The 102,665-nt window shown below is 27.6% G+C and overlaps 6 protein-coding genes across 13 annotated transcripts; 2 read left to right on the top strand and 4 right to left on the bottom strand.

The window, feature by feature from the left end:
• Window positions 1-4,712: 4,712 nt before the first annotated feature.
• Window positions 4,713-13,247, bottom strand: LOC111037718 (putative leucine-rich repeat-containing protein DDB_G0290503). Its single transcript, XM_022320441.1, has 17 exons — window positions 13,116-13,247; window positions 11,913-12,003; window positions 11,201-11,338; window positions 11,022-11,129; window positions 9,497-9,691; window positions 8,053-8,141; window positions 7,770-7,970; window positions 7,477-7,710; window positions 7,175-7,408; window positions 6,791-7,056; window positions 6,543-6,715; window positions 6,406-6,485; window positions 6,103-6,306; window positions 5,788-6,016; window positions 5,524-5,717; window positions 5,271-5,447; window positions 4,713-5,141 (listed from the first exon to the last, which is right to left on the bottom strand). The coding sequence occupies exons 1-17, from the start codon at window positions 13,245-13,247 to the stop codon at window positions 4,833-4,835; spliced, it is 3,054 nt and encodes a 1,017-aa protein (XP_022176133.1). The 3' UTR covers window positions 4,713-4,832.
• Window positions 13,248-15,849: 2,602 nt separating this feature from the next.
• LOC111037701 (V-type proton ATPase 116 kDa subunit a) lies at window positions 15,850-56,622 on the top strand. Of its 4 annotated transcripts, XM_022320414.1 has the most exons (19): window positions 15,850-16,364; window positions 40,069-40,188; window positions 45,591-45,773; window positions 45,840-45,968; window positions 47,363-47,383; window positions 47,761-47,861; window positions 48,143-48,269; window positions 49,555-49,731; window positions 49,811-50,023; window positions 50,095-50,245; window positions 50,308-50,447; window positions 52,990-53,226; window positions 53,303-53,412; window positions 53,490-53,614; window positions 53,678-53,793; window positions 53,866-53,976; window positions 55,231-55,441; window positions 56,025-56,196; window positions 56,301-56,417. In XM_022320414.1, the coding sequence occupies exons 2-19, from the start codon at window positions 40,072-40,074 to the stop codon at window positions 56,398-56,400; spliced, it is 2,541 nt and encodes an 846-aa protein (XP_022176106.1). In that variant the 5' UTR covers window positions 15,850-16,364; window positions 40,069-40,071; the 3' UTR covers window positions 56,401-56,417. The 4 variants fall into 4 exon arrangements, with proteins under 4 accessions (XP_022176106.1, XP_022176110.1, XP_022176108.1 ...); XM_022320418.1 differs by lacking the exon at window positions 47,363-47,383; XM_022320416.1 differs by lacking the exon at window positions 47,363-47,383 and having other exon boundaries at window positions 15,851-16,364; window positions 47,743-47,861.
• Window positions 56,623-64,378: 7,756 nt separating this feature from the next.
• LOC111037708 lies at window positions 64,379-73,759 on the bottom strand. 2 transcript variants are annotated; one of them, XM_022320426.1, is made up of 19 exons: window positions 73,303-73,759; window positions 71,703-72,095; window positions 71,411-71,607; window positions 71,108-71,337; window positions 70,817-71,043; window positions 69,730-70,754; window positions 69,434-69,634; window positions 69,124-69,353; window positions 68,726-69,057; window positions 68,487-68,661; window positions 68,184-68,411; window positions 67,146-67,897; window positions 66,991-67,090; window positions 66,399-66,928; window positions 65,548-65,749; window positions 65,371-65,486; window positions 65,181-65,303; window positions 64,745-64,919; window positions 64,512-64,627 (listed from the first exon to the last, which is right to left on the bottom strand). In XM_022320426.1, the coding sequence occupies exons 2-19, from the start codon at window positions 72,066-72,068 to the stop codon at window positions 64,512-64,514; spliced, it is 5,325 nt and encodes a 1,774-aa protein (XP_022176118.1). In that variant the 5' UTR covers window positions 72,069-72,095; window positions 73,303-73,759. The 2 variants fall into 2 exon arrangements, with proteins under 2 accessions (XP_022176119.1, XP_022176118.1); XM_022320427.1 differs by lacking the exon at window positions 73,303-73,759 and having other exon boundaries at window positions 64,379-64,627; window positions 71,703-72,068.
• A 2,386-nt stretch (window positions 73,760-76,145) lies between these two features.
• On the bottom strand, window positions 76,146-77,290 carry LOC111037694. The gene is made up of 4 exons (XM_022320400.1): window positions 77,267-77,290; window positions 77,161-77,173; window positions 76,921-77,060; window positions 76,146-76,536 (listed from the first exon to the last, which is right to left on the bottom strand). Exons 1-4 carry the CDS (start codon window positions 77,288-77,290, stop codon window positions 76,261-76,263), a joined length of 453 nt encoding a protein of 150 aa, XP_022176092.1. The 3' UTR covers window positions 76,146-76,260.
• LOC111037691 lies at window positions 77,202-87,707 on the bottom strand. 3 transcript variants are annotated; one of them, XR_002604903.1, is made up of 12 exons: window positions 87,472-87,707; window positions 86,972-87,402; window positions 84,740-84,876; window positions 84,401-84,570; window positions 83,335-83,555; window positions 82,872-83,060; window positions 82,502-82,765; window positions 81,938-82,142; window positions 81,716-81,871; window positions 81,130-81,638; window positions 79,870-80,011; window positions 77,202-77,379 (listed from the first exon to the last, which is right to left on the bottom strand). XR_002604903.1 is itself a non-coding variant. In XM_022320394.1 (11 exons), exons 2-11 carry the CDS (start codon window positions 87,045-87,047, stop codon window positions 77,321-77,323), a joined length of 1,986 nt encoding a protein of 661 aa, XP_022176086.1. In that variant the 5' UTR covers window positions 87,048-87,402; window positions 87,472-87,707; the 3' UTR covers window positions 77,202-77,320. The 3 variants fall into 3 exon arrangements, 2 of the variants coding, with proteins under 2 accessions (XP_022176086.1, XP_022176087.1); XM_022320394.1 differs by lacking the exon at window positions 79,870-80,011; XM_022320395.1 differs by lacking the exon at window positions 79,870-80,011 and having other exon boundaries at window positions 77,272-77,379; window positions 87,336-87,402.
• A 165-nt stretch (window positions 87,708-87,872) lies between these two features.
• LOC111037692 lies at window positions 87,873-97,669 on the top strand. Of its 2 annotated transcripts, none has more exons than XM_022320398.1 (6): window positions 87,873-88,225; window positions 88,565-88,667; window positions 94,974-95,041; window positions 95,629-95,809; window positions 95,865-96,130; window positions 96,212-97,669. In XM_022320398.1, exons 2-6 carry the CDS (start codon window positions 88,608-88,610, stop codon window positions 96,861-96,863), a joined length of 1,227 nt encoding a protein of 408 aa, XP_022176090.1. In that variant the 5' UTR covers window positions 87,873-88,225; window positions 88,565-88,607; the 3' UTR covers window positions 96,864-97,669. The 2 variants fall into 2 exon arrangements, with proteins under 2 accessions (XP_022176090.1, XP_022176089.1); XM_022320397.1 differs by having other exon boundaries at window positions 88,568-88,667; window positions 96,212-96,863.
• The last annotated feature ends 4,996 nt before the right edge of the window (window positions 97,670-102,665 follow it).

The raw sequence follows: 102,665 nt of genomic DNA on the forward strand, positions 1-102,665 counted from the left end.
GAACACTACTACTCCTCTCTGCAATGTAATAATTACTTAACAGAAAAAGTAAGTATAAAAATCATATTTCTTATCTAATTAATAATTATTAAAACAATGTGAAACTACATAATCTCTAAGATTTAAAAACGTAAGATGGCGGCGATTTGGTCGTAAAATGTTTTTGTATTGACTGAATGAACGTTCCATATCAACTGACGTAATGATAGCATACCGATTTTTCACAACACTTACAGTATAGAACTTTCCCACCACTTTGAAATGTTTCATTCGGAAATTCTTTTAAATATGCGGCTACCTTATTATTGATTGAACTTACAACTTAAGGCATTCTAAACAATTTTATAAAAAAAACAACAAAATTTCGATGTAAATATGAAGAAAAAAACGATGCAAATAATTACGCCCGCCAGAACAGTAACTAGACATACACTGAAGACCGTAAAATTGAATAAACACGTTACTTACCCACTTTTCCACAGTGTATAATACGATAGCAGTGTATAAAGTACGTAAGTCCATTTAGAGAACGTAGATAATGTTCATCGTCATTGAAAATTACAAATATTATTATTTTAGGCTTTCATCGACAGCGTATAATATTTAGACCATAGGGTATCTGATTGCCATTAAGATAAGGCAAATAATCTTTGACGTCGTTTTAAATTGACGAAAAAAACCAAAAATACCCAAATATTTACGAAATATTCAGTTATTTACAAAATATGCGAATATATGTATTTTTACCCAAATATGTAAAAATATGTAAAATAAAATTGGGCTTATTTCAATAAGAATGATCAGAATCGTGCACATTTTTTATCAGATTAAAAATATATCATTCCAATAAAAATATGTATTTACAATAAAATCCGTTCCCTGGTTATCAATATAAATATAAAAACCAATAACAATTTCAAATATCTATAAAGCATAAATACCTCAAAAAAATCCAAAATTATTCATTTATTTATTATGGTAAGAAAATACTAATATAAATATTTGGTAAAAATGCAAATAACTTATTCATTTCTACAAAATAATAGAATCTTTTTGGTCGATAGCTGGTATTACGTACATTTTCCCGTTTTTTCTTAGACCCTCGAAATCTAATACTAGTAAGTAGATCCAGCTTAACACGAAAAATTAAGTTTATAGGGATATAGCTACCATCGGAAACTCGCTGCCTTGAAACTCGGGGGCTTGTGAGACTCGGTGATATAGACTGGAGAAGACAGTATTGTTGAAATGGCTTATAAAATATGTCGCTCCTAGGTGATGGGTGGTTATTGGTTAAAGAACAAAAATTGAGGAGGCGACAAGGATTTTTGATATGGCTTGGAGGTCTCGTTTCCAACGTGGGAATGTTTGAAATTCGAGTTTCAGTGTCTAGAAATCTCACATCGCCCATGAAAGTCGGCAATTGAATAATACGGTTCCCCATTGCATGTCCGGTGCTTTTTCGTTTGTAAACAATAAACATAATATGTATATTCGAAATCTGTGTTTGAGTGTCTAGCAAGTCAGCCAATCAAAGGTGTAATTCGAAACCAGAATGAGTAATCAGCCTTCGGCGGATAGAGCGCTTTAGTGTGTCGTCGCATGTCTGGTGCTTTTTCGTATGTAAAAAAATGTAAATTTGAAATCCGTGTTCAAATGCCTAGCAAGTCAGTCACCTCAAGTGATTAACATTCAAGTTAGCCACCAAGGTAGGCAATCCGACTTGGTCGCATCGCAGACAGTGTGCTACAACTAATCAGGTAGGTAGTCCACCTGCGGTAGATTGCAGACTCGCCGATCAACGGCTATAAGTGAAACTCAACTAAAGCGGTAGTATATACCTCCATTCTACACCCACACTGATGTGTGAAATGCCGCGACTACCGCGATAACTCAATTCTGTTATCTTGACTACTATAGTACTATCCAGATTGTTCTATATTTTAATACATAAAACATATAAATTGAAATTTATATGATAATGTATATTATTATAACATCATCAAAATTATCACAAAACGTCAAATTACAAATTCTAAAATCATCACAGCAGTGGAAAGTCTTATTCTGTAAATTATAACATTAAACATTCGCATGACTCACGGATATCTCATGGCCAAAGAAGACCCTCCATCATGCCCGACGTGCGGAACAATCATCACCGTCAAACATATACTTACCGAATGTCGAAAGTTCATTGAAAGACGCATTGAGCTAAAACTTCCTGAGACACTATACGAGATACTAGCACCCACTCCTGAGACGACCAAAAGACTCTTCAATTTCGTCAACTCAACAGAACTGCGTCAACTGATTTAAATTTTTGTAATATAGTTAAAATAAATTTGTAAATATATAGATAACTAGTAGAAATTAAGATAGTATGTAAGAAATTAATATAAATGTAAATATGTAACGCCGGCTAATATCCTCGCAGTTGATGCCTTAAACAATTAATAAAATAATAAAAAAAAAAACATTAAACATAAATTCAACAAAATTATCACACAAAAATTATAATAGTAAAAATATCATACAAGTTATTGAACATTACATATAAAAATAAAAATAAATTATCAAAGTTGCATGAGTCTAAAATTCTATTTTTGGTGACCAATTTTTGGAAATATTTTTCAATATGTTATTTACTGGTTCATTTTCGATGTTTTGTTGCCGAATAAACTCTGCTAGAAAGGACTCCAAATGATGGCGTCTGGTTTCCCTGTGCTTTTTATTTCTTCATTTAGCAGAGCAACAAATACGTTTAATATGCTGAGTATGGTCCCCAGTAACTGGGTCAACACAGTTATGAGTGTGATTGACTGTATCATGCGTATATCCGGCTCTGGTTAGTTCGTGCATATCATATGCATATCAACGCCAACAGTCTGAATATATGGTTGCACCTACCTTTATGTATTGTTTTATTACAGTTGAAGGCGTTTCCTTTGCACGATTAGGAACTTGGATTAAAAATGTCTCCTTTGTTTCCCGACAAACGCTTCCAAATATCCACTGTTGTGGTAAAATCCTTCCAGCATTATATTTCTTTTTGAAAACCTACTATCGTCGATTTTAACAATTTTTCCTGGTCCTCCGATTTGTATTTGTTGATTTTGACTAATTTTTATCGTACACACTTCAAGCATGTAATTATTCTATACAATAACTGATATCCCAGATGCTTTTCACAAAATTTAACGGAGGTCAGTTTTGCACTCCAACAATATATAAATCGGAGTATTGTTAAAAAAGACAGACGACTATTTTCAAACCGATTACCCAGAAACATATTGGTTTTACACTGACACGTCTTGACGTTGCATTTTCAAAAAATTTCTTTTTGGCCGATGTATAGTTTTTTTATGCATTTTTTTTTTGCATTCACGGTGTATCGGAAGTAAATATTAAATTTCGTGACTTTGTGTAGAATCTAATATGTTCCTATAATCCTATAGGTAGATATATTAACATTATTATAATTAATGTACCAACTTACCTCGTTAAGTCCTAACTCCTAACTGTTAATAATGAATTAAGATTTTAATAAAATCAGTGTCAATTTAATCATGAAAAGTTATTTTATTGAAGTGGGTAGAATAAATTAGCCATTAAATCATGTTATGTGGTGTTAGGGAAATTACCCCCCCACCCACTGTTTTACCCCTTCGCAGTCACAGTGTGAATAAAATATGCATGATGCGTGAAACTGAAATTTTCCTGGCTCACTGTCAACTCCTGGCAACTTAACAAAATTGTGTGCAACTCTGCAATAAAATGGCCCCTATGCCTATATAGACACTGCTGCACCTTGCACTCTCACTCAGAGGTTACTCGTATGCCATACCATACGACCATAGATAGTTAAAGTAACTAAGTCATTTTTTTCAACTAGTTAAATAACTTTAAAAGTTATCGAAAAAAGTAACTTTTTAATTAACTTTCAACTTTTAAACTAGTTAAAACTGCCCAGTTTTGCAAAAAACAAGCAAATAAAAGAACTAAAATATTATACGGCGAATTCTGTATTTAGCAAGTAACACGCTGAGAATTACACACACGACTACAATAATTAATAAAATAATAACGATTCAGAATTTCAGATATTACCGTATCAATATTGAGTACACCGTACATGTGTACGTATATTCGATGTATTATAAATTGGCCACTTTCATCACATAGGTACGATAAGCTCACGAGTTGTGACGTAGGATAAAGGCCTAGGTACTACAATAATATTATCATTAGGTATCAGATTTTCTAATATTATTATACTTTACGGAAAAAAACTATAATAACTTTATATTGTCATATATTTTGAAAAAAACATTTTTACGTACATATTTAACTTAAATAATTTAAGCATTATTTAGAAATCACTAATCAGCGTATAATATGTGCGATGCACCCCCCCCCCCTACAAAATTCCTGGAGGCGCCTATGGTACATACTTAAAACTTGTATTTTAAGATATTTTCAAAAATAGTAGGTACTCAACACGTCTTTACTCTGAAACGCTTTTTGTATGTAAAGATTTTACATTGATTGTTGACTTTAAATTTAATACATTACAATGACCACTCAATGACAAAGTACACTTGAAACCTACTTTTTTTTTGTTATTAGACATTGCTGAAGTTTCAGGTGTGCTTGAAAACATTAAAATTGCATTTTATTTATAAAAGTAAAAACAAATTGTAAATATATTTTTTTTAATGTTTAATAAAAATAATTACAAAAATGATGAATTAAAAAAAAATTATTAACATAAAGGTTAGGAAATAAAAAAACATATAAAATCATTTATACAAGATGATTGCTCTCGCAGATCAACTAGTGTTAAAACTTGATAATTTATTAACATTACTGAACGCCAAGCGTCTTTGTTTGCAATCATTTTCAAATTCCTCAAGAGCTTGTTGGATTTCATTTTCTCTGTGTGTCAACAGCTCATCAGTTTTAGTTTTGAGTTCATCTAGGAAACGAACACAGTTCACCAATAATTCATTGTAAACTAGATGTTGTTTTTGATTGGCATGTTTATAGCCCAGTGCAGCATGTTTCACTTTTGCATACTTTGCCTGTAACTTCTCCCATTCAGATACTGTTGTAGATAATTTATCTTTCATTTGACGCATCTAATCAAAACATACAATAATAAAGTAACTACAAAACATGATTCAAATATATTTAAAAGTTTTTAATATAAAGCTTAAGCACAATACTGTAAAGTACACTATTTCACTACTGAATATTGTTTAAGTCACCTCTTGGGACCAATTGGTCATTATTTGTGCAAATTTTGATCTTTCCTCTTCAATTTGTTGTTTCAGCTGATTCATGTTTGTAGAACTAGAGTGCATTTCTTTGAATTGTTCATACTGACGAGTCTTATTTGAAATTTCTATTTTGGCGTTTTCTAATTTCATTTCAAGTTCTTTGATCTATTTCATAAAGCATATTGAATTATTTGCAAAACATAGAGGTAAAAAATTAACATTAAGCAAATGTGATTCTCACAAGATTATTTTTTAATGTAACAATCTCTTTAGCTTTTTCAAACTGTTCTTGATGATGGGCAACAATTTGTATCATTTCCTGTTTTGCATAGTCATCTGCATTCTGTTTTGCTACGGTGTTTAATGTCTCTATCTCAATCTTATGTTTACACTTTAGATCTTCAATTATTTTACCACATGCAATTTTTTCCTCATCTAAACGGTAATAATACAATTTGGGAACTTTTAATTTAAATTACTTAATCATTTTAAATTTTGTACATACTAAATTTTTTATTGTAAATCATCTCTAACTCGTCTAATTCATTTTTGTACTTGAATGTCATTTCATTCATTGCAAGTTTGTGTTTCCTTTCTATATTAGACAGTGAATTTTCATAATCCGATAATTTTGACCTTAAAGTTTTTTCATCATTGTTTACTTTACAAGACGTTTGTAAATCAGAATTGGTAAGCTTACAAATTATATCTTTTGCTTGTTTTAATTCATCAACCTAAATGTTTTACAACATGTATACAACTTGTCAACTTTGAAATATAAATACACATAAAGCATGCATTCATTATTCAATTTTGTTACCTTTTCCTCATATTGTTTTTTTAAATTTTCTAGCTGTTCACAATAAGTAGCCACTTTAGAATTACACTCTGATTGTAATCGTTGTTCCAAAGACAATACTCTTTCTTTCGATTGCAACAAATCAATTTTTAATTTAGCAATCATCTCTTTTTGACGTTTATGCAGCGATAACTCATTTTTTAAATCTTCAATTTCTTTTATTAACTTAAAAAAACAAAACCATTTTGTTAATTGTTAAATGCATATTGATAAATGATAATACAATTTAATTTTTTTATTTGATTTATTAATTAAAAAGCTTACTGATTGTTTTTGAAAAGAACCTTGATCATCGCTCATTTCTTTTTTCATACTTATTAAATTGATAGCCAATTCTTCTTTTTCTACAAAATTTTAAGATTTTGAATTCTAATGTTATTCAAAAAACAATTCACACATACCTTTCACTAGGGTACTGTATTGTTTATCTAGTGTTTCAAATTGAGAAGATAATTCATCAAAACGTTTTTCTAATCGTTCTTTTTCATTTAAACTATGTTCTTTCTCTGAACATACTTTAACATAAAGCTGTTTTAGTTCATCAATCTCCTTTACATATTCTTCCATTCGATTTCTATACATTCAAATTATAAACAACACAATGAGTATTATATTTTAACTATCCTTTAAATAACTTTGAAAAACATACTTAAGTTTTTCTATTTCTTCATCTTTTTGTTTTGAAATATTCTCTAATGATGACTCATGGTAATGCATATATTCTTCAATTGAATTATTGTTTATTACCTTATCACTTTCAATCATTTGTTTTGAAAGTGAAGCCATTTCTTCTGTTCGAATTAGCTTACACATGGTATCTTCTAGTTGCAGTTCTAAAGCATTTCGAAGCGTTTCACAATCATTAGAATGTTCACCAATTTGGCTTTTATCACGAGAATATTTCTCTAATTCTGACTGAAACATAATAATTTATATTATTAAATTATTATACATATTGTTTATTACATATTATACTATAATTTTAAATGAGATAATTTATTTGGGTAAGCCATAATATTAACTGTATTTATACCTGTATTTTACGTATACAATGTTGGTATGTTATTTCTTTCTTTTCCAATTCAGCAATACTTCTATTTTTAACATTTAACATTTCTGTTAATTTTTTTACATCGTCTCTTTGTTTTTGTAACAATTCTAAATTTTTCTGATAATCTTCTTCTAATTGACTTCCATCATTAATATTGCGCAATTCATTGCCAACATGTGAATCATTCAAACTTGTATGAAGTTTCTCATTTTCAACCTAAACACAAAAACTATAAATTAAAATTTATATTATAAATTATTATTTAAAAACTTATTTTTACTTACTGTTAGCCTTTGTAATGTATTATTTAGCTGTTGATTTTGTTTGGAACATTCGCTAAGTTGACTGTTTAAATTTAAAATGTGATCATAGTTATTGGAAATTGATAGCTTATTTTGTTGTGCTGCATTTAATTCTTTTTTTAGATTACAAATCAAATCATTATTTTCTGATATAATGCGATGGTGTTCTTGTTGCAGTTTTTTTAACTCATTTGTTAACAATGTACAATGACGATCCTACAAAATATACGATACTAAAGAAAATATTGCATTTTTAATCATACAACCAACTATACTTTAAAACGTATTTGTTCTATAACACTTTTGTATTGGTTCTGTAAATTTACAACTTCTTGATTATGCTTTTTTTTCAAATCATTTATAATGCAGTCCACATTTGTATCATATTGCCTTGAACCATTATTACGCGAGAGGTTAGTAAGTTGTTCTTCAAGAGTTTTCATATTAATACGAATTGTTTCAAGTTCTTTAGTTAACTAAAATCAATATTAAGTAACTTTAAATAGGACTATAAACGTAAAATCAATTTCTAAATTTCTAAAATTTTAAATAACAAACCTTGGAATTTATTGTATCTTTTGTTTCTATATTATGTTTCAAAGTTAAATTTTGATTTTCCAAATGTTCAATATTTTCTTTAAGATTCTCTAAGTAAAATAAAAATATTATATTATTTATTATGATACAATATAAATAGCTTGACTAACAAACATTTACAAGAATTTTTTTTCATTATTTCAAAATTGCTGAAATTTGGTTTTAAAATCAAAGAATTATTAATGATTACTGTTTGAAAAAAAAATATGACATCAAATATGAATGTTATTCTAAAAAGTAAAAACTTATAAATAATCAACAATACAACTGTGAAAATAATTTTTTTTCTTCCAATAGTGTTGTTTTGCAGTCACATCAAATAATATAAAAAAAAAATCAAAACTATTTAAAATAATGAGCGTAAATACTTAAATTGATCACCTTGTATAATTATCATTATTCCGATAAAAAGTATAAATTTACATTTAACACATCTATTTTTATATTTTACTTCAAAAATTAAAAAAATATATAAGTAATTATCTTTAATTTAATTAAGTTATAGAAAACTGGAAAATAATCTTATTACTGTTAAACTAATACATTTATCAATTTGTTTATATAACCCTTTCACAGCTTCAGACGTTCTATAACGTTCAAAACATTTACACTATTTACTACTCTAGACGTACTGTAAGTTCTTGTATTTTATAAATTTATAATATTATCATTTGCTGGTGACTGTACAAATTTCAAAACCCTGGATCACATTATTCTGAACTTAAATAATTAGATCATATAGACCTCAAAATTTAAATTAAAAAAAAAATTATTTTATTTTGTGTAGCATACACAGGTTGCAGATTTTAAATATTAAATAGTGTTGCAGACTTACAGTGAAAAGATTAAGATAGGATAGCCAATTACAAAATGTATTACAATTAATAAATCCTAATCCTATAGGTAATCAACTGATATAGTCTAATCATAAATGTACAATAAATATACACATATGCTTTTAAACTATAACATAATTATTAAATTAAATTAATAATCATCTAAAATTAATAAAAATGAATACACACATAAATATTATAAAAAAAAATATAGATTTGTTTAGTACTAAAATATTATTTTCTGGCTTATGTAAAATTTGTTTTATTTAGGTATATACTAAGTTTCAAGGATTCTATTAGTATAATTTTTTTATGAAAAAGGTCCATTATAGTTTTAGAGTAAAATTAACTTTAGATAAACCAACAGGGTTAAAAAATTAGAAATCTAAATACTATTGTACTACCAATATTAAGATAAATTAATTTTATGAACTTTAAATTTATCATAAAATAGGCATACTTGGTAATATAGGCCAATAAACCGGTTCCACTCAGAATCATTTTTTGTATGCAATGACTTATCAATTCAACACAATTTTTTTTTAAAGTTATTATTTGTAAATTATTACCACACTGACGCTGATACTCCATGACTGTTCTTTGACCTTCGGATTCATTGATTAACAAATTTTTACGAAGATTATCAATTTCTGCATCTGCTTGCATTTTATACTCAGATAATTCTTTTTCTAATCTATTTACTTCACTACGTCTCATTTCATACAGAGCTTGTAACGTTTCATAATTAGTTTCATTTGACATTCCTAAAAAATAAGAAAATGATAAAATTAAAATTAAATATCTACTGTTTGATATTTTGTATAAATCCAAGATTTATCTAAATCTTGAGCCAAGCTATGAATGTATAGTTTTCCAAATCATTTTTTCATGATCCCTGTTTAAGATAGATGGAATACTGTTTCAAGCAATGGTATACATTGTTGGAAAACAGGTCTAGTTAGGACATTGAACAGATATTTTTTTTTCTTTTCTTGGTAGTTAGAAGATTTTTAGACATCTCTAGAAAAATGTTGAAGAAATACCTATGAATAATCTCACATAGGCGCAACTAGAGACACTTTTCTGGAAGAGGGGTCTAAAATTGTATCAGCAGCACAGACCCTGGTAGGTAATTGATTTTTTAAATTAGCATAAGATTAAAAAACTTGGGTGCTAAGCTTCTCATCCCCCCTCCTAATTGTGCCTACGGAGTCCTAATAAAGCTCCACTCAAAAATGTATCAGTAACGACACCCGACCTTTTAATTCTAAATATAATATATATTTAAGACAAACAGTATTATAAGTTATAACATAATATATTTTGATAAAAAAATGTATAATAGTAATAAATGGTTGAATTGCAACTAAAACAAAAATAATTATGCATACAACTAGAGGTTTTCATTTAGTTAAAATATTGGAAATAAACAACAGTATAATACTTTATTTAAAAAACTATTTAATTCCAATAATAATATTTAAAACTTAACATGTTATAAATATTATCTGCATATTATAAGAATCCAATAATTATCACATTCTATTAACATTGTGATAACTTCATTGCAGCTCATTAATAACACATTATTATTGTACTTTGTGAAACAATAATTAATTGATATTATTATTTTAGGTACATGTAACTTTGTATTTAGAGTATTGAACATTGGATAAAGTGGATTGAAATTAGTTGTATTTTTGTCTTATATGTTAGAGAAATATTTAAATTATGTTAAGTCAATTAGCCACAAAACATCAGAACAAATTGCACTCTAAATAACAGCCTCACTTTAACCCTTTAATCGTTGAACTTACTTCCAACTCGCTTCCTAGCAATCCCCCACGGTGTTTAAAGAGAAAATGGTGTCATGACTTATCAAACGATTGACGGCTATCAAACCATTTAATTAAATTTAAGTTAATAATTAATAAAAAAAATAATAATAACATTGGGTTCTATCACTGGATGGCCTCCTTCCTCATGTGTTCAGGTTGTATAATTTACTTATTGTATGCTCAAATTTGCTTATTATGCCTTGTAGCATAGATTGTAAATATTCTTCTTAAAATAAAAAAAAAATAATAATGTTACCTTCATAAACATATTGTTTGCTAACATTTTTTGCAGCATCCTTAGAAGTGATATGTTTATCACTTTTAACTTGGGGATTATATTGTGGTATGGGTGATGGATATGAGCCTAAAAATTACAAATAAATGAACTATCAGTGTATTACTAAATCAATAAGTCATTGTTGTTTATAATATTACCATCTCTATGGAAATCAGGTTGAAAGTTTGTATTCATATAATGTTGTAAATGTTGAAAAGCTGGGTTAGAAAGTATTGATGCTTTTTTTCTCTTTGATTTGTGAATAGATCCAGAGTGACTTTCATTACTTTCAAGCTCTGAAAAATATGATTCCCATTTCCATACATATATATATTTCAATTAGAATGTAGAATAATGTATTACACACGGTTGCCAAGTAACAAACTGTAGGTATACAGAACATTAATAACAACTATCCAAATTCGTAATAAAAATAATAATAATAGCAATAAGTACTTTATTTCACGCATGTTAATAATCTAAAAAGAAAGCCATTGTATGCAATTATTATGAATAATCACAAATATAATAAAATATTAAAGTTGTTACAGAAAACCAAAATTTCCCAAAATGAAATCATAAATAATTTTTAAGGATTATCCAACAATAATTTATTTAATTGTTTTATGAATTAGGTAGGTTATTTTTTTATTTTTTTATTTGATTGTTAAATTTTTTTAACATTCTAAATGTTTTTACGAATTTGAATAATATTAATTTTAATACAGAGTGTCAAGTTGTCTTAGCTACATTAACTAACTAACTGTGAAAATCACATCAAATAATTTATTTATATGGGTAATTAATATGTAGTATATAAATTATTAACATAAACATTATTTATAATGTCTTAATAAAAATTGTAATTACCCTCTTCGGAGGCATCACTACAATGGCTTGAACTGATAACACTCATATTAGCTCCACTTTCATTAAAAACTTCATCCAATTCTATTTTGAGCTGAAACAATATAAAACATTTTAACTGTACATTTTATTTTAGCTAAGCATTAAAAAGTATTACACACAAATATTTTAACATATTTTGCATTTTAAGATATAGAAAAATTAAATTTTAATAAATAATAAATTGTAATGGTGATTCACACTATTTATAATATTATGTATTTATATGTAATTGCTTATTATTTTACCTAATATACATATATATACACAGGACCACCATACATGTGTCATCTTACATTTGTTTTATACTATCAATGAGTTTGGCCATCTTTTATTATATTTTTTAGATTGGGTACTTTACAAAATGTATATTACTAAACTTTCAGCCTGCTACATGTGTCAAAATAGTTTTGAATTATACTTTATTTCGAGTGATGCTACCAGCCACCAGGAAATTGGTAAAGTAAAATATATTATACAAACATTTTCTTTTTTTCATTATAGTTACTTAAATTATACTCGATATAACTAAGTTTTTTTAATCTAATTTAACAAAAAATTTTTTTTCGATTCCCTCATCTTGTATTGATCTGACACTGATACAATGTCCATAGATAGACGTTACCACTATACAACATAAATAGCTGAGATTCCAGATAGGGAAGGATAGGTAAAGATACATAATAGATATAGGTACATATTAATGTTTTAGATATGTACATTCAAGTAATTGTATTCTATAAAAATTTAGTAGAGATGGCACCTATTCCACTTAAGGAATGTTTTAGTGTTATAACCTATAAAAACATTTTTATAAGCCATTTTATAGATAGGTAGTACATATTTAAGACTTTTTACTAGTCATATTTGATACTCCCATATCCAATGGATTTCCAAGGCATATACATTTGAAATTTGAACACCTATCAAACAAATTAACATAATATTTCTTTTCCTGATTTGATTAGGGTTTACTAATTTATAAAACACAAAGTGTGTTTGATCTTTGGTAGCATTTTGTACAATTGTATCTAAAAATAATGTAAATAATCAGTTTAAGTAAGTGTAACAATTTAACAAAATACATAAACAGTATAAAAATAGGTACAAAGGCTTATGGAAATTTAAAAAATGATGGGCACCTATAATATATCAAAACAACTGTACCTCTTGATCGAGTCTTTGTACATCCAAATGATCTTCATTGTCATCTTGGAAGTTATTGTTCACCTGAATACTGGCCAAATCAGAGCCTTGAAATATGCTCTGACCGGGATTTTCGTGTTCGAAATTATTCATTTTTTACTATACGAATGCTAAGATACATAATCACTGTTCGAAACTGCATAATATGTACAATTACAGATGTAAGATGTGTTGATAAGTCGCATCGTGTCAATTTATTATTAATGTTTACTGTTTAGTGTTTCCTATGTTTAAAAAATTTACAACTGCAGTGCGTAGTAAAAAACCAAATCAAAACAACGACATCAAAAACGTTTTAGAATGTTAAAACCTGTCGAAAATGACCAGACTCAATACTACGAACACTATATTAGCATGTTGGGTTTATGGAAATAATATATAAAAAAATGACACTTAGTAACGAGTAACGACCAACGTTATCACTTATCAGTTTATCACGTCAACTCAATAATATTATGTCAATATTGGCGGGAAAACAAGTAGAAAAGAAACTATATGTATTATCAAATTATCCAACGTATCCACATAAATAATAAAGATTTATTATGCGTACTGCGTACGACCATGTACCTAAAGATAATATAATGATTCGTATATCTTATATTATTTATAAATAAAATTATATCATGTTTTAAAATATAAATGTACCTCACGAACGTCCAAGGCACACTCATAGCAGGTGGCAGCCGGGTCACAAAACTTCAAATATACCGTCATAGTACCCATAGTACATTAGTACCACGTAATACCATAATATGGACATATTATTATAGACATATTATGTCCACACTACCGCACTAGTTTGGTACTAGATACTATAAAGTACGAGTATATTCCATATTATTATACATTTTTTTTTATATAATAATAACAATATTAACAACAGCCAACAGGTTTTAATTTATAAATGATAATTATGATTTAGAGCTATTATTATTTATTTAGTTTATTATCATTTTTCAGGAATGTTATCCGTTTAAAAAACAGTCTCAACAACAACGACAAAAACCGTGACAACGTGCAACTTTTAAAACATTTCAAATTGGTTTTTATACAGAAAACAAAATCCGTCTACTAGGTGTAGACTATGCGTCTATGCTGTAGTAAAGTTAATCATCAAATAATGTCTGAGTCATGGCTAAAGTAAAATGTTGGCCTTATGGAATGTAAACTAGAGAGACATAGACCTCATACTACTAATTATATAGACAATCAATGAGTGTATGAAAAGCGTAACATAGAGGGCGCTTTTTGATTACTCGATTATTCGCACGCACGGTAATGCGGGGTTTCTGGGTAAGATATATAATATATATACATATAGATGAAATATGAATGTATTCTTTCGTAAAGACAGCCTACATCACTGCAATATGTTGTTAACTGTTAAGCAGTCCGCATGCTGTTGTTAGACACAGTTCTCGTCTAATTAGAGGTATAAGGCATAAAGATGCATTATGGCCATATGAAAACGGACAAAACTCATGACACTCATGTGTGTACAGTTTACTTTAGTATAAGAAATAATTATTCCTTATGAATTTAAGAATAATGCATTGAATAAAAACAGGGGCGTCTCCAAACAGTTTTCAAGGAAGGGAGGGCGAACATTTAAATTTTAAATTACAATTTTGATCATTATTATTTTGATGACAATGAGTGTCATTTTGTATACATTATAAATTGTTGTGGAGGGATGTGAATCCCCGTTGGGAACGTCCCTGAATAACTATGCAGAGTAAAAGAAACTTGTATACAATTTTCCTTAAATTGTTATTTTTTATATTTACCAGAGTACCTGCATTTAAATATTTAATAACTATTGATGTTAAAAAAAATGACAAATACAACTATTTAATTGATATAATTTCATATAAGAATAAATAATTAGTGATAAAATTAAAAACGTAAAAACATTTAACTTACAACTTGTTTAAATAATTAGATTAAAATAAAATAATGATTCTATTTTGAAAATCTTTGGACTTTGGGTTGTGGAGTAGAAGGATAGACTTTGAATATGAGGGGAGGGGGGTTCTAAGGGGTCTATAGCCTCCCTATCCCTATATTTTTTTAGTTACATTTTTAGAATATAATGAGTTGTTTACCAGAAACATAATAGGCTATAGCCCCTTACATAAATCGCTATGCCGGGAACAGATAGGGGAATGAGGAGGCCCCTGCGAACTGCGATGAATATGTATGTCTCATTGCTCCCATTGAAAATTGCCCATGGGTGTTGCCGTGGCGGTGCCGGCTCTGTTCGCCGGTATTGTTTTATCACAGTTCACGAAAGGGTTGATCAAACTTTTGGTTGTCCGATGTGCACAACCTGTCCGTATTAATTACCTAGTGATAAAAGTCTATACAATCGTTCGTACATAATTATATATATAACATTATATTATATACAACTACTACTACAACTACTACTACGAACACTGCAACTACTACTACTACTATTACTACTAACATACTATTACTACTACTATTACTACTACTGCTCACTATCTACAGGTCGTAGTGTGGGTTCCCCTCGCGTATTAAACACACACGCACACACACAGACATATATATATTTTATATATGTATGTGTGTGTGTGTTGTATATTATATACGAAAAATTATTATTATCATTATTATTATTATGTACGTTACCTGTGTACATAATACTGTTTCACGTTTCATTTCAAGTTAGTGTGTTCGTTTTGTAGGTAGTCCGTGTGCCGTGCAGTGCTGTGCGTCTGTAGAATGATTGGATCATTTTTTAATTTTTCATTATTATTAAATACATTTTTATTTAATTAGTGAGTAACCGAAATAGTTTTTGTTCGTTTTGGTGTATAATTTATATTATAAATATTGTATTACTATCTGTTATCCTTAAGTCCAATGTGAAGAATATCTAATTATGACTGATATCTTTGATGTCTACGCTCGGTGTGCCCGACAATCAACCGGACTTCTGTCCTAGCAGCTAGCGTTCATCTATTGTTTCATTCTAAAACCTCCTATGTTTGAATATTTTTCAAGTGATAAATGCCATGAAACACTCAACCTAATTCGTTCTTGGCTGTTTAAAATAAATCAAATCTTTGAAAAATTGTCCTACTTTAAACCTACTTACATGTACGTAGCAACGTAAAATAAAGTGGAAAAAATATTTGTTCTTAGTCAGTTTTCAAGAGGGAAGCCATCACAAATATTACGGTAAGAACATACTACAATACTTATATTATATTTTCACAATTATTATTCTGTGTATGGTTTCTTATTTTCCAAAATATAATTATTTAATTTTCAAACTGTTGAACATAATTTAAATATTTTTTGTAATTAAAACTTAATAAGTACACATACCTACCTACCTATGTAATAAATATTTTTTATTTTATCTATTCTTGGAAATGTTAAAAATCGTATTATACACTTAGATTAATTAAAAGATAATTCATTAATCAATATGCATATATATATTCTATGTGGTAGATTGGTATAAGGTGGCAATGTTATCAAGCACTGTCGTTAGTTCAAAACTTGGTACCAGCTAATCTATAGTATAGAATGCAATAGAAAACTATTGAAACTTATGCTATCCTAGTTAAGCAACTGCTAACATTGGTAGACAATTAACTGTTGTACTAGCTAATCTTATAGTTTAATTAGTTCCTACTTATAAAAAAAAACACATTAGGTTACTTACCAATAATAATATTTTACCTACCATCTCTTTGCAGATATTAAACAATGATAGGTATCTTTTTTCATTTTAATTTACATTTTAAAGTTAAATTTAATTTGTTAGTTGAGTTTATTCTGTATAACATTTAAATGTCAAATACAGTGAATTGTTACTAAGTATTTATTTGAGGTACCATACCTACCTACTTATCTAGTATAATAAGCTTCAGGTAGGTATTTTTTTTAGCCAGAATTATTTCTACAGTTCTACCATTGATTTTATAATATACATACTATTTAGTGGCGGTCCTTACTTACCTCCTCCCTCTTATCCATCAGACAGGGGTAACACCTCAGCTGCCAACAATTAACTGTTAGATTTTTCCCTAGCATGGCTCTATATGCCTATATTATAAAACCAATGCTTCTATCTATCATCCCGAAAATAGTTTAATTTTTAAGAATATACCTAGCTAGTTGAATTATTTGCCTATTGGATTGGAATATTCATTAATGTTACTTTATATAGGTACCTATGTATTTTATTAACCATATATAACTAAATATTATAACCATACAGGTATAGGTAGGATCAATAGAAGCAAACTCTATGTTATGTCAGGTACCATGTAATTATTTTTTTCAAATTCCAAAAGTTGTAGTTAATCAAATTTCCTATGTGTAAGTAGGTAACTACAATTTATTATATCGTCAATGTTTTCCCATGTTTTCTTTGGTAAAATTAGATTTATTTTGTATACAAAGAAGAAATGTTAACTTGGGGCTTTTGTATTTAGCCTGTATTTGTTTTTAGAAGTTTGATGTCCCAGGGTGGTGCTTAAGAAGGTAATATAGAACTATGTTGTACCTATTCTATTTTATTCATACTACCTAGTATTAGGTTAGTACTTACTCATAAATCATAATCATAGTCCATATCCAATGAGACATTGTAACATTAATTTTATCCTCTGATATTACTTTTTACAAGACTTTTTACTTAATTTACCTATTATGATAATGATAAAAAAAAAATTGTTTCATAATTACTTTTGAAATGAATGAATTACATAGGTCGTATATTTTGTATTGTCATATCTATCTACCTAAGAGTGGTAAGATATCTTTAAACCACTAGAGTGTAAACCATTTTTAAGTGATTCCATAGGAAATTTTATAAAAACTTATTTTAAATGGTTAAAAAATGAAATAATTATGCTTATTAAAATAACTGTATTTTATAAATAGTTTCAACATTTAAAAAAAAACTTTATTTTAGAAATAGAATAGGTAGGTACCTATTATAAAATGTTTCAAGCTAGTTATCAAGCTATGAACCTACGCGAAATAGAGTATAATAACTCCTTGTATTGTTATTACATTTATATTAGAATATCTTTGTACATAATGAGTATGACAAAAATATATAATATTATTTAACAATTTAATTGAATATTCTCGCAAAAATAAAATACTGAATTAGTGCTAATAAATACTATTTTTTTTAAAAATATATTTATAAGCTTCTAGTATAAACTATGACAACTTGACATTTATAGCTAACTAATAAATACTATAAAGTATAATTTTCATTTCTCTTAATATTCTGGTATTTTTTTATAGTTTTATTACATAGATACCTACAATATATTTTTGTTTTATTAAATTATTATAATTATATTTACTTAAGACAACTTACTAAAAGTGTTTTATAGTAAAACCTTCATAAATAGGTATTAGGTAGAAATTGGAACACAAATTCATTTCATAGTAAGTCACATGGCCAAATAATTTAAGAATTAGCTCGATAATTTGGTACTAATATAAAACTGCTTGATCTCTGAATGAAGAAAATCTTACCATACTATCATATGGTTTTATGTAATAAAGGAGGAAATTTTGTCCATGTGACTGCTAAGGATGTCAACCAAATAGGATGAATTGTATCATTAATTACTACTTAACCACTAATGATCTTTCTGTATGGGATTTCTCACATAGGCCTTTTGCTTGATATTTTCTTTTAATTATAAGGTTAAAAGTCCATTCTGATTATTGCAGCATATTTATTTATGATAGTAATAACTATGGGTATGCATATTGCAATTAATAACACAATTATTTTAAATCATATTTTAAAACTATCCTTATTTATATCTTATTTGAACTCATTGTGTTCTACAATAGTCTTATAATTGCTATAATAAATTAGATACAGTCTGTACAATATTATTATTTTTAAAATAGTACCAGATTATTATTATAACTTTTAAAGTCCAAAAAAAGTAATTTAATATAATGTGATGTTAACATATTAGTGTATGATATAAGTATAGATATAGTTTAGTGTTTATTTGAATGTATTTTAATGGGTCCTTTTAAGTTTATGAATGAATAATTAGTATATAAAAAAATATAAACCATTTGTGGTACCTATTCAAAATTGTATTTAAAACTAAACTATTCAATTTACTACTACTAATAAAATTTTCAATTAAAAAAAAAAAATGTTGGTAAAATTGATAAGTATTAATACTACATTAACCAACCTACACAATTTAAACAGCAATAAACTTAAAATTTACCAATATATATTGTTAATATCTAACAAACATTTGATTATTTGAACAAATAACAGCAAAATAATATGTTAAGTAATATTGTATGTAAAGTGCTGTACTAAATATTTTTGTATAAATATTTAAATAATACTTTACAACAGTCAACAATGCTATTAGGCATGATGATAATTCATATATTGATATACCTAACTATAATTACGTAACCCAGAATAGTAGGTACATATTCTATAACCATACTTAGTTAGATAACGTAAATGTGTTTTTTTTCGGTATCTTATCATTGTTGAAATAAATCCTGTAATATTTTTTAAGATAATCTATTTGTTTTATAGTATTTATAATATATATTGCTTGTAATTTCATTAATTTACAGTAAAATTAATGTTAAACATCAACATGATTTTGATAAACAGTTCTCTTCAAGTAGTATTAACAGTAAAAAAAAATTAACAGGAAAAGATAAATATTTAAAGTTGATATGTAAATGGGTATTAAGGAGTTATACAATGCACATTAGTTCAGATTTTTCTGGTTAAAGTCCAAAATGAATGATTGCCAAATAATGTTTTTCATGATGACAATAGTTTCTATCGAAATTTCTATATTTCAAAAGCATAGTATTATGTAAAGTTTACATTTTTGCAGAAATTCAATCGATTTTTACTAAAATACTTATTATACCTACCTAAATAATATGTATATTATAAAAATTAAAAATATTTTCTGATCATAACAACTGAAAAATAACTCTATATTATAGTAGGTATAATATATAAACCCTAATTTTTTTCATCAAAATAAATTACTTTTATTTTTACTATGTAATGACTTATGCAGTTTTAAAAATTAAAATACTCATACTTTAGCTATACAATAAATTTGTTGTGTAATACACTGTATAGCATTTATTGAAGTGTAAAAATTAAAATATTCATATAGGTACCTACGATTTATTTAAGGATAGACATTTAATAATACAGACATTGGTATCGGTATGTCTTCTATTTAAAATCTTAATTTATGCTAAAAGCTTAATCATAATTATGTATATTTTCTAAGATATTTTCTTTCATACTGAGTGACATAGAATGCTGAAATTATCACATTAAGTAGGTACTAGCCACTAGGTAATGATAATTTGTGTATAAGGAAAATTCCATAATTTCATTTAGAATATTACTGAACCTATTACCTAGGTATTGTTCCTAATTTAAGTTATTTATTGTTCTTATCATAAATTAAAATTCATACAATACTCAATTACTTGCTTAATTGTAAAACAGTGCATTTGCCTAACACTTAAGTTAAACGATTATATTTATGGTGCATATAATAATTGTTTTATTTAACTATATTAATATTTATTTATTTAGAGACTATTTTTGTAGGCAGAGGCTTATTAAAGGGAGGTCACATGGGGCCCTTGCAACACCCATTCACCATATTTTATAATTTTTACATTATTTTTGAGATGTAAAATATAAGAACTTATAACTACCTATGTACAATTTGAGTTTTTTCTTTGTGCCCTCTCCTGCTGTAAGACATATCTAAATACGACTCTAGTTATACATAGGTATTAACTTGGTATTAATGCCATACAATAAATCATTTTTACAAAAAGTTGTGTAGCATATTTTAAAATTTTTAATTTTTAATGTCTATTTTGTTAGTTTTTGTTGAGGGATATTTTAGTCTATTCATATCCAATCTAAATATCCTAGTTGTATAACCTTCTAAATATAGAACATAATGTTCTTTTATTTATTATTTAATATTTATACTACATTCAATAGGTACCTTTTTGGAATATAAACTGTGTTCAGAATTGTCACATAAAGAGGTTTTAAAATATAGATATTAGTTATGTTATGAAAATTATTATGCAAGCCGTAAGATGTAAGATGATTGTGGGGATTCCAGTACCTATAGATAGTTTCAACTTTCAATTAAGTAGGTAATAAAGTTTAGTGTTCAGAATTATAAACAGTAAGCAGTTTAACTTTCTAAATGTATTGTAAAGAAATTTCATCAGTGATAGATGGATACATTGTACATAAATTAAAATAATTGTTGATACATTAATAAATTATTAATTTAATATTAATTTTAATTTTATTAAGTACCTACATTCTATGTGTACTCTTAGATAATATACGTACATAATATATATTATCCTATTTATATTTTAGTGTTTCTCAAAAAAATATACTCTGTATCCTTTAATGTTTTTAAATTAATGTATTACTGTATTTTTACAGTAATAACCAGCAAATATTGTTGAATGCCTAATGTCTAGGCATTTACCTATTTAAATTTAAGGAACACATAAACAAAAAATAATATTTTGTACAATTTAACATAAATATAATACAACCTAGCATAATGTTAAAAATTAAATATAATTAATTATAAAAAGAAGAATTTATAAATGTACTCATTACAAACAATATAAAATAAAGATTTGTTCATTATTAAATAATACAATAAGTATCAGTATTTAATTCTCTTAACAGAATTTTACCAAGATAAAATTTTTAATTACATAATTAAAGGAATGCATTTAATTATCATAGTAGTTACTATACAACATTGTATATTTGTGTAGTAAGTATATAAAAATCTTTTTACGATTACCAAACCATGATATGTATGTCAATATTCATTAAGGAGGTAAACATTCAACTCGATTTAACTATTTAAGTTCTTATATATAGTCAAGTCTCGATAACTCAAATTTTAAAGAGAATAAAAAATAAATTCTACTTATGTATTTTTCGAGTTATATACCTCAAACCAAACTTAAAAACACTTCAAGAGCAAAAATAAAATTTTGTTATCAAGACTATTGTACTTGATTGTCCTCGATGGTTATTAATTGTATTGGATAAATATATTTTTATTAAATTATGAAGCTTTTTGACTGAGAAAGAACAACATTACCATCATAAATAAGCAATTAAATAAAATATTTTTAAAATTATGTCATATTTAAGTAATGCTTATAAATTATAAATATTTGGTGAATAATTAAAGTATGTTAGGTAGCTTAATTTTGAATTTTAACAAAAAAATAACTTATATTAACAAAAACCTGTGTAACGTCAATATTTTGGATTTTCCTTAAATTTTTTTAGTTATTCCCTAATATTTAAAAATTGCATTTATTTATTTTACTTCTGACCATCAAAGTTGAATATTAAAGTTTTTTTTATTGTTCCTAAAGTTGACACACAAAATTACACATCTCTGTATTATAAATATTGGTACACATTCATCTCTCCACTGAGAATAGAAAATTATGTTTGTATACATTAGCATATTTTAGGTTATTCTGAGCAATAACTCATTTTTAGTATTCATCAACATTTATTTTTATAATCTTAGCAGAATAAGGAAGCTGTTAGTTTAAAATATTTTTGATCTTTTTGCGCTATTTATAGGTATTTTAAATGTTCAAGTTTTGAATTGATTAACAATTTATTTTATAGGTAGTATAAAATTAAAAAAAAAATTTAAACTTATAATTTGAAATTTAATATAAGATTCTATATATGTTTTTTTACAAGCATAATAGCTGAGCATCTAAAAATAACAGAAATTTAATTTTTAAAGAGATTTGATATATATTCACACCTAAAATAACAATTTCTCATCAGACGATTTTAGATGTTTTGTTATAAAAAAATTATTTATTAACTTAAAACACATTTCATTGTTACTTAAACTAACAGTTTCTATTGAGTGAATACAATTTTGTAAAAAATGGGCAATTGAGTATCGGTGTATAGCTCTACGATACAGTAGGTATCTAGAAGAGATCACTATAATGGATGTGTAAAAGTTGAATTCAATGATACACAATCATTGAATACAAAAAACGATCCTGAGTGAAGATCATTTGTCAGAGTTTATATTACTATTTTATGATGTTATTACTAGCAAAGTAATTATTAAATGATAAAATAAACATTCGGTGAAAACTTTAAGTATATATGGTTTACATTTTGGAACCATCTATTGGTTTTTGAGTTACTCCAACTTGATGCCTACCTACTACTGTACAGCAGAGCGGGTATCTAATTGCCCACTTTTGTAATGTTGCCAAGTATATAAAACAAAACATAAATTCTTTTTCTTTTACACAATATTTTCCATTTAATTATGATTACAATTTTCATAATTATAACATATACTTGTTCATATTTTCTTGGTAACTTAATTTTTTTTTTTGTTAATATCCGTTTGTTTATTAACATCAGGTTTGGTAATAAAAAGTATAGTTACATAATGCATTCTGTACAATAATATTATCTAAATAATTTATTGTTACTAACAATATTTGAATATGTACACTACAAATCTACCATATACTACATCCTTTAGATTATGAAAATTGCATATCAATTAAAAAAGAGAGATTTATTGTAAATGATCTAATGAAATAGGCACTTTTATAATCATTTTTGAGGTCAATTTACTGCTGGTAAAATGTAATGATGTACATAGAATGTCTGAATGTATAGGATATATATATATATATATATATATTTAGGTAGGTATTTGATATAGAGTTAAATACAAATGTATTATAATTTATAAACTGTTTTTTTTAAAGTTAGCATTTTACCTTCTGGCTACTCTTAAAACATTCAAGTTAAAATTAATATAGTATTTAAGCTTATTATTAATTTATATGTAATTGATAATTGTATTAAAAACTATTTGAAATATTTCTAATTCATCTATTGTTTATAATGTGTTTTTCTTTTATTTACTATTAAAATTATTAAAGCTATAGCTTAACTAAGTTTTAAAAATAAAAATAAAAATATGCTTTTACTGATAGATATTTTTCCTCATATTTTGCTTTATAATTTGTATTTTAAATGTTATTCTATTGTACTGTACTCTAAAGCCTTTCTCTCTTATTCCCTGAGGCTTTTATAATTGCCACATTTTTACTGGGGTGTGAAATGAGAACTGTGTCAGTTGTCATAGGTACTGTGTTTTTTTAAGCAATTTAATTTATTTAAAAAATGTATATATTCAAACCCCTGAGACTACTTTTTACACATTGGCGTGTATATACATTTTCACAGATATTGATGAAATATTAAATTTAATAATGTATTATATATTTATATTAAATAAAATTAATTGATATATTATATTGATATAGGTACCACTGATACACAATAGGTTATGTATGGATTATGCGCTGTTACACGTTATTATATTAAGTGATCAATATAACACAAAACACTCATTATTAAAAAAAAAAAGTAAGAACTATTGAAGTTTTTTAAAGTATTTTTTTATATAATTTGAAGTTCTTAGAAATAACATAATTCTAAAAAAATATACTATTTTCTATTTTTTGTCATGATTTAAATGTTTTTCTTTTTTAACGATTTTATTCATTATTAATTCCTTTTTTACAGTAGGACAATATATTTTAGACTACTTCGATTCAATAATATCGAATTTTTGACGGGTAGCTTATGAGTAGCAACCTTTACAAGTATTTTAAGAAGACACTACACCCGCATTTTTGTCTCCGTTACACAAATGTCCAACATAGAAAAAACTATTTTGCGTGGGATAGAACCACTAAGGCTGTATTCACTACTGACTAGTGATAGTAAGACTAAAAATTGATGTATAATATAGTTGAAAACATTATCTGTGAAAAATCATTTTTATTTTTTTGCTATTACTTATTACGAAAAAAGTTCTTATTTTTGTGTTTTTTAAACTTGAACAACTTTTTTTGTAGTTCCGATATCGAAAAAAAAACCCACACCGAATATTCTTCTTTTTATGTGGTGAAAATGTCGTTTCTTAGTAACTTTCTCGGTTCTTTTCCTTTTAAAAAGGGTTTTACATATGTAAGACGAAGACAACACATATGGGTGGTACACAGGTCACAGGAGAGTACGACCCAGAGTTTTGGTCCTCTACTCCGCTCATATATATTTTAAATACTTAAAACTAATAAACTACTTGTCCGAAATTTGATTTTTATAGATCAAAATACTCCGAATAATTTTCTGCTTACAAATATGAAATTAAAAATGCATAGTGACGTTCAAAAAAGTATAAGACTTTAATATTATATTGATTAAAAAATTATGAAAATATAATTTGTTTTCCAAAAATCTTATTTCGCAGACTCAAAATTATGTAACATTTTCAAAAATGTACGTTTACTTAACATTTGAGTGTATAACATAATAATGAATGTACCTATATGATAAATATTTGTAACATTTTATACAATTTCAATTTTTTTAGAGGAATCGTTCAATGATAGATATTTTTGTGAAATACTAATATACGGTGATGGTATTCGTTTAGTATTTTTAGTCAAATTAAAAATCATAAAATTATTTTATTTTTTTATTATTAATTAATTAGTAATACAAATATAAAATAATAAATAATTACATTTAATAATGTCAAAACCAGTCAAACAAAATATCAGTAAAAAAAAAATGTATGCATATTGAATACACGTCATTACATATTAGATAGGTACAGCAATATGTTAAAATTATTCAAAATATTTTACTTTATTTAAAAAAAATGTTAAACAATACATTATATCACATATATTAATAGAATCGGTACACGTACGTTGTCCGTGCATAATATAGATAATCGTCTTGGTAGGTCACATGATAAACTCGATTTTCGCTCTGTAGGTCACATACTAAACGAATACCACAGAGGTAATGGGAATGATTTTTTTTTAAAACAGCATTTTATATGAATATTTACCAAATAATAAATTAATACAATTGAGTTCAATGATATTTTATCATTGTATGCGAAAAACGATTCCAAACAGCTTGTATGACTAAATATTTGTTATGGTATTATTGCTTTTAAAGTAACTTATTAATTTTTCCAAAAAATTGAATTTGAAAATGTCATTGTATGTATGAAATATAATGTCATACTACTCATACTTATATACTTTAAAATTTTAAAGTACCCAGGAATAACATTTTTATATTACTGCAAAATAACTAAAATAGTTATAAAAACAAAACTGTATTTGTAGATTTTTTAGATTTTGAGGTTAAAGTAAAAAGTACTCAAACCCTTCTTTAAATTGTAAATCCTGGGCTATGCAAATTGAACATTTTATACATTGTTATCATCTACAAAATAATTTTCAAATCTGGGTGAAAATAATATTTTTCTAAAATTTGAACTTCTATTATAAAACTCTATAAGGAATCTTGTCGTACAATTTCAATCTGTTTGACAAAATGTTTTTATCGATATTAAATGTATATAACTAGTTCAAAAAGATTCAAAATATTTGGAAAATGGTGTTTTGTACACAAAATTATAAAATAAATATTTGGTGAAAGTGTTATGTATCTACGGGTATTCTTTTTTGAGTTACCACAAAAAACGATTTTGTCAAAAACTAATCTTCGTAAAAGTTCCAGTTTTTCGTCAATTTTAATTTGTTTTTTCCGATTATTTTGAAAAGCACTAGAAATTTTTTACTTTAGACATCCTTGAAGTATCAGCTATAGATATAATTTTTTGCCAGATACCACCCTCAATGTTAAAAATCGAATTTTGACTGCCAAATCAATGGACAATGACGGACAGAAAAATAAAAAATGCTTCATTATAGAATTAATACCCAGACTCTAAAATGTAACAATTTAAACTTTAAACGCTTATTATAAAAAAAATGATGACAATGTATATTTGATAACTTTGAATTACCTCATGGAAAATTTATATGAACCTTGCATTTTATTTTCGTAATTTTTTTGCTCAACAAAAATTTTTTCATACCTACTTGTACTTTTGAATCGAACAAAAGTTTAAAAAATAGTCAAGTGTCAAATTCCTACAACTAACTCTAAATGTGACAAAATATTTTAAAAATTATATTTATCCAGCTAGGTAATGATAGTATGAATATTTGATGACATTTTGAAGTCTCTTCAGTTATTCATGTTTTAATTACAACAATAAAACAAACTATATTTTGTCGTAAAAAGAGTTAGAGTGTAAAAATTTAACTAAGTAATTAAATAACATTAATTGTTATTACTTATTTAAATTTGCTTTTTAAAAAAAAAAAATAAAGCAATAATCGAAAGATAAGATATACTTTAATATAAACCCTAATTTAAATATACTATATAGGCGGTATATATTACATTAATACCTAATTTACCCATTTATTAATTCTGGTTCATATTAGCAAGTTTTCTTTTATAAAGTTTAATTTTAATTATTAATTTTTTTTAGTGACGATGCAATTAAAACAAAACACCGAATTTTCTTATTTAATTAAATTTCAACTGTTAGTTCTATTGTCAACATTTGAGTGTGTCAATTTTTTGTAATTTAACTGATTAATTAGTTCCTTTATTCATTTTAGTTGTCACAGTTTTATTTTTAAAGACGACTATTGATGCCACGATACATTCATTTGTATAGATGGTACTCATTGAGTTTAATAATGGTGACCTTGCGTTAATCAACGATGTAGGCTTGTCATAATGGCATGCAGCATGTGGGTTTGGATAATTGAACAAACCGTTGATAATAGAACTTAAGTTTTTTGTTAGTTATCTTTTATTTTTATTTTTAATGTCAATGACCCATTTGGAAAAAAAACCGTACACTTTTACGAGTATAGCAGGTCGCTAAGTTTAATGAGCAACTAACAATATTCGCATGTGCAGTATGGTAATCCACTTTGGTTAATAACTCATAAGTCATAACCATCCCCAATTGGTCAATACTAATATTCAAACCTTAAGTAATCAGACGAGGTAATGTTGTGGTAATTCTTTTGTAATGATGTATATTACCTATTACTATTAAATAAATATATGTGCCTACTTAAGAAATAACGTATTACAATTCGTATTTGACTTATAAAAATCTGGTTAATGAAATGTATGTAGAAATGATTGACATTATTTTAAATGCGGTTTCGCAGTAAATTGTAATGTGTTGTAAGTTAAAAGTTTATAACCTATGACAGATTTTATGATTTATATTAATTATTTTTCGGACAGACAATTTAATATCAATTTAGAATGAGCCTAAGTGATAAAAATGAAACTAGTATAATACGATTTTGCCAACAATGTAAAATATAAACACGTTTGTAAATAAAAGGTAGGTACATAATTTTTAAAACTTTTGAAAATAGTTTAACTTTATAATATAAATTAATACTTCTTTAATGTCATAAAAAATAAACATTACTATGATTGAAAATTGAAAATTAGTATGCCTAATTTCTATTATTTACGGTATTTATTTTTAAAAAACAAACCATCTCCTATAAAATTGTACATACTTCTACAATTGCAACAGTATTCTAAGCAAACGTATACGATGGAATCAATTTGACGTGCTTCTAGATATTCTATAACTAAATATTCCAAATGACGCTTGACTTTAAAATCAAAACAATAAAAAGAAAATAAATATCAATTAGTGTTTTTTTTTATTTTGAACGGTATGAGCAATTTATTTTTAAAAAAAGATGGCAATTTAATCACGACATTTTCTAGAGGTCTTGACATGGTTTTAGAACTATTAACTAAGGCCCGCCCAAATCTACCTATTACGTCAATGATAATCGTTAGACACCTGCAATATTTAACAGTTCAACTGTTCAAACACTGTTTTTTAATCACCATAAACTAGTCTTAAGTTATTGAAGTCATTTTATTTTATCCTTGATTCGCGTACTACTTTTAGGTTAGTATACTAATTATATTGGTAAATATTTTAATTTTATCATGTGTAAAGTATCTATATTGGTGTAACTATTAAGTATGCGATAATTACAAATATTATAAAGCAGAGTTATCATTTTATGTAAGTTCATATTGTGTTGTACATATCTTATAATTTCTTTAATATTATTTTCCTGTATTAGGTATTAAAGATATTAATTGACATAGATAGTATACTTTTAACAGTAAATGAATAAATGTAGGTACGAATTTTTTGCTTCCAAAAAGTGTCTAACGCTCGTTATTGTTTATGTCATAGCCTATAGGTATCTAACAGATTGCGATTTGACAATATAACATATTATACCTATGAAGTATAATAATTATTAGGTACTTTAATTTTAACAAACTAAAATATATACATATATAAATGCATGCTATTCACTAATTTGATTTTGATTCTTTTTGAAACTGATTTTATTTTATTATTATTTTACTTTTCGACTTATTCAGATAACCGTAGGATCTTTTTTAAAATTGCATATATCTTTAATTTATACTGTAGGTACTAGTTAATGCCCAGTGGCGTGGTGAAAAACTTGGTGGCCCTTGGGACATGAAAGACAGAGGCCCTATTTAACACATAAATTATTAAATACTAAACACTGATTCATGCGCTAATAATAATTACGTAATATATTTATTATTTTACTATTTATAAGTACATGAATAAAACAATTGACATTGACACATTTTAGTATGATGTACTATTTTTTTTTGTGTCTCAACTCAAATTATTTTCTACATAAATATATATTTTAAATAAAAGAAAAATAGTCAGTATTTTTTAATGTAATAATAAAGCTTCCATACCCCCCCCCCCCCTCCTTGGACCTACCTTGGGGGCTTCGGTAGCCCCGGACTAAATACGACACTGTATATACTCAGTTCGTTAACCAAAATGTGAGTGTCCTTAAATTCACTAAAAAAATCAACATCCCTTTTTTCGTACAAATATATTTTTGTAAATGAATAGGAATATATAGTTTTAATAAACTAAGTTGACCGTATTATATAATTTTAAAATAAATTTGCAAAAAGACGATGCAATATTAAATAAACAATTTAGTAAGTTATTAATTATGACTTATTATCATAATATAATATATTAAAAAATGGATAAGTGGCCCACATCCCACATAATTTTAAATAGGTGCGTGATGTATAGGTTGTTTATAGTGTCATAACTCATAAATCACAACACATATTATGTCTGACAGAGACAACTGAATGAATTATGACAATTGAAACCTCTTAAAATTAGAAAGAGGATTATATTAATGAAAAGGATCTTGTAAAATACTATATATTCTATACGTATCATTTTTAAGGCATTGTTAACGATAGCCATTTAATTGAAATTGTTTTTTTGTGCCGACTTAGTACATGGCATATTTGATGTTTAATATTTTACATCATTGATACTAATGAAATACTTAATCACTCAGTCTCAAAATAATATTAGAACGTTATAATTTGGATGCTTCACTCCCAGATGAAGGTGAAATCGTAGAGATGTTATCTAGGTTGGTGGCGGAAGGTTATTCCCCTTCGCAGCACTTTTTTATTTGGACTTAATATATCTTTTTAAAATTATTAATACAATATTAAACCATAGTATTATAATTATTATTTTACTCTTATTATAACCGAGCTTATTTTCTACCTGCATTCGGTTCATACATATTTAATTATTTCTACATACTTTCTACTACTTGATTGAAATTTTTAAATAAAAATGTTCATTAATATTTTTGTTGATTTTGGTTTTTTAATTTAAATATCTAACATAATGTATGCAATTTTATGTATGGTCAAACATTGGCGCTATAAAAAAGTGTAGGAGGTTGATTTGAAAAATTAGCACTTCCTAGCTGGTGCACGGAAATTCGGAAAATTAAGTAAGCACTTAATTAAATATTCCAAAAACGAAAATTTGAATAACAAATGTATACTTAAAGTATAAAAATAGTCGAGTATGAATTAAAATCACTCTGTGAACGAATTATGTACGAGGACATATTAATAATGGCGAGGGTACCTCGGGAGGCACTTTTTTATACTAGGAGTATATTTGGGCCTGTCATTTTTGGTAACAAGTATTGTAATTATGTTGAAAAGATTAGTTCCTTTAGAAACACACAGTGTACGGAAGGTTTTGATCACAATTCCTGATAAATTATAATACAATATTTATTTTTGATTCCTGTGTTGATTTTAAAATGAAGTGTTTTTATTTTTTTTTATCTCAACATTTTTCCGGCTGTAAAAATGCTTCTTTAATCTACAACTTTAAGTATGGTTTCTGGTAGGTAATTGTATTTAATTGGTACATGGAGGAGGAAGGGTAAAAATGGTTTAAAATGTAATACATTGCAGTTTCTCGTAAGTTTTTTTTACAACAATTAATAAAAAGTATCGAAAATAAAGTCACATTTTTTTTTATAAGCGTTAAAGGGAATTCGTCATAAGCCCGAAAATATTTCAATTATTTTTATAGTATTTTTGTATCTAAGGCTTGAAACCTTAAGTGGACGCCACACCCGCATGTGCTGTCTCCATCATACAACATGACAAATTTTACGTTCATAATAATACATTTTACTCTGTAATTTCTAAAATTAGAGTGAATTGACCTGTTATAAAAATTAATGGTAAGATTATTATCTCATACATTTTGGAGGCTTTTATTGATATTCATATCATTATATTGAAACTGTACATTTTTTTGTACATTTTAAAATTATCATATAACTTACTTAAGAATAGTAATATCAATAAAATCCTACTAGATACCCTAGATAATAATCTTGTCTTTAAATTTTATTATGAGTTATTTTATTACTCTAACCATATAAATAACAAAGTAAAATGGATTATTGTTGACTTAAAATGTGCTGTGTTGTAAGTTTATAAGAAGGAGACAACACATGTGGTTGTGGCGTTCTCTTAATAAAATATTCCTCAAAAGTATTTTTACTGAAAATTACAAAAAAAGTTCAATGGATTCCATACTACAGTTTTTTGAGTAAAATACACTCCAGCGTTTTTTCTTGAGTTTTACTTCTATAATAATTTTGAAAATATATTTGAATTTATTGTTAAATCTGTTTTGAATCCTTCCACAGCTAGCGGAGTTCTTGTATGCTCTCGCATGCACGTGTCATGTAACGCTTAGAATCGAAATTATTTCACGACGAAATGTAGTATTTCAGACCTAAGCAAGTTCCAACATACCAATTTGAATCTACATCGATAATATTTTATTAAGACAACTTTAGATTTTTCAAGCCACACTTTAATTTGTTATTCTCAAAAAGAAAAAAATCTCATTTTTTTTATATGTCTGAGTCGGAGGATTTGAAATAGACTACAAAATAAATTCAAATATATTTTCAAAATTATTAACGAAGGAAAATTCAAGTCAATACGCTGGACCGGGTATACTCTACTTTACTCCAAAAAAACGCGTTGAATCTCATTAAGTATACATTTTAAGTGTACACATACATTTTTTTTATGAGTGATGTTCATATTTTGACGAAATTGGATAAATAAACAAAAAATATCATATGTGTATTACCAGTTATTATACACAGTGAAGTTTTCAAAATATTTAGATTAATTTAAAATACGACGACGAACCGGTACTTCTTATTGAATCATACGTTAACAACAGCTGGTGTAATACAATTAAAATATCCTTAAAAATAAAGTTCTGCATCCGATCAGAATCGTTTATTGTATGGAATGATTTATCGTTGATTTCAAAATTAACAACAATTATAGTACTCTACTACTCTACAAGTACTAGATAGTACCTCCCCGAGTACACAGGTATCAATGATGTGATATTTGACAACCTATTTACGATTTAATTTACCTATTTCGTATACAGCAGCCAGCCGGTCATCTTCCACGGTTTTGTCTTTAATTTATTTATTTTTATTATTTAACTATAAATTTAATTTGTATTCTGAATAACTGACATATACAATGAAGTGGAAGGAATAAAATAAAATTATCACCGGTGCTCGAAAATTCTGATCACGTCTCTGCATAATCTGACTAATTTAAGATAATTTTTAAATATTAAATATATTTTAAAAATACCAAACTAATATTGAGTACCTGTAAAAAGTTTATAGTTTTGCGTATAGTTGCCACTAAGCAACCTTCTAATAATTTCCTAATATTGGTATAATTTTCAATTATTTCAAATTTCCACAGATATTATAGGTAGTATTTATTATTGGTATAGTTATTTGTTATTGCCTTTTTATTTGAATTTAATATGGTATATTAATAAAAAAACATATATTTACCTCAAAATTGAACAAAAAACAAATAACAACTAGTGTCACGTAAATGCAATCGTAGTGAATGCCGTGTTATTGAATTGGCCTGCGTGGACTCTCTCCCTTTGACCTAGACAGAAGAAGCGTCCTGTGACGTCAACAGGCTACCCCACTTGTCCCGTTGGCATTTTTGCTTGTTGTACGGCCCAGCGTGCCTTACTATTCAATGGAAGTACATGATAATATATTATGTATAGACGACAAATCAACCATGTACATTTAAAGGTACAAAAAAAGAAGCACAAATAATTAAAATGTATAACTTTTTGTACATTTGTATATTTGAAAATATTATAGGTAATATATTTCAATAAATTATATTCTATTATATTCGAATACATTTTTTTTTATCACTAAACATCTAAACCACAATATATAAGTAGTGTTTTCACCAATTTAGGAAACATTAAATTTCTCCGTCGAATTTCTTTAAATTGAACCTCGACTTTTTTAAACATTTATTCATGGGATATAGGTAATTGTATTATATTTATAAGAACATTTAAAATGTTTAACATTATTTTTTTTAAAATTAGCAATGCCTATTGACTGAATGAGATTAATTTATTAAATTATTAAAAATCAAACGTTGTGTAATTCTCTAATTTGAATTATTATTACTATTATTATTAATGTATTGTCTTATGTTAAAACTGTAGTATCTTAATAAAATAATTAATGACATTATGTGAGATAATATGCATTAATAGTACTTTTTACAAGCAACTATAATTACCGACCTCATAAAAAACAAACGTAATATAAATGGGTTTAAATTTCAAACATTTTGATAAATCGAAAACTGTGTATTTGTTATTAAATTTGAATCGGTTTTCATTCTGCCAACCTGGGATTCTGAAGCCATTAATAAATTATATAATACTATTTAATAAATATAACATTGATTTGGGGATACTGGTTTAATTATCACACATGGGTACATTGTTCTTGTAGAATTTATAGGTAGATAGTAAAATAGTACTTTTAACATCATTAAGACGACTTCATTGATAACTTATAATTTATATAAATAAAGTATATTTTTACTATTATTAGTCTATTTTTATACTATATAATATAAATATTTATGTAATGTACATATTTATTAAAATATAGAAATAATAAATTATTATTAGAATAAATAATTTTTCTCTTTGTGGTTAATGCGGTTAGACATGCAAAAACCTTTGGAATTCATTAATATTTTAACGAAATAAAAGTGCATTCTGCCTTATCGTGGATCGTAAAGTATGTTGTGTGTATTGATTCCAAAGCTTATTATTAATTTATTCTACAACTTCTATTGGGAATTTCCATCATATAGTCCATTGTAAACTAAGTTAACATATTTACACTGAATCGTTTAAATTTAATAAAAATACATGTTGTTGAAACTGTCTGTAAAATAAGTAGTAATTTGTAAGTTTAATATATTATATTGATTAAATATTTTGTTTGCAACGAAAAATACAACATTTTAATAATTAATAGTATACATATAATTTATCTTACAATTATAATTTTCGTGTACTTGGCACTCATCATAGATACATAATATATATTAATTAATTTTGTATTTGTATATATAATATATATTACTTCTTGAATATTATATTTGATTTGTGAAGAATTCCTTGTTCACCTACACATCACATCGAATAATCATGTTTTTCAAATTTAAATATTAATTTCGTTGTACTGAATTGTTGCTAGTTATAAGAACAAAAATATATTAATATAATAATATATTTATGGAATTGGTGTTTAAGAGTTTCAAAATCCACAAGTATTCATTGCTAGAGATTTGCTTCCTTATAATTTTAATAAATCTAATATAATATTAATATATTGTCATCAATTAAATCAGTACCCAGCTACTCAACGTATACAAATGAACCAATGAACCGATAGTATTGGAGAATCATTGTCAGTTTTATACATTGATAACCCTTCATTTCTTATACTGACTATTAAATTAAAATGCGAATGAATACATTTTGATTAATAATATATTGCAATTATAAGTTGTAATACGTTATATTTAGTGTTGGTAAATAATTATTGAGAAAAATATTTTGTTAGTATTTATAATACTGAAAATTGGATATGTTTTTTTTTTTAGAAAATAGTGTAATAAAACAATTAAAACAATTAATAGATAGAGCGGATTCTAAACTTTAGATGCAAAACTATTGCAATAATACTAATAATACTAACCCATTAAATATACTTACCTTAACCTAACCTAGCCTACTTATATAATATATAGGTATCAATAATCAATATACCATCTATAATTAATGACAAGTATATAAGAATCTGAATTATTTTTCTTATAAATATATCAATTTCAGTAACTAATTTATGCATAGGTCGTTAAAATTTCAAGAACATAAAGTAATACCTACGTAATTAAAATAATCGGCATCTCTTAACTGAAAGTGTTGTCTATTGAAATAAATGCGAAAAAAATGAATATGCGCTGTTATTGTGGAACAATTTTTGCTTTATCTTATGAGACTGAATGGTTTTATTATTAGTTTTATTTTTTATCCTGCTGTTAACAAGACAACACTTAACGAAAATTTCAATAATTATATTAAAATGTATACTATTTAGTATTTACTTCGTTTTGCGGTTTAAATGTAGTAGTTATGAAACAATAATTGATTATTATAAGCATTAAGGACCAGACTAGTTAATTTTTATTTCCGTTGATGTAACCTATTTTATCATAATGAGTGCATTAATGACAAGCTGATAACCTTTTTAATATTACGTACGTAATTTTTCATAATAGTTTAATGGTTTGCCAATCACGTGTACCTTTGTATATTTATCAGTATTCACTTTAAAAATGACCTACCAGATTATAAAGGAAATTATTATGGTAATTAGTAATTACTAATTATCAGGGGGTAACTAGCCAGGTAGTTAATTTATTGATTTTCTAATTTAGCATCTTTCCTGGTAGAAAAGTGAATCTAGTAACTAGATTCTAGTTTGTACTTTGGGGGAAAAGTAAAAAATTCGTCAGTACTTTTCAAGTGTCAAAAAAAAACTAAGATTTAAACTCAAAACCAATTTTTGAAAAAATCGATTTTGTTTGTTGATATACCTAACTCTAAAAACAATAACCATAAATACACGACATTTATTAACCTTAGGTACTTGATATTTTCACCAAATACTTATTTTATCATTTTCTATACATGATAAAATTATTTTAATATTTTGACTCGTTTTGAGTTATTTATCTGTAATTTTCAATTTGTTTAGTTTTTTTTTATAAAGGACAATAAACATTTTTTTGTTGGGTCGAACTGCTTGAAAATGTATTATAAGGTTCCTCATAAAGTCATAACTCATAAATTGTTATGATAGCAGTTGAGAGATATTAAAATGAATATATATTTTTTTAAAGTATTTAAGCTTCAAATTTTAACATTTATCAAAATCTCAAACTTTTGCAATTTATTTTCTACCTAGTAGTTTTAAATGTATAAAATTTCAGATTTTTATAAAGATTGAAAATTGTATATAAGTTTCTCATCATGTCTAAAAAAATGTTTTAAGCAATTTGTATAGCTTTTTCAAGTTTAAATTTGGATGAAAAAAGACATTTTAACGATGTTATATTTTTTTTATAATTTAAAAACATTATGTGTGGGGACTTAAAACTTTTACGTATTTATAAATTATTTACTATAGGTTGTACGAAATGACAGTTTCAAACTATTTAAATTAATTTTAAGATACCAAATCTATTTATACTGTTCTGCCTTTCTAAGGTAAGATGGTATAATGTGATATTGACTCAAAAGTGAATAATAATGTAATATGATATAAATATACAACATATGAAAATTAACTGATATAATAAATGCATTTTTCCTGCAAAGATGAATCAACAATTAGTAATACTAATAGTAAAATAAGTTATTGTAACAACAATACCTACCAAAAAGTACATCATTGTAAAATCAATATATTCATCTCTCATCACAGAATCTAAAAAGCCGGGAAACTATGGATTTGTTTTATTTATTATTGTAGAATACTGAGCCTTGTACCTCTCATTCCACCCCTACTAATTAATAATTTGACATATCTCAGATGATTTACGAAATTTATTTTTTAATATTTAAAAGACTGTAAATATAATCTATATTAGCTATTAACTTTTATGATAGTGTTACTTTAATGAGACATTGTGTTGTTTATGAATATATTGTTGTATAGCTGATAATGTTATTATATTCGTAATACAAACTATCAGAAGTACGTAGTACCTAAACTGCCCACTTAATTCTTTCCTAAAAGAATAAAATAATCGAAATATCTACATTATAAGTAAACTAAAAATAATATTAAACTGGGGATAAGTAATAAAATATTTGTTAGTCCTTACTCGTTACTATAATATAATACTTAAACAATATTATATGTAATTGATTAATCAGCCTTGTTACTTATTAACAATAATATTAGCTAACAATAAATATTAATTTAATTTTTATAAATACCTTCCTACCTATAAAATAATTCATTTTTTTTAACTGTTTTTATAATGGGTATAATATTTCTTTAAATACTTATATGGTTTTATATTCATTATCAACTATTATAGTATATTATTTTAAAATGCATTATTTAATTTGATTTATGTTCCTACTTCTCACTCCGCACCATGATATGGTACTATAGTTATTACCGAAACCGTGGAAAGTATTTAAATTATTTAGAACTCGATATACCTACCTACTGAGTTAAATTTTAAGGATACTGTTTGCTGTATTAAGGACTCTGCAGTTTTAGCGTTTTTAGTACAACATGTCTTACAGGAAACTCTCACGTTCTGTCCAATAGTCGGATTTTACTGCAGGTCGGATCAAAGCACGATTTTCAAAATTATTACTATAGGCACCTAGAATAGTTAAATTTTCATTTGAATAATGTGCAACATTTGTTCTTTTTCAAACGTATTTAAAGTAAAAGAAAATGTAGGCTTTGATTCGACCTGATTAAAGTTATTTTACTGTACAATAGACCGTTATCCATCTTTTTTCATATTGATATTTAATTAAATTTTTATTTATCTACTAACAATAATATTATTAACTAAATTTTAAAGAAAGATGTTCTTTATTGATTAAAAAACAAGCTAAAAATAAAACATAGTTATTTAATAATTTGTTGCAGTTTATTCTGTTAAACCCTATGTATATATAGGTATAAGTATACCGTGTATTTACCGAATTGGGTAACAATCAATTTCTCTTTATTACACACAAGTCAAAAATAAAATAATTTGACAGTTTCAAATATCTATTAATACAAAACTTGAAATAAAATATTAAGTAATGGGAAATTTATTCTTTAAACTCTCCAAAGTATAAGGTTGGATGCAATTTACTACCAACTACTTTTCTCGAGATTGGAGCATTTTTTCTACTGTAAAAAGTGTCTTTAGATATAAATCCAACGCACATTATTATAAAACCAATTATTTATGCTTAGAATTCTCTTAAACCACTCTGCTGTATGAAGGTGTCAAGGGTACCCGTTCTGAATGTATTAAATTTAAATTCTATGATAAATCATTGAAATACTTCTAACGATATTTCATAATATAATGCTTTTAGTAATAGGTTCGGTAGGTTAAAATAATTTTTGCCAAAAATGAATCACATATTATTTACTTAAATTGTACTACCTAGTAGTTATTAATTTAGAATTCAATATTGACGCACTGTGGAACGGTGTGAATAGAATAATATATGTCTTATATAAATATTCAATAACATACAATTAATCGTAATATTGAAAAGTTTAAAATCTCAACGAATACTATTTTTTGAACTGTCTACAACAAAATAAATAGGCAAAATCGTTTGGTTTTTGTTTGAATGTCCAATTTCTTAAACATTTAAACTTGGAAAGACTATAAACAAAAATTGTACGTATGTGTTTTTAGATTTCAACTAGATCTAATTTACTACTAGAAACAATAACCCTCAGAGTTTATATCAAAACTAGTTTTGCTTAGAAATCCATTTTTCCCGCAAATTTTTATTGTTTTTACCGATTATTTTTAAAATCATTTAATATTTAAAATTTAGAACCACCAAATTTCAATTTAAATCCAATTTTCTGCCAGATATCACTGTCGTACGTCAGAAAAACTTAAGTGATAAACTTTTTATGTATTCAAATTTTGATGTATGTTTTTTTTAAATATCTACATTTTCTTTTATTTCGTTCACTTTATTTATGATATAATTTATTTTAGTTACGTCCGGTTATTGGTTAATGTAATAATTCAGTATTTAACAGTGTTGGTATTTTTTTTTCAACCCAAACTATAGAAATGCATTATATTAAGTTCTTAAAATGTTTGTTGTAAAAGTTAATATAAATTGTAGAAAAAATGAACCATACAATTTTAATACTCCATTTTTATTAATGATGCACAAACTATTTGCATTGACAGAAAATGGGGTCCATGTTCAGGAGTGAGGAAATGGCCTTATGTCAACTTTTCATACAACCAGAAGCCGCTTACGCATCTGTGGCCACAATGGGTGAAGCAGGAGTTGTACAATTTCGAGACGTAAGTAGCGCAAGTTTGATAAATAACGACTACAGAAGTTGTGACTATAATGATAAATCTTTTTTCACTTAAATACGTTATATGATATTTTATTTATATGTATATTGTCATATAATAATATATTTTTGATTCACACTCAAACTATATAAAATGTAAGTATAATATAATAAATAGTTATACATTGTAATACCTACTAAGCAGGGTAATCACTAGTCAGTATAGTCAATAATGCTCGTTAGTGTTGTTTTTATCGAGCATACGAAATCGTGCTCATTTTGAGGTTAGGTACATTTTAAGCCCAAGATTTTTGTGTAATGATGCCAGATTTAAAAACTGTACGTATTTGACTTAGTTGTGGGGTTTTAAAATGTAGACTGTGTACAAAATTAAATATATGTGAGTTTATGAAACTTGTATAGGTACGTTGTTTTGACCAAATCTATAAATACTATTAAATTATTAACATATTTATTGTGTTTCATGTATATTTATGTCATAATATTAAGAAATAACAAATTTTAAACTTAATCTAGAGGTGAAATACCTCTAAGATAACTTTTAAATATAAATAGATAGGATTCATTTTTAAAAATATGTCGAACATTATTATGTAAAAAAATTTAAAGTGAACTTAAATAATTTTTTTCATTAATTTACCCTTAATATTTAAAAATTAATATATTATATGTATTAGGTAGTATTTATTACTATTGTCGACATTACTCAGAAAATAGTAGGCATAAGTGTTTATTTTAGGGTTATCTTAATTTGAAAGACCATTTTATGTTAAAAACTTCGCAAGTATATTCGCAAAAAGTTAAAACATTTTCACACAAATATCACAGGTACTCTACAGATTTTTCAGTGATTAAATCTTGAGAATCTGTCCCATTCATCTTAGTCCAGATTATAGAAATATACGTCCTGTATTAAATATTTACTTCAACGTTTTTTTTTTTTATACAAAATAATCCTACAATTATTTATGGCGTTACGTGCGTTGTTAATTTTATAAGTTCTCATAAATATAACAATTTGCCAATTTAATCGCTTATTTCTGTACATGCGGACAGATAACAATGATTCTATATTGTCTTACTAGATATACTTGCAGCGAGTGAACTTATGTGTACTAAACACTTACACTATTACATTTAAATAATAAATATTTCAATACTCTTCATATACGAGTACTTACAATACATCATTAACATCTTGATATGATTTACCACTTCTACCAATAACTTATTTTGTTATTCATAATAATTGTTAATTCATGGCGTGCCACCTCTCTTATTCAATTAGTTAAATTACTCGCAGTGCCGTGGCCAGGGGGGTGGTTTAGGGCTTAAGCCCCCTCCTGAAATATCACACTTAATATACCTGGTAGTAACCTAGCCTTAGCAATAAAATGTAACCCCCTCCGAAAAAATATCCTGGCTACGATACTGCTTACTCGAACATAATATACTAATGTTTATCTCATTGTTTCTAATAATAGAAAAAAGTTTGTACCTTATCAAAAGTGGTTCAAATATTTTGAGGAATATTATGAAAATATTTATGTACCTAAACATTTTCAAGACATTGCATACTTAAACAGAGTTTGTTAAATTATTTCAGACTACAAATGAAACATTTTTAATATTAAAATATATATTATTGATGTGAACAATCATTTATTACGTATTAATAATTACATGTTATTATTTATGTTGCCTAGTTTAATCAATACGAATAATGTATAATAATATTATACCTTATATTTTTTTAGTCTTTTATCAAGAGCTAACACGCCTAAGACTAAAATCAAGAATTAATCTTATATTCAATGCAACAATTTAAACAATATCATTCTTGATTATAAGATCGTCATGTTTATTCATGAAAATAATATATTATACATTTCATCTTTTTCATCTTAGTCTATATATGAATAGTTTAAAATGATTGTAAAAAATAAATTCTTCTAAGCGTTTTTCTATATTTGCATTGAATGTTCTATTGATCAAGTACATGCTTAAATGCAACTTATGTTTTTTTTTTAAATTCCTTTATTATTGACTTGATAGCGAAACACAAAGTTTTTTACTTACATTTTAGCGTTAATAAATATTTATCTTCCATTTGGCTTGTAATCAATTTGACATCACACAACAAACATTTACGTGTTTTTTTAATGTTTATCTTTCTTTTTTAAGTTTGCTTCGAACTTTAGATAGTCACAATTAATTTTTTCTACTTTTTTTAACTAAAGAGACTATCTAATGGTGTGGTGTTTACTAGTTTGTACACGTTAGTTCATTTTCAAGGACTTATTTGCATATATTATAGTTTATTTTTTTATGTCATCACTTTAAAAAAAAAATTTCTTATATAAGTGTTCTTACTATTATGTTCATGTGTAAACGTGTTTATGTTAATGAACACATCCACCAAAGTTGATTATTATTTAAATCGATCAAGAAAAAAAATTTATTTGTATGATATTTATTTATAATTTCTTAGCATATATTTGGCGTACACTATAGATATTATCCACATAGGTTTAATATAGGTATTTAATATTTATATAATATAATATATTATATTATGATATTATAGGCATTGGACTACTGTACAATTCTATATAATTTTATATTTACCAGTTACCTACTAAATTTAAAAATGGGCTTTGAATTTTATACATTTAGATTCTGCACAGAGCTATAATATGTTTGCATTGTGTTTTTTAAAGAAAATCATCATTATTTATTTATCAAGACATATACAGGCTGAGCCCTTTGTGCAAATTTGGGTACTGTACAAAATCATATGTGGTAAACATAAATAATTAAAAACATTGTGCACAAAACTCAATTTTAGTGGTAGAAGTAATCATCATTTTATATTACACGGACATTGACCACTTTCCACAGACCGCATCGCTACACAAACAGCTTATGAAAAAAATTAGTCAAAAATCTATAAAAAATTTTTTTAACATTTGACATGTCTGTAATAACTTAAAAAGTGCCAAAATATTTCGAAAATTATATCATCAACCTTAGGCTTAAGCCCAGAAACAGAAATAGGTTATTCACAATCCGAAATTTTCCAAGTTGTTTTATACTAAATCTAATATCAAAAATTTTAGATTTCCTAAAATACCATCGAGGCAACGAGGACAGGTAGTGCGGTTATCGGTCCTTGATGTTATCTGACGTGGGTCCCTGGCCACGAAAGCGCTTACCTCCCCACCCCTCCCCCCTAAATATCATATTGAATATTCCTCTGTCACAGGCATAAATCAATTTTAAAAATTACAATCTGGTTACATTGAAATGCATAAAACATAAAGAAAAAATATAAAAATATATAGAAATATAAAACCATAGTCAAACAACAAATGTATTTTTTTTTTTTTAACACAAGTTATTTATTGTATTATCTTGTGTAAGCAATATTTTTTTTTTCATTAAACCTGTTCAACAAAGAATTTTTAAAATAGATAAAGATAAACTATTATTATTAAATAGTTATATAGTTGAAAATTAAAACTTTAAAGTATTACAATCTATAAAATATTAGTTATTATATTTTTGAACTAAACAAAACTTACAAATGTCAACACTTATTGGTAAGTTATTAATTTACAAATCTTCATAGTTGATAGTCTTATTGAACATTTCAAATTTATTAGGAGTCTGGGCATTAATATAATTATAAAAATGTCTCATAAAATAGAATCAATTAATATGAATTAACATTTAAGTCTAATTTAAGCAATAATTTATTTCACCTTTTTTGTTACTTTATAGCTTACTGAAGTTATTAACTTAAGACCTAAAGCTAAACTAGCACAAACTAACTAGTTGACTTGAGAATAATTAAAAATAACAAAACCAGACTTATGAGTTCTATAAATTTCATAGTTTTTACATCAGTATGGCTAATTATTCGACAATAGAATTTATTTCAAAATTTACGATTTATAATTTATTTATTACGTTCTAACATTAAACAAAAAACAAAAAAATTTAAATAATGTTTAAAAAAGCGGGTAAGTGAATGTCGCTCTGCTGGACAATAGGTTACAAGTGGGTCACAGTAATGGATGGTGCTAAATTTGAATTAAATGATATAAATCATTGTATACAAAAAACGATTTTGAGCGGTCTGTCAATCTATAATATTACTTTGTAATTTAGTAAATTTGATGATATCATTGTGATTAAAGTAATTTATTTTACTAGTAAGCATTAGTACTACCCAGTAGATTACATTCATTTTTGCCAAAAAAGAAAATACATTTGAAAAGTCAGTATGTGTATAAAATAGAATAATATACTTTAAAGGTTTCAAGTACCCACAAATAATATTTTTAATTTACAACAAAATAGCATAAATCATTATTATTGGATATTTAATATGTAATTTTGTTCATATTTGAACATAAAAAAACTAAAAATAAAAATAAACTGTGCTTAAATAGTTTTAGGTTTTTTGGTTACAGAATAACCTACTTGCTTGGAACTTTGTTTTAAATTTTCAACCCTTACCTATGAAAGTTGAACATTTAAAAAAATTTTAACTAAAATTATTAGTAAATTTTGAATGATATAAATTTGTATACATTTGAGCTTTAAATGCTAATAAAAAAAATCGTACCTATATATTTTTATTATTTTTCAACTGATATTGTAAATATATATCAGGAGCCTTGTATTAAATTTCAAGTTTTTTGGCTCCACTAATAAAATTTTATAGACAATTATAGAAATAAAAAACTGAAAAAAATGAAAATTGAATATGTCCTTAAACAGCTGAAAACGAGTCAAAATATTTTGAAAATTGTATGGTGTATAGAAAATGCGGATGTAAACATTCAGTCAACATTACATAATTTTTTTTAGAGTTACATCCAAAACCAAAATTTTTACAACGATTTTATCAAAAACTGGTTTACCGTAAAAATTCAAATTTTTCCTTAAGTTTTTGTTTTTTTTCCTGTTGCTTTTGTAAACTATTAGGAAGATTTTACTTTTGACTCTCCAATGCACCAACTAGATTCACATTCCTACCAGGAAACTTGCTGTTGCTGCAAATCAAAGCACTTTTACTACTTCAAAAGGTGATAACAGATACAAAAGTAAAAAATAAAAAACACATCATTTTAAAATCAATACATTCATTGCTTTACTCAGTATCCAAAATAAAATAATGTTAAACAATGTTTACGTTTGGACGACCAATAACATCAAAACTGTAAAACTTAACTGTACAAATATGTTTGAACTTTGTACTTAATATAAAACTAAAACCAACTGTATATTAAAAGTCCTTTTATTATCTAAATAATTTCTATTATTTTAAAATATTATCATTAGTAAATGATTTATAATTCATAATTTATTTTACAGTTAAACAGCGAAATGAACGTCTTCCAACGAAAATTTGTTAGCGAAGTACGACGTTGTGATGAACTAGAACGTAAATTGCGCTATATTCAAGCTGAAGTGCACAAAGACCACGTGCATGTTCCTGTACCAGAAAGCAGCGTTTTCCCATTCGCTCCTAATCCAAGGGAAATTATTAACCTAGAGGTTAATATACTTTTATTTATTGTACATACATTTATATAACACAAATAAATTGTTTTTTTCTTTTAGTCACAATTAGAACGCACAGAGAGCGAAATATTAGAGCTTAGCCATAATGCTGTTAATCTAAAGTCCAACTACCTCGAGCTCACAGAACTTAAACATGTTCTTGAAAAAACACATGCATTTTTTGAAGAGGTAACTATTATAATATTTAATTTAACAAAATTAAATTTTTAAAAAAAGTTATGTATTTATGCATAATATAAATTGGCTAATTATTTTTATACTTTTTATATTGTCAATCAGCAATCTCATAATTATTTGATTCCGACGAATGTGTGATAAGATACATTTATAATAAATGATTAGTCATATAAATAATGTCTTACTATATATACCTAAAAATATCACTTAAAATATTTAATATTTTTAATAATGAATATAGGTATAATGTTTATTTTTCACACAATGTAATTAAAATTTTTTTTTAATTTTACGCTAATGTACTATATTGTTAGTTCTAACACTTTTTATAATCAGACTAAATTTACATTTTTATAAACTAAATAGGTACTATTTAATCATTATTATTATTTTTTTTATTAAAAATAGTTACACTTAGAGAGTAACAATGTTACATACAGCAATTGTATTGTGACTATTAAACACCTAGGTACTACAGAATTAATTATATAGTGTAATTTCATTAATTTAAATGTGTATTCAACATAAAATGACAAATATGATTAAATATTTGAATACCAGTATATATACATTGATTATAATTTTATTAATTCTATAGAATATACATATACATATAAAATTAAAAATTATATTATTTCAAGATTGATTTGTGAAAAAAAAATCATCGTGTATTTACTATGTATGTTATTTAGTCAAATTTGGTACACAAACATTACCATAAATCCTGTTACCTAACAATCATTTTTGAACACTTATTAAGTCAATAATAAACAACACTATAAAACTCTGTATATGTTAAATTCTTTATTACAAATATGGTAAAGAAATCTATCATTGTTCAATTGCATATCAAATAACTACTAAACTTTTATTTATAAAAATAAACAATTGACTATACATAAAACAACGAGAACAGTTATAGTATTAACAGAGTTAATAATTAGGTAATAAACAAAGTCTATAAATAAAATAATTTTATCAAGTTTTATAATTAAGCTACTTTTAAACAAAATATGAGGAGGTATAACTTAAAAATTCTTACCCAAATAATTGAAATCTTTATACTTTTCAATCACATTACAAGTATTATGGTTAAAATATAATATAAGTGTAAAAGTGAATTTTCAGAAATTATTAAAACAATTAATATGATTTTATTGTTCTTAAAAAAATCTATATTATTTTGTTTTATAATATAACCTAAAATAAAAAAAAAATAAAAATAGAAATAAAATTTGATAACTTTATTTATAAATACCTAGTTAAAATGTTATAAAATTGAATTCTTACCATAACAATTGATAAAATTATACCAAATAAGGTAAAAACTTTTCTCAAATGTCTCTAACTAGAAATGTTGTTTTTTTTCTTGTTCATCCATTGAGCTTGATATGGATTTCTTAGACGTAAGTAATTTTGGGTTTAGCTTTATTGCATGTTATTAGGTCTTGATATATTTTAAAGCTGTTAGAAAACATATAGTTTAAACAATTAAAAAATGCTTATGTTTTGCTATTAAACATCAAAAATATTTTGTGTACCAAATTTGAATTGAACACAGTTTCATTCATTGTTTTTTAGTTCGTACATATAATCTATTGTCATATTATATCATAATCATTTTACTTATATTATTTCAGTGAAATTATTTTAGTAGGCATTTAAATTGCTTAATTTAGTTTTAATTAAATGTTTATTCGCATATAGATTTGATACATTAGTGTTTGAAGTAGACATAGATTTTCTTTTCTTATTTGTCCTTTAGAGTTTCTCTTTTCAACAGCAAGACGGTGCTAGTGCATCAGGCACGGATTCTCTGACAAAGGCTCTAATCAGCGACGAAGCACTAAATAGTCAGTCCCAAGTCACTCGGGGCCGTCTTGGGTAAGTAAATTTCATTTTTTATGATCAAAAACAAAATTGGAACAATTAAATTAACAATGGATATTTTGTATTTCAGAACATTAAATACTACCTACTAATTTTATTCAAACAAGCTAATGTTCTTTTACATGTTATTAACAGTTCTTTGGGTGCCTATATTTCTCAAAAATAACTAACTTTTTTCCTATAAAAAATTCTTTTACGGACTGAAATATTAAACAATAAACAGCTATTCTGAAACTATCTAAATACATTGATTTTTATTATTATTTTTAAATTAGGTTTGTTGCCGGAGTCGTGCCCCGAGAACGAGTGCCTGGTTTTGAGCGTATGTTATGGCGTATCAGCCGAGGAAATGTGTTTTTACGGAGGGCAGAACTTGAAGACTCGCTTGAAGACCCATCTACAGTAAGAATTATACCTAATCTGAACATTTTCACTTAATAAATGTGTAAATCATCTTATATCATATAACATTCTGGTTAATCATAAATTAAATTAAATAATTATTTCTTCCATTAAGAAGACACCATACCTGCATGATTGTAACAAATTGTAAATTCTGAATAATTCATTTAACTCTGTTATGTTTAATTTTATAGTGAATTCCACATTTAGAAATAAAAATATTATGTAGTCAGTGGTGTAGGACTTTTTTATATATTAATTTTAAAACAAGTTGTAAGCATTTTAAAATATTGTAGATCATTTGTCCACCATTGTTATATAGTATCTACAAGTTAAAGTATGAATAAGATGAAGTTAGAAAACAATTCCTTAATACTCAAACGCTTAACTCTCTTAGTACGCATCCAGACTACAAATTTTAATTTTTTTTTAATTCATGCCTATGTACATAAATACAATATTTGGGTAATATTTTATTAAAAGCCATTTCAAATTTAATCATAACTTAATTTTTTTTTTTTTTTTATGAACTCGTTGAGTGGCCTGCTGGCTGGCTACTAAGTCTCCAGATGTAATTACTCCTCTAAATTTTTTATGAAAAAAATCATAAGCAGTAATCCATGCACAATGCGTAAACTCTAGTTAAACATCTGGATTCAATAAATAAATTGTGGTCACATGTATTAATTTAAATGAAAAGAATTAAATTCAGAAACCAATGGAAATATTTTCGACAAGCACATGAATTAATCATACTAACTTTGAATGATTGGTTGAGTAATGTATTATTATTTTTGAATAACTGTTTTCATTGTTATATCTTAATAAAGTTTTTTATAACTATTAAGAGCAAACTGCATTTAAATAAATTTTAAAAAGAAAACACATGGATTTAAAAAAAAAATCATAGTATGGATTTCAACATCACAATTAGTCAAAAAAAAAATTATATACATATATATATCATTACATTTTAAATGGCTCTTGTTCATTTTTGTTAAAAAGTCAAAAATGACTAAAAATATAGGTTTATGAATACTATCCAATCATAGTATCAAAAATAGGTGTTATTATTTTTTAAAAAAATATGGATCATATGGTAATGTTAAAGAACTTAGTTAACCAATTGTTTCTATAAATATGTATTTATCAAAAATTTCCAGATTCAATCCAACTCAATCTATCCAAGAAAAAATAATATGTTCCCTAAATCAGAATACACTGTGTATTTTTGACACCATATTTTAAATTTTAAATAAATGTCTATATTATATGATTAATTTAGGGAAACGAGATTTTCAAAACTGTGTTTGTTGCGTTCTTCCAAGGAGAGCAGCTCAAGTCACGGGTGAAAAAAGTTTGCTCTGGGTTCCATGCATCATTTTATAATTGCCCAAGTGCACATTCTGAAAGACAAGAGATGTTAAAGGGCGTTAAAACAAGACTAGAAGATTTGAATATGGTAATTTGTAATATCATATAGCCATTTTAATACTGCTTATTGACTTACTCAATTTAATTTATCTATTATTTGCTTTCAGGTTTTAAATCAAACAAGAGATCATAGGCAACGTGTGTTAACAACTGTAACAAAAGATTTGCATAATTGGGGTGTTATGGTTCGCAAAATGAAAGCCATCTACCATACACTTAATTTATTCAACATGGACGTTACCAAAAAATGTCTGATTGGGGAATGCTGGATACCAATAAAAGACTTGGCATTTATCAGACATACATTGGCTGAAGGCAGTGTAAGATCATTAATTTCTTATAAGTACATTTATCAGCTTGACGTATTATGGTTGCAATGTTTGTTATTTAGAAAGCTGTAGGCAGCTCAATACCTTCATTTTTAAACATAATCGACACTAATGAAAATCCACCAACATTCAATCGAACTAATAGGTTCACGCAGGGCTTCCAAAATTTGGTGGATTCATACAGCGTTTCTGGTTATCGAGAAGTTAATCCTGGTGAATTAAAACTGGTTACTTTTTATATATATTTTTTAATTAATATATTATTTTTTATTTAGCCTTATACACTATAATCACATTCCCGTTTCTTTTCGGTGTAATGTTTGGTGATGCTGGCCATGGAATAATTTTAACAGTGTTTAGTGCTTATATGGTTATATATGAACAGCAATTGTCTAAAACGAAGTCTTCTAATGAAGTAAATATAACAATGTATAATATTATTGTTGATGGTTTTTGTTACATGACTGCAGTGTTTGGAAAGTACGTCGTTCGTGAACACATGTTCGTATTTAATGAACAATACCCAAACATTACTCGTTTTTTTTAAACGACATTTATGTATTAATGAATTTAAACGATTTTTAAGACACTCAATTTATATACTATTTAATAAATATATGTTTAAATTATTGATTAATTATATGATATAATAATATTCTCTTATTATAATTCCTATTATAAAAAAATTTAAAAAAATTAAGTGAATGTGAACACATTCATTTTTGTAGTGGATGTTCCAAACACTGCATGATTGTTAGCATGTATATAAAGTATAAATACAAAGGTACCTGCTTAGGTGTTTCTTTTTGTTTCAAGTAAAATGTGAAAGTTATTATTTTTACAGAATGAGATTTTGTATGGTTATAAAAAATAGTAGTAAATAAACTAACTAATAGTATTGTTAGTGTAGATTGTTGATAGTAAAAAAATTGTACCTATTTGAGAAACGACATAAGTCACAAAATATTACAAATTGAGATATTGAGTGGAATATGTTAACACATTTTTGGTAACACATCAAATTATAGACAGATCATGTGTGAACATTTGCAAAAAAAAATATTTAATTTACCACTGTAAATAATCAATATGAAAAAGAAATAACCATGTATCACAGGTAGTGTAAAAACATCTTTTTCTTGTTTTCTCAGAATTTCCTTTTATGGACTTACGTCGTTTCTCAAAGAGTGGTTCATTTATACTTCCAGTTTGTTATTATTTTAAAATTTGAATTATTTTCATAACTATTAATATTTTCATATATGAGAATATATTCTTATAAATTATTTTTATTTAGCTTAATGTACCTATAAGAGAGTATTACAAATATTAGTGTAAAATAATATTTTTATGACTAAATGGTAATTTTCTAGTCTCATAGTTAAATTATTAAATTTATCATAAAATATTCTTCAATAATAAAAATAAAGGTATGAGTATGATAATGCATGTTGTGTGTGGGTCAGAGAGAAAAAAAAATGCGCTGACCTTTTTAACAAATTGGTTCTTGTTAGTACTTTTGAGAGGTGTAAACAGAAACTCCCAAGAGTTTTCAAGTGTTTGAGAACCATAAAAATATAAGGGAAAAGTGAAATTTTTGAGGCACTCGTTTTTGACAAAATCAATCCAGTTTTATTTTTGTAACTCGACAACTAATAACCTTAAATATTTTAAATACAATTTTCAAAATATTTTGACTCTTTTTAAGCAATTTTTTCGGGGTGGTTTTTTTTCTTTAAATGTCAATAAAAATATATTGACTATCAAAAAAATTGAAAAATTGAAAACGCAACGTACATTTTAACTCTTTTGAATACCATTTAAAAAATATAAAGTTTACATTATCACTATATGTTTTTACAAGTTTCAACTTAGCATTTTTACAAAATCTTCAAAATAACTTTTATTTTTTAATTATTTTGTACTCAAAAATGTTTAAAATGTTAAATTATTTTAGCTTGGACTTGATAACTTAGTACATATAAGATTTTTCCATAAGTAGTTCATACTGTCACCAAAAATACACAAAACAAAATATTTTTTTGTAGAAATTGTAAGTTGAAATTTGGTTGAAATTAAATATTTCAATGAAGAATAACAATTTTTATTTATTTTGTTGTAATTTATACTTGGAAATATTATTTGTGGGTATTTGAAACTTATAAAGTATGTTATTATATTTTAAATACCCAATGACATTTTCAAATATTTTAGGCAAACATTAATTTAACCTACTGTATTACTAATAGTTAAAAAAATTACGAGCAATAATATCATAAATTCATAAAATATTTTAGTTATATACGCTGACAGACCGTCTTCGCTCAGAATCGTTTTTCATATTTTTTGAATTATCATTGAATTGAAATTACACAATTCCATTACAGTGCCCTCTTCAACACTTACTGTCTAGCAAGCCGGTTTCCACTTGCACGCCTATTTTGTTTTTCTCGGTTTTTTTGAAAAATGCTGTGAATTATTTTTCACTTTTGACTCCCTAAATTATCAACTAGATTCAATTTGTTACTGGAAACAACCCTCAAAGCTGAAAAACAAAGCACATTAACTGCTCAAATAAATAAGGACAGTTCAATCAAATTACACACATCATCGTAAAATCAATACATTTATCGCTTCTCTCAGAATCTACATAATAATTTAGCAATTTAAAATAAAAGAAAAATTTTTAATACATAAAAATTAAAAATAAATGTTGTACAGTAGTAATAGGTATTGTTCACCTGTAATAATTCTGTTTGTTATTCATACCTACATATTATGCATGATTGCAATTTGTACATTATTTATAAATATAGCTATTTTTAGAGGTTAATATCTAGGTATTTATTAAAATTATCCTTCAAACAGTGACAGTTTTTTTAACCCTAAATAGTGTTGAAAATAATATAGATAGTATTTTAAAAATATTGTTTGATATGATTTTATTTATTTATTAGATTTGGAACATATTTTTTGGAGGCCGCTACATAATCTTGCTCATGGGATTTTTTTCAATATACACTGGAATTATATATAATGACGTGTTTTCAAAATCCATGAATTTATTTGGCTCTAGTTGGTCAATCAACGAAAATCCAAGTTATATCATTGGAAACAAAAGTATCACATTAGATCCCGCTACTGAAGATTATTCGCAAAAACCTTATCCACTGGGACTTGATCCAGTTTGGCAGGTAATTTAAACTTAAAACTGTATTTTACAATATCAATTATATCAATAACGATTTACAATAAAATTGTGTTCTTCAGATCGCTGTTAACAAAATAATATTTCTTAACTCGTACAAAATGAAACTATCAATAATTTTTGGAGTTGTTCATATGATGTTTGGCGTTGTACTCAGTGTTGTCAATCACGTGTATGTATATCATAAATGACTTCTAATACTTAATAGTGCAAGTAATTTACCCAAAATCATTATATTTTTTTTCATAGACATTTCAACAAAAAAATCAACATAATTTTACAGTTCATACCTCAAATGTTATTTTTGGTATTGTTGTTTTTGTATATGGTGTCTTTAATGTTCATGAAATGGATCTGGTATGGACCTCAAAATCGTATGTGTATTTAAATATCATTGTTATCATAAATGTTGATTTTGAAAGTATAAATTATTATAGCCTTAAAGACCAGCCCTAGATGTGCACCATCCGTGCTCATTATGTTTATTAATATGATGCTTTTCAAACATACAAAACCATTTGATGGATGTGATGAATTTATGTTTGAAGGACAAGTAAGTAATTTCAATCTCAAAAAATGATGTTTTTCATATTTTATTCATACTTAACATTTTTTTATATTTTAGGATCGTTTACAAAAAATCTTTGTTATAATCGCTGTGCTATGTATCCCAGTAATGTTGTTCGGCAAACCATTGTACATAATTCTGTATGAGAGGCGCCACAAAAAACATACGGTTTGTGATTTGTGTTAATATATTATAATTACTTTTCTAAGTGCCCTAATGTTAGACTTACTGGTGCAACCCCACAGTTGAGTGCCATTTGTCCCAATAATCTGTTTTATAATAACTACATAATATTTTAGACTTTGTTTTTGATGGTTAACTAGGAGTGGGATCCGACTAAACTACTTATTTCTTCTTTTATGCTTTTTGTGTTTGTCATTTTTTTGGCTGATTAATTTCATGCTTGTTCAATCTCTAATCTAATTTTCTTAATTCTAACATCACGTCTCATAGAAATAGAATTTTTTTTCTGTGGTTTATAGGTTTGAGACTGTGAACTTTTTTGAATTTAGTTTTTCATCAATAACTAACCATATGTGCAAAAGAAACATCTTCATTGACTGATTTTGCATGATTTTGTTGTATTCTTTGTATTGCTGTAAATTTTTTGGATGGGATTTTCTACAGTATTTTTGTTAGCCGATCATTCATTTAAACTAGTGGTGTGCCCTTCACTACATTTCATATACTGGTATTTTAGAACAGCAGTTTTGAGTGTGACCAAAACACAGGTTTTAGATCATAATTTATGTTGTCCGCTTGTCGCTGCAAATACTCAAAGAATAGAAGAAGTTTCATGGTAATCCAATCACCACTCTTGTTGTTAGGGTCAACATTTTTTTAATTTAAATGTTCATAACATTGTGTACAAGATGTCTTAGTTAATAAAATTCTCCTTTAATTGCACAGAAGATTTTGGGATATAATCCTTAAGTTACCACAGATAACATTTTTCCTATTTTAAATTGGTATGAGTGATACTCAGCTTTTTTCTCTTCTAGTACTTATATAGTTTGTCGAAACCGATTTTGGCGCCTGTTAGTATTTTAATTTCACCATTAGCTAAAGTTTTCATTTGTTGCTCATGCCCTTTAATTTTTTCAACTTTAAGATAAATCATTAAATGTTTTGAATCATTTTCACCTCATGCCAACAACAGTTAAAGAAAGTTTGTGAATTTTTTTAAAAATTCTCAAGATTTCTTCCGTTCCTTAGATTGTTTTTAGGAGGGCTCAATATTTCTCTGGAGCTCCCAGTAGTCATCTCAAAAATCTGAATTTGTGATTTCTCATTGTTGCATCACAAGACTAGCGTCAACTATTATATGAAATTTTAAAATAGTATAACATGTTACTGCAGAATGCAATATATATGTACGACAAATAATAATTATGTATGTTATGTATATCTTTTTATATGTAGTCGGATAGTTGCGGAGAGTTGAACGGGAGCATCGAACTAAAAGAAACTGAATTGAGCGGCATGCTTAACAATGCTGCTGGCCATGAAGAGGAAGAACCGGCTTCTGAAATATTCATTCATCAGTCCATTGAAACCATCGAATATGTGTTGAGCACTGTTTCCCATACAGCTTCGTATCTTAGGCTTTGGGCGTTATCTCTAGCACACGCACGTGAGTTCACGTTTATTAGTTCATAATTATCTGTTAACTGTAGTGAAAAAAAGGAGGTTTATGACATGTCGTGATTTTGTCGGTGGTAATGACAAGTGATCTGATGGTGATCTGAGAGATAGAGTTAGGTATAAAGATTTATGGTGATCCATTTAACACTAATTTTATTGAGTTGATTTAAAAAAATATTTTTGTACAATTTTAAGTGGTCCAACAGTACTTAAAAAATGTTCTGCGTTGTCCTTTTCTAGATTTTCTAATATTTTAAATATCAACTGGTGTTATTATGCAGGATATTTTTCCAAAAATGTTGTCAAATGTTTTGTACTTTACTTACATAATAAAATGTATGGGTAGATACAAAATAATCATGATTAAAAACAAATATTGTAAAACTAGACTTTTTTAAATCATGAAAATTAATTAAAAAGATAAGTTTAACAGGCTGAATAGACCATTGCAGTGTATTGTATGTATACTGCTTACCTTGAATATTATTGTTATTATAAAAGTTACGATACCTAATACTTATACAGATTACTATATTATTGTACCCATCATTTGTATGCAATTTTAACCACAGAACTATCTGAAGTATTGTGGAATATGGTTTTGAGATTGGGACTGACCAGCGAGACGCATTGGGGTGCTATCAAATTATACATAATGTTTGGCGTGTGGTCTATGTTCACACTGGCGATATTAGTCATGATGGAAGGCTTATCGGCATTCCTACACACGCTCCGATTGCATTGGTACGTATTTTTAATTACCTATATAAATTATAAGCAATATTTATCATCCTATAAATCTTATGTTATTATATGATAAATTTTTATTTGCATATTATAATTGTTAGGGTTGAATTCATGAGCAAGTTCTACATTGGCAACGGACACGCATTCCAGCCATTTTGGTTCAAACATGTGCTCGAAAATGAAGAAGCTGTCGAGGACTGAGTTTGCTTTTCATATACTTACTTGTTTCACCCCAATACTTGAACTTCACTTTTTATTTTGAACCAGTTAGATTTTTAAATGTATAAAAATAATTTTTAATTTTTTTGATTCGTTATTGTTATACATAATATGTTTATCGTTGTTGAATACTACATTGTATCAGGTTTATTAAGGGTAGGCCTTCTCTCTATATTTGTATACAAATATTGTCTTTTTATTTTGCACTGCCACTAACTTACTGAAAAAACAGCTTTATTGCTTATATACTCTGGCCATCATATTGCTATAACGATTTTAACATTTCTTATCGCGCATATCATAATATTACATTTTTATTATTCATGTCAACAATTCAAGGTAGCTTATATTTACAGGGTATAACGGAATGACCTGGAAAACTAAATAATTTTTGTTCTGATCAATAATTTTTATTTTTTTGTTATATATATATTTTATTGACATTTGTGTTACATGTATATTACAACACTTTATTTTTTAATACTGAAAATAAAAAATATTAAATGAAAAATGTTTATGAAAAATTCAAAATAATTTGTTTAATAGTTTAGAAAATGTTCGTGTGTACAAAAATGTATCTAAGTCAAGTGGTTTATTTTTTTATAATATTTTGAAATAAGACTCATTAATTTTAAAATTAATAACTTTTATCAAAAATTTTAGATTTTAACAAGTATTTACTTGAAAATTCTCATAAAATATTTTTTTAGGCTTATACGTTTCTAAATATGAAATGTTTTTACAGCTGGATCAACTTTATTTAACAAAAATAATGAGATTTCAAAAAATTGTAAAAAATAAACTACTTAACTTAAATAGATGTTTTTACAATTAACATTTTTCTGAACCCCAAAATTACAAATTGGCTATAAAGAATTTTTTCAAAAAACAATTTCATTAGATTTAAAATTATTTATTTTCAAAGTATTAGAAAGGTTAGAGTAAGTATTAAAAAAAAAATGAAAAGCGGTATATTATACATGTTAAAAAAAGTATCAATAAATTATGAATGAAAAAAAAAATGTTTAAATATTGATTAGAACAAAAGTTATTTAATTTGTTGGGCCTTTCTGTTATACTCTGTATATATAAATAATTATAATCAAAACTGCTGCTCTTTATGTTTAAGTCCGATACAGGTGGACACTATTGTGGTTATTTTTCTCTCTAGTTTTTATTGTTGTACAGGGTCCTGACTTATGATACATCTTTATACGATAACAACGTGATAAGTAGGTGACTTTATATTATTTTCCCCTCGTGTTATATTTGCTATCATACCAACACATCTTTTTTTATGTATGGAAGAAAATGTTCTTGCATGGTGCATACTATACAATTATTGATTCAATAGTGTAACATAGTTAGTGTATAATTCATAACTATATTTTATAATACACTTGTAAACAATTTAAAATCTACTTGACAATCATGATCACGATTTTATTGTGTATATCTACCCAAACCCCGATATTCTAACATTTTACATTTTTGAAATAATATTCAGTGCCTTAATATATTGCTTCAAATATTTAAATTGTATGATTAATTATACCCATGTATACAGTGAGTGATTCACTAAACATGCTCAATACTTTTGTGATTAGATAATGGCATTTCTATTACCCCATCACTGTTATTATATTATATTATACTATATTATAGTGAGCGTGTTTAGTTAACCACATTGTGTATAGGTGTTACATTAATAATGTATATCGTTAATTTTTATTAATTCATTACATTCGATTAGTATTCTAAATTAAGATTAAGATAAATTTTTGCCAATTACTTCATAGGTAATTACTATAATGAACATAACATTTTTAGATTTAACTAAAATATTTTTATTTATTTTTGACAATCGAATTAATAGGACGTACTACTAGGTGCTTTTATATCGACCGTGTGTATCTAATAATTATTTACACGGAAATTAATTAGTTTCATAGGAAAGTAAATTATATATTTGTGTCTGACAATCCACTTTTAAAACTTCGAACATAATCATGCATTTTCATAATATAATACAATAATACATTGTACGTATATTTTTTAATTTATCTAATTTTAAACAAATTTTATATACTTATATCTTATGCATATGAAGCAATACGTTTTAAAATTATTATTATTGTTCATATATATTATACAGGTACATATGTAAGTATAAAAATATCTATATTTTATAACAATTGCAACGATGGACTTAGTAGAAAACCAAAACAAAGAATTATACATACAAATGTTGAAAAATTGTTTCGTTTTAATGTTGTACTCTTTAATGTCAAAAATAATGAATTGAGGTTTACGGGGAAAGGGCTGTATGAAGCACATGATTCAAATCTTTATAGTGCTTACAACTCCTTGTCTTATTTGTATAAGCATCCCATCTATCTGTAGCTGTCCACCGTTGCTCAATTGTTTTTCTAGCAATAATATTAATTAATAATTAATAATACATATTCTAAATATAGATTTTATCTTGTTTTTTATACAAATTATATGTTAATTGTACAACGATTACAGATTATTATATATATATATATTATAAAACATATTTATTTAGTTGAATAGGATGATCTTATCTTACATTAAAATAATAGTATAATTTAGAATTAGGTAATACATTTATTTGAACGTATATATTGTTATTTAAAACATAGCTATACAGACATTTACCGTCTATTACCGTATATACCTAATGCTCAATAATCGGAATTTAATTTTAGATAAATTCGAATTTAGATATTATTTTAACGACGATAAGATATTAGGTTTAGTTCATTTTCGTGTACATAAAAATACAATATATTATAATTATTCGGTAAACATAAAAATATTGTAATAACATATAGAATGTACCTTATACGAATCGTCTATAACAACAATATATTATATTATATTATATTATCTTGTAAAGCTTATTTGTTTTTTTCATGATTTGTGAAAATTGAAACGTATAGAGATCACGTTTGAAAACTGAATAAGTAGTGATTAAGCAATAATAACACAAAAACATATTAATAAATAATTTGGTACGTGTAAAAACTATGCGACTGTTTTGAATTTCAAGTGGTTTTCGTGTATTGACAATTTCAGCCACGTAGATACAAAACAGAATAATTGTTTTTTTATTATATTATCATTATTAATACTATAATTTATAGCGTAAATCGCACCTATATAGACGTATACAAATACACATTAGTTACATTATAACGTGTTTTTCTTCAGTTTTTACTTCCCACTTTTCCAATCCGCCCAGTTGTATAATAATATTAATTATTATTGTTATAGTATTTTTATTGTATTATATTATTATTTATTATATTAAATAGAATGCCTGCAATTTACCCATTAGTTTGACTTACCTATACAGATACCTGCATAATATTATAAGACCATGTAGCCCGTAAATGAACCTAGTTAATAAAATATGTCATTTGTAATTTGTATTTTTATTATTATTATTATTATTTGATATATTTGTTATTATGATACTTTAGTGGGACCAAAATAATATAATATTCAGTACCTACTCTATTGTTACCTTATAGACCTAATCGTTGTTCTTTCTTTTTTTGTGTCGTGGCGAAATAGATATCTATTTAAAATATTTAAGTATTATGTTACAGTGTATTAATTTTTTTTATGTCTTGTATGTAGATCTATTTTGACGCAGTACCTACAGTTGAATATAATATTTAGCAGATATGATAGTTGGCACGCATTTCGTCATATTATTTTTATTGTAATAAACAACCGTTGTTATTCTGTTACGTTATGCTTAGAAAAATACGATATTAAATTGTTTTAGAATGTTTTGATTCATTTTTATCATTTTTAATATTCTGTTTTTGTTTTATTTATTGTATATATTCATATTATATATATTTAATACTTCAAGCACGAGAAAAAACATACGTTGACTGAAGTATTAAATATTCGAATGTACGGCGGCATTCATATTAATATGTAGAATACGAATTTGAACTTGTAATTGCTCTATGTGACTAAAATTCTAATAAATATATATTGCAAAAGTTGTTACAAAAATAGTGTTTTTCATTTGTATGTACACTGCACTGGCGAAGAAAGCTTTGTTATAAATAGGGCTCGGAATCTCGGATGTTCATGAAATTGCATATTTTTTTCTATTCGTCCAATTTAATTCTAACCTGGATACAAATTTTATTCATGTCTACTGAATTAAATAATACTATTTTTATTTTGCATATTTAATGGTTCTGTATTTTAATTGCATATTTTGGGATTTTAAAAACAAAATTGCTTATTTTATTACATTTTTTTTAAAAAACAATTTAAATAAACGAACTACAAAATTTTACCAGTCAACATAACTAAATTAGAATCATCAGGACTGACTTTGTTCGAATCAATTGAAGTTGTCAATAATACAAGAGAAACCCTCAAAATGGCTAATGGAAAAGTAGGAAAAGAAATTTACGACAAATTTCAGAACGTAATAGAAAAAAAATAAAGGATTTAAAACTTTGGTATAAATTTCAAAAATACATTCCGGTGAAGTTGATACTATGGAAGGAATAGAAGAAGATTTGAAGGTTGAGGATCTTGCATTTTTCAAATATGCTAAAATAACATCAGTTGATGTAGAACGAAGTTTTTCACGCTACAAAAACTTACTTACCGATAACAGATGCAGTTACAAATTTGAGCAAATTAAAAAAACCACAGTAGCACCATAGTGACCTTAATAATTGTTTATTAGCAAAATAAATGTGGGTATCAAAAATATTTTTGTTCATTTTATGATGTGTTTTTCCGTGTATATGAGGTGTATATGATTTGCGGGACCAATAAATAGCTTTCCGTTTTACGTTAGACAGGTTCCGTTTTATCAGGGGTTTAATCCTATGTTAAATTATAGAAATCTGCAGGGACCATAATAAATTTCCGCACAGAAAAGGATTCCATCTTATCAAGGGTTCGGATAAGACAGGTTTCACTGCAGTACTTTCTAGAGTTCTAGACTTTGTTGTTATGTATTGATATTTATTAAGTTCGTGTTGCCGATTAAGACGGTGCATTAAATAGGCAATATAGGTGCACTTGAGTATAGAATTAAAATTATACGTATCTTAACATCAGCAGGAGTTACAAAAATCTATGGACCTGTAGATAATAAGTAGACTCAATGTTGTGCTGTTAGCATTACATCTTTAATACAGAGTGAAATGGCCTATTATAAAACTTAAAGTTGGGAATTTTATCTTAAGTAAGGTATCGCGGCATTTTTTTTTTTAAAGCGAGATGTTAGTTTGATAATTTAAATATGTAATAATATCAGTATTATCGTGAACTTGGCAGTGCACAAGGTTACCGGGACCTTAGACTGATGGGCAAGAACTGTGTATAAGAACAGCATTTACGAGCGGCGTATCAACATCTCACGGTGACGACAGTTCTTTGCGAAAAAATACAATGATGTTGCCTAGCTTGTCTTTACAATATACAATAATCTAAATAACTATACACAAGCTCACGTGCAGACTGTGATGTAAATGTATAAACTGTAATGTACGGCTATATAACGGTTTATCTTTTGTAGCCCCCCCCCCCCCCAAGATTTGAACTCTAGTTGCGCCACTGCGTGCAGACCGTGCAGTACCAACAATAATCAATCTTACAGAACCGTTTTGCAGCTCAAATAATTAACCTGTACATCATTACTCTGTACCATAGACGTATAAAACAACTCTAATATAGCCGACTACAGGATAATATTGAAGTCGATCAGCCACATGCCAACAGGGCGAAATTGCATGGTTGATAATGTACATATATTCGTAATATACACACTATATTATAAATATGTATACTGTATATTATTATTATTATTATTTATTAATTTTCATTTAAAAATAGAAATGTATACGTACGTGTAAATTTATACAAATATTTATACTTATTATAATATGGCATTATCCATAAATGATTGTCTCTGAAAGCTAGGCTTGTTGTGGAGACAACTAGACAAGGTTCTTAAAAATATAGGTATAGGTATATTATCTGTTGAGTTATTTGTGTAAACGTGCTCTGTATACAGTTTCATGAATCACGATACCACATATGGTGCAGTACTGTACCACTAGCTGTGTATAGCCCAAAGTATCGTATCTTACATTACCACGAACAGTCCACATAAACGCATAGACGCATAGTGCAGATCTGCGGACAGTCCAAACTCCAAAGAGTTAGCCTATAAGCACCACATTAGGCTGCAGTCCGTAAAATCACCACGTGCAATACCTACAACCTACTACATGTGCAACTATGAATATTTTCAAGAATTATTTTGATACAATTATCGTATAAATTCAAAAAATCATAAATTACATAAACACTAAATATTAGTGATTATTTTTGTGATTATCATCACATTATTATTTCAACAAAAATATCCATATACATAATACATAGGTAACACCTTCTTTTTTTAAATGAACTCTTATACAGGAACCTACTTAATATTGCTATAATCTGGAGTCCCGCTTTAACCTAATTATATTATAATTTCTAATTATATAAGCTACCGTGTAACCGATAGGGTACTTAGGCCAGGTACAATAATAGATAAGTATCTAAGGAGATCAGGTCTAAGTAATAAGATAGAGCGATGATTATAGTATACTTAAACTACGGGATGAATATTCAAAAAAACAGTCCTTGAAATTATGTGATAATGCTACAGCAGTTACGATGGCGCATAAACAATAACAAATCATTGGGTTTATTATTATACAAAATAAAATATAGAATATAACATTTAATAATGCAGTTATAATTATACTTGATGACGTTACGCATAGGATAATCTAAAAAACCATCGCACCAGGATGTGCACTCATACAGTCATACCGAGTGGGCTAGGAGTAGATAGGGTAGGTCTATGTAAGAGAACCCCAGCCCCCGAAACCCTGGCTATATTCAGATGTGATCTGACCAGATGAGCCAGAGCACCTTCACACCAGTCAGTGTTTTGATTTCATTATTTTGGACTTAGAATGATTTTGAACGTTGAATTAGTTGGACTTCGAAAATATTCAAGTCAAACCGATTATTTTCTAAAACACTTAGAACAATCCTCTGAATCAAATATTTTAATACGGCGTCATATTCCATCAGTTAATATTAATAAGTGTTTAAATTAAAATAAATCATACAGTTATACGACATTCAACTGAATTCGCATTCATTTTGGTAAGTACGCCTCATCCTCTTCCTTTCGACGACACATGAAGTCGCAAGACCACTATCATATTATTATTCGACAATATAATGGGAACCTATGATTTGTTTCTCGGTCATAAAATAAGTTTTAAGATTTGTGTAAAACAAAAAATTAAGTTATGGTTTGGATTTTGGTCATTAATTTATTTAACGTTACCTCCCTACAAGGCCGTAACTGGAAAAAAATTTCGGCGGGGGGTCTGACATTTTTTCTAGGTATAGTTTTAGTATAGTTAAACAATATTCACCGCTAAAATGTTTCTACTTTTAAAAATTTCAGGGGGGGGGTCCGGACCCCTGGACCCCCCCCCCCCACCAGTTACGGCCTTGCGGCTCCCTAGTTTTTGACCCAGTTATGCCATTGAGTTGAAACATTTAAAAAAATTCAAAGTGCATGGGTAGGGTGATGTTCGTTTATTTAACAACAAGCAATGAAGCATCTACCTTATATCTGTTTGTTACTATTTTGTACGGATTATCATTAAAAATCTATTTCAAGAACCTGCAACCGATAGAATTTTAAAACTTATGCCACCTTCTCGATTTTTGGGAGAAAAAAATTCAATCAACAAACTATTTTTATGTAATTTTACAACAAACCCTTTAAATAAAGTTTATTGAAATCCTTTAAAGGATTTGAAGCAAACAAATATAAAACAAAAAAGTAGGTAACAATCAGACTACATACACAAAGTAAACATTTAAGTCATATTTAAACCTTATTATGGTTTATAATAAATCATGTCATTATAATATATTGTATAACAAATGTATATAAATAAAAAAATAATTAATAAGGAACTGTTATCCCACAAAGGTTAAGTATTTGATTCAGTTGGTCCTTGGCTGGAAGTGTCTTGATTAGACTGTTGATGAATGAACACAGGTCTCACATTGTCAGAATTTAATATTCGAGCAAACATTTGTGATCGTCCTGTAACACATTTTTTATTGGAGTAAATGTGTGTAGATATGGATTATTTAGGTCTGTTTCACATGGACGCGTATGATACATGACCATGTGAAACAGGCATAATGCAAAAATATAAACCTTTAAGATTGTGTTGTGATAATGGTATAACTTTTAGCCCTTGAAAAGATTTCAAAGAACTTGCAGGTACAAGTATTTGTTGAGAACCTTGCTGCACCACAGTGTAAGTGTTGGCAGTAGAACTAACAACTGCTGATGAAGTTGATATACCCGTAAGAGCCGATGAAATTTGTGCCTATGAAAATTAATTGAATTTAATAATATTTATATGAATTTTAGGTTTCAATGTTTTCTTATAACATTCCAATCACAATATCTCATGTAACATATTGATATTACCTGAACATAATCAACTTAATGACTTAGTGGTAAAAAAACTAAAACATTCCCCTATATAACTTAAATTTTTAAAAAAGAAACATGTTCAACATTGAAGGACATTACTGAAAAATAGTTTTCATCACAAAACTAAGTACTTTAAAAAAAATAGGCTTACTTTATTAGTGACTAATAAAGGTTTTCCTCCAATTTGCGACTGAACCACACGTACAGTTTGTGGTTGACTGGTATCACCAGATTTTAAACGATCATTTATAGTTGATATTCGAGTAGGTGTTTTCTATAATATATATATATATATTTAAGTGTATGAGTAATATAGTTTAAAGTAATTTCTATTTAATTACCTGTCCAATATTTGGTTGATTTGATGGCATAAGTTTTGGTTGAGCAACAGTTACCACTGTATAGTGTGGTTGACCACTTTTAGAAGTTTGTACACCAGAAATTCGTATTGGAGTACCTAAGAAATAAATAGATTACTATTATAATGATAATTTAGTGTACATTTTTGATAATCTAACCTGGAACACCAGATAATTTTCTATTTGCAAGAACTGAATCAACAGGTAACTGTGCTCTTTGATTGGACATAAACTTTCCAACGAGAGGCTTAGTAATTTTTCGTTGTACATTTTGAGTGGCTTGTTTTGCTTGTACTAACAAATTAGCAGTTTTTGCTGGATTTTGTTGAATTTTGGTACCACGGAGTGAGGTCAGTATTGGCTAAATTAAAACAAATCAAAACAATTATTACAAATTGAATAGGTATCACACATTTAAATATACATTTTATTTACTTAGTCAAATTCTGATAAAAAACTTTAACTGACAAATCAGTTTTATTTGTAATTTTATAAAATCAACATGGATAAGAAAATGTACCTTAACTCTAATTAATTGATTTAAAAATGAATGCCCTACATTATTCATAGACAAATTGAAATTATACTTGAAGAATGAAAAACAAAGGGTATAACTGGAACTTCTAGTGGTGATTCACATCTTGATTACATTAACATAAATTGTATTGTAATAATAATTTTAAATCATTAATAAATTTCTATTTACAAAAAATTTGCTACGCAGGAAAAAGTCAAGATATTTTTGATGACAAAACAATTATGTTTTCTTAATATTTTTATTGTGTTTTTATTTTATAGCAATGAGGAAATTAAGATAAGGCCTCTTAGAAATAATATGTGAATTTTCAACCAATTGATGGAGCTAACTAAAAAAAATCTTCCATCATTGTGAACTCTCAGTGTATGAATACAGTATCAATAACTAAATCATAATTCCACCAATAAATATCTATTTCATGTTTCCTAAGATATAATTTAAAATATAAAGATAAATAAAAAGTACAACAAACCTTAAGTGCAATAGGTTTTTGATCATTTCCTTGTTGTTTGACCATGACAACCTGAGCCTGTTGCCCTGTCTGTTGTTGTGGCCTCAGCATCAATAATTGTTGTAGTTGCTGCTGTGTTATTTGCTGTGTCTCTTGTTGTTGGACATTTCTTGGACCCTGTTTTAAGAATATAACTTGAGGCTGCTCAGCATCTCCTGATTCTGTCTTATCATCCCCATCAGTCTTTCTGATAATGACTTGCTGTTTGTTTTGTTGCAAAGTTTGCTGCTGAATTTGTTTATGCTGCAAGAGTTTCAGTTGCATTTGTTGTTGTTTCTGCAACTTTTGTTGGTGCTGTAGTTGAATAAAATGTTGAACAGTTTGTGGTTTAACAGCATCAGTTTGGTTAATAACAGTTGTATTTTGTTCAGTGCCAGAAATTGAATGATCAGATCGCTTTTGTTTTAAAACTAATATCTGGCGTTGATGCTCTTTTATTTGAGGTGGTTTGGTAATATTAAGATGATGATCATGTTGAAAATTTGTAAGTCCTAAGATGAAAAAAAATTATATAAAATATATCACATACATTTAAATGACAAATATAATATACCAGAAGATTGTCCAATAGAAACTGGTTGAGCAATTTGAACTTGTTTAGTTTTCTTCCTAGGGCCAATTGTTATCAGATCTCCAGATGATATCACTTGTTTCTAAAAATATATTTCAACTTTAAAATAATGACAAATAAAAATAAACATTACATACATTTGAGGAAATATTGTTTACAACCATTGTATTGTTATTGATAAATGCTTGATTGTTGCTGTTCATAGTTTGGGAAATATTAATCATTTGTCCACTATTGGATACAGCTTGACTGCTAACTACTTTTAGGCTGCTACCAGCCTTTGACTGACTTAAAATGTTACCAGCAATTGATTGACTATATATATTACTGGCAATTGATTGACAGGTGAAGCTATTAGCAATTGACTGATTATTACTACTAATGATTGATTGGCTAGTAATGTTACCGGAAAATGATTGATTAGGAATATTGCTAGAAGTAATAATTGAGCTATTACTAGCTGTAACTGTTGAAATATGGTTTGAAACAGGCATGGAAAATATTTGGGAAGAGACAGTACGATTCTGATCAACTAGTGGTGGACATTCTATGTTTAGCTCAACTGCATTATCAGTCATTTGCATAGTCTGTATAGGTGCTTTTCGATTTTTGGTAACTCGGGGTGTTTTTATTGATTGTTTTGAATGTTCTATGCTAGTCATTTCTTGAGTGACCCGCATGTCAGACAATACAGGTGATGTGCTCGAACTGGGCATAGAATCTGAAGTTGAACTTGTAGGTAAATCTAACATTGATAAAGATTCTAAAAGAACGTTGGATGTGGATTTTTTATTTGGTGTACGTTTAGGTTCTAGTGTCTTTTTTTGTGTTTTATTTCTTCGCCAACATTTCATCTTCACTGCACCTTGTTGTTCTAAATGCAAACGTTCTGAAACATAATATAAACCTTTTTAGAAGAAAAAATTTAAAAAAATAATTTTGATTTTGTAACCATATATTCAATATCTTCTAATAGAATCTAATATAATAAAATCTTGATGAATTCTCATTAGAAAAATTGTTTTATTTATTACTTTTATTTTCAACTTTGTAACTATGTTCTATGAAAATAATAAGTACTGTACTAATAAGCTGCTATTTTATTTTGTTTTATAACAATACAGATTATGTGCAATAACCTTGTATATTTAAGCCATGGTATATAGTTTACATACCAAATTCTTCTAATTTTCGGCCTCTATGTAAGTAAATCCATATTTTGCGTTTTGGATCATATTTAACACAAGGATCATGCTCATAATGCAATCTATCCAAAGCTCCACTGACAGCATTATGTAAGTCAGTAAGATTTGCTTCCATCAAGTATTGTGAATCTCTAAGTAAGGTACAAATATCACTTCGAGTTCCCATTCCATTTGGCAATCTAGCTGTCGCATCACGTACTAAAATTTATCATTTTAAGTAATGAATCATATTTTTTTTTTACAAGAGCATAAATAATCATGATAATAGTTTACCTAATACCAATATTGATATGAAATGAGGTCTATTTTCAATCAATAGGGAATGACCACGAGCTGCTTTATGAATATTAGATGAATTATAAATACCGCGAACAGGACCCACAACCGACTCGTAACCATGCATTTGGTAAATAAAAGAACGATGTGGTTTTAAAAATCGTTCCTTTTCCTTGTTTGTAATAAAAAGAAAATTGTACATTGTTGTTTTATATTAATTGCATATTTTAATTTACTTGAGCCTGGAAAATTGCACGTTCTTCAGCATTGGAAAGAGTTACTATCCAAGTGTCTAATAATGGTAAAGGTAAAGGAATTGTTGTATCAGTTTCAGACATTTCAATTGTTGAAATAGTATCTGTGGTAGATGGTATTGGTACATTATTAACACCAATCGCATCATCTTTGATACTTTTCAATTTTGAACTTATGTTATTCAAATTATGTAACCAGCACTTGCATAAATCTCCAAGCCGAGTGTCTGAATCTCTGCCAGCACCAATCCATTGATAAATATCTAAACTGGGCTTATATTCAATATAAGGAACAAAATCTTCAGGCTGCCACTCTAAAGAAAATGGTATATTAAATAATTAATTATAACATTTGTATAAGGAAATAATTACAAATTTACCAGGGAAATGTCCAGCTAAAAAACCTATAGCTGATTGAAGTGATTTAGGCCAAGTCTTTAAAGTTAAACTGTGGTACCAATCTGGGTTGTTTCTGTTATTAAATGTTGAATTCACCCAGTCAAGAACACGTTCATTTAGCGCAGTCATATCCATACGGTAATCCCAGTTAGCACAGATTATATCCCTTATAAGTGCAAAGAAACTAGAAACTATCTTCTTTAGTTGAGATCTAAAAATGTATACATACAAATAAGTAAAAGTTGTCTATAGGTACAGTTTAAATAAAATACAAAAAATATTTTAACATACGTCTTCAGATCCAAATCCTCATTACACATAGTTTTAATATCTAAAACATGAAAACCCTCTAACTCTGATAATGATCCAACATAATTAGAATCAGTTATGACTTTACTAGGAGTAGTTACTGGTGACAATGATAGCTGTTTAGAACCATAGTCACTTGGAGTTAGAGAGTGTAAACAAGAATGTATTGTCCTAGGTGGAGATCTAAATAATTCATAAAATATATCATAATGTTAACTCGTGATGACATTTTAATAATTAGTTATCAAAATTAATAGCAAAATATAAACAATACTTACTCTGTATTTATGGTTTGCACTGTACTAGTTAACATATCTTCTGGATGAAACTCTCTCTGAATGTAGTTAGGTTGACTGAACTTAGAATCTGAAATGTTTTCAGATAATGTTTGTGGAGAGAGTTTTGGTGATGGAGGTGGTGAAGGAGGTGGTGATGGAGGTGGTGATGGTGGTGGTGATGGAAGTGGTGGTGATGGTATTAATGGTGGATTATACTTTTCTTCAACATCACTCATTTGCTCTAATAACATAGCTGCAGCAGCTTGACCTTCTTCTGCTTTACGTATTTCATCCGCTGTTAAGCTGATAGGTTCCATTTTGATAGGGTCATTTAATATTAATTCTTCTTCGATTTTTAAAAAATCTGTTAGAATAGGAGTACAAGGATCTAATTTGATAGCATTCAAATTAGTCTTAATTGATTCTTCTTCGGCTATATTAGTTATAGAAATCGACGGTGATGATGGTGAATGTAGAGATGGTGAAAGGAGTGGAGGTGAAACTACATTTTGTAGGATTTCTTTTTTGATGTATGAAATACTACATGATTCTGATAGAGCTCTGTCTTCTTGTTTCGTTGAAATATCATGCAATTCGTCTAGCTTCATAGTGGGTTGTATATCTAATTGCACACGGGGTTGTACATCTAACTGCCCTTGAGGTTGTACATCTAAATGGTCATGAGGTTGTACATCTAACTGCACTTGAGGCTGTAAATCTAACTGTACTTGAGACTGTACATCTAACTGCACTGGGGGTTTTACATCTAACTGGACAGGAAGTTGTGCATCTAGCTGAACAGGAGTTTTTACATCAAACTGTACAGGTTTTTGTACATCTAACTGCAAAGGAGGTTTTATATTTGACTGAAGAGGTGGTTGGATAGACTGGGTTTGCTGTTTGACAGGTTTTGAACGCTTCAACCGAGATCGATCGCTATTTGCTGATCTCTTTTTCTCAGTGCCTGATGACACTACTGGTTTTATTTGTTCTTTAATTTGGTCAAATCGCATACGTTTATGTTCCTTAAATAAAATAAATATGTTAAAAAATTTTCTACTACATACATTATACTAGAATAACATACCTCTTCCATTTTCTTTTTTTTTCTCTTATGAGATTTCAACATTTCTTTATACATTTCATCAGAAGGCTCGAATGGATTACTTGTCGGCAAAGCAACTTTAGACAAATCTATTCTATCAGGAAAAGTTGCTAAGGTAGAAGTAATAGTTTCTAGTTCAGGTGAAAGAGAACTTTGTATAATACTTAAATTACGTCGTTGCTTTTTACCCAAACGAGCAGGTGGCCCTTCTAAATGTTTAAAAAATGTTTAATAATTAAAAACTAATAATCAAAAAGTATAAAAGCTTTTAACCTTGATAGTTGCTATCTGAACTTTCTTCTGAGACATCTCCTAATAAATTTTTAATATCAGAAAGCTCTCGGAAATATCTTCTTTTAACTTGTTGATGCAAAGTAAAACTTTTACTATCTTCGTTATTTGTCATGGGTTTTGTAGAAGAATCATTTAAACCATCAATAACCTTTTTACGCCCGGAAAGTAATTTTTTTAACATATTGAAGTTATATATACGTTGATTTTTTCTGAAATATTGATATGAAACCATCATTAAAATCAAAACATAAGAAAAAATAAAATTGTTGAAATAATTCTTACCTATACTCTCTCTTGAGTGATCGTCGTAAAAGTGATTTCATTTTGACAATATCAGGTCGAAAATGTCCATCTTTTAATTTATCATGAAAATCATCAATTGGATTAACACCAAACCGAAAACTCTGTCCACCAAAGAGCATTCTTAAGGTAATTTCTTTTTCCATTAGATCATTTTCAGGAAATGTAGGTAAAAAATTCTATAGAACCAAATTGTATTAATCTTTTGAAGTTAAGAATATGATTATTTTGAATTTGATAAAAGGTAAGACAAAAGCTTGTGTACACCATTTACCTTTAAGTGTTGCTTTTGTTGATCACTTAGGCATACCCAAGAATTAACAGAAAACAATTGTTTGAAAACTTCTTCATCTTCACACATTCCAGCTGGTAAACTAAGCTCAGTTTTATTGGCTAACACTGTTTCAGTTTTCAGAGATATAGTTTCGTCTTCATCAGCAGTACTAGTGCTTTCAGAATCTGAACCTGACTGACTGCTGCCACTACTACTTGTAGCTGAAGTACTGGTACTAGATGTAGATGACTCAGTATCATCATCATCACTATCTTCTTGTTCAACTTCAGGAGATGACAATTCATCTTCATCTGAATTAGATGTGGATTCTTGGGGCCAATGTTGATACTCATTATAACTCGACATGGTGATGATTTCGAACCACAAATGATACTAGAACAAATATGATTATAAAATCAATCATAGATATCTAAGCAATTTTTATGTTGATGTCTCAATTAACTACGATTTAAATTAAAATTATGATTCAAACTTATTTAAAAAAGATTTTTAGTTTTTATAGAATTTTAGTATGAAAATTGACTAATTCTTAAATTTCTAATTGTAAAATAAAATAAAGTATTTAAGTAAAACTTTTCTTTTCCTTGTTTTTTCTGACAGCTGAGGAGCAATACTACTCCACTGCTACCATTGTTTATCATCTATAAAGTTTAATTATACTTAGGTACTTAAAAATAGAACTTGTAGACAAATATATATTTTTGTTTGTAAATGTTAAGTTAGAAAATATTAAATAATAAACCTTTAATAAACCTTTGGTTTTAACAATAATAATCATGTGTACTAAATTCCTAGGGCATTAATGTATTATCTACCATTTGGATAGATAAAATAAATGAAGTAAAAACATATACATTATTTGACAAAATATAGTGAGATAATAATAGGTTCTACTTGGTTTTTATTAGAAAACAATAAATAGGTTACTACTTAAGTGTAGATAACATAGATTTAAATTATTTATGCACTTATTATTTTATAACAAATACATTTTATTTAAATAAGTCAAAATAATTGAAATTAATAATAATATACAAATTTAAGAACCAAGTTTAATTGGTATATTTTCATTTATTCGAGAAATAATTCTGAATAGGTAGTTATTAGGTTATTATTAAAATAACAAAACATAATATTTGAAAGTAAAATTAAACCAAATCTGATATTAGACATATTATGTCTACATTATAACAAAAAATAATTATAATTTTATTAAACAAAAGTACCTATTGTTTGTTGACTGGTTAATAAAAACCACTAAATCACATTTTTGTATACCTAATAAAATCATAAAAAAATTAGGCTGGGCTAGGTACTTTTAAATTATAGTGGTCAGTTTTTCTTAAATGAATACTGAATATATCTAAAAACATTTTTATAAGCTTAGATGTAATTTGAATTGATCTAAGTAACTCTAGTGGACTTGTGATTGATAAAACTGTCATTGGGCTAATGGTATTTCAAAAATATTCCAAACCACAGTATATCCGTTGTCCCCATGGACAAATCATAATGAAGGTTACACACTAAGTAGTGGGCATAATGAAGTAAAAAATTTATGATGTAGGTAAACACTTACCGTCTAGATGTTATGTCCAACGGAATCAGATCATCATGCAGTACAAGTAGGAGAACAATGAATTGGATTGTGGTGGTGATTCAATTTGATTCTGTCGAGGGATCGCGGGTGGCCAAGCAGTCGCGATCACCAAGTTGCTCAATGAAGACAAGCAGCAACCGGTTCTGTTTTCACTTCTTGTTGACGGACGTTAAATGGAGACTGAAGACGACGAACGGTCAGTAGGTACGACGGATTGGAGCCGTTGTCGTGCCGTGTACACACTCTGAGGACCTAACGTTATTATCGTTCGTGTAGTCCCGGCCAACATAATACAATATTAGTAAATAAATAACAAACGGGATGGGTAGATTAGGTGTAGTTGTTAGTGTAGTTCACATTGGAATATTGGATTCCCTCTCGGCGCCGAACGTCACGAGAGGAGCCCGAGCTGCAGTAGTGTTGTGTATAACTGTTTACAAACTATCGTCGGTCGGACACTGATAACGTCGCCCGCCACATGGCTTGGAAGAACAAACTTATTTGTCACTTACGCCATGATGCATGGACCTTTGTTGATTCATCGGCCGCGTGCCCGTGTTGAGCGTGTTCATAGGCCTCAATCAGTTATACTTAGTATTAACTATTAAGACATTAAGTACTAAGTAGTAACTAGTAAGTATAAGTCTATGGGTCGATTAGTTAGTAGTTAGTAGTTACTGACTGGGTAGTTTTTTTTGTAGTGGTTAGGGGCTTTATTTGGGAGGGGAGGTTGGAATAATTATTTACCCTATTGTAGATTTTATAGTAGCTATTTAGGCCGGCTGCTAGATTAATATGAGTTAATGACGTCAAATGTTTTCCGGAAATGTTAAAGGAAAGTTTGATCAATTTCACTAGTGCCCAGAAAATTAACATTGCCCGAATTCATTATAAGTGCGGCCTAACACAATCACCTTATACAAATTAATAGTTGGGAGAAGGACCTAGAATTTCCAAATGTAAACAGCCAACTGGCTTACTATGCATTATGTTTCACTCCTGTAGAGCATAGGTTTAAATCGTCATTTTTTTTTTTTGTTATTAAAGGATTTTTTTATTCAACCTGTTACAATATAAAATAGAACAATAAGAACAATTGATGAATTAGATAAATAAAAAAATTAAATTAAAATAAATAACGACATATTAGACCGAATGTAGGTACCTCCGATGGGAGGCACCTACGACATGAGTAGGGCTAAATTAGGCTAGCAGGTCACGACAACACTGTCTTTTAAGTCTTTTAACTGGACTACCTGGGATAGAAGCAGATGGTAGATTGGAGATTAAATGATTCTTATGGTGTAGCTAGGTCTAGGTGGCTATTGAAACGTTTATAGTGAGTTTTGGCTAATTCAGAGACAAATGGTATTTTGAGATCAGAGTGGAGGATTAAAGACATAGAATGGTGCTTTTAGAATTGTACGTAGAGTTTTGGATTGAAATCTTTGAATGCGTTTGATGTTAAAAATTTTGGCAGCGCTCCATAGTTGAATCCCATTAGTCCAGATGGGTCTGAGTAGGAGTTTGTAAAGCAGGAGCTTATTGGAGAGTTTCATGTGCTTTGATGTTAGAAGTAAACGAAGGAGTCGAAAGCGGTCATTAAGTGTACGGATTTTGCTGATTATGTGAGGTTTCCAGGTGAGATGGCGGTCAATAAGAATACCAAGGTAACGTATGCACTGCGCAGGGGGAAGTGGTTGATTATTGAGGTAAAGTGTTGGGCATACTCCATGACGAAGTGCAAAGGTACCGTGGATGGATTTGGTTTCGTTCATTTTTACTCCCCGTGTTTTGTAAAAAATCGTTATTCTAAACGTTCAAACCGGTGGAAGACATAAACGCCAAAATGAGATAAGCAAAAATAGGTCGGATCGTACGAAAACTCCAAAATCCTAGGAAGGTTAGGTATAGGTGTAACAGATATTAAATTAAGAACTATATCGTACAAAAACTTCAAATGTTTAATCTTAATCTGCGTATTTGTAGAAATCAACCAATTTTTAAAATTATATTTATTTGTATGTAATATATTATTGACAATTTTTTAAAAAATCAAACAATTTATGAAAATTATGTATACCTTCCTTTGGCGCATATGTCATAAGTTGGGTATAACAGGTATAAAATATTAGATTGGCCTTATGCTCTACATTTTTTGGCGCAAATGATATGTAATTTTTGTACCTTTGGCTCTTATGTCATACAGCCGTTCCAATAAAACTCTTCAAATGTTGAGCACCAGCTGAGTTAATGTAAATTATCATATTAGTTAATTATCCTAACCATAAATGAACTATCAAAAAAATAAAAACCGATATTTAACAGATAATATTCTCAACTATATTGTACTTTAATTTGGAGTCTTATCTATCACTACAAAGCGAGTGGCTCTATACTTCTATTCCACGCAAAACAGTTTTGTTCTTGCTATGTAGTACCTACATTTGTAAGGCGGAGACAACACGTCAAGTGGGTGTATATCCTCTTAACACCAGTGATCAAGAAGATTGTTACAAGGCCGTATTTATGCCCCTATAGAGGAGGGAGGCAACAGCGTGATGTTGTTGCCCCGGGCGTCTGATTGTGATAGAGCGCAAATTTAAAATTTTTAAACTTTATTAAATTTGTAATCGGTATTATAAGGCGTTTATTTTGCAAATTGCCCTGGATTGCTGGTTAGAAAAACATGACTACAGTGTGTATCCAAAAACTAAAAATTCGTAACAGTCACTCATACAGGAATCTAAACACAACAAACTCAGATACTCATTAATAGGGAACAGACTTTATTGCAATAAAAAAATAATAAAATATGTACATAAATATATAAAAAAAATTAATGATATGTAAATATCGAAGAAAAGCATAAGCATTGAAAATTACAAAAAAAAATATAAGTAAGACAAATAATGCAGGTTTATAAAACTATGGGTATTATTCCAGAACAAAGCAATGAGAAACAACATGTTGTTGAAGGTTTGCAAATGAAAAATTGCGACGGTTTAGTCCGAAAATATTCTTGAATTGACTAAAAGACCATTCTACGTTAACAGATGTGATAGGGGCGTAATTCATGTTCACTTCATCAGGAGTGAATTCAATGTTTAATTTCCCATTAAACTCCGTAGGATAGTTGACAACATCATCTTGATAAGTAACGGAATCAATCGATTTATACGTCACTAATTTGCCAGCTATCTTATTTTGAATCTGAAAATTAATTTCGTTGACATCAATGTTTTTTGCAGCCGATATAACTCTTTCGCTCAACTATACATAATCATTGTAATTTTGAGCTGTAATCGGTATAATCATTATGTTGAGAAATATAAACCAGCCACGTCTTTGTAACCAAACAGGACGTCTGTTAGGTCAGCTAGAAAGAATAGTTAGCTAAAAAAATATATATAGCTACCAATGATATTAAAAACGTTTTCCCAGTCCCACCGGGAGCATTTAAGAAAAAAAAATATTCACCAGTTCCATCCTTCACTATTTTCATTAGCGTATCGTAGACATATTTTTGTTGCTCATTTAAAAGGGGAGCAACATTATAATAATATATGTCTATATATAAAAATGAATACCATTTACCTTGGTCACAGCATCACGCGTGAACGGCTGAACCGATTTTGCTAATTCTTTTTTTGTTGTATTTGTTATTGTCAGATGATTATTATATAAGAAAAAATTAAGAAAGTTACGAGGAAAATTTCTTAAGTGGTACAAAAAATCTTAAGAATATGAAAATATGGTCTTTGAGTATATTTAAAGATTCAAAAAATCAGATTTTGAAAAACTTCATTATTAAAGAAAAAAAGGGAGTGAGCATACTTGTTGGATCACACTGTATAAAGGTAAATAACAAAACTTAATACTATCTACAGTATTTATTGTTTTTAAAAATAATATTTAAAAATATTATAAAATGTAAATGTACAACGAGTATGCAATCAATCAACATATTTTGTATATGGACATTGATTTCTTGAACTTAGAATAGTAGTTTGTTTGGTACATATTTTCCAAAACACCAAACACAACTTTGATTTTCTGCAATAAAATAAAAAATTAAATTATTAATAGCAATACATCATAACTGACAAAAAACATAGTAGATTACTGTGTTTTTCTGCACAAATACAGTTTTATGAGAAATCTTGTATTAAATTTTCAAGTTTTTTGACAACGAAATTTTTTTACTGACACTAAATACAAATCAAAAATGTCTGATGCTTATAAATAGCTCAAAATGAGTCAAAATATTTTTTAAATGTTATCGTAAATAGAAAATGCAAATAAAAACTTTCAATGAACATTTCATGTATCTACAGATTTTTTTTTAGAATAACACCATAAACCAAAATAAAAATTCCAGGTTTATAATACATTTTTTTCCCCTGGGTGCTTTTGAAAACTACTGGGACTTTTAAATTTTTAACTCCCAAATGCACCAATAAGATTTACTTTCCCACCAGAAAAGGTATTGAAGGTGAAAATCGAAGCATCATTTCAACTACTTATCGTGTACTCCAACACAAAAACATTTCAAAAATAACACACACGCATCATTGTAAAATAAATATATTTATAGCTCCACTCGGAATCTAAAAGTAGAAGACCAGTCATAAAATAAAATAAACAAGCAAATACAACAGAAATCAGCTTCCAAGAAATAATTAAAATGATGATCACAAATAGAGGTAAACAATGGCGACAATTTAGGTATTGTAATACATATTACAGGGTAATGATCAGTGTCAACAGGAACAAACAGCTTTAATAACTTACTCACGGATATAAATTTATGAATATTTCAAAAATTTAATGGAACAGAAAATCGATACTATTCTTCTGGAAGAAGCAATGAGAGGAACTCAGAAATACAAGTAGCACTGGTGGCAGTAAAGTCAAAACAAATTAAACTTTCGTTATCGTTGTACCACGATATTATACAGTATGTCCACAAAATATTTAAATGTGGTTTGTTATACAGTATTACAGAAATAAATATGAAAATCCTGATTGAATGTGGCATAAAATTTGATTTTTTTTTCAAAAATTCAAAAACTAGGTACTAAAAATTTTTTTTATGCAATTAAGTTTTATACATTTTTAAAATGGCTAGAACTGTTGATCATACTTTTTAAAACACTTTAAAAAAAAATTACATTACCTATATTATGACTAATATATATTATCATACATCATAATATTATATTATGATTTAGAATTCTAAGAATATAGGTTAATATGTTACATAGGAAAAATACATTTAAATACTTTTTAAATCACACTGATATTTTTTTTTTTATAAATGTTCGAAGTGACCACAATTATTTGTAACATAGAGTTGAAGTTTTTGGATACTATCATTCTTAAAATGTTCTAATGTCTTCAATTCTTTGACGGAGATCAGGCAATGAACACGATGGATAAACAAGATTTTTCACAAAACCCCATAAAAGAAATTCATTGGTGTACTGGACCTCGTGTACCCATGCATCTTCTAGGGAGTTCTCGTCCGACCAACCTCTCACAACATTAAAATTAGCCGCAATTATTTACCGCGTGAAATTTTGCGCTAGATCGTTTTCGACCAAAAACATACCCTTCCCTTTTCGCCCGGTTTACTTCTCAACCAAAACAAAAAGTTATATAACATAATATGCGGAAAAAATAAAATAATTAGTAGATATATAATTTTTGTAAAATTATGACAATTATAATTTTGAAAATTGTAAAGAGTAAAAAGTTTTATATTTGAAATTTAAGAATATTCACGTATTAACATTGTTTTTGCGTCACAATATATATATATAATATTGCATAAAATGATGTAAAATAAAATATAGAAAATTATTTAAAATATAAGAATAGTAACTATTAATTTGTATCTCATGCTTAGCAATTTTTCGAAAATTCTAGAAAAAATCGTTAAAAACAGGCTCATAACATTTTTAAAAAACATGAACTCCTTTCGAAACAGCAGTTTGGTTTTAGACCATGTTTGGGAACGGAGAATGCTTTATATAGTGCAACACACTTTATAAAAAACGCGTTAAACAACAGTAAGAAAGTAATCGCGATTTTTCTTGATTTGTCCAAAGCCTTTGATACTGTTAGTCATAAAAAATTAATAAATATTTTACCTAATTTTGGTATCACTGTAACAAGCTTAATTTGGTTCACAAGCTACTTGGAAAACAGAAAGCAAACTGTTCGTATTAATGGTATTACAGGTGATGATCTATTTATAAACTGCGGTGTTCCTCAAGGAAGTGTATTAGGTCCACTCTTATTTATTTTGTACATAAATCATATGTGTAATTTGGACATTGACGGAAGAATAGTTACATATGCAGATGACACCTGCTTACTCTATTGTGGAGACTCTTGGTGCGATGTTAGTACCAAAGCAACTTGAGAATCCAACATTTTTGTGGAATTTTTAAAACTTAGGAGTCTATCTATCAATTTTAAAAAAACTATGTTTATGAACTTTTCGATAAACGATGTTAAAGATAATTTTGATGAACTTACGTTACATTTCTGTCATAATGGAACATTGTGTTATGGCACAGTCTGTCAAAAATTAGTTAGAGTATCTAGTACCCGATATCTAGGTTTAACGTTTGACAATCACCTTAGATGGAATCTTCATGTGAATAACATAGTCATGCGTCTACGAAGTTTAAATTACAATTTTTATAAGCTATGTAAAATTATATCTGTTCATATCATGCGAACTGTATACTTAGCTCTATATCAAACAATATTTCAGTATGGACTGTTAATCTGGGGAGGGCTCTCGGATAACACTCTAAAACCTTTACTGCTTCATCAACGACAGATAGTGCGTGTATGTTTACAAAAAACAAACTATGTTGGTTCAACTGGTCTTAATTTTAAAGAGTTCAATGTATTACCAGTTGACTTTGTTTTCAAAAAAATGGCTATTATGTGGGTGATCAAACACTTAGATCAATGGGTAGAGAAAAATGAAATTAGTAACAAAAGAGCTTTTCGATCTTTTGATGCTAAAACATCTCTTTGTAAAAAATCAGTTGGTCAAAAATTTGTTGATTATCTGGGTCCTATATATTACAATTCTATGCCTTTCTCTATAAAGAAGAATGTTAATATTAATTACAGATATNTACAAATATGACAACGCTAAAAAATTAATTAATGATTGGCTACATGTATCTTTAAATGTAACTTAGGTTAACCTTATTGTATTATATTTTATTTATCTCTTTTTGTATTGTATAATTAAGCAATAATAGTGTTTTAGTTTTTCTTTTTAGCTTTTAAGCATAATATGTATCAATTTATAACTCTCTATCTTCGCCACAAGCCTAGCTTACAGAAGATAGATAATTCAAATGTACAATTAATGTAAAACTGTATATTTGTTTATTTAAATAAAAAAAAAAATCTCATTCAGCCTTACACCGTATTGGTGTTGAATATAACACTAACAAGTAAGGACTAAACTGCAGAATTATTGACTCCTCAACTACCTACTCTATTCATACTTCATAGAGCCGGGGCCCAACACTATGTCACTGAACAGTGTACACCTGGTACTCAACCTTGTCACTAGATACCGGTTACTCAACATTAACCCAAACGCCATTTCTCTATAATGAGACAGGACACCCCGTGCGGCTGTGCTTAAGATACAACATTTGATTTTTTAACTATAATTTGGAACAATTGAATTTTTTACAGATTTTATTACATTATACAAATATAATGTATTTTTCAAAAAATAAAAATTACAGATGAAATGCTTACCTGCATTAACATTAGCCATTGTGAAACACATAGAACACACCAAACTTGGCATACCGAGTGGTCCTAAAGTAACAGGACATCTAAGTTCTTTGTGTTGTTGTTCACAAACAAACATTCTGAAATCTGTAAATGATAACAAAATTGTTTCACATGTGTTACAAAAGTAGGTATGTTTAGCACCACTAAAAGAACCAATTAAATTAGTAGCATCCACTTTAACTTGGACATATTCTACTGATAGTTTATTCACATAATATGATAGCATTGTTCGACAATAATATTGATCCTCCTTTTTAATTTTTTTTTTCTTATTAGAAAAATAACTAATCAAATGACGAGTATGAAGTAACATTTGTAACTCTTGTAAAATATTTTCATCGTGTTCATTTTTCTTAATTTTAAAGGCTACATTCCAATAAGTAAGTTTAAGATGTTGGATGGATAATTTGTCTAATGATTTCCTATCTAACTGACACACGTTATTTGAATTGTCATCCATTCTATTAATTCTGAAAACACACAATAAACATAAGATAAATAATATTAATAGGTTATAATTGTAATAATTATATTTTTGGCTTTGTACCTTAGAGTCTCAATACAATCAATAACATTATCATAATTACAATTATTTACTGATAAAATTTTTCTCTCAAGTTCCACTAAGTTTTCAGGAATTGTACAAAATAGCAATTTGTTTTTAACATGACCATCATTTTTACTATATTTGGCAATGTTGCACCTAAAATATTACATAACTTATCATTACACAATTAACCATTTCTATCATAAAAACGTTTAAACTTACTGAAATGTGAGGACACAAATACACTCATTTTTTGAAAATACTACTGATGTACAAGTATAGTTTTGAACTTGTTCACTAAAATTATCATTCACCATTTTTAAAGTATAAGTTACTTCTGATTTTATAGCAGAAAAATACAAACAAATAAATTTGCCAACATCTGTCACTAGTATTACCAAATTTTTTTCTAATACAATTGTTAAACCTAAACATAAACAAAACTGTAGTTAGTATAATTAAGAGAGTATTTTATTTTAAAAAACTTTTGAGTAGAGTTCAAGTACTCGACTGAATTACATTTTTTTATGCTTGTAAGGTACTTGTCTGCTTCAATGGAATAATAATATTATAAAAACTATAAATATCTTGAAACCTGAATATTTCTAATGAGAATACCAATTAACTTAAGATTGCAACTCTTTCATGTGCACGAGATATTTTTTTACACTCGATCAATTTTGAGTTGTAAACTCGCCTTGACAAATGAATGCCTACTCAGCATATTGTCAATAAAACAATCCTCCCACAACTTATTATTTAAATTATAACAAAAAGTTAGGTTACCAGCTATAATTGCAGTCTTAGGAATCATTTCTTTTTTTGTCGATAAAATTTGTTTTTCGGATAATGAATACAACATTACCAATACAAATGACATTTTTGTAAAAAATATGAGACATTTATCATTTGAAATACTTTCAACTCGAATGTTTTTCACACAAGCAAAATCTTCATCCGGCCACAAAATAAATGTACAGTGCACATTAGGATAATTCAATATTTCATGAACATAAACTTGACCATTTGTCAAAGAAACCACTAACCAAGCTAAAAAAAAAAATTGTAATTATAGAATAATATAAAACAAATTAATTTTTTATATAAAATTAAATAAAATCTAAAATGTATTTTATTAACATAATACTATACATACATAATTCACTTGATATCTGAAACCATTTAATATGTTTTATAGAAACAGTATGAAATTCAAATTCTTTCAAAAAAAATGATTTTTCTGATGAAGTTGACCAAAATGTCAACATATTATTTAAATGACAACATATGGTTCCATAAACTTCTGTTTCATTTTCATGTTTCAAGGTATGAGTAAAAACAAAATCTGAAATTTAAATAAATCATAAGAGTAAAAAATAAATAGATTTAATAAATGCTGGTTCGGTTATGTTATGATTAATTAATCATAATGTGTATAATGTAAACAACTCAAATACCACTAGATCTATAATAATGTATAATATTTTGTAATATGTTATGTATAATGTATTTTATAATTTATATCATTAATTTAATACAATTCATAGTTATAGTATATAAAATATTACCTAATGAAATGAAGTGTTATTACTAAATTTGCAGTTGTAATGAAATCTTACTTTTAATTTGTAACGACTTTTCTTTTTCACGGCAATAATGAAGAATTCGGTTTTCAGTTTTAAAAAGATTAAGATTCTTTTTGTCTATTATGAAACAAGGTTTCTGAGATACTATCAAAAACCATTTTTGTGGTATGTCACTTAATTTTTCTATCCATTTATTATTATTTCTTTCTAAAAACACTATATTGCTGTTGTTTCCCATATAAATGACATGCCAACTGAAATAAAATATTATAATTAATAACAGCATCTAACAATCAAAGTTTTTTCATAATTAACTTAGTTATTTTAACTATATCAAAAGATATAGTATTAAATACATTTGTCGCCTAATTTATTTTAAACTACAAATAATTTTAATAGATTTAGGATAAGGATTTTAATTACCTTAACATTAATAATGACTTTTTAACAAATATTTATTTAATATTCCCTTGATTTAATTTGAATTAAAAAACAAAAATAATAATTCATTATTTATAGATTTATATTTTTCAAACACACGCACTTCATTAATTTTTCAAATAATACTATTTAAAATTAAAACCACATTTCCATGAAATGTGCTATTTAAACAACTAAAAAAGTATGAATATACTAAAATGCTTAAATACATACCCAAAAATTAGTGTAAAAATAAAGAAGAATGTATGTTTACTATTTTTGAACGGAAAAAAAAAATTGTTTCTTACACTAAATTCTCAGGTTTAAAGGCTGTTGTGACTATATTCCTATTAATTTTTTCGGTATAAAAGGCTTTCTCAAAGGTCATCCTCAAAAATGAACAGGAATATAGTTAGTGTAAACTTTTTCAGTAGCCTAATCTAACGATACCGGAAAGTTTATCAAGCCTAAAACCATAAATCATTTTTCATATTTTATTAATACCTTTTTATTACTCCTTTTTGTACCCACAGCTTACAATAAGTTATACAATTTATCAAACTCCCCATGCGTATAATATCTATAAATTAAGCCCAACCATTTTTGTTTGCTGGATCACTTGATTATAACCTTGATAATACATTAAAATGATTGGAAACAAATCCATATACCTACTTACTTCCGACTGTTGGGATACACTGTTAAATTGTGTTCTTGGCACACCACTGGTCTTTGGAAACGTATTTCTTTGAAATTTTTATCTTCAAAAGGTTTCTCCTTCGAGAATGGGATTGATGTCCTGAATACCTTGTAGTCCACAGATGGCCTGAACAGGTCTGACTGGATGTCCTATAAAAATAAAATAATGTATGGGTATCATAAGCATAGCATGATGAATTTATGTAGGGAGGCTATGGCTTTTTTTTTCTTGTGGTATCAAGAGACACTGCCGGAACTTCTTGAGAATTCCGAGGGAGCCGACGGAATAAGGTTATACCTAATACAGCGATATACGTACAACGATCAACAGGCCAACGTCCGTCGAGAAGACGAACGAATTGTCGACTGATACGCAAGATATAAACTTGCTCGAGTATTCGAACTCCTGGACTAGATTAACGGTCATCTTCCTTTCCAAAATAGATTTTCTGTGGACTTTATTTTTAAATTAGTATTTCGGATTATTTACTCAATATTTGAAAATTTGAAATTGAAATTGAATTTATATCAAAGTCGCTGGCGCGCCGCAACTCTGTAATCTGTATTATCTATCGGCCGCAACGTTGCCGGTTGGCGGTTTGTTTTGATTTAGTGGCGGTGTTGCCAGCTCCGTCTTTCATGCCGCGTCTTTCAGCATGATTCTACCATAGAACTATTAACCTATTTATATTGATCTTTATAGGTCTATGGTCTATGGATTCTACAGATCAGAAATTTAAGTATAGAACCTTAGATCATAATCACCGGCCACCGGAGCACGGAACAGCTGCAAGTCCAGAGATTGGAACTTTTATCGGTATTCAAAAGTACTAGGTGAAAATTACAGGCGATTGTAAATTCTCCCGATTTTAATAACATGTAAACTCTTAACTCTCCCGGATCTACTCCAATACTAACTGACGGGAACATGTAAACTCTCCCGGGTCTACATTACTTCAGTACTACTTAGCTAGGGGAGCATGGGGGCATGGGGCATTATTCGTAAGACAACATTTAAAACAACTCGGGAGAGTTTACACATTTCCTTCGGGTAATCATTATATTGACCTGGAAGAGTTTACCATCAGAATAGTTACTAGTCTTAAAAATCGGGAGCGTTAGCCACCGCCCAAAACTGCTAGTATCTGTATACAGTATACGGTTATTTGATTTTAAATATTAAATTACAACAAAATAAGAAAATCGTTCGTTGAGAAATTATTGATTTATGGGTAGGTAACTTTAATAATATCCAATGTCCTAAAAAATTTGAACTTACAAAATAGAATTCAAATTTCAGAAATCCATTACAGTGACTTCTCTAGACACTTTATATATACAGCAGAGCATTACTCACTTGCGAGCTTATTTTTTGTTTTCCCCGAATCTTATAAGGATTCCTAGAAAATTTGAATTTCGACCTCACAAAAGTACTAACTAGATTTATTTTTTCACTAGAAAAAAATACTTAAGTGAAAAATCAAAGAATTATTTTGCCTACTTATATTGTGTATATACAGACAATAAAAACATAATTTTAAAATAAATATATTAGTGTATTACCTATATTCATAAAATTAGTTTGGGATCTAAAACAAGAACAGGCATTTTTCTGTAAATCAAGATTTTGACAAAAAAACGATTTTCTGTTTGTTGTTATTCTAAAGTATGAAATATAGAGCCTTGAACTTTCTACCATAAATTAATTATACTACCAACAACTAGACATGATATAAATTATATTATTCTAAAATATGTTGGAACTTTTTAAGCTATATTTACTAACAGTTGCAAAAAAATATTGTTTAGTTTTTGTTAATTATTTTTATTATTTTAAATGTGTTGGACTGTAGCTTCCCATGCTCCTCATCCAATTTTTTTTTCACTAACTTAACTCTAGTTGACTTTGTGGTACATTTTTTTTACGAGATATTTAAGAGTGGCCTCTGAAAAATAGCTCTTTAATGAACTACTTATTGTAATATTATATTATATACTATTGTACTTGTACATATATTTTTTTTTGCTCCTTAAAATACGCGGGTCAGATTGAATCCCTTTAATTTTATTTTCATTTATTTAACTCTATAATCTTTAAAATTTTAAATCAATTATAGGAGGGGGTTGCACAAATTTGAAATTGTGGTTACAAATTATATAAGAATAATAACTTTTGTGTTATATTTTCAGTTGAATTTCAAAAATGCGGTATGTGACTCTAAGTTTCGTCCAAATTTTAAAAAAAAAATTGTGTTTTTACATGTATTTAGAGTTTTTTTGTAATTTATGATAAACATTGTTTCAAATTGTCATTCCTTAGTTGTACAAATTGAACATTTTATACATTTTAAACTACATGTACATTTTATAGTGTTTTTGACTAATTTTGTCAAAATCTGTCAAGTTATATTAATATTGTATCATTGAGCATATATTTTTAGTTATTACTTAACTGTATATTTATTGTTCTATGATATAATAATACTCAATGATTTATATTAAGGCCCCTCTAGTAAATAATATAGTATATATAGTATTGGGTAATAACTACCAGCTTTGAATGGCGCAAGTAGGTAGACAATTATTGTTGACTGTACGTCTATAATTAATGAAAACCACATTGGCATTTGATATTGAACTCTCTGCTGGTAGATACTATCTATATTCTATAGTATCTTTACTGCGTTCCGTATTTCATCATAGACATAAAAGATTATTCTTATGCATAATTTATTTTAGTCCGTCGTGGCTTCGTACTACCATAGATAAAATCTTTAAACTCTATGGTGTGAACAGTTGTTAGTTTATCAGCCGCAGTCTCATAGAGACATAGAGTATTGTTGTGTAGACGTGTAATTAATTTGTATACATTCAACATTGTCCTGTTGACTTATGGCCGCACGACTTCAACGTACCTGTGGGAAGGTATATGCGGTCTGCCATCTAGGTAGTTGTTTTTTGTGTCTATGACAATACCATACACTATGAAGACAAGACAGTATAATTTAGTCTTTGTAAATACTATTACTCTGATAAATACATTGATAATACCTCTGTTAAGATTTGCTCTCGATTCTGTGGATAATACATTTAATGCAATATAAATAGATCCAAAGTCTGTTTAAAATAAGATTGGTGCAGACTAGTGACTACAGAGAACAAAGCCCAACTCATGCGCACCGCGCAGTAGGTAATCGCCTGTACGGCCGCTGTACCGATGTCATTCAGAACAGACTATAGTCAATACATAATGTATTATCTGTAACCATAAAAATATACTGTATTGCTTTTATTATCATTCTGTGATGTTTTATAATCTATTGATGATAAGAACGCAGCGCAGTGACGTCAACTATAATATGAGATACTTGGTTAAACTCTTTTCTATGGTTGGTACGGTGCTGCAGCCCCGGCCTGCGACACCTTGCGAGTTGCGAGTTTGCGACGCGACCGCCGCTCACTGCTCAGTCGCGCTCGCTCGGCCGCTCTCGCTGCCGTAGTGCCGTCTTTCGCTGTTCTTGTCCTATCATTATTTCCTCATTTTTTTTGTTCGATTTACGATTTCTTTGTGTGGCAGGCGGCAGTGCTGCGTGCCTGCGTGTGAACGGTGTAGTGTGTTGTGCGCGCCACGAACCTTGTTCCTCAACGGCCAGTGGCCACACACACGAGTACACGACACGCGCGGACAGGATACGTTGAACCTGTCGGAAGACGGCGACATGAGCATTGCGATCTTCATGACGTTGCGGTCGTCGTCCGGACAGAACGTCGTGTCTGCGACTTGCATTTGGGCCAGTGCACTCGGGTATGTACCCATGACCCATGTACTCCCTTGATCGTTATTTAATGTTTTTTTCTTCTGAAGTTCTGACTGACACGCGAGCCGCTCTTCAACATCGTTCTTTGTTCCCATAATATACATTGTTGTAGTGGTGGTATTTAATATTGTTAATATTATTATTTATTAATTCAAATATATTGCCCTTCATCATTCATCATTATAATTTACAATTATTACCTATATTATAGTATTATTTTTGTTGTCATTCTACTCAAAAGGAGCTATAAGTTATGTATAGTGTAGCTGTTTTTCTTTCTCATTATTATTCATTCGGTACTGCTCAACAAATTGTTGTTTTTTCAGTAGTCAGTAATCAATTGAAGACTCATGAATAAACAACTCAGCCATGCAAGAAAAATTACCCATATCTGACCCTACAGATGCGCAAGTCGTTTCGCAGTACCCAGTAAGCATTTTATTTTTAGTCTGGTCCTTTTAATAACAAGTATATTATATCGCACCTAAAAAATATTATGTGTTCAACCTTTATGCCTAATAAATAATAAAACGTGTGAACTCCATTCTAAAAGAAAATACATATCTACTTTTTGCTCATCAAGACTGACAACTATGGAAGTGCCAAGACTTATGCTCCATGACTTTCCAGTTACCCTATGTCCCACCTTTCTCACAGTAACATTGTCAATACTTTCCCAAATACAAAGGTACAAATTTGTTTGATTTTTTATTGTGGCTTAACCGTCAGTGGGAAATGCAAAGTACAGGATGAAAACCGGTTGGCAATTTGAGTTTTTTCTTTTTGAATGGAGTGTACAAGATGATCCGACATGTATGCTCACCCCCATTTTTTTCTTTAATTGTGAAGTTTTTCAAAATCTGATTTTTGGAATCTTTAAATTTACTCAAAGATCATATTTTCGTATTCTTGAGATTTTTTGTACCAATTAAGCCTTAAGGAGTGTCCTGTGGCGATACAAACTTTTGTTTTTCAAATGAGAACTCCACTTTTTCACTGAAAATTATTTAGCAGATAATTTTTTTTTTAAATGTTGATGTATTGAAATCAAAATTCGAACAAGTAGTTTTCTAGTTATTACACATTTTGTGCTAAGGATAAAGTAGTTTATAATAGTGAAGAAGGATATGCTTATACAGTATACATTGTTATCTATGATACTCATAATATAAAATAATACGTCATTTTATATTTATTTAGTCAAACACTTGGGTAAATAGCAAGTAAAATCCTACTTGATTTATTTAGTTATTTTTCTTATTCCATGTGTAGAACTGTATAAGCATATCCCTATTATGGACTATTATCCTTAGTACAAATTGTCTAATCACTAAGGAACCACTCGTTCAAATTTTGATTTTGATACATCAAAATTCTCAAAAAAATTATCTGCTAAATAATTTAAAGAAAAATAGTGGGGTTCTCAATTGAAAAACAAAGGTTTGTATCACCAAAGAATACTCCTTAAGTGGCACAAAAAGTCTCAAGAATATGAAAATATGGTCTTTAAGTATATTTAAAGATTCCAAAAATCAGATTTTGAAAAACTTCATTATTAAAGAAAAAAAGGGGGTGAGCATACTTGTTGGATCACCCTGTAGACAACATTCTTGGTTTATATGTGAGTTCTGGACACCTAGAGTGTTAACCTAAGTTAAGTTAATTTATTAATGATCTACACTTCTATTTAACATATAAAAACAAAATAATATGTATTATGATTTATGAGTATTTAAAAGCCGTCAATATTATTGAATATTGTTATATATAATTACTATACTATAATTATATATATTATAATATATTTCAATATTGTTGAATACTGGATGGCTAATTTAAATTAACTAGTTATTAATTAAAATATGTAAGTACTTCTTTATAGGTTATTATTTTTTATAAATTGTGCAAGGGGCCAGTCGTGGTGTACACAGTTATTTTCAATGGGTAAAGGGGTCTATAAAAAAAAGTATTACAGGGTGATTCGCCAAGCTTACTCACTCCCATTTTCTCTTTAATAATGAATTTATTGAAATTCTGATTTTTGTAATTTTTAAATGTACTTAAAGATCATATTTTCAAATTTTTAAATTTGTTTGTACTACCTACTTAAGGAGTGTCCTATAGTGATACAAACTTCTGTTTTTCAAACGAGAACCCCCCGTCTTTTACTATAAATTAATTAGTGGATAATTTTTTTTTGAACATTTTGATGTAGCACATTCAAAATTCGAAAGAGTTGTTTCTTAGGTATTAAAATGTTTGTATTTCTATTGTTTAATGGTATTAAGGATAATAGTCCTTAAAACTGGTAAATATAAAATAGCTATAATTGACAAATTGGCCATGTGCAATTGGAGATCTAGTATTTATTATATTTCGGCTAATTTCACAAATTATTAATATCGATAAATTTATACTAATGAATACAATTTTCAAATCACCATAGCCCCCATATTTTATAAACTCATTACTATGGACCTTTTATCCTTAAAACTTAAAATCAAATAACACACAAACTACTCGTACAAATTTTAATTTTGATGTATCCACAATTTCAGAAAAATTATCTACTGTATAATTTATAATTGAATAATGGTGTTCTAATCAACAGAAGTTAGTATCTCCACAGGACAATCCTTAAGTAGTACAAGAAATCTCAAGAATTTGGAAATATGGTCTTCAAGCATATTTAAAAAGTAAAAAGTCAGATTTTGAATAACTGCATTATTGAAGAAAAAAAGGGGTGAGGATGCTTGGTGAATCTCCCTGTGTATAACTATATATCAAAGTATTTTTTATATAATATTAGTTTGTATGCATCTATAGTCTATACATATAGTAAAAAAAAACAAAGGGGGTCGGGATTGAACACCTTCCCCCAGTGTATGCTACTGCAATAGACCTACTCTCAATAAATATTCACTTGGTAGTACTGTCCCTAGGCATAGATTAAATATACATGTATATTTAATCTATGCTCTAGAGTCTAGGTGACTTCCCTTCTTGGTCCTGATTTTTCCAACATTCCACTGATACCTCTTTACTTATTATACCTATAACTGTACAGATTCTAAATATTATTTATATTAACAATTTAAAAAATGTACATAATATATACATGTTTAATTTTATTTATCAAATTCAAACTGTTGTGCACAAGTCAATTGAATAAATATAGTTTTTACAGCTTGTTTATTGTTAAATGTGGCCGTTTGATCCATACAACCAATTCATTAATATTTCAACAATATAAATATATTTAATCCATTAAATGACTAATGAGCCATACCTCTATTTAACTAATATAATAGTATTATTAATTTTTATTTAAAATTTAATGGCTAGTACATTGTCTTGTATTTAAATTTAAATTTTTCTGTGGTTATTGCTACATTTATATTGGGGAATAAGGCTAGGAATACAGAACAGTTTTGTAAAAAAGCTTATAATATAGTTTACAAATTACATTTAATGATAAATGCATGAGTTTCACTACATGAGTTCATATTTTTTGTGTAACCATTTTTACTTACTGTGCATACATGTCTAATTTTTAATATTTTATGTATCTAATTCAAACATATCTAGGTCATTTTAAGGTTATTGTGTCCTTAGTCCTACTAATAATTAATAACTGAATATTGACAATGACTTTAATCTAAGTTAAACTTTATAGTGGCTTAGTGTCTTATTGGTTTGCTACTTAGTGTTATACTAATGTCGTGCACCTACTCTACCAATTCTGGCAATACCTTAATTAGTGAGAATTTAAAGTATAATTAACCATTGATCAAACACTTATAACATAATTTTATCAATTACTTCATTTTTATAAATATATATAATACATATGTATGAACAATGAACATAGTATATTTAAATGTAAGCATGTACCTATTGTACCTATTATGACCCAATAGTTTCTTAGTGTTTACGTGTATACCTATCACCAAATAAATATAACTAATTGAATAACAAAATAAGAATGCCTTAATGATTTAATTAACACCAGTATAAATCAATCATACTATGGATACAATCAGTGGCGTAGCCATGCATGGGGGACTAAAGGGTTTTTTTTAATCATTTTTTTAATATAGTATTATACCTGATATAGACTTAAATAAACATGTTCAATGTCTCTGAACATAATCAAATGACTTCCACAAAAACATTAAAATTATTTTAAACTTTAATAAATTATATTTATTGTAGGTATGTTGGTTACTTTTGTTTTTTTTTTGTTCAATAAACCCTGGGGACCGGGGGAGAAGTCATGTCAACATCAGTCCTCCCCCAGTTCTTGATAACACAATAAAAAAAAATCTTCATAGATATCTCTTTTCTCCATTTAAATTCCATTGTAAATTTAGCGAAGTTCATACAATATAAAATTATTAATATTAATATTTTAAGTACCTATATGTAGGAGCAATAAAAGTATTTTTTACAATGAGCATTAAGTAGAAGTGATTAGCATATTTAAGAACATTGTTCATCAATTTGTAATTAGTCACTTTAACAGTATTATAACTTAAATTTTAAATTTCCTTATCCCTTTATATAATATACACCTTGACAATATTTTATAGCTTCTTGCATTACTTATCATAACACATAAGTTTTTTTTTATCAAGAACTGAAGGTTAATAACTTATATTTGTAATAAGTATTAACTGCTGGTCAAAAAAATAATAAAAAATCTATGAAACAGTCTTATCATTCTTGATATATTACCTACACTTTAGATTATGTATTTATGCTTAGTAACCTCAATGACCTTACAGAAAATTGACTGTACCTACATAATAACAACAAGGTACATTTTATTTTTTTAGAAATCAACTTATTAAAATATGGTGTTTACAAAATGATGGTATTATAAAAAAATATTTATGTTTATGAAATAGTTCATAATTGTATATTATTATTTATTATTCATGTAGACCAGTGATGCTTAACCTATGGACCACAAAGGCTTTAGAAAAAAATGATCCACTGCCAAGTTTTTTGGTTGAAACAAAAATATTATATTCTATGTGTTTTATGCACTTCCATTATTGGTAACCCGCCCATACTACAAAGTATAAATTGTACTAAAGTGCCTTTCTGAAAAGAAATTTTTGATCTAAGGAATTATACTTTAGGCTTTTATTGTTACAGATAAACATAATTTTTTTACATTTAACTTGTTACTTAAACAAACCTTTCACAATTTACTAATAATACTCCATAACTTATTACTAAAAACATATAAACTTTTATATTTTTACTTTTTTTTTCCTATTTTTTTTTTTATATATATATTAATAAAATGAAATATTCCGTTTTTGATTTTGTCATTGGTACTTTACCATGATACTAGAAATCTTATTACTACATTTATGTAATAACTCATTAGGTATTTATTTTTATTCACAATACATTTATTAATTAATAAGTGTTTATTGATTACTGATAATCTGTATGATATACTTAATATGATTTATTTATCAACTATAACAGAACATATTTGTAATTGACGCATATTTTCTTATTTTGCTTGTTTAATAGTTATATCTTGAGTTATATTTTGTATACTTAATATTAGTCATGTCTCATATGCAATAGTATGTCTTTTGTATTCTAAATACTCTATTGCTTTTCACACTAACATTTTTTTTCCCCCAATTAGATTTTCATTGAATTAGTACTTTGTATAAGCTGTAAAAATAACTTTGGAACTACATATAATGCCAAAAAATAATTACCCATAAATTAGTGTTTCAATTATTGATCAAGTTAATGATATATTATTCTAAAAAATGTTAAGTCAGTGTTTTATTAAATATTGTTAATAATTCTTCATTTGTCAAGAGAACTTGCATAATTCATTACAACAATTTCAATGTGTGCAAACCAACATATTTATAAAGCATAGAAATAGTTAAGCATACTGGAGCGTGTACCGCACATGAAAAAATGGCCAGTCAGTTAATATGTTCTTGTCATACTTTTGTAGGGATGCCATAAATCATAATCTGTCGTGACATACATCGCAGACCAGCCGGTTCTTTTTATTACAGGTATATAGGTATTTGCTTTAGTGTCCCGATGATAAACCTAATGTAATGACTTAATTTTTATCAAAAATAGAGAAGAAACATTACTTATCTGTGATACACCTTTTTTTTAAAATTTTTACCTAAAGTATACATAGGTTTTGAATAATTAGTTTTTATAAATTTACTGTTTTAAATTTTTTTCTATGGGTAATGTTCTACCATTTAGTCAAGTTATTAATTAAAACTAAAACGCTATTCTACAAAATATGATTTATACTATGTATGAAAAAATTTGATTATTATATTTGAAATACTTTTGACTTATTTTTCAACAGATTACTGTTGTAAATTACTTTATGAACGTGTTTAAATTTATTTGTACAAATTATTTTAATTGTGTTAAAATTGCTTAAATATGCTTATTACTATTCAAAAGATATTCGTGATATTACGATGTCTATCATAATAATTTATTTTTATACTAATGACCACTGATGTGTACGATAATACCTTTTTTACTATAAGTAATACTGAAAATAGAGGTTTTTGTTTTATACATTCCAATTTCCAGGTGTATATTATAAAATACTAAATAGTCAAAAATTATGATAAATTTAATTATCTATAACTTAAGTTGATATCTGGTCGTTTTGATGTATATAGTAAATCATTTTATTAATTTATTTTTCAGAAGATGAAGAATGATGAAGGATTTTCTAGGAACACAAGTTTTTCTTCTATGAATTTTGATATTTGCAGGTATAATTTTCAAAAGTAAACTGAATTTTATTTACTCAAAAAATGATGATAATATAAATAATATACACCAATCTACAAATTAAATAATCTTTTGAAAAAAAAAAAAAGTAGGGATTGTTTCATTTTTCCGTGCCTCCCAAATTAGTGTTAACCATAGTTGTGTTGAATTGCATAAACAACCATTAAATATTATATAAATCAATAAACATCTAATATTTATGATAAATATGCTAGTATATAGTCCTTTAAAATATATAATTGGTCCAATTACATTTTAGTGAACTATTAAATTAATCAATTTTTTATGCAGCTCAACATTAATGTAGTATAGTTGAAATTGTATGAATACATAGATATCAAACAATGATACTACATGAAATATAATAATAATCTTAAAATTGTCTTAAGTACTATTACTTGTTTATAGTATATACTACTAACTCAAATTGTTGAACATTTTGAATGAACTGATAGTATTTAAAATAAAATATATATTCCAGATTGCACAAAAACAAAAACTTTAATTATAAATTGTTTAAAAAAAACAATTGCAATCCATGTTCATATTTTGATTATGTTTAACTTAGAATATGTCACTGTGAAGGCGACATTGACTCACCCTTAATAGCACCATGCTATTGTGCCGGTTCATTACGATTTGTGCATCAAATGTGTTTACAACAATGGATTAAATCATCAAATATACGATGCTGTGAACTATGTAAATTTCAGTTCATTATGCAAACCAAAACTAAGCCATTCAGTCAAGTAAATTTATTAAATTAAATTAAGATATTGTGTATCTTAAATCTTGTATTTTTAGTGGGAGCATTTAGAAATGTCTGGCATGGAGCGTAAAAAGTTGGTGTGTGCAATGCTGTTTCATATAATTGCCATGACATGTGTTTGTTGGTCACTCTATGTGCTTATGGATCGGACACTGGAAGAAGTTGAGCGTGGACAGTTGGACTGGCCATTTTGGACAAAACTTATTGTTGTGGGTATCGGCTTTACAGGTGGTGTTGTTTTTATGTACATACAGTGCAAGTCATATTTTATGCTTTGTCAAAGATGGAAAGCATACAATAGGTAACTTATTAATCAGAATATTTGGATCATAAATGTACCTACATTTTTTTCTAATTTACTTACTACTTAATTATGTCTTAGGGTAATATATGTACAAAATGCCCCAGAAAAACCACAAAAAAATCAAACTATTCTCATTGATGTTGCTGAGAGTAGTTCAGTTGAAACAAATGCTGCTACTTCAATTGTGCCTTTTAAACCACCTATTGAACAAAATGATGAAACCAGTATTGACCTCAAAGGTGTTCGTAATGTTCATATATTTTTCAACAATGAAGATAATCCCATTAGATTTCAAGAGGTTGACAATCGAGAACAAGAAGATGTTGAAAAACCAATTTCAAATGACACTGGAACCTCGTGGCATATACAGATAGGAAAAACTCAAGGAGAAAATCCTGAAGGTGAATGTAACCAAGCAGCTGTGTGTCAAAGCAATCAGTCAGACCCATCTTTTTTGAAACTGCAAATTAAAACAGCAGAAATAGTAATCAAATTTGGACAAAATGAAACGGTTCCTAACGAAAATGAATTTGACAACAAAAACGTTAATATTCAAATTGAAGAATCAAAATCTAAAAATGACGTGCCTGATATTACAAATCCAGTTCAAATACGATTGGATTTTGGAAGAGACAAGACATATGAAGACATGGAAGAAGCCCACGGGTCTCCTTCCCAATCGCCATTATTATCATCTAGAAGACTCTCTAACTATAGAGATGATAAATAATAATAATAATAACTTTATATACTTATTATAAGCTAATCTGTGATTTAACAGAAAATAAAACATCATAGAATTTATTTTCTTCCCACTTATTTTAAAAACAATTTTTTTTTTTTTGAGCATTTATTTCAAACAATCATTCATAGTTTTTTGAATACTGAAAAAAATATTTTTCTTCTTTTTATAGACCTATTTTATGTTAGTATTTAAGTTTTTATGGTTTTATTTATGTTTAGAAGCTCAATTTTTAATAAGTGTGGTTATTATTAGGATATATTTTTTTTCAATCACATTATTATTAATAAATACTTTTTGATGATGAATGATGATGATAATGTAAATTTTTGACCCGGCAAAGACTGAGTTACAAATATGTGATGTTAAATTTCAAAACTTTTATGTATTTCATTTTTGAACCAACTCATTATATATTATATATATATATGCATGTCTTTATCACTTATGGTATATGCATGAAAAAAATTATTGGTTTTCAAGTCGTTTTGATTTTTTTTTTTTTTTTGAATTTATAACGTAAAATTATGTTGTTTTAAGTTTTATTTTTATTGAATAATTGTGTATGATGCTAATTTTTGTGATTTGTTATACAGAAAACATTAAAATATGTAATTGCCACTTAACATAGAGTTATTATTGCTTATTGTAGAATTATGTAAGAGATTGAATGATATATGTATTACATTAGTAATTATAAATTACACATACTATTCTTTGATTCTATTTCTGATAACCATAAGGTATACATTAAAATTAAATAATGTGTTTGTTTCATTTTATTTTATGTTAAATACACTGTTTAATTATTTTGCTCCTTGAACAATAATATTGATTAAAATACATAGTCTATATTTACAAATAACATAATTTTTCTATTTTGATTGATTGATACAACACAAGGTTTGATTCCATTTTACCTATGAATGTATGATGTACATTTTTTATTTGTCTTTCCTTAGTATTTTGAATACAAATTACAATTATAACTAATACTGTATTGATATACTCACAAGTCTCATTAAGTGAACAAGAGCCCATTTATGGAGCGCAGGGATTGGTCATCCCTAATATGAAATATGTACTACACTGATGTATCTGGGGGCCAATTCGTATTGATAATATGGCCTTCATTGATGTCGCCAGAGAGAACAGATGGCCAAAAATAGGGATCTGATGTCTAATATGAAGATATTCCTTGAAAGGGTAGAACACTTTACTAAAGCTGCTTTCGTCTCTGGCTAGTAGTAAGTATGATCGTATCATCCTATTCACTGTTCATAAGCTACAACCTGTTCTCTGAATACAGTAGAAACTATTGGACTTTTTTGCTATGAGTACGATTTTTTTGTATTTAATGACAACGACATCACACACCAAAACTCATTAGATGATTATTCAATTTTCAGTTTGAGAATGTCTTAACTATGTTTTTTTTGGTTTGTTGGGAAATGTGAGGGGTGGGTGATTAACAAAATAGTAACCACATCATAAGTCTGTACACCTATAATACATAAAATATAAAAATATCTAAAATAATTATAAAGTTTGGGTATAATAATTAGTTTAAAAAAAAATCGACTATAAAAATATAATTTTATTGGTGGCGAGAATAACTATAATTTAACTTCAACCACTATGGAACCACCCGCCGATCTTTTTTTCTCTTTTTTTCTCTTTTTTGTTCCCATAGTATAGGTATACATATATGTACAGTACTATATTTGGAAGGGGAGTCCCCTTTATTTTTATTTTTTTTAAACGGATTGCTGGGAATGTGACATGGAAACACTTAAGAATACAAGTATACATGATACGTTGAGTCCCCTTCAAATTTTTTTTTTAATTAAGCCCTGCATATATATAATATATAGTGCACTTTGTCTCAAAAGAGAACTAATAATCATTACTTATTGCGCATCATATAGGATGCAATTGATTCGTCGAGAAGCACCTAATCTCACTAACGCCGGGAAGTTGGTGGGAAATGCGAAGGACTGACGTAAATCGGTCGGCTGTCTGATTATTCTCTTTTGAGTCAGAGTAGGTATAGGCAACACATAATAACATTATCAGTCGAAGTTAATTAATATAAGATGCACCATTTAATATATATGCAGGAGAACACCTGTACACAAATACATAGATATTTAACAAAAACACATGTTTTATTTTTACAATACAAAATTCAAACATACATATTATTGAATATTTTATTAAACCTAAAATAATTACTTTTGAAACAAATTCCTCTATTGGTTGACAAAGATTTTCCGATAAACTGAAATATTAGGTGGTACGAGATCGTGATTAGGTTATAAACTTGCATTTTAGTCTTGTGGAAAATCTTTTCCGAAGTTTTCTAACCCAGAGTAGGTCAGACTCGGATTGATTAGGTATCTAATTGAACAAGCATTAATACTCTCACAAAGAATTTTCCTTCAGTCAGTGAGTACTATGATCTCTAGGCACAGGAAAAAAAATCATAATATATATATACACAAGTGATAGGTATTAGCTATTATTATTTTAATTTTGAAAAATAAAATGTGTCAGTACTGCCACCACTAGCACTCCAGTCACTATATAAATATATCTTTATACAATATTACTTATTAGTTATTAGTACATAAATAATTTAATTTCTTACTACAAAATTGTGTGTAATAACCCATGTAAATTATTTGTACCTGCCTATTTAATCATAATTCATATATTATCTACGATCTACCTATTATCTGACATATATGGCAAAAGGGCTATCGGTTAAAGACTGCGGGACGTCGAGACGATAAACGATTCTACTTATTTCCAAAATATGAACATCATGAACAAGAACTACGGACAATCGTAAAACCAGATGTAAGTAAAATATAGGAATGTGCGACTTCATATTTTGTTCGGTTTGATTTTTTTGATAAATCTCAATTTAATCCTATAGTTTGAAACGACGATGGAAATGCGTTTATGATCCATTGGCCGTGGGTTTATCCGGAAAAGTAAATATTCATGTAAGTTTTTAGATACCTAAAATATATATATTTACTGTCATTTTTCACCAACAAAAACAAGCTACTTGGCTACTATTACTCGTGATGCAATGGGGAGAGACGTATATTTTATTCCCGAGCTATAGCAATACAAAAAATATGCGAGCACGAAACAACCAGAGGGTCTCGAGCGTCGAAGTCGTTTACTTTTACAGTTTTACAAGTTTCGCCGACCACCGCCAATCGAATAATAATAATATTATACTTACACACACACACACTACCGTCCAAGCCTTTTGACTTAAATACAACCACCTTTTTATCGACATAAATTTAAAATAAAAACTAAAAAACTTTTAAATGTTAATAAATAGCAAAAAAAAGGTAATAATATTTTGAAAATCATAAAATGTCTTTTTCCTGCTGTTTTTGGTAGTTTTTCTCAATTATTTTATGATCACATGGAATTTTTTCCTTTTGACACCCCAAAATATAAATTTTATCAGAATTTCTACTAAAGATATAGAAGCTATGTTCTTTTATACTCTTTAAAGTTTATTATATTAGAGATGGGAAAATTGTTTATGCTCAAAAACCCGACGACAGACCGACAATTTTAAATATAAAACACATATTATAGTAAAACCAATTATTGATGAATCAATTCCTTTATCGCTCCTCTCAAAGTCTAAAAACATCTACATTTCATTTTATTCCATAATATTTTTGTTTTATATACCTAGTATAATTTTTTATAGTCTTATGTTTGACGCGTTAGACCAAGTGAACTGTATTTTTAATTTACTAGTTTTAATATATTATCGTTTAAAATATATAAAATATAATTTACAGATATTCAGATAGGTACCTGGTACCTACCTATTAAATATTATGACAAAGAGTTTCTATAACTAGAGTTTTGCTTATGAATCTAAAATTTCAATAAAGAAAGAGGGCATGAATAAAAAACAAATTGTGTTCAGAACGGATTTATTTTTCATAAATTACAATAATTTCTGTAATTATTAACTCTGGTTAATTTTTATATACATTTTTTAAACTTTGACCAACGCCCAAGGCAGCTAGAGGTCTGACCTAGAACAAAGCATATTTGAAGTAATATTTACTGGGTGGTACTTGAGCACTTCGGTAAAATTTTCTACCGAAGAATATTGGTGTAGGTAAAACCAACCTTTAGTCTCAACTCTATTTTTCACTGGGGGAACTAGTACCGCGTACTTGGTATGTTAAAATATGCTCTGCCAAGAAAACACTTAATTAATCATTAGTTTAAAAACTAATTATTATGATTAATTTTTGCGGTATAATAACCTGGAGAAAATTTTTTTTTTGCTTTTTGAAATGCATTTAACAGCGTGTGTTCGTGTTCCACTAGTGTTTTTTTCCTTAATTAATATAAAGAATTTATTTTTATAGCACAATTGTTTACTTTTACCAACTCTCTTTGAGAGACCTTTTTATAAAATGTATTACATACCTCAAAAAATGACATAATAATGGTAAAACAATTTCATATGTTAAAAAAAAAGAAAATAGTTTTTTGAAATCAGTTTTTCAACACAGGGAAAGTCACTTTACTTTATAGTATAAAGTTGCCCATGGGCGTCCACAAAAACATAAACCGAAAGGAGTGGCAAAATAAAAAATCTCGGATATAACAGCACAACCTGCATCAGGGTAAGACCCGTTCTCGATGGTAGGTATCTACTAACTTTTCCCGATAAACGAAATATATTTGATGAGCTGAAATGCTAATTATGAATAATATTGAACCCTGCTTCAGTTATGTACCTATTTTGCCTATATAATACGCCGGCAACAGATAACATACGCCGGGTCAGACGTTCTCTAAATATTGCGAAATGCCAAGTCATATAATTTTGCGGGAGCCGTTCTCCTCTACACCACCCATTCACTTAACATATTGTCAATATAAAGGGTTAATCTCGTCAAGGATCTTGGGTTTTACTTGACTCCAACTCTTTCATTCGATTATCATGTTAACATAACTGCAGGGAAAATCCCAGTCTTCGTTAAACGCAATACCAAGCTATTCTTGTTTAGTTCATGTCTCCAAGCTAGGTACTTCATTCTCACTTGTTCGCTCTATTCTGGAATATGGTGTAATCGTATACCATCCGTATTTGGTTCATAGCCTCGTGGTTAGACTCAGTTTAAAAGTTCTAAGTTCTAACCTTTTGACGTTTATGATTTAGTGTATTCCTTTGGGGGATTATTTTTAAAATTAAAATAAAAAGTAACATAGAATGTACATTGTAAATACGATACGTCATTTTTGATTCCACCAAAATGTTAAAAATAAACACTCACATTTACAAAAAAACGTTTTTATTTGATTTCTAAGTTTTTAAGTTTTTTGACCATAACTTTCAAAGAAATTTGACAGGTTTTTTTTAAGCATGTAAAACACACACATTTTGAAAAATAAATTCCCAAAAATCGATATTCAGAGCTAAAATGCATTCCTAAAAACATGAAATGTACTCAATAGACTACTAAACACACCTGACATACTCCCTAATGTCTCCTTCAGAATACCTTCACACAATACCCGCAGGCTGCAAGAGCAGTTCTATATATCTGCACACTCTACAGTCTACATCATACGGACATATTATGGCCATAATAACCATATCTACCGCATCTTTCCACTATTAAACCACTTTTTATTATATTTGTATTAATTGTTGTGTATAAAATAGGTAATTCATGTTTCACTATTTTACAATACGTAATCTTATGTTGTAATTCGTCAAGG

Source organism: Myzus persicae, unplaced genomic scaffold, assembly GCF_001856785.1.
Source record: "Myzus persicae strain clone G006 unplaced genomic scaffold, MPER_G0061.0, whole genome shotgun sequence".
NCBI classification, from domain to species: Eukaryota; Metazoa; Arthropoda; class Insecta; order Hemiptera; family Aphididae; genus Myzus; species Myzus persicae.

Coding starts and splice junctions, on each gene's coding strand:
- LOC111037718 (XM_022320441.1), bottom strand. CDS start 13,247: ATGAATAATTTCGAACACGAAAATCCCGGTCAGAGCATATTTCAAGGC. Junction 11,339..11,912: donor TAGTGATGCCTCCGAAGAGG/GTAATTACAATT, acceptor CATATTTTTCAG/AGCTTGAAAGTAATGAAAGT. Junction 6,716..6,790: donor GAAGAAATAGAAAAACTTAA/GTATGTTTTTCA, acceptor TTGAATGTATAG/AAATCGAATGGAAGAATATG.
- LOC111037701 (XM_022320414.1), top strand. CDS start 40,072: ATGGGGTCCATGTTCAGGAGTGAGGAAATGGCCTTATGTCAACTTTTC. Junction 53,227..53,302: donor GACTTGATCCAGTTTGGCAG/GTAATTTAAACT, acceptor TGTGTTCTTCAG/ATCGCTGTTAACAAAATAAT. Junction 53,615..53,677: donor CTGGTATGGACCTCAAAATC/GTATGTGTATTT, acceptor AAATTATTATAG/CCTTAAAGACCAGCCCTAGA.
- LOC111037708 (XM_022320427.1), bottom strand. CDS start 72,068: ATGTCGAGTTATAATGAGTATCAACATTGGCCCCAAGAATCCACATCT. Junction 67,091..67,145: donor TAAACAATATTTCCTCAAAT/GTATGTAATGTT, acceptor ATATATTTTTAG/AAACAAGTGATATCATCTGG. Junction 66,929..66,990: donor TTCTATTGGACAATCTTCTG/GTATATTATATT, acceptor TTTTCATCTTAG/GACTTACAAATTTTCAACAT.
- LOC111037694 (XM_022320400.1), bottom strand. CDS start 77,290: ATGTTGATTGATTGCATACTCGTT. Junction 76,537..76,920: donor CGCGTGATGCTGTGACCAAG/GTAAATGGTATT, acceptor ATTAATTTTCAG/ATTCAAAATAAGATAGCTGG.
- LOC111037691 (XM_022320394.1), bottom strand. CDS start 87,047: ATGCCAATGTGGTTTTCATTAATTATAGACGTACAGTCAACAATAATT. Junction 83,061..83,334: donor AAAGTCGTTACAAATTAAAA/GTAAGATTTCAT, acceptor TTTAAATTTCAG/ATTTTGTTTTTACTCATACC. Junction 81,639..81,715: donor GATTGTATTGAGACTCTAAG/GTACAAAGCCAA, acceptor GTGTGTTTTCAG/AATTAATAGAATGGATGACA.
- LOC111037692 (XM_022320398.1), top strand. CDS start 88,608: ATGCAAGAAAAATTACCCATATCTGACCCTACAGATGCGCAAGTCGTT. Junction 95,042..95,628: donor ATGAATTTTGATATTTGCAG/GTATAATTTTCA, acceptor TGTTTAACTTAG/AATATGTCACTGTGAAGGCG. Junction 96,131..96,211: donor AGATGGAAAGCATACAATAG/GTAACTTATTAA, acceptor ATTATGTCTTAG/GGTAATATATGTACAAAATG.